This window comes from Chenopodium quinoa, unplaced genomic scaffold (assembly GCF_001683475.1).
Source record: "Chenopodium quinoa cultivar QQ74 unplaced genomic scaffold, ASM168347v1, whole genome shotgun sequence".
Taxonomy (NCBI): domain Eukaryota; kingdom Viridiplantae; phylum Streptophyta; class Magnoliopsida; order Caryophyllales; family Amaranthaceae; genus Chenopodium; species Chenopodium quinoa.
Window position 1 is genome coordinate 2,454,821 of NW_018744616.1, and position 144,179 is coordinate 2,598,999.

Sequence of the window (144,179 nt, forward strand, 5' to 3'; positions counted from 1 at the left end):
TTTAGGGTAATTCTATTGATTGTATGTTAGTCAGAAAGCGCACATGAATACGAGTAGAATAAACTAGAGGCCTATTATTAGGGCAGGTTCAATCTCTTTTAGGTTGGATTTGTACCTTCATCCCCGAACTACCAGTCTTGGTTCCAGACCTATTGGAGTTAACGATCTCCTGGATTGTTAAGGGGTGTAACCTTCACCTCGTGAACGGTTTACAAGTTCCTAAAACTTGTTGGCGACTCTTTTGCTCTATCTTCTTTCCCTTTGGACACCACCGTACTTTAGTGTATGATCACAGTGGGGTTCAAGTTTGGGATAATGCTTGAAATATTCCCTACAGTTTTTGGCAACACCACTGGGGAGGATTTCTATTTTAATTCCTGAAATTTATTTTGGTAATGGTTTAGAATGAGTGGATGAGACTCGAAAAGTTCTAAGTATTTCATGTGCGTAGTTTTGATTAACATTATTGTCATATGCATAAAAAAGATCTCATTGGAAAGACCATACGTAATGAGTTAAAACATAGGATTTTTACATGTAGGAAATTTAAGGAATATCTTTCACACCTAGGATCGAAATAATGCTGCATGAAACTGGTAAATTTTATCGAGCATAGAAAGCTGCTGAAGCATGTAGGAACTAGCGTCAGCAAACAAAGACTAGCGCCAACCTTTTGACGTTAGCGTCAGGCGACAGCTTCTGTCGCTAGGCGCTAAAGCCAAAAGCTGGCGCCAAGTTCTTCCAATACCGAGCCAGAAATATGCGTTCTAATTTTGACCAGTTTTTAGCACTGTTTGCTCGATCCTACTTCCTGATTGAGTTTTTCTCACTTTTCTAAAACCCATATGTGTTCTACATATTGACATAACCCTCTGGGAATTCATGCTCCATCTACCTGATTGAATGCTCTGAGTAACAAAGGGTACATCCGAGAATGTTGAATTCACCAAACCATGGAAGCGAGTTTTTCTAAATTCGCGGTGTCCCATCCACTCGCGCCAACCCTTCACATATAGGCTTCCGCGTGGTGCATTCGGACAATTAATCATGGACCCTCTATTGACTAACCCATATCCCGAACTTTAGAGAACTAGAGCCATGGTTAGGTTGCAAACTCATTGCATCATGTTGTGCCTACTTGACTAATTGTGCATTATTTCTTGTGCATACTCTATGTGTTTTTTCTAACTGTTTGTTTGACTTGTTCTAAGATTAAATAAATTGATTTATGACTAAAAGAACTTTGCCTAATTAATTAATTAATTAATTTGAGTAAATAAAGTCTAATAATTTAATCAGAGTTTACTTAGTACGACTTTAGGCATACCCTGTAGGGTAATAATACCGAAAGAAGTTCCATATCGACGTTCCAGCAATGGCGCCAATATTTAAACTGCATCGCCACTCTGTGGAGTGTAGCGCCTGGCAACAATCCTGTCGTCTGGCGCTACACTGCAAAGAGAGGCGCCAGTCTTGTCGTTTTGACGACAGTTCAGTTTATTGCTCTAGTCATCACCTTATGTCTAATTGAGCAGTTTTCAAGTCGATTCAGTTAATTTTTATTTGTTAAGTCATTAGTTGAGTCTAAGCACTAAGTCCCATGGTCTTACACAAGAGTCAAAGCATGTCACTTACACTCACTAGTCTTATCACACACTTTGAGTGTACATCACTGCAACCATGTCTTAGGTTCATGCATAAGTCAGTTTTTTCCGCCATTTGAGTTGGGGGTACATTCTACTCCTAATTCTTCATAGCCCTCCATCTACATGTCTTCTCCACATCACAACCTTCATTCTTCCTACCTTCTTCTATTCATTGCATGTTGAATAGAGTTTGAGTCAAATAATTGACAATGAATATCCCCAAATTCCTTTTCCAACGTACTTGGTCAAGGAGAGAAGGGCGATTAATCAAGGACAACCTCTTTTTTTAAGTCTTACTTTTTGATAAACCGATTCGTCAAAAGAGTGATGCGTCTATTTTATATAGTATTTTACCCCCGTCCCTTGGTCGTAATTAGTAGTGTTTTTGGATTTTTAGAGCCACTTTTATTACTAATTGGTGTTTTCTAGTGTTTTTGTAGATTTGGTTGACTTTTGCAGGGATTTATGCTTTTGGAGTATTCTCCCCAGATATTCTGGAGCAATCACGAACATTGGAGAAGGACGACCAGATTTTATTGCCCAGGGTCGGTTAGAGCCATCGAACCGGTGATTAAGAGCTCGGTATAGGTGATACCGGGGCATTTAGACCGAGTATTCAAGACCGGAAGAGGAAACCCAGATTGGCTCAAAGAATTGGAGCCCAATCGTAGTCCAAATAGTGGCCCAAGAGAGCCGCCCGGCCTAAGAGGCTGGCGCTCGAAGGCGCGCCCGGCCGGGCGGGAGAAGCTAAGGCTGGCGCCCGGTGACGCGCCCGGCCGGGCGCGAGATTAGTACATCGATCAAAAAGGCGCGCCCGATCGGGCGCGTGTATTTATAAGGAGACGATTAGCGTTGTTTTAGTTTGTTTTAATTTAGGATTTGTACGGAGTATAAATACTCCTCGGTAATACGATTTCTCTCTCTCTCTCTCTTTCCTTTTACTATTTGTTTACTCTTTTAATTGTTTTCTTAGATTCTCTCCCTCTAAAACTTTTGTTCTTAATCCATTCTTAATTCCAGATTTGTTTGGTAACTATTTCTCTTCTCTTCATCTTAGTTGTTTATTCTATTCCTTTAATTATGTCTTACTTTATTGCTTTGATTAGTTTAGTTTCTATTATGTGTGAGTAGTTTAATTCTAGGGTTTACGGGGATCCATAAATAATATGAAGGGGTAATTTATTGTTGTTGATTATCAATGCTAGATTAATTTCCTATTGATTGATTTAATTCTCTGTGACTAGATTTGCGTAGATCTTTTATGCATGAGTTTGACAATATTGATTCGAGATTCGTCAGATGAGAATTAATGGTTAGGTCTAGTTTCAATAGGCAGGTTAATTTATAAATGGTTAGGTCGAGATTCGAAAGATGAGATTTAATACCGGTAAATTAATTGTGTGATTATAATACGTAGCGAAAGCCCTTTATAATCTGATTAATTATGCATTGATGAATGATTATTATATTCAACCCTGGAATATTATTTATTGGTGAACCTATGCCCTAGATCCTTTTATATATTATTTTCTCCTTATTCTTGATCTCCGTAGTTTAGTTTATTATTCAAATATAAATATTGGTTACTTCATAATCTAAATTATATTAATTAATTAGGAATAGAAAGACTCGTTTCTCTGTGGATTCAACCCTACTTCCCTATCTACATTAGTTAGAGGATTTAGGAATTACTTTTGATTAGGGGATACGACTTTACCCTGTCAAAGAGGAAAGCTAAAAAGATAATGGCAACTCAAGAAGAAGTCAACGAACTTAGGAATCAATTGACTGACGTGACTGAGGCGTTGAAGGCTTTAGCCCTCAAAATTGATGACCCTGTGAAGCAACAACAAATGAACCTTATGCAAGAAAGCTTGAGCAAGCTATCTAGTGATTATAAATTTCAGGGCATTAGTTCACAAGGGGTCTCACTGGACAAGGAACTTCTTCCGCATAAGTTCAATGCCAACGACATCCCAAAATTCAAGGCAATAGATAACCCTTACTTTCATCTAAGAGCTTTTGAAACTATAATGAACATTAAGGGGATTGATAAGAAAGTATTTCATTCCTTGTTTTCTTTATCTCTTGAGACCGTTTGTCAACAATGGTTCTTTTCCCTTGACAAAGAGAAAACCTCTTCTTGAGAGTCGATAGCAAACGCTTTCATAGATATATATATAAGTGCAACATTCAAGACAAAACAGACCACAGACAACTTGAGATGTTTAAACAAAAAGAAAACGTAGGGTTCACATCTTTCTTCAACAAATGGAGGAAAACTTCTGCTAATATGGTCAAGGTTCCTACCAAAAAAGAATTTGTGAGGATGTTTATCAAGAATCTCCAAGAGAAGTATTCAAAGCACTTAAAATACCAACACAACTTGAATACTTTCAAGGCTATGTATAATATAGACATTTACATTAAAGATGACCTTCTGAAAGATAATAGTGCGAGATGAAAGAAGAACGACCATCCTTCTTCTTCCTCTCCCATTAATGAAGTACATGCTACGAACGCCTCTAAATCACAAATCCAAAGGTCAAAAAGAGTGTTCACTCCACTTGGTATGAGTTATGAAACAGCTTTCGAGAAGCTACGTCACAAAGGACTAGTCATTCCCTTAGGGCCCATCAACGATCCAGTTCCAGAAGCCAGGCCACCCAAGTGGGACCCTAATAAGCACTGCAAATATCACCAAGGAAGGGGTCACAACACTGAGGAGTTTTGGAAACTCAAAGAAGCTATTCAATATCTAATTGATGACAATAAAACTTCCAAAATTCTAGCCATCGCAGAAGATCAAACATCCTTCGATCCTTCACTCCTTATCACACCTGTAGGTGAGCCCATGATCGAGACAGCTTATATAACCTCTCTTGATGAAGTGGCCATGATCGAGGAGGATGAAAATATTTTCTTAGATAATACCAGGGAAGACTCGTTAAGTCTAAAAGAGGACGTTCGAAAACTGCAAGATGTCATTGCCATGCTCTTAAATATGGTAGAAGGATTAGCAAATCGGGTGATGGTTATCGAACAAAATTCTCACCAAGGATTTAATGAAGAACTCAATGCTCCTAATCCACGGGAAAAATGGACCATTGAAGAATAAACACCAATAGGAATGACATACAATAAAGCTTTTTACTGTCTTCACAATCAAGGTCTCATACACCCCATTGGTCCCATTCAAGACCCTCCGCCTGAAAACGGTATCCTAATTCGGATCCAAATTCTTATTGCCAATACCATAGAGGTCGTGTTCACACCACCGAAGCATGTCTCGCCCTCAAAGATCGTGTTAAAGACCTCATTGATTCAAATCTCCTTCATGTTCCCCCGCGCGACAAGAAGGCCAAGATCAGTAACAATAACAACAGTGGCTGTAAAGAAAAGAAGAACGACTATCCTTCTTCTTCTGAAAACACCTACTCTAGTAACAATATTGGTACTTTCGACCTTAATGAAATCTTAGCCATGGATAATCGAGGATTTAGAAAGCAACTAAGAAAGGATTTCACCCTTATTAGAATTAGCTATGATGATGCTTTCGATCGACTCCATGCAAAGGGACTCATTACTCCTATTGGATCCATTCAAGATCCCCCACTTAAGAAGAGATTGCCTAGTTGGAACCCAAATGTATGCTGCAAGTACCATCAAGGTAGGGGTCATACTACTGAGAGATGTTGGAAGCTAAAGGAAGCAATGCAATATTTGATCGACAATAATTGGCTTCCAATACCTCTAGTCGGCAAGAACACCAAGTGATGATAAGCCAAGGGACAAGAGGCAAGCTTCAACGACAAGATTTCATGATCTTTTTTCGATTTTTTTTATTTATTTTTTCCTTTCCCCAATAAGTCTATCATAGGCACCTTTCTTCCCTTAGATTAATTTTGTAGATTCTTTCTTTTCCCCTTTTAATAAAATCAGCATTAGTTTTCTTGCATATGATCATTTCATTACATTGCATTAAAAATAAAAAAAATAAAAAAAAAATCCATGTCAAACTACGCACAAGGTATATAAATGATTTTAGGACCTCTTGTAGCCATAACACCTTTCACCCTTCAAATATGCAATCCTTTTTTGATAAACCACTTTGAGCCTCGTCTAACGATAGACCTTTCATTTTTCAACCCATGTCTACCTAATCTTGGGATGGGATAGTGTGCAACTTATGCAGTTTTCAATATCATAAAAAGCTTGAGTGATTTCAAAAGATCAAAATAAATAAAAAAAGAAATAAAAAATAATAAAAGTGTACAAAAGGGCAAGTGTTCCAATGTCTTTGACATGAACATGTCTTTGATATGAACACGTCTCAGATTGCGTCTCTTATCGAGTGATCGGTACCGTGGCTGAGAAACATGAATGCCAAGTGAGTGATAGACCACATGATCGGGATTGCCCACACTTATAAAAATAAAATAAATGCTAAAGCAAAAATAAAAAAGAAAAGGGCTCAAAAGTAAGAAGCCTCAAGCATAAAAATACAAAGATTCAAAAGCAAGGTTGCACACCTTAGAGGCTTATCGAGGGTCTTGAGCCTTTATCCCCTTCTTCTTCAAGCCTTTAGCCTAACCACGTTACAACCCTTAAAAAGACCTTTTTGAGGTATACACACACTTGTGCAAGGTCAGGCTAGAGCTACGTTCGGCCTGATTCCTAACGGATATGTAGGAAACCTCACATTGAGGTGCGGCCGTAATAAACATGCATTCATATTTACATTCACATTCACACACCATGATCATATCAAGGGATTTCCTATGCTCATCCCTATTTACTTAGAGCTAGACTTGGGGGCTTGATCCTTACATCATTAGCTTACCCAGCCTAAGAGTCACCATTATTTGACTCTTCTAAAAATAATATCTTTCCACACAGTTAACCCTTGCGGCCTAACTTTAGTGTCATTATCACACGTATCACATATACATGACCAAATATACTTCCCTTAGGAACCCTTTGTCATGGAATCTTAACACAACGTTGAAGCATGCCTTGTCATGTCAAAATCGCTCATCAATCATAATTGTCATTGCATCACGAAGTATGAAGTGCTTAGCCTCCGTGCCTAAGTTACCCAAATACTTTCATCATTGAGTCAACCATTGAGATAGCCTAGGATGGATTAATCCTTGCACCTTGAGAGATAGTATCAAACAACATTTGATTAAGCTCATTCAGCATGCACTTTCAAAAACTTCGATTCTTTTTTGCGTCTTTCTTTTTCGGGAGAAAGTCGGTACCCTCCACAAAAATGACGGAAAATTTTTGCTTTTTTGCATTTTCGAGTCGCACGATCACATGACAATGCACACACGAGTCATGTACACATTGAGTCATGTTGTGTTATCACATTGAGTCAACACCATGCACACACGGGTCATGAGTCACACGTGTCATTTCACTTCGAGTCGAGTCAGCCTCGAGTCAATCACAGCGAGTCAAGTTTATACCTTGAGTCGTGTCAAGTCAATGAGTCAAGCAACATTAAACCTTAGGTCAACCCTAAAATAATTAAAGAAATTGGCAAAGTCCTATAGACAGAGATAAATACAAGTGCATCCCAGCGGCAGCAAGAGCAGAATAGGGAAGACCCTACTCCAGCGCCAGACGACAACATCTAGCGTCTGGCAACAGATTTCAGCGCCTGGCGCTAGAATCCAGCGTCTGGCGACAGAGCCAAATCGTGGCGCAAGCAACTTTTCAGCAGCGACAGAGCTTGAAGCCTCTTAGAACAGCAATTTTGGGTTCCTTGGTACGCCAGTTAGCCCCTATAAGCAATTTGACATAATTAAGTAGTCGGCTTGATTACAATCGCAATAAGTGATCGACCTAACGAAAGATCGTCTCACTTAGCTTAAAGCGCCTAAACATTGGCTCACCGCAAGACACCGACATATTGGTTCATAAACAGTAGAGACACCGACATACTGGTTCATAAACAGCAGAGGCACCGACATAATGGTTCAAAAGCAGCAAAAGCGCCGACGTGCTGGCATAGCGGAAGCAAAGTTCAAGCGAGCTTTAGAGATCGACAAGCTTTGGTCTTCGGAATATTATCGCAATAAATATTCAAGCTCTTTGTTCTGAGACGCGTGGACATTTCTTTCAAGCTCTTTTGTTCAGAGACGCGTGGACATTTCTTTCAAGCTCTTTTTCTCAGAGACGCGTGGGCATCCTATTATCAAGCTCTTTTGTTCAGAGACGCGCGGACATATCATCAAAGCTCTTTTGTTCAGAGACGCGTGGGCATATTATTCAAAAGTTCTATTGTTCAGAGACGCATGGACATATCATCAAAGCTCTTTGATCAGAGACGCGTGGGCATCCTATTCAAAAGCACTATTTTTCAGAGACGCCTGGACATATCATTCAAAAGCTCTTTTGTTCAATGACGCGTGGACACATCATTCAAAAGCTCTTTGTTCAGAGACGCGTGAACCTATCCAAAAAAGCTCTATTTTTCAGAGACGAGTGAACAATAAAATAGCAAGATGGCATTCCCTAGATTGTGGAAGGTTTTCAACAATAGCAAACAGCAACAAATCAGTTACTTCAGAAACTTGTGCTCGACGGTGCAAGATACGCGTTTCTTAACTCTCTTTTCTGTTTTAACTAACGCTAGTTTGCAGGTATCAGCGTTACAAGAATGATTTAGGATAGAAGAACGTTCTGAATCATTCTCCGTCCCTATCGATACTTTGACTTTCGTTTTCGAAACTTCCGTTTCTCCAAACTTAGTCAAAGTGGGGGCTTCTGTAGACACCCAAATGTGTCACCCCAAAACCAAACCCAGTGATGAATACCTTTTACGCCGAATCATAATCGAATGAAGTGAAAGTGTGGAAAGTCTAGTGTTGCGGATAGTTTTAATTTCTTTTCTTTTCTCTGTGTGTTTGAAAATCTATTATAAGAAAACAGCCAATCGAGTTTGTTTGGTCCATGATATGGGTCCAATACTAGTGTAGTTGGATAGGGCTTGAAAAGTGCTTTCCAACGATATATTATAAGCCCAATTCAGATGAATATTTAGGAAGTTATGGCCAAATTACTAAGTTGGGCCCGGTTTGAACCTTATATGCGGCCCAATGATCTAGAGGAGGGCCTAATATGAATTTATCATTCCTAATGCAATTAGAAATGGTTTTAGTCTTCTAGATTCTTCTAGAAGGTTCTTTATTCCTAATTCAATTAGCATTGATAAATTTACTGTTTTTTTTTTTACTTTTTAGAGTTTTAATCAGAATAAAAGAATGTTTTTGAGGAAAATACGATTTTATCCTCCCGTACGGTTAATTTATATCTGATTTTAGCGCCTAACGCCAGCATTAGCGCCTGGCGCTAAGCTTGGCATCTGGCGCTAGCATTAGCGTCTGGCGCTAACTCTGTTTTTCACGACAGAACTCTTGTTCGATTTTCTATCTTTTTGGCTGATTTTCTCTATAAATAGCCTCCTGAAAATTCCGTTTTGAATCATCTACAAGACCCAATTATCATCTACAATCATCTAGAATCATCAACTCTCTAATTCTTTCTCTCTCTAAGATGAAGCTTTTCTCTCTCTCTTTTCTAAACCTACCCCTCTTTTATAAACAAAATTCCGCACTCACAAGACCTAAATACACCTAGCCGAGTTCGAAGTTTCCTTTGCCCTAGACGTGAAAGGTTTTAATTTCTGAGGGTTTGGTCCCAAATCTTTATTATTTAATTTAATTGTTTGTTTATTATTTTTCCTTTAAGTTACTAAAGTGTGTATTTTGTTATTAGAAAGAGGTACGAGGCATCCAAGTAAGTGTTTTAATTTGTTCGATTTATTATGATGTAGAAATAATGCTTAGGTTGCTATTATGATTACTAGCGTCATGTTAAGGTGTTTTGATCTTCCTAGTATCATGTTTAGGACAACTCTAAAATCAAGTATGATTAAAAGTATGATGCCTTTTGTATTCTTTCCTATTATATTCATTAGTATCATGTTAGGGTTAAAGCTTTGAGTTTTATTGTTTAGTGACATGCTAGGGTTTGTTATTAATCTTGTTAGTATCATGCCTAGGATTTTGCTATTATTATTATGCTTTAACATGATTATGAATATTATTATTATTATGATTATTATTATTATGTTGCTTGATTATATTCATTTTTTATTGCTTGATCACACCTTTTATGCATGTTTAGAGGGAATTTGTACTTGTAATCACTCTTAATAAGATAATTAATAATCTTGTTTAGAGTTAATATGATTATAATTCAAGTGATCACCAATAATAGATTCATATGTGCATTAAAATTCAACCAACATAGACTAAACAGGTATAGGGTAATCCTATTGATTGTATGTTAGTCAGATTGCGCACATGAATACGAGTAGAATAAAGTAGAGGCCTATTTTTAGGGCAGGTTCAATCTCTATTAGGTTGGATTTGTACCTTCAATCCCCAACTACCAGTCTTGGTTCCAGACCTATTGGAGTTAACGATCTCCTGGATCGTTAAGGGGTGTAACCTTCACCTCGTGAACGGTTTATAAGTTCCTAAAACTTGTTGGCGACTCTTTTACTCTATCTTCTTTCCCTTTGGACGCCACCGTACTTTAGTGTATGATCACAGTGGGGTTCAAGTTTGGGATAATGCTTGAAATATTCCCTACAGAAATATTTATGTATATACATGTATTATCCAAACGGTTATTGAGAATCTAAAAATTTATTTATTTGAGAAAACAAAGTTTCAGAAAGAAAATTTTGAATACTATTTTTATTAGAAACATGTACTATTTTTATTAGAAACATGTTGTTTCCAACTAGAATTCAGAATTTGAAAAGGGTCCAATGAATGTTTGTTTTGAAAATCAACTTTTTCTAGTACTTTTTCTAGTAGCCAAAATACATAATCATATTATTTTCAAAACCGGACCCAAAATGGAAAGAAAAGTCTAGCTCGTAATTGAGTGTGACTTTTTTGTCCAAGGTTGATGAAGGTAAGTTGTAATTTGCAACTTATTTCAACAAAGATATGAAAATGTGAGCAAAATTGTGTATATCCAATTTTGTCATCTCTCCCTTTTTAGTGTTTGTCATCATTGTCATACTTTGATGATTGAAAGTGAAGTTCTTCCAATTAAAAAGTGTCGTAGTTTGAAAATGAACATTTACCAAACTTAGGTTTGATGGTGTGTTTTATAAACTCATTCGAATCACTTTCCAGAATATGGTCTCATTTCAAAATGAAAGTTGAGGTGATACCTATATTTTTGTAGCCCCCAAATGTAACCTTGGGTGGCTTTTGCAATTCATATATACACATGCTAGGGGATATTTCTCATGTTTATTTGAAGCCCCAAGGTTTATATTTTAAATTTTTGGAATATTGCCTATTTTTATCGTGAATTGTTTGATCAAGTAACATAATAAATTATCTTGGTTAAATAATAGGATGTGGTATTCTTCCCTTCATCATTTAAAGTTATTAAGATGGTTCGTAATAAGCTTTGCATGACATTAATTTCGTAGCATGAATAGCGTGTTCAAATCTTAAATAGAGAGAAGTGGGGATGTCCTGGCTTTTTAGCCCCCAGTTTGATGCAAAGAACGAAAAATTATACTATTATTTTTTTAGTATTTTAGTTGCCAAATGGGAGGGATCATCCCGACTTACCCCCTAAAAAAGAAATGAACAAAAAAGACGGAGTTGTATAAAAAGGAAGGGGAATCCAACTTTCCCATAGAAGCATAAAGAAAGAAAATAAGACATATTTTCGGAAAGCAAGGATTATTGACTTAATATTTGAATCATCGTGATGACTTGGTAGTGAGGTATACGTTTGATAGCAATAACGATCATTTTTTTCATGTAGCGACCATGTTCAATCAATATTCCTCGCTTAGAGAAGATGGAGATATCCTCACGTAGGCGGACATTTTAGTTTCTCATGACAAGTGAAAAGATCAATTCTCAAGAGTTGTAAAAGACATCTAAAGTTGACGTCGAGGCTATCGATATATCAAATCAATTTATTATACTAACTCTTTTTCTTTTAGGCAATGTATATAGAACCTGAATTACCTTGGTAATAAATAGCCCTATTATGAAAAGAAAATAAGATGATTGTGTTTTTTAAAAAAAAAAATTGATAGTCGTCTCATTTTTCTTTAGCAAAGGATATGGAAAACATCGAATTTAGTTTGATTCGATTGCTTTACTAACATGATGTAATCAAGCCAATGGATATCAAATCATCCAAATCATTTAAATTTTTTTTTTTATATGATCTTGTAATCATAACTCAACACTTCAAGCATTTATATATGGGCATGACTACTTAATAGTAGGTCCATATGTGCAAAGGCCTAAGATTGGCCATATTTTCATGGAATGATGATTTTTGGTATATGGTTATGGTCTACCTCAAGGAGGGCCTTTCCAAGGTCTTAACGTGGCTAGGCTTAGGGTTATGAACAATGGACAGGCTCAAGTATACTCCCAAAATCCTTTACTTTTGGTGCTTATCAAATTAGAACCTTTCTGCTTTGTGTGATAACTCCTACATTAGGTGCCTTTTCCTTGTCACCTCTCCGTTCTTTCTTTTTTTTTGACAAGTTTTGTTTTGGGTTTAGAACGACTTTGTGACCCCCTCTTTTGTTTCGTTCCCCCAATTTCCTATTTGTATCTTTGCACCATTCCCATCCCAAGGCATGGAATAATGTAGGTTGAATAACTAAGGCTCAATTGACGAGGCTCAAAAGGGCTGCCAAAAAGATGGATTTTCTCTAAGGTTAAGAACATGGGATTATATTTATGGAGTTTCAGGTTGCCTCTTGTGTTGATGAAATCATCATATCCTTTCTTTGTGGGCCTAAGATGGGCCTCTTTTCATTCAATACATCTTGTAAGCCAAAGCTCATTAAGATTCTTAAAGTGTTGAGTAAGTATGCCTTTTGATATTGTCTGTTTATATTTATACGTTTTATTTAATTCTAGTCAATAACAATAAAGATATTGAAAAGAGAACAAGATAGACGTACTTGAAAATATATATTTTTTTATTCATTAATTAATGAGAGTAAAAAATAAGTAGATTCGACAACATGAATCTCTCAGTCTACCATAAAAACAAAGGAAAGAAACAAAACAAGACCTAGGGTGCTACATCTTGAATTGTTGACAACTTCTTGAGATTGCGTCTTTGAGCTTTGCCTGTTTCTGTCGTAGGTGAAATCCTCTCTAAAAATCAAGTCCATCTATATGATTCATGGTTTCATTTATCAAGTCCCTTTCAATTAATGTCCCCACAATATAGACTTTTTGAAATGTGTCTAAAACAAGGTATTGTAAATGGCACTTGTATGGTGGAGACATATTGTCTATGAACTTTAGGACAAGTTCATGATCTGGAGGTCTTTGTGGAATAATAGCAACCTTTGATCGCCACCTAGAAAAGAAGTCAATGAAGCCTTCTTCTTCCCCTTGCTTAAGCAATTCGAGATCGCGCAAGGTTGTCGTGAGCTCGATGTTATCTCCATATTGGGTTAAAAACGCTTTTACAACATCACTCCATGTGGAAGTTTGTTTTGCATCGAGGTTATAAAACCATGATCTTGCAGTTGGGTCCAATGAAAGAGGAAAAGTACATGCATATAGGCTTGGCTCAACCCCTTTCAATGCCATAATTCCAATAAAGCTCATTAAGTGAGTTCTAGGATTGTCTGTAACCTTAAAGGTTAGCAAATCCGTAGTTTTTAGGAGAGTCTTGCCGCTAGGTTGTGGTGCAAGATCATAATTGAAGTACTTATTCCCTGAGTTAGCTCGAAGGACAAGTTTCTCCAAGGTCTCTACTCTTTCGGCTCGTGCTTTTTCTTGTAGAATGTCTTTTTTTTTCTTTTTCTGCTTTTATTTTAGCCTTTTCTGCTTTTTTATGAGCCTTCATTTGGGCTTTCTTTTCTCGTAGGGCCTTTAGGTTTTGGAGTTCCTCTTTAAGTTTCTTCAATGCTACTTTGTCACCCATGGTTGGACTAGTATGCGAATGTGGAAGATGATCTAGTAATGTGTATCACAAGAAATTGAGCGCATTCACTTAAACCTTTTCTACCAAGCATTTAAACAATGAACCAAAGTGAAAATGATTGTTTTACTTTTTTTTATCCTTGTAATACGAATTCACTTTAAGCAAGTTTGTTGATGAAGAATGTCAAAAAAATCACGAACAATCATTAATGGAATGTCATGATTTGTGTTGACTTCAACAAGGTAATCATCTAAGGAATTTACTTTAAATGAATTGTTTTTGAAAAAAGCAGAAGAGAAAGTCAAGAAAGTTTGATTGAAAATGCTCATCAAATATTAAGAATATTAATCAACCCGAACATTCTCCTTAAAATGATCAAATATACTATGGTATTTGTTGATCACTTAGATTGTAATAGAGATCTATATCTTATTTTTTAATTATAATTCTCATATTGCTTATCTTTAAAGGATAATAAATTACTATTTGTTTAAGAAGAATGATGGCCTCCGAATGTAAAATCCAAGAAATAATTAAATCATTTTCTTGGTTTTATCATTCATTATCTTCTCTTTTTTTTTTTGAGAATAATATTTTTTTTGTATCATACTCTTTTTTTTTATTATTTTTTTTAAGAACGACATTTATTTTTTTCGTTCTATTTCTCTCTTTTTTATGTGAGGAAATCACCCCAAGTAAAGTTCTCTGGATTTTCTTTTTAAACCATAGAAGAGGTAAATAAACTATACTCTTAAATCAAGGTTGACCAATTACAACTAAAAAAATGATGAATACGAAAATAGGCACGTTTAAGAATAAACATATTGATGACGTCCTATTAAGGGATGCAAACTTCTAATGACGAATCTCATAAGAAGTAATGCCATTAGTTCGATCATAAAGTACGTAAACGAATCATTATAATCAAAAATAGTATCGCGCGCAATTTTCTGTCTTGGGCTAAAGTGAAAAGTGCATCTTCAAGAGTAGCATCTACCACTTGCATTTTTTTTTTCGAAAACGCAAAAAGAACAATAAAAAAAAACCTTTTTTTTGTGAAAACCCAAAAAGGACGATAAAAAAAACATGTTTTTCGAAAAAAGATGATCATAGTAAAAGTTAGACAACGTTGTTAGCCAAAGTGATATTTTTAGCACCTACTTAACGATTAACCTTGAAGCGGTAGTATCGTTTTCTCCATATGAAATTGCTCGTAACGAGTCAAAGTCAACGTTGAACAGTGGGCGCGCGCAAGACACAGTGGACGCGCGCAAGACACAGTGTTGCACGGAAGTGCCACGCGCAACTTCTTAACTTGCGCTGGGAGGGCACGCACAACTTTGACAGTTGCGCGTGACACCTGGTAGGTTCGACAATTTTTTTTTTTATTTTTTGCGAAAACGCAAAAAGAACGATAACATTTTATTTTTTTTGTCAAACCATATTTTTTGCGAATTTTTTTTTTTAATTATATCCCTAGGTAACAAGTTGGAATTGGTTAGATTAGACACGAAGCACATATTCATGTAGTCACATAAGCACATAAAAGGAACCGTCAAAGCATACAATGTTATTCTAAGGTCAAGGCTTGGGTGTCCAAAGGTACCATATCTTAAGAAACGATGCACAAATCATTCACTCAACGTGTTGACTCATGACATCGCCCTCTCAACATTTTGTTGACGATATGGGTGGGATGATTGTTATTGATTTTGGGATAGAAGCCTAGTGTTGGAAGCCCCTAATCAATGAGCCAATCCCCCATGGTTAAAGTGTGCTATGCTTATGCATGATGCAATGTTGCTTGTTTGATTTTACTTTTGTGAAAAAGGAAGATATTATGCGTTCGAGTCTCGCTCTATAACTAGAGATTATCCAAGTTAGCTCTCGTTACAATCCATAGGCAACCTAGTGTTGGAAACCTTGAACCATAACTACGAACTAATCTTGTAACCTCTAAGTCCCCAGCAGAGTCGCCACTGTAAGGAGGGGGTTCCCATCGTAAGGGGTCCTCTCCTTAAATACCCATGGCCCTTTAAAAGCCTAGGACTTTACACTTGTTAGGGTGTATTAGGATTTGAATTCCTGACTGTTTGGGATACCTTGAATTAGAAATGATACTCTCATCACGCTTTTTTATAAGAAACAAGTAGGAGTCGCCATTGAGTTTTAGGAAAATTCATAAACCTCGTTCATGCCTTTCTTCCATGTGGAGTTCATGGAATAATTAGCACAAATCATAAATTTACCCATGCCCAAATTGGTCTACATAAACCAAAAATGAATTCGAGAGCGAGGGTACTAAGATAACGTTCCCTTTAGAGGGGAATCGCTATCTTAGCCCTAGTACGGCCTCTACTAGCTCTTCCTTTTTCACAATTTCATTACCAAACAATATATGTAACGTGATACCTAAACACTAAGTTAGTTGATTTTATTTACAAGCATTAATCACGTAGGAATTACATTGAAAAAGTTGTTATTCTTTGTTTAATCAATATTCGTGAAAAGAACAAAATAAACAATATTCTCCTTGTCTTAAGTGATAAAACAATAATTAATTATCAAATTCTATTCTTGATTAACAAAAGAATACTATGTGAATTAATTAATTAAATTTTTTTTAAAGTGATCAAACAACACTATTTAATCAATTAAAGTTATTTAAACAATAAAAGAAAAGTGATTTATTTAAGTGCTCAGGAAACTAACCGTTCTTCTTTTATGTTAAATCTCCGTTTAATGTGTTTATGGACTTTCTTTCTTCTTTGTACCTCCAAGGACTTCAATGGATTCAATTAGGGTTTGAAAGTATTTGGGTAGAGAGAAGAAAAAGTAGTATGATAGTAAGAGAAGTTGAGAGATTAGGGTTTTGAGAATAATTGGGTTTTCGATCCTTGTAATGTTGAAAGAAGACCCCTATTTATAGGCGTAGGGATCTGGGTTTAGGGTTTTAGAGCCGCGTCGTCAGGTGGCGCGCGCAACTCTCTGAGTCGCGTTGGGTGCCGCGCGCATCTCAATTAGTTGCGCGCGCCTGACCCGCGCAACTGATTGAGTTGCGCTGGTTTGCGGTTTGCCTTATACGAAAACACATTTTTAAAACTTCTATAACTTTTGATTACAAAGTATGATTAAGAAGTGTGAGATATCAATGGAAATCTCTTAATGTCTACTTTCCAATGCCGTTACAATTAGGTTAAAATATGTTATGGATCAAAAGTTATGGCTGTTGGAGTGCAAGGGTGTCGGTTTTAGGGCCCGGTTTAGTGTTTTGATCATACTTCTTCGTTTTGGCTCGGAATTGGGCTTATATATGCCGTAGGAAAGCTCTTTGAAAGTGATATCCATCTGTATAAGACTTTCATGGTAATTTGATAGTTGGTTCATCTGTTTGGCTCGGTTTTTCAACAATGTAGGTTCCATTGGATCCAATCATTGCATTTGACGCATTTGGGTCCGTTATTAATCAAGTTTAAACATGTATGAAAACGTTTTAGGCCTAATTAGAAATTGGACAAGTCTCTAAGATAACTTGGTCTCAAATATGGGTTTTAACTTACTTCATAATTATTTTCATAGTCCATAAACATTTCAACTTTGATCTAACATGAAGAACGGATTTTTGTAACATCATCGCACTTCCTTTCGGGACAAGAGGCCAAAAGTAGGTGCCTACAATGTGGACCAATGAGAGAGGCCCATGTGTCAAGTTCTAGCAGGCCATCATAGGCCACTCACTAGCTGACATGTGGAAACCTCAGAGAATAATCAGAATTGCAGCCTTCAAGGGCCCAATTCCCGAGGAATCTGCAGTTTGCGGAATAAAATCTAGGTCAGGGAGGGGCACTTTTCCAACGACCCTATAAATAGGGAGAAATTCCCCAAAATCAGGGACACATTCAATCATTTATTACACTTACTTTCTGTAGGGAATATTTCAAGTGTTATCCCAAACTTGAACCCCACTGTGATCAAACACTAAAGTATGGTGGCATCCAAAGGGAAAGAAGATAGAGTAAAAGAGTCGCCAACAAGTTTTAGGAACTTGTAAACCGTTCACGAGGTGAAGGTTACACCCCTTAACGATTTAGGAGATCGTCAACTCGAATAGGTCTGGAACCATGACTGGTGTTCGGGGATAAAGGTACAAATCCAACCTAAAAGAGATTGAACCTGCCCTAATAATAGGCCTCTACTTTATTATGATCATATTCATGTGCGCTTTCTAACTAACATGCAATCAATAGGATTACCCTAAACATGTTTATCTATGTTGGTTGAATATTAATGCACAAATAAACTATTATTGGCGATCACTTGAATTATAATCATATTAACCCTAACAAGATTATTAATTATCTTATTAAGCGTGATTACAAGTACCAATTCCCTTTAAACATGCATAAAAGGTGTGATCAAGCAATAACAATAAAATATAATCAAGCAACATAATAACAATAACAATAACAATTATTATAACAATTATAAAAATAATCATGATAAAGCATAATAATAGCAAGATCCTAGGCATGATACTAACAAGATTAATAACAAACCCTAGCATGTTACTAAGCAATAAAGATCAAAGCTTTAACCCTAACATGATACTAACATGAATATTAGGAAGGGAAGTAGGAAGCATCATAACAATCATAATTGTCATATTTGATATTAGAAATTATAGTTATTACCCTAAACATGATACTAGGAAGATCAAAGCGCCCTAACATGACACTAGGAATCATAATAACAATCTAGGCATGATTTCTAAACCATAATATCAATAAAAACAATTAAAGCACTTACTTGGATGCCTCGTACCTCTTTCTAATAACAAAATACACGCGTTAGTTACTTCAAGGAAAATAATAAATCAAATAATTGAAATTGAGATTTGGGACCAAACCCTCATAAATTAAAACCTTTCACGTCTAGGGCGAAGGCAACTTCGAATTTGGCTAGGTGTGTCTAGATCTTGTGAATGCATAATTTTTTTTGTAAAAGGGCTTAGCTAGAAAGAGAGAGAGAATCAAGAAATTCTTGATGAGAGTTGATTAGAGTTGATGAGAATTAGAGAGAATCGATGATTGAAAACAGAATTTAAGAGGCTATTTATAGAGAAAATCAGTCGGATGGATAAAAAAATGAATCAAAGTTTCAACGAGAATAAAACACGATTAGCGCCAGACGCTGGTAATTAGCGCCAGGCTCTGAAGGTTAGCGCCAGGCGCCAAGCCTTAGCGCCAAGCGCTAATGCTTGTCGTTAGGCGCTAATAATCAGTTTCACGCGTATTCGTTTTTATCATATCTTTTGATCCAAAAGTTGAAATAAGGTATATAATATGTCTTTGAAAAGCTATTGAAGTCTAATTTCCAATCCAATTGAAATCAGATTAAAATCTTTTGTAGATAAAAAGATATGACCGAAATAGTGGAAGGGTGTCAGTTTTGGATAGAGTTTCATATCTCATTCATAACTTTTTCGTTATAGCTCGGATTTAATATTATAATATATCATTGGAAAGATAATTTCAAGATCTATCCAACCATATAAAATTTGGATAAAGATTATGAGGAAAAAAAATAAAATCTGAATATATTCTACTTCGTAAAAAACAAGGATTCTCAAAAGGAGTAGTTTTATTCAATTTCAAACTCTTTGAAATATAATTATAAATCCTAACTCCATTAGGATTTAAGAGAACCTTCTAGAATATTCTAGAAGACTATAATCCATCCTAATAGATTTAGGAATGATAATTAATAATAGGCCCTCCTCTAGATCATTGGGCCGCTTATAAAAACCAAATCGGGCCCAGTTTAGTATTTTGGCCATAACTTCCTCATTATTAATTAAAATTGGGCTTATAATATATCGTTGGAAAGGTCTTTTCAAGCCCTATCCAACTACATCATTATTGGACTCTTATCATATACCAAAATAAACTGGAATGCACGTTTTTCATAAATAAGGTAAGAAAAGAAATATTTTCAAAAACAGAAAGAAGAGATATTTTAATAAAAACATCCTCATCACTAGATTTTTCACACTTTCGCTTTGTTCGATAATCAAATGACATGAAAGGTATTCATCACTTGGTTTGGTTTTGGGGAGACACATTTGGGTGTCTACACTTTCTCTCTCATTAGAGAAAAACCTGATCTCGGAATCCGAGAAGATCCCATTTAATTTTCCGCCCTTCTATCTCTTTTCAAGTTACTAACTTGTTCTTCGGAGGCGGAGCTCCAAGCAGCTGGAGTCTCCGTTGCTTTTGCAGGTACAACTCAGCCGGACCAATCTTTGTGACGTAACTCTGTCGAGGGACAAAAATACCCAAAAAAGAAACCGTCATATCTGGCACAAGCGCCGCCTCAACAGCCACTGGCGTGGGTGGATCTGCAACAATCTCTGGCTCCTCTTCGTCGCTGGACGAAAAATACAACTTCGCCCCTATTTTCCCACCGGAGTACCTCGAAAAGGAAGCAGAACACCTCTGAACAGGTTTCATCACTCCTGATCCACGCCTAGCAATGTATGGTGGATTGATCGTCCTTCTCAAATGGTTTTACACATTGTTTTTTGTTTTTTTAGGGACTCATTTTTCCAGATTTAGCAAGGATGTGAATTTAGGGTTTTAGAGAGAAAATGGAGGAGAGAGAATAGAGAACGAAGAGGAGAGAGAAAGAAGATTGGAGGAGGATATCTAGGGTTTATGAAGAGCAACTGGAGAATTCTCCAGAAAATAAGAAATCTGGGCAGCATGTTCGAGGTGAATTGAATGAAGAACATTCAATTGGGTAGTTGAGAAGATGAGAGAAATCTGTTGAATTTAGATGGAATGGGGTAAGTTTTTGGTGGAAATGGTTAAATTAGGTTAATGTTATGTTCATTTGATTAGAAGTTAAGTATAGTATTTTGTTAATAATTAAACTGATTTTAAAATATAAGTAAGGGTAAATTTGTCAGTTTACCCTTAAAATTACTAAAAATGGAAAAAAATTGTTGCAAGTAATGTGTAACGGCTAAAAATGGAAATTGTTGTGGGTGATCCGTAACGGAGGGAGTATAATCTAAACACTGAACAATATCCTACAACGACTGGTTGATATCCTCTGAAGAATAAATACTAGCTGATATCCTCCTAATGAAAGATCATTTCCTTAAATAGCTAGATTTTATCAACCAATTTGTTAGAAATACAATACAAAAATAGGATTATATCCTCCAACGACTAGATGATATCCTATGAAGTTAAAATATTAGCTGATATCCTACAACAACTAAATAATATCCTACAAAGAATAAAATGTATCCTATGAACACAAAATACTAGTTGATATCCTCCTAAATAAATATGATATCGTCTAATGTTTAAATATAACCTGATATCCTTCTAATTGAAAGTCATTTTATAAATGACTTGACTTAAACTACAAATATAATAGAAAGACAAAAAGATATCCTGCAAAGACTAGAGTTAAACTCTTATGACTGCATGATATAAACAAATATAACATTTTTCAAATACTAAATGAGTAATAAGTCAAATAAAATATACCTTAAAACACTAGTAAATATCATAAAAATAATTTAAATTAAATTTCATTTTAATCCTCATCTTCTTAAACAAATTTTTGATTTTTTTGCCTTGATTGTACAATAACATAGTATTAAGAATTTTCAAGTCAAAACATTTATGTAAAAGGCTTTAAGAATATTAAATGTATCTTTGACTTAGGTTTTATGACTATTGTATATATAATCAACAATGTTGTGAATGTTCTACTCGCTTGTTAAAAGTAAAAAAAAATAAAAATTAAATTAAAAAAAGAATAATGTGAGTGACTTTGTAAAGAGATATGTCATAAAAATGGCGAATAACAGTAGCAATACCAATAAAAAAACGTGGAAGAAAGACTTTAATACAAGGTTCTTCATCCAATATGAAAGAGGCAAAAGCTTGGGCGGATAATATATCAGCTAGCTATGAAGGGGATTGTTTTAAATTCATTTTTTCTGACTCTTATTATTCAGAAGGAATTATAGTAAGGGTTGTTTGTATGTTGAATTATAATTTATTTATTTTTCTAGTGAATTATATTGTAAAATTTTGTTTTATTGATGTAGAATGTTGATAGAGGAATAAACGAGTCGTTAATTGTCTATCCCAAAATCAAACACAATTTATAAAATCCTAAACCAACCTAATACAAGTATAAGGTAAGTATAGGGTCGAACCCAAAGGAGTTAGTTGGTGTCAACTTTTAGCCTAAATCAAGCTATTTTGGAAATTGTAATGAGAGAATGGTTGGTATTATGGTAGCAAAATTAGACTAATCAAGTAATTCAATAAGCTAAATACTAGGGATATAGGTTTCACATCCTAGTTCTATAATCGTGCTAATCGATGATTTCTTCGTTTGATTCAAGCGTTGCAAAGGACAAACAATAGTAGCAATCAAGAGAGTTCAAGAGCTATCTCCTAGAGGCCAAACTAGGGGTCACTATGAATGGCTAATCAAGGAAATTCACAATCAAACTCAATCAATTAAAGCAATTCTCAAATTGATGGATCATGTCATTAAGAATTACAATGCAATCTAGATTAATCTTATAGGTTGATCATTCCTAATCTAATTAATCATAGCAAAACTATGTCAATCAATTTAATTGCAACAATTCAATCAATCAAAGATCATCAACTAGCACAAATTATCAGTCAACCATGCTTCCCCTTCTCCCTAGCAACTAATCTACTCACTAATCATGGTGTAGCTCAAGAACAAATCACTAGAATTAGCATTGATCATCATTCTAAATCAAAATCAAGAGAGAACAATATCAACTACAATATCCAATTCAAATCCAAGCAATTCAAACAATCAAAGATGAAACTAAATCAATCAAGTAAAAAGATGAACTAGAAGAAGAAATTCTTACTAACATTAATGATTGAAAATGAAGAAATCCAAGCACAATTGATCCAATGTTGAAATACAAATCCAATACCAAGAACTTCTCTCTAACTTCTCTCTAACTTCTCTCTCTAAAACTAAGTTAATGAAAATTATCTAAAAGTTATCTTCAAAAAGGAATTACAAGTGTATTTATAGGCAAAGAAGAAAAACGGGATCCCCGCGCCCTCTCTAATAAAACCCGCGCCCGCGGAAAAATGGGTACGGAACCCATAACAAACTCTGCAGGCTTTCTCGGCAACACCCGCGCCCGTGGGTCTTCTATCCCGCGCCCGCGGCAAAACCGCGGCGAATCCCCTGCTCCCAAAGGGTGATTAGAGGGTCGCGGTCTCTCTGGTATGGAGCAGACTCTCCAGAATACCCGCGGCCAGACCGCAGAGAGTTCCTGGTCGAAATCTGCCAATTTGGTGCATACAAAGCCGCGCCCGTGGCCTTCAGTACCCGTGCCCGCGACAAACTGGCAGGGCTTGATGCCCTCTCCAAGGCCTCTCCAAGCGCTCTCTGAGCCCTCTCTGAGCCCTTTCCAAGCCGATTACTTCCTCTTTCCTTAGTCAATATAGCCCGTCTTGATCCCCTTGCAAAGACAAATCCTAGGTACCTACAAGAACAAACAACGGAAAGGAATAAAAGGGAAAAAGAACCAAATAAAAGGAAAACACGAAGAAAACACGAAAAACACAAGGAAAGAAAGAAAGAAAGGAATTAAAGGAAAAAGGACCAAAAATAAGATAAGAAAGCATAAAAAGGAGATGAAATCATCCTAAAAGACTACCCTATGAGTGCCATAAATGACACTCATTAAATGTTCCCTTAAATTTCGCTAAAAAAACATTTTTAGCTGGCTTGGGAAATCAACTGATGTCAAATTGCAACTTTATGATACAAAATTCAAAGCGGAAATGAAGATAAAATCTTTTGAGAATAAGATCATTCAATGTTTTATTAAGAATGGTTTGATACATTGATTGATGATTATCAAGTTGAACTTGATAAAGCTGTTGTACTTGAGCTTCTGGACGAAAATTCTGGCAAAACCAATCAATAATGCTGGCAAACACCCACCAATCTTCTTCAAATGCTTACTGCTAGTTGTGGGTTGTTTTTTCTTTTCAACCAAAAACTTTTGAAAATCCTCTATAGAACTACACATTTCCCTTATAATATTACCACACCAGTCAAAATATTTGATTTTATTAACATCTCTTAAAGATTTAACACAGCTAATGTTAAGAGACTTGTCACCATATAAGGTGCTAGAAAATTAGTCAATGCATAAACCACAAAGTCTCTCTTAAACTCATCTTCATTATCCTTTAAAGCCTCAAATTTTGCCTTAAAAACATCCAAAGGAACATATCTCTTTGCACTAGCCTCCTCTTCAGATATATCTTCAGAAGACTTCTTCTCTGTCACAGAAGATATAGGAGCTAGAGATACAAAAAATAATTACATTAGTATACATAAAAAAGATATCATTAAAACAATAAACAATATGAATAACACAATAAAGGATATCAATAAAGCAATAAAAGATATAATATCACACAACAAAGGAAATAAATACCTTTGTCACCAACTTTTTCACCTTTTAAAGGAGTTGTTTCAGAAACAAAATTAATGGGGCTTCACAACTTCAGCATCCTCCTCATTGTCTAAACCAAAATAGTCTCTCCATTCCTTGATTATATCCTTATTTGGATTTTCACCTACCTTCTTTTTTTTACAACTCAATAACTGCAGTAGCAGTGTGAGGAATGTCTAGAACGTTGTGTAAATCAGCACTGTTAAAATAAATCTTCTGATCACCAACCAACAAAATTTTTGCAGTAGGATTATAATGCAAAATAAGAGGCTGATACAAAGATCTATTTAGATCTCTAGAAAATTTCATATACAAAAGTCCACCAAACCCAATCTCTTCAACATCAGACTATTGTTCCTTGGATAAAAGACTTATAAATTATGTCATTGAATGTGCACTAGATTGACTGTAAATTGTAATATATCTCATATCATCTGCAGTTATATCACTAGAACAAAAAAAATATAAAAACAAGAAAATGATTAGACAAGGAAAAAAGATATATAAAAAATACACTTAACAATGTTTTAACAATCTAATACCTCAAATCAAAATCTTGTTTTTTTGGGGCTTTGGAACATCAAACTTAACTTTTTTCACAGAAGATTGTTTGACTTGTTTTCTGAAATATAAAATACAGTGTTAGAGATAATAATACAATACAATATATAAAATAAACTATAAGAAATAATTAATACAAACAAAGAAATCATATATAAAGTAGAGCACATAAATAGCAGAATATAGGACATCATCAATTAGATAAAGAAATACAAGACATTATCAAAATAATAGAAGACATCATCAATAGAATTCAAGAAATCATCAATAGAATAGAGGACATCATTTATGCGATAAAGGAAATCGTCAAGAGAATATCACTGAACAGTTAGAGGATATAGTTAAAAACGAAACATATATTACAAAAACGACAAAACAAACCTAGTTTCGGCAGTTAACTTTCTCTTCGATGATTTCTTCAGAGATTTTCGGCAAATCAATAATAAAATGTTAAACACAATATTGTATAAAAAGTTGTAATTGAACTAAAAACCTAAAAAAAATTAATATAAAACACAAAAAAGAAATTCAACAACAATAATAAACAATCGGAGAAGTAAATTCCAGTAAAACAAAAAATAATATCATCAAAATTAACATAATCATCAATGATAAGCAAATATAACAACATCAACAGTAAATATCATCAGAAGCAGAATTCGACTAGAAAACCTAAATCAAAACGAAAACAATCAACAAAAAAAAACGTTCAAATGTATACCTAGAAGTAGAATTCGACTTAGAATAACCAATATCATCGGAAGTTAACGGAAGTTTATTAGCATTCTTTGACCTCATCATTGATTTACGACGGTAATAAGTATGACTAAAGTCTTTCACACAACGAAGAAGATAAATACAGAAAAAAAAATCAATGACGATGAACAAATGAAGAACATTGAGAGAACAACAATGAAAAAGTGCAGAGAAAATAAATAAAAAATGACTGAAGAGGAAAAGAAGAAGAAGGAAAATAGAGAAACTTCAAATTAATGGTGGTTTATTTTTGGAAAAAGAGAAGAAAGAGGAAATATAAATGTTGAGAGATATCGGACTGGACAAATAAAACATTGAAAGAAATAGGGCTGAACATCATTAATAATGAAAATTTTTACCTACAACCCCCTTTAGCCAAGCCTACTCCCCCCAATTATACACTGTCATTTTACTCTATTTCTGATTTTCTGGGTTTTTTTTTTTGTTTCCTTTTTCTTATTACTTTATTTTTATCTCTCAAGTCATTTATATATATGATTCAAAACCTATTTTCTGTTTTTCGTTCGTTTTTTTTTCTCTCTCTTCTTCAACATTATTTCTCTTTCAATCACGTTTTTTTCCTCTTATTCATGGATAAATCATTGATTGGAGCTGTTGATTGTGATAATGAAGTGTTGCATTCTTTGATTGCCGAATTTGATCGCGATTGTGAAGTTATTTTGTCTCTGATTGGAGCTGTTCAATTTTGATCAATTTTGTCCCTAATTTCGATTAATGCTTGCTGGTCGATTGTTTGATTCAATTTTGTTAGCTATTTTGTTTTAAATTTTTTGCTGATTTTATTTGATTTTCAAGTTTCTTTTAATTAATTTAGCCTCTATTTTAGTTCAATTTGGTTTGCTGTTATAATTCAAGTGAATTGAAGTTTTATTTTAAATAATTTTGTCTCTTATTTCGATCAGTATGATTTATAATACAATTCAAGTTTGGTTGTTGTTTTTAGTTTAATGATTGCTGATTGTGATCAATTAGATTTTTTCAGTGATTGATTATATTTTTTATATACGTTTTTGTGTTTTTTTTAGTAGTTTTATAATTTTGATCAATTCCATAATTCTAAATGATCATTATGATTCAAACTACTGTTCTGTTATAGTTATTTAAATTATATTTTAAATATTTAGTACTTTATTTTATTTTATTATTTTGATCAAATTGATAATGCTAAATGATCATTTATATATGTATTGTTTTGTATTGTACATATCTGTTATCGATTATGTCCATTTTTAAAAACTTATGCAGTGGGTGCTAGTGATGAAATTCTGTATGAAGAAGCAACTAAATCAAAGTTACTTTTTAAAGATTTTAATTCTGAACAAGAAGCTTATGAAAGGTACAATGAATATGCTTTTAAGAAAGAATTTAGTATTGTCCAAGTACGTGCTCCAAAAAAAGGTTAAGTTCCTTCAAGTGCTCTAAGTAATGTCCAAGTTTCTTTAAGTGTGCCAAGAAAAAAGGTTCAATTTCGTCCAAGTGTTCCAAGAAATTTTCAAGTTCCTCCAAGTGTTCTAAAAGATGTTAAAAGTATTCAACGTGGTAGCTAGTCAATATATTTCTTCTAAGTATGATAGGTTGTTAGCTTATTTTGACACTAATGTAGCGAATAGGTTGACAAATAATAATAAGTAAGAATTTGGATTGAAACAATATATATTTGTTTGAGCTTAATTTTTTTTTTCTGATAAGTGATATGTAACTGAACATATTTTGTTTTAACACTGAACATTTGCCTTTTTGGTTATGAATATTTTATTGTATTTCGTTATAACTGTCACGTTAATTGAACGTATTTTATTCTGATAATGAACATATGACTTCTTGATAATGAACATTTTCAGCTTCTTGATTTGGTTTATCTGTAATTCAAGCAAATTACAATTTCAATGTGTGTATTCATTGTTATGAAAATCAACATTATGTTATATGTCAAATTAACTTACTTTTGGTAAAACATGTTTCTCACTACTACAAAAATAGGCTAGGAGACCGGGCAAAATTTGCCTAAGAAACCGAAAAAGTCACGGTGCCTAGGTAGTAGGTCTCTTAGCCTAAGAGACTGTAATATATTTCCGGTTTCTTAGATGAATTAAAGAAACCTGTTACTACATACAACCGGTTTCCTATGTTGATCCATAAACTGTTTCATATTAGTGATAAGGAACCGTATATTTTAGGTAACCGGTTTCTTAGTTATTATTATGGCACCGTATAAATGTGAAATACGGTTTCTTAGATAGCAATGTAGGGAACCGCAACTGTAAGAAATCCAGTTTCTTTGGTTAATTTTATTTAATATAAAAAATTTAAAATATATATATATAGGATTATACCTGCTATACAAATGCCCATAATAATTTACGTTACAATTGTTGCAACCTGCCAACCTGTTTATGTACTTGATACAGCATGAATTCAAATTTAATGTAAAATTATCCAAAATTTGGCTCAAAAATTTAATATTCCATCAAATATAATTAATAAACTTTATATACAAATTTGTTTTTACTAACTTACTATAAGCAAGTTCAAAAAAGAAAAATATCCACTAAACTTACTAGCTATCTGTTTTTTCAATGCAAAAAAAAAAAAAAAAAAAAAAAAAAAAAAATCACAATACTCCAAAGTTTGAGCTCTATCCCATTTTACCACCTCCATATATGAGATATAAGCATGATTCCCAAAATATATGATGGTCCAATATGTATTATAATTATAATCACTGACGATCAGCAGCCATACATCAATGTTGACTTGTTTATGCTTTAAAACGTAGGTAACCAACATATCGCGTCTCTCATCAATCACTTGATTGTATGTAGCGAGAACTTGGGGAAAGTACTGCAAAACATGAATTATTTTTAGATTAGTCATATAACTGAAATTAGAGACATGTCAAGAATATTTAAATATTTTTAGAGATTATGCTATGCAGTACATGTCATTAAAACATATACAAGTATAAAGTACATGCTTAGTTGGATGGTCATATTATCATTAATCTTGGTACAACTCCATGTGTGCATGATTAAAAGATAAGGCAATGTATTATATTCTTGCTATAAGCATTAGTCTTCTAAATAATTAAATAAAGCTGCACCTACATTCACAACAACATACAACTAGGATAAAACATGCAAAACTGAAACCCACAACTTCATAAGGGCATGAAAAGAAGCTCAAGTTGTGTGTTCTTGCTTTTACTTAAGCTGGATTTCATGCAACAAAAATAATTATTGAAATAAAAGCTTATATATATCTTTAATACAAAATTCAGCAGAAAGTCTTGTAAAGTGACTACTTAGAAGTTTTGCTTCTGATATTTAAGTGCTTGATATATGGTAATAAGAGAACATTAATTGAGGCATTGAACTTCTATTAGGTCAATCATTTTCCACTTGTAATTAGTGCTTTTACATTTTTTAATTGATATACTAATCAAAGATTGTGCAGAATAAAAGATATTCCATATTTTAGCCGTACTAAATTAGGCGTATACACAAATAAATGTGAATAATAAAATATACCTTTTCTGGAACCACTTGTTGTCTCCTTGATATTATCTCTTGCATATAGCGGCATACATAATATCCACAATCTTTAGTGTCTTGATATCATTGTGGACACTATATCACAGTTAAACATAAAAAAAATATTGAGTTATAAAATCTGATTGTTCAGAGCATATAGATCATAGTGTGCTTAAAAAATTAAGTGTAGATCACATACTTTTGGTTGAAGCCACAAAGTTGCCGGTTTTTTTTTTCATTTTCTTAATATCCTTTCGATGAGTAATGTTAAATTTCACAAGTCCGCTACATAATTTTCACAAAAATATTAGATGACAGATGATACTATACATAAGATATATTTGTAAACGAAATATACATACTCGTTAATGGTTTGACGAGCGAATTCGGGAATGTCATTTTCAGCTCCGGCTGGATCAAGCCAGAATATAGTTCCACGCCATGGACTTATGACAGCTAACCTCCAATGTTGACTATATATAGCTCATTAGTTTATCCAAAGATCGATATACAAAAAAGTATAAGACAAAAGGGGTTAAACATCACTCACTGATCATGGTACGGAGCAAAAAAAAAGTTGGTTAATATTCTTGCCACCATTGCACCCAAAAATATTACATAGATATTCAGATCGAGCTCCTTCTTCTGTCGGGGTTAGCGGAGAAATAAAATTAACGTCGCGAAAACCATACACCCCTGATATACTCTCTTTTTTACGCCCTTCGCTCAAGTACCTTGCATATAAAATGTATAGATTTCAATTATACAGGCATATACCTCATAAAAAAATATGAAAGAAAAACTAATGTTAATTATCTAGGCACATACCTCATGAAAATCGACATATGAGATGCTCCAACCTCTCTTTGGAAGCACCAATCAAACATCTCTTTGTAATCAAGACGAACAACAATCTCGTTGTGAAACACACTAAATGGGATTGTTAAAAATATGGTCTCATTTCTATGTCTCATTCCCATAGCTTCCTTCTTAAAAACTTCTGATAAACCAGAGGTCACCATGGCACAATCTTCATTAGTGATGTTATACTGTTTTTTGGATGATACTTGTGTGGATGGAAATCTTGAGATAGGGTTTTTTCCATATCTTTAACCTGACTATCAACCTTAAGTGTTTTGTGCAACAAAGTAAACAAATAAATTAGATGAGATGATATAAATTATATTTTTACAATCATATGCAAACACACTTGTTGTGTTTATTGTAAGTAAAAAAAATGACTTCACTGGCAAAAACTAAATAAGAATACCTTTTTCTTTGGGAAAATTAATCGAGTTGTCCATGGAACAAATGATTCCTTTGCTTGACATACATACATGAAATCTTGAGTAGGACAAGGAAGTAATGCAGTTGGCACAAGATCTTCTAGTATAGAGACTCGATGATTACCAGTGGTCAAATCAAAAAAATGATTTTCAACCACTAATGTTGCAACAATCTGAATTCCTTTGTTTTCTTCAATCGCCAAGCAGCAATCATGCATACCCTTGTTATTTACATACATGTATATCATTTAGTATAGAGATATGTTAGCTATGTTAAAGGTGTCACCAAGAAAGAAAATAAATTTCATTTAATGTAAATACTGTCTATTACTTTGGGTGCAATTTAAAAAACCAATACAAACTTGTTTCTACTAATTTATTGCAGGATAATGCAAGTATGAAACACATCTCTGGTTAGTTTAATGCATCACCAATTTAGACAACTTTATAAAATGATGTAATTATGTAGTAGTAGTAGTAGTAAATGATAGTTATAATACCTCAGGAAGATTGCTAATAGGCAGTTTATCATATGTCTCGGGCCATGAAACACTAGTGTATACATGTTGGGAAGATTCAGCATTGGCATACTCGGGCCAAGAAACTTGATAGGGCTCTGGCTCATTTTCTTGCTCTTTACTATGAGGTTGAATGTCTGGGGTTTCAAGATATTCTTGCGATGGAGGGTGTTGTATACCATGAGAACTTATGACACCTTCACCACCTTGACTAACATCCCTGTCTAGGAATTTAGTAAGAAAATCTCTTTCCAGTCCAAATTCAGATGAATTAGTAATTTGGGCAGCATTTGACAATTGAGCAAAAGCACTGCTAGGTTGGCACTGACCATTGCCTTGACCTATTGAAACACCTGCTTGGCTACCAATACCACTAGCCACCAATTGCTTAACCCCCTCTATGTTTTGGCCCGATAACAAAAAAGACATTATGGCATTATTTTGGTTTTTCAGCATTGCCATCTCTGACGTAACATAATTAAGTTGTCTAAGCAATTTGCTAGGTGGTGTTGGTTTTGCAAACCCAAAGTACTGCTTAATTGTTATACCAGATCCAACGCCTCTGACACGACCACCATGCTCCTTCTTTTTGAGTGCTCGAGCCAAAATATCATCACGCTGATTCTGGAAAACAATTTCACCTCTCTGCACTTGACCTTTTAATGCATTCTAATATCAACAATAAGAAACCATATAAATTTAGGAGCATAATAGCAGCAAATGCATGTTGGTATGGTCATAAATTCATACTACATGTACAAATACATACAATTGCATTGGTTGTCTCTAGATCAGTTGGATTCTTAAAAGTATATTTTTCGTCTTTGAAATGCGAATGGGCTCGCAACCAAGCCTCATGTCGAGGCACCTGCTCAATATGGATCCCTTTTTCCAAACATTCCTTTGCCTGAAAATACATATAGAGGATATTAAATGATCCCTTTATACAACAAAGAGGATAAATGTTAACTCATGAGAAAAACAAGACTCTTATGCTTGATTATTGATTTGAGCGATTAATTATTTTTATTTTTTTATCTTTGTGAAATTACAGTTTTTTAATCCATTCTAATTGGTGCAAGCTCCCATGAAAATGCATCATATTTAAAATATTAAGCATTAACATAAACATGGAACTTGATAACAAAACTTACTATCTCATCTCGGTAGTATTGATAACCTAGTGGGCCTCCACAATAGCTTGAAGTTTTGAGCTTTGACCGATCTCGACTATCTTCACTCACCGCCTTTATATAACATTAGTCCATCAATAGTAAAAGTATAAAAAAATATTAGACACTAAGCTGAACCTAGTATAATTCCTACTTTATGTTAATGCAATTAATATATTAATTATTAACTTAGTGCAAAGAAATTCATACCTTAAACGTATCAGTAGTGCTTAATTCAACAAACTTTTTCCAAACGTCCAGAGTTATCCAAGGATATTTCCAATTTGGTGGATTTTCTCTTAGCCGTCCACTATTTTTATGGTACACCCAATCTCTTCTCAATCTAGTTTTAAAAGCCCTCCATCTGTCATCAGCTTGCTGCAAGATATATGGTTTACGCTCTTCTAACACTACAAAACCCTTCTGCATCATCATTCATTATTCTTAATATTAATAAACATTATTTTAAAACCAACTAAAAAAACAACTGAATTTTATAAGTTGTTAATTGATTATAATTGGATCATACCTTAATTCTGTCATACAAATCATTTAAGAGTTGATCTGGAACTTCTTTCCATGTTTTATAAGTGATGCAAACCCGTTCCCGAACTATTACACCAATGTAGGTGGAAAAAGTAAGTTTGTGTTCTCTACATGGCATCTTGGTAATAGGTTCCCACTCTAAAGGGATCTTATGCCCATTTTGAATTGCCTTTCCAACCGCAGCCAATACAGTACGACCCCTTTCATCTTCACGACTAAGTCGTTCAGCATCTGAATCATCTTCATTCCCATTGGTTGTATCACCTTCAGGTGGACATACTTGCTTTCTTTTTCTCGCCATTAGCCTACAAGATGCAGTAAGTTAAATAATAAAGCAAACTATCAAACAGGCACAAACTTTATTAATGCAATATAAGAGAGTATATTAATTTATATTATGTAATCAAGTGAAACAAATACTTAATTTAAATAATTTAACGTAGAGACAACAATATAAATTTCCTATTTACACAAACCTTGTCACTTTTTACGACGACGCTTTCGAGATACATTGTCATCATCACTATTAACCCAAATGCCTTCATTATGGTCATCACGCACATGTCAATAAATTATTATCCCCGTGATCATTAATGACATCTTCAAGTTGAACCACCTGAGTGGAAGAACTTTCCTCTAACTCAATATCATCATCATATTCATTAATGATATGCCGAGATCTTGGTTTTATAACAGCCGACCTTTTTTTATTAGCAGGATCAGTCATATAAAACACTTGTTTTGCTTGGCTAACTAAGATATATGGATCTTCCTCGTGACCAAGCTTATCAAAATTAACCAAAGTAAACCCTATATCTTCATATTCAACTACAGTGTTGTTGTTAACCCATTTGCATCCAAAAATTGGTATTATTAAATCATTGTACTGCATCTCAATAATTTGTTCAATGATCCCATAATACAACATTTTACCATAGGCAGGGCGATTGTCTTTAGCACTAGCAAAGTGCATAGCTTCGGCTTCAACTACTACACCACTGTTCTGCATAGTACTGATTTTATCTTGTTCCTTAGTGTAGAATTTGCAACCATTATAGACATACCCAGAGTAAAAGGATGCTCTAAAATTGGGCCCTCCAGCTAAACTCTTTAGCCGTTTAGAAATGGAGTGTGATGGATCCTGAAGCTCTCTCATTACTTGATCCTTTAGCCAAGTGCTAAATGATCTAGTATGTTCACTAAGTAATGATTTGTTACTCATCGTACGATTGCACTGTTTCAAGAAGGTAATATGTTTTTTAACATATGGTGCAACTTCATCTTCGTTGAAAAGAATATATGTGTGAGCTCGATGCCATTGCTCATAAGTCAAGTCACGATGTTTATGACCAATGATCTATTTTCCTTCCATTCTTCCACTATGTCGAGATATTGGATTCCCAATAACCTTTGCATTTTCTACATATTCACTACATAATCCAGTAGCATCTTCATAAAAGAGTCGTTCAGCAATACAACCTTCAGGATGAAATGCATTCTTAACATATCCCTTGTAAGTTTTCATTTTCCTTTCAAAAGGCCATTGATTCCTTGAATGAACCGGCCCACAATATCTTATCTCTCTCACCAAGTGAATGGGCAAATGAATCATAATATCAAAAAAAGATGGAGGGAAGAACATCTCTAATTGACATATAATGAGAGCAATTTCAGTTTCCCAATGATCTAAGTCTTTCGGGTTTATAACTTTGTCATACATTGCATTAAAGAAAGAACACAACCGAATAATAGCATATCTAACATTTTTAGGTAATATTGATCGAATAGCCACCGGTAACAAATGCTGCATCAAAATATGAAAATCATGAGACTTAAGTCCCACAAGTTTTAAATTTTCCATTGAAACAAGATTGCGAATATTTGAAGAAAATCCCTCCGGAACTTTCACTCCAGCCAAACTTTCACAAAACACTTTTTTCTCTTTCCGTGACAATGAAAAAGCTGCAGGAGGCAAATATCTTTTAATGCCATCAACAGCGTGGAGTTCACTTCTAATTCCCATTTCCTTTAAATCATCACGAGCATTCACACCATCTTTTGTCTTCCCTTTAATATTCAACAATGTGCCAATTAAGCTATCACATACATTCTTTTCAATATGCATCACATCTAAACAATGTCGAACAAAAAGGAATTTCCAATAAGGTAAGGGCCAAAAATCAGAACATTGTATCCATTTGTAGGAAGAGTTGATTTATGTTTCTTCCCAAAGGTTACCTTAATGTCTTTAACCTTTTCAAACACTTCCTCACCACTCAAGACTTTTGGACGTCTTCTAAATTCTTGTTCCCCATTGAATGCTTTTTTCCGCTTTCGATACTCTTGATTAATAGGCAAAAAGGGGCGATGATCAAAGTAAACAGTCTTATGAGAAGCTGATAACCACTTTCCCTTAAAACCATCATCACATACTGGACAAGGCGATTCTCCTTTGTTGAGTAATTAGGTTTTGATGATTGTAAGCTAATGATGATTATCTATCTAATGTGTTTGTTAAGTTGTGTATAGAAAGAACAAGTTATACTTGGAACAGGATACAAGGAACCTGAGCAGTCACATATATATATATATAAGGAACCTGAGCAATATATGATAAGCAATAGAGAAACATGAACAATGATAAGTGTTATGGTTGATAAACATGATGATGGTTAAAGAACCATGAAGGTAACTATGTAAATAGGTGTTTGCATATGTTAGCTTCATAAGGTAAGTACACTATGAATACATGAGTTGTATATGTGTAGGAGTATTCACATAAGCTTTAAGTTTAATTAGTTCTCTCACTTGAAGTTTGTTTATGACAAACAAACTTCAATCTAATGTTTCTCTTAAGTGTTTATGTGAAGACAGGAACTGACTTAGGTGAAGTCAATGGGTTGGAACATAGAAGACTTCAAGAGGAACAAGAGAGAATGAATGAACCTAAAGCAGGTTCTCCCATGAGAACCAAACCACGAAGGAACCTGAAGGTATTCTCTAACAAGATCCAGAAGGAACTTTCGGCAGGCTTTCCCACGAAAGCCGGAGCATGTTCCCTAACAGGTACATGAAGATTCCATGTTCCCTAACAGGTACATGAAGAGTTCCCTAACAGGAACTTAGTTCTCTAACAAGAACTATCTAAGTTCCCTAACAGGAACTTGCCCCGAGAACTAGAATACATCAATACTACAAGATTCCAGAACAAGAGTTTCAAAGAAACAACATGAAGACGAAGAAATCGAAGTATATCGCTCTAGGATTCATGTAAGTATGTTCGACATAAAAGTCAGTCTGGAACAAGTCTAAAGAACCAGGTGAACTCATGATAGTCAATGAAATTAGAGTTACTGACTTGTCAGGAACTCAGAGACTGTCAGAGTTCCGAAACCTAATTGGAACTTACGTCTGCACGTCGTTAAAGGTCACAAGTCGAATTTAATAATATATATTTATCTACCACGTGAATATCTTTTAAGGACTTGGTTTTACAGAATAAAGATATTTATTTTCTAATAAATCCTTGTGGAAAAAGATAAGTTATTTTTGGAAAATATTTTCAGCAAAATAAGTTTTAAATAAAATCTAATTTTATAGTAATTATATCTTTTGTGAAAAGATATGGTAAGATATATTAGTATATTTGGAAAATATAAGATTTAGATAAAATCTGATTTTATGGTAAATATATCTTATTATTATTGATTGAATATATTCTTAACAAAAGATATATTTATGGAAAACTTATTTTTGGAAAATATCTTTTATTTTTATCTTTTAATAAAACTTATCTTTTACGAAAAGAATAATTTGGGTGTACTATAAATATGCTCATATGTATTCATTCAAAGTCGAGGCTGGTAAAGCTTAGTGGTCGTGCTTAATGGTTTCATCCTTCACCACGAAACTAAGTCAAACCTCCAGGTCGAAGTTCAGTCAGGTTCCAGTTACAGTTCGTCCAGTAAGTTCCAGACAGATCTTGAAGTGTCCAGCATATTAGTTTTATCTCTTTATTCATTGGTATGTATTTAGAGTTATTCTTTGAGATCTTGTAATTAGGAAAAAGGGTTTTGAGTGTTTTATGTATTGGGGTGTGAGAGTTCGTGAGGATTCTCGTTTTTATAATATTGTATTAGAAGAGTGCAATGTGTAAGCTTCTAGGGTGAAGCCGAATGAGCTTCTAGTGAGAGGCCAAGTGTAGGCACTTTGGGAGTGCTGAGTGAATCTAAGTTTGGGACTTAGATTGGGTAAGATAGGGTCTTATCGTGTAGCAAGTTTAGTCAGGAACTTGTGAGTAAAGGTCTGTCACTTAATAGGTTTGTAACTTGGTGTTTGCCCTATTATAGTGAATTGGTTTGGCTTGAAATCCCTAAGGTAGGGTCGAGGTTTTACTTCCAGTTGGGCCCTGGATGGTTTCCTCGTAAAATCCGCTTTGCATTGTCTAAGTTCCTAACAGCAATCAGTTTTATATTCCGTGAAAAGTAGGCACTAGGAACATACTACAATTCACCCCCCCCCCCCCCCTCTTGTAGTATTTCATCCGAATTAACATCCTTTCACTGTATACCCTGAAAGATTACCATAAGCTGGATAATCTTGAATGGTGCAAAATAACATAGCTCTCAAATTAAACATTTCATTTCGATGTGCATCAAACGCTTCTACACCTTTCTCCCACAACGTCATTAAATCATCAATAAGGGGCGCCAAGTATACATCAATGTCATTTCCAGGTTGTTTTGGCCCAGAAATTAATAAGGATAGCATCATGTACTTTCTTTTCATGCATAAAGAAGGAGGTAGGTTATATGTAACCAAAACTACCGGCCAGGTACTATAACTACTACTTAGATTACCAAATGGATTCATACCATCGGTGGACAATGCAAGGCGTAAATTTCTCTTTTCTTTGGCAAACTCATGAAATTTTGCATCAATAAACCTCCATTGAGGGGAGTCGGCTGAGTGTCTAAGTTTCCCATCTTTTTTTCGCCCCTCAGAATGCCAAGTCAACTTTTCTGCATTACTCGCATGTGAAAACAAGTGTTTAAATTTTGGAATTATTGGGAAATACCACAACACCTTAGCTGGCACCCCTTCTTTCTTCTTGTAACGCGAAACATTGCACACTGGACATTCATTAAATGATTCAAGATCATTTTGATAAAGTACTCAATCATTAGGGCAAGCATGGATTTTCTCATAGGGTAACCCCATTGTGGACAATATTTTTTTTGCCTCATATGTACGTCTTGGAAGGACATTTTCATCTGGTAGCATGTCTTTTATTAACTCAAGAATGTCGGTAAAACTGCTATCAGTCAAACCATGACCTGCCTTCAGATTATATAATCTCAATACAACTGATAATCTTGTATACTTCTTACAGCCTTGGTACAAGGGTTTTTCATAATCACTTAACATCCTCTCAAATGTGGTCGGGTTTTCATTGAACTGATCTTGGGCTACTCGCATCATGTCCTCTAACCTATTGCCCCCATTATGATTAAGACCTTCATCATCATGTGTTCCTTTAGCAGTTGTAGAAGTTCCTTCATTAGTTTCCCCATGCCATTTCCAAATGGTATATGTTCTATCAAAAGCCGTTTTGCTTAAGTGACTAAGAATTTCATCGGGCAGTCTATACAAAAAATTATGACACTTGAAACAAGGACATGGTAACTTAGATCGATCACCAGCATTTTTCATTGCAAAATTAATAAATTCACGTATTCCAACTTCATATTGTGGGTCACCCGGCTTGGACGTTGATATCCAACTACGATCCATTTCTACAAACACATAATTAATGATAAAGAACATAGCATGCACAAATTTACAGAACATTATTAAGGGATTTGCCTAGCAAAAAATAAAGAATGAATACTAAGCCAACACAAATTTGAATTATTATGATGTATCTACAAACAACTAATAAGCAACAATCTAAGATAAGTATACCATATTTATCATGACATGTGACGAGTTACACCAAAAAATTATGAAAAACAATAATAAAATACAAGATAAAATATAGAGATGTAGCTCACCTAATCGAAGCGCGCACACCCAAACACCAAATAAGTTATATACTCGATTCGAATGAGTTACCCAGCAATAATGGGATCCTGAATATAAGAAACATAAAAAAAATAAGGTCTATACTCTATATGCATAACAAAATTATAGAATATACATAAAAAATTAATAAGTACTTAAAAAGTTGTTTCATAGTAAATTTGAAAGTTAATACAATAATATATTTATATAGGCCACTTTGGATTTCATTAGAGCTTATGATGCAAACACCCCACTAAAGGTCCTTGATTTAATTGTAGATAGATAGGTTGCAGCCATAAGCCATAATATACATAAAGAGCAAATTATAAAAATATATTTTAAAAAATACAACACTTGCTACATTGTGATTATAAACATATAAAGTTATGTATATATACTCCTCTGGTTGTGTAAGCAGCTCGTGAAAAGATTCCTAACACAATTTTGATCAAAATAAAACATCTCACTCTACTAGCTTGTATTGTCAATATTCCTTAGAATATAGTAGTGGGATTAATTATTGTTTGGTATAATGTTACAAAGAACACTTACTTCCATCATATATGATGGAACAATTATACATAGACACATAGCCCTCGTGGGAGGAGGCAGTCATATAAACAAATATCTAATAGACATAGATCCACTAAGTTAGCCAATATAAATAACATATTTTGTGATATAATCATTAAAAACACTATTAGATTTTATAAACTAACAAGCCATATGAGAGTCATTACAACATTATGTGAAAAAAATATTTAAAGTTCAAGATGACAATAATAGTCTTTGAATCAAGAACGCCATTAAGTTCTGTTTTAAAGTAAATTATTTAGCATGTATAGATGATTCTTTTTGTCGCACGAGAAAGAACTTGTTGTCTATCCAATCAATATAGAAGAAATCAAAGGATTTTACAAGAAAATGTTAGAAAATAATAAGATCTTATTATATTATAAATGCCGAACCAAAAACATAATTTCTTGGAAACAAAATCAATTATGGTCAAGGAGATAGTTATTATTGACTCTAATCTACAAATAGAAAACAGAGCAAAGACCTAATAAAGCACCTTCATCTTTATTGAATAAGCAAACAACTAGAGAAATATGGAAATGGTCCCATCATTAAGCCTCTTACATCTTAATCCTCATTTAATCAAAAATTTTCTAAATCTCTCACCTATAGCTAAAACACCAATGTTTGGCTTTGATTTTGTTTATCAAGAAGGGCAATTAAACACCAACCGTAAGAAGGTCTGCACTGCAAATTTGTATAATTATTTTGATCACCAAAAGTTCAATTTTGTCAAAAATTCGAGACCATTAAACACAAAGCCCAGACAGTATATCATAGTAACAATCAAACCAAATTAACTAGTAATCAATTTATATAATATTCAATCACACAAGTCACAACATGCGTTACATATATCAAATTAAGATTTTATTAACAATATTCACAACATGCAAATTCATACCAAATTTAATTAACAATATAATAAACTTCAAGGAAGAAGGTTGAACCTATCGCGACGGTGGTGTAGGTGGGATCGGTGGACGCAGTGACGCTACTAACAATAGTATAGTTATGAAATTTCAATAAACCCTAACTTCAGACCAATTATCGAATTGAATCTTGAATGGAAGAAGATGAAAGGATTGGGTTAATGAGATATATACTAGGATCGCCGCCGGACCAATGAACAATAATGGGTAAATGTGGAGAAAGGAGTGCTGGGTGATCTTTGCGGTTATGGCGGAGTAGTGCTACGGACTACAGTCGTCAATTAGAAGAGAAGTTTTTTTTTGAAAGAAGAAGAATTTTTTATTATTATTTGTTTTATTTAAAAATTATGATTTATGTACGACCTTCTAGATTTTTTAATTAGGAGGGAATTTTTAGTGAGAGTTCCCGCGTGCTATATTTTTTTTTCATAGAGATAAGAAACCGGTGTTCTTACATTACGGTTTTTTTTATTTTCGCCCACTATTAAAACATCAAACTAAAGAAATCGGGCGTCTATAAAATACTGTTTCTTTATCTAAGAAACCGGTGTTCTAACTTCACCGGTGCTAAAAAAGTGGTACCTTAGACCATTTTTGTAGTAGTGTCTATCAATATATGATTCCCACCAATTACTATGTTGTTCATTTTTATCTTTCAATATAATTGATGACATTATCTCCTGTATAAATATAGGCTTAGAGTTTTCATCTCTAAATTATTGCAACGTGTGTTTCACTCTATATAGAACATCACTACAATATATATTGTGTTTGTATATCAATATATATGCATAAACATTATATTGATATTACAAATTTAATTAATGTTCAATTGGAAAAACAAAAATGCACATTCTGTTTTATATAAATGAACAAATTATCACAAATAACATGAACATATATATATCACAAATAATGTAAGTGACAAACTGACAAAATGTGATTTATTTTTGAACATTTTTTAAAATAGAATCATATTTTAAAATAGAATCATCAAAGGTTTATGATGAATGAACAATGTGTAATTTATTTTTGAACATTTTTTGACATGTGAATGAACATACATTAATATATGTGTGATTAATATACACATATACAAATGAACATCTGTGTATCAAATTCGAATAAGCATCTATCAATATTAGAGCGAAAATGTATGTAGTATATTATTCAAATGACGCTCATGAGCATATAATTTAATATGAAGTTAAACATGTATAATTATAGTCTATGTGGATATTTTCAATATGAGAATGAACATGTACGTATTTATATTCAAATAAACATATGTTTAAATATCAGTAAACATTCATTAATGTGTAAATATCATAGACAAAATTAGGGTAATCTTCTCTCAATAATGAACCCTAGCTAGTAGATGTAAGGTAAGAATGTAAATGATCATATACTAATGTCATAATGAACATCTATTAAATTGAAAATGAATATTTTTCGAAAATGAACATTTGTTCAGCAACCGTCTTCTCCGACGGAACATTCGCAGTGTTCTCCTCTATTTCATTTCTACAATTTAAAAATACCACCAAATATAGTAGATTTTTAGTCTATTTTGCACAAAAATAAGTGTAATTATAGTAGATTTTGTTTTAGAATATCAAAACCCAAAAAAAAATAAAAAATCAAGGGTTTACATTCAAAATTCTACTTAAATGGACAAATTCTTACTCTTCTTTTTCAGAATTTAGTTGTGATTGACGAACTTCATCTCGAACGTTAGATATTTTTAGATGTTTTGATGCAATTTGCACTAATTTTGAAGATTTTTTTTCCTGATTGTAGCAATTTTCACTATTTGAAAGAGAGAATATGGTGTTGAAGAGAATTGGGGAGTTAACTGCAGGTTCTAACTAGTGCGTTTAGTGGGATGCGGTTAGTGGGGTGAGTAAGGGCTATTTTGGTAATTGTGGGAGGGGGGTAGGCATCATTTCCTAGAGAGGGTTGTAGGCATTAGAAATTATATAAGGCTGAACAAAAGAAAGTTGGGCCAACAAACCCGTGCGATTGACACAACTATTGGTCAGGCAGGAATGACCCAATAGTTTGTGTTTTATTTAAATCTATTAACAGGGTTGCCTAACCATTTTAGGGGCCCTGTTATAAACTTAGAAGTTAGGCCCTGATTTTATTAGGTATTATTTCAATAAAGTTGTATTACAACATTTTAAACAACCAAGCACAAAGAAATTCAAAAAAAAAATCCCTTCACTTATAGCAATTTCTGAAGCAAATTCGTTTACCAAATCATCATATTGCACCATCTCCAAAAGATAATTTGGGAGACATAATTAAAAAAACATCAATTTTTTTTTTAATAATTGAACAAACAATGCACCAAAAAAAAACACAAATTCTACATTTAGTCTAATAATTGAGAGGAGGATTATTGAAACAAATTGATAATCATTTTTCGCAACTCCAATTGCCGCAACTCAAAGACTCGCCGACAGGGAAGTACCCATTACAACTACTTTCTTATTTTCCATCTTAAAAATCACAAATTGGCAAGATGAACTAAATAATAACTCATAGAATATTTGAAATTTGTATATAAAAAAATAAAAACAACTTAGCCTTTGATATAAGAAATCTATGATTTAAATTGTGGAAAGCACACTATTAGTTCCTCCCATGGTAGGAATTTAGGAATTGAAAAAATCCTTCTCATAAGTCATAACCATTGTAATTGATAGAGGAAGGAAAAACATTTATTTGGAAAATTGAAGATTTGGGGTAAAACAATAAATTTTATGACTGAAGAAGGAAGATTTTGGAATATTTAAGCAAATTGAGAGCAATTTACGAGGTAGTCTAGGTGCTTGATTTGTGGAAGTAATTAAAACGGGAAGAAGAATAGAAGATGGAAATTAAAGTTACTGACTTTCTGATTTACACTAGAGCAAAAAAAGTGGCACTTTATTTTTTTCTTAGGTTTTGGGCTTCATGTTTAAATGGGCCCTCAAAAATTCGGGGCCCTGTGCTAAGGGTCTGTTTGCACAGGCCCTTAGCCGTCCCTAGAAATTAAATTGCCTAAAACTATATGCTGGTCATATTATAACACTTTAAAAAAACACGCATGGAGTACGTACTATATACAGTAAATGAATCATTCAATTCCCTCAAAAAAAAGGGGGGGATTTTATCACTGGTACCCTCAAAGATTCGACTTTTATCAATGGTGCACCTCATTAAGTTTTCATTATCAGCGGTGCCCCTAATATTTTCACCTAATTGCTACAGTGATCATAATGTGCTTAAACGTTTACTAAACGATAACTTGGGGTATTTTGTAAGGGATAGGTCAGCAATTGAGTTGACAAAAATGCCCCCCCCCCAATCATTAAGTCTCCCTCCAAGCCTAACTAACTTCATTTATAACAAAAAAAGCCAAAAAAATTTTATCGTTCAACTTTTTTGCTCACTCCTCTATTCCGAAGCTTTAAACAAACCCTAATTGAAGCAGAAAATTTGGAAAGAATTGCTTTTACAAATTGTGGATTAAGGTTATTACTCAACTTTGATTTTTATTTTGTGAATTATTTGGTATAAATTCTTATGTTTTAGGGTATTTGTAGACACCTAAAAATGTCTCCCCAAAACCAAACCCGATGATGAACAACCTTTCACCGCCATTATTGGTCGGTTTGAGTATTTAATCTTTGGAGTGCTTAAATCCATGTTTCCATTCAATACATTTCATAAACCAAACCATTTCCTAGCTCATTTCCCTAAACCATAACTTGTTTTCCACTTTTGGTGTTAACATTGCAAAACTGAGAGAAACTGATTTTGTTGCCTACTAATTTTGATCCAATTATTATTTGGTTAGATAGGCCTTTAAATAATATTTCCAACCATATATAATAAGCCCAATTCCGATTTAAAACGAAGAAGATATGAGCAAAACACTAAACTCGACCCAAAACCAACACCCTTGTACTAAAACGGCCATATCTTAAAACCTACAAATTATTTTAACCTGATTCTAATTGGATTAGAAATTAGACTTGATAATATTTCTAATGATATATTGTATGCCTTATTCCGAGTTATGGATCAAAAGTTATGATAATTTTAAAAACGCGCAAAAAACTGGAATTACCGCGCAGCAACTAAAATGTCGCGACGCGACAAATGCTGATGTGTCACGGGGCATATTGCCGTGACACGGTGCCTAATTCTGCTTTTCTTCACACGTTTAATCCACCGTGTCACAGGAATATTTCCGCGCCACGGGATTTTGTACCGTGTCACGGCACAATTTTCCGTGTCACAGTGCCCATTCCATGACACGGGGCTGTTCCGTGTAATTTCCGTGCAATTTTTTTTACCGTGACACGGTGTACTGTACCGTTCCACGGTGGACACTGACGTGTCATGGTACATGTGCCGTGTCACGGTACATGTGTCGTGTCACGGTATCTTCTCGTGTCTTTTCCGCGTAAACCCTTCACGCGTTTTTACTCCCGTAGGTCAAATATTTCCCTCGTCACTCCAGTTTTTCCCGCGCAGTCCAGTTTCCCCCGTTTCACGATATTCTTTGTCGTGTCGCAGTGTTCTTTGCCGTGTCGCGACAACCTTTTTTAGGGTTTTTATCTTTTTAGGGTTTCGTGTGTTCCCTCTACTCATTTTCCCTATAAATACCCCCCTCCTTTCTACAGTTCGGGGCATCAAATCATTCTCTCTTCCTCTCTTTTACACCAAAAATCATTCTTCTCTCTTTCTCCCATATTCTAAGCCTTAAACCTATATTCCTAATTACACCATTCTTCCCTTAAGCACTCCAAGAACTTCATACTTAACCCAAGGTTCCGTCCTTAAACCAAGGCGTGAAAGGTATAAATAACAGAGGGTTTGGACCAAATCAAATCTACATTTTAATTTTCATTTGATTTATATTTTTTTATTGAAGTTACTAACAATTTATTCATGATGTACCAATTTAAAGGAACGCTCGGAATGTGAATAATTAATTAATTTAATTACTCTTATTTTATTTTTAATATTGCTAGTATCATGATTTTGTTTATTTATGTTTGGTTTGACTCACGATATTATTGTTAAATTGCTTCCAACATTAATGTTTATACTATTATTATTTATTGATCACCATATTGCATGTTTAAAGGGAATATGTAATTGAAAATCACGACTAATAAGATAATTTGGACGACCGATTTAGGTTCCTTTTTAATCTTGTTATTCATTCAAGTGATCACAATATTTTAGAATTATATGTTGCATTAATATTCAACCAATTTAGCTTAATAATAGTTTGGAGAAAATTGAATCTTTGTTTGCATGCCTTTGAGATCGCAGGAATCACTTTTCACTATAATAATCGAGTAGAGGCCAATACGGGCGAATGTGATTCCATGACTCACTTCGTACCATCATCCCCGATCTTCCTTTCGTGGTTCCGAACCATATGGAGTAAGTAATCTCATGGATTATGAATGGGGTGTAACCTTCACGGGTCAATCGTTGTTGCCTTTCGTTGTCCTTTCATTCGTGGTTGCCTTTTATGATCCGTGAACGGTTTACAAGTTCCTTAAAAACTTTTTGGTGGCTCCCTACTTTCCTTGTCCCTAATCGTAATATGTCAATTCCCACTTCCTACGAGTGTCAAGCATATTCACAACATGCTTTTACACAGGCGCACTTCAAACGACGCCTACAGTATTAAATGGGTTTTTTTGGGGTGTTTAATTATGAGTTCGAATAGGGAATAATGATGTAATGTTGTTTGATTTTGGTAGAATTCATGCTAGAATTGCAAATTATGTATTGTGGATGCTTAAAGTTGGTTTTTTTGTCAAATAAAATTCGATTATATGGTGATTGTGTGATGCATGTTGTAGCACTGTGAAGTTGTTAACCTGGGTTTAATGTAGTAATGTTCTTGAGTTTATGATGTTGTGTTGTGTTGTGTTGTGTTGTGTTTAAATGGAAGTGTACTTCAATTTTGCAGAATGGATGACACGGTTTTATTCAAATTTAAGTATAAGGTGCATAAAGTTGATATTGAAGTGGATGTTGATCGTTGTAATCTCATGGACTTAATCATAGAATTTGAGGATGGGGGGGGGTAGTAATAGTGAATCATATCTTTGCTTATGCATATAGAGGGAAACATTGGACTATTGATGATGATGGTGGTGTACAAAGGATGTTTAGGACATTTTCTAGGGCTAAAATGTATGAGATTTTAGTTGGAACTAACCCTTTAAAATCTAGCTACATGAATGATTTGGTGTCTGAGTTTAGAAGAAACAAAATAGTTGCTGAACTAGGGGACTTGCCACCATCTCCTACATATGAACCAGACTCACCACCCCCTATAATTGACCCAAACTATGTACCTAAAGCTGCAGTGTATGAGATTAATGGTAAGACCACCACATTACTTGCTGAACTAGGTGATGTACCACCCCCTCTTACAAATGAACCCCAATCACCCCCTCTTACAAATGAAACCCAATCACAACCTGCTACAACTCAACCCCCCCTCACCCAATTATAAAGTTCAGTATCAGGTTCATAGTGAGAGAGCCAAGCTGAAGCCTAGGAGGAAACTAAGGTTGAAATACACAGATCAGGCTAGTAATGCTATGCATACTGAAGCTGAGCCTCATAGTACTGTGCAAGATGGTCTTCCTGCTCCCAGTAGTGTGCATACTAAAGCTGAGCCTCATAGTTCTATGCATGATGATTATAGACCTAGTGATGTTCCCAGCCCCACATTAGTTGATATGTTTGGTAATGAGTTCAACTATGATCCAAATATGCTTGGGGTGATATTTTGCAAGACAATGAGGAGGGCAATGGGAAGAAATCTAAGCAGTCTTAGAGGGAATACACTAAGGGTAGGAAAGAGTTTGAGAAGTCTTGTGAAAAGGCTAAGGGGAAAGGGAAAGGGAGCTCTTCTGGGACTGATGCACAGGGGAAAGGGAAAGAGGGTTCTTCTGGGAATGATGCATAGGGGAAAGGGAAAGAGGGTTCTACTGGGGCAGATGCAAAGGGGAAAGGGAAAGAGGGCTCTGCAAAGGCAAAGAGGAAAGGGAAAGATGTAGACATTGACATGGGGAGGGTTATATGCTCTGGTGGTGAGAAGTATCCCCCATCTCCCATATCCCCACACACTATGTTTACAACTTTGCCTGTTAGAAAAAGCCCTAGGTTTTCACCACTCCCAAACACAATTCAACCCAATGTGCTTCTGTCAACTAGTCTATCCTAACCCTAGAGAGTCTGCACCAGTCACTAATCCTAGTCTATTTGGTAGGAAAATACCAAAGAGTACTCAAGTGAGGAAAGGGATTTGGACTAGTTCTAAGGGTAAGGGGATAGTTGATCCAAAAATGCTTGCTCCTACTACTGAAGCTAAGGCCAGAAGGAAGGTTACCTATGCTACTACTGAGGTAGGGGGGATTGAGCCTAGTGATTCTAGTAGTTCTTCTGGGGATGACAGTGAGGATGATGATTTTGTTGACCATGGCTTTGAGGATGAAGATGATTCTGATTTTGATGTGACACCAGAGGGAGAAGTACCAGAAGATGAAAGGGGGGAAATAAGGAATGTACCCCACATAGAAGATAACTGGGAGGCTGGGTTTTGGGCAGCTTTTGTGGATTCAGATGATGATGATGACTATTTCAACAAGTTGTATGGGCAGGGTGAAATGTATGAAGAGGTGAAGTTTGGAAAGACTGTGCTTAGGCCATGGATGACTTTCATAGATAAGACCCATTTGAGAGAGACTTTGAAAAATTATGCAGTGCAAGAAGGGTTTGCATTGAATATAATTGTTGCAGACAACAAAAGGTACACTTTGACATGTTATGCAGAGTGTTGTGAATGGAGACTTCATGCTAGTAGGTTGTTTGATGGAAAAACATGGGCAATAAAGAAGATATGGCCATATGTTCACAACTGTAGGGGTTTGGAGACCTATAATCCAATTTGCACTGTCAAGTGGGCTGCTCCAAAGGTGATGGAAGACATTAGGGCAACTCCAGATATTCCAGGCAAGACTTTAAATGAGCTTCTGTTCCAGAATTTTGGTATCTATATGAAATAAGCATCACTCAATAGGCTCAAGAAGTATGTGATTGAAGATCTATTTGGTGGCCATGATAAGTCTTACTCTCAGTTGCCTATGTATACTGATATGATATGTGGCACTAATCCTAATTCAAAGGCATATGTTGATTGGACATTAAGTGAGAGCATACCTAGGGTGAACTTGTTCACTAGCATTTTCATCAGCTTTGCTGGACAGTGGAAGGGATTCCTTGCAGGGTGTAGACCTTTGATTGGGGTTGATGGTGCCTATTTGAAAGGGAATTATGGGGGTATCTTATTGTCTGCAGTTACAGTAGATGGCAACAATGAAATCTTCCCATTAGCTTATGCAATAGTCAGTAGAGAAGACAAAGAAACCTGGTCATACTTTCTTTGGAATTTGCACAACATTGTAAAGGAATCAAATAGGAAAGACTGGACCATAATTTCTGACAAACAGAAGGTAACCCTTTAATCTATGTCCATGTTATTGCTTTACCATAATTTTGTAAGATTTTAATAAGTTTTTTTTATTGCTGATATAGGGGGTAGATGTTGCTCGGTCTCAAGTGTGGCCTGAAGCAAACAAAAGGTATTGCTGCATGCACTTGAGTAGGAATTACAAAAATCATTCCCAGGTCCTTTGATGTACATTATATTCTGGAGGGCTTGCAATGCCACTAATGTATACACCTTTAGAAAGGCAATGGAAAGTCTACAAAAGGAAGGGGGGAGCTGATGTTATGAAGTGGTTTGCTGATTTAGGGGATCAGTCTAAATGGAGCAAACATAAGTTTGATCCAAATGTGTGCAATGACTCAAACACCTCAAATTTTGTTAAGAGTTTCAACTCGACCCTAGGTGTTGACAGATGCAGGCAGTCTTAACATTGCTTGAAGGTATATGAGTTTAAGTATTTTTATAATTGAACTTACATTGTGGAATAGAAAGCTAACTGTTTGTTCTAATAATTGCAATTGGTCACATGTATTAGAAGAGTATGCATGGTCAGAATTGCATCAAGGCATCAAAGAGCACAAGACTAGAATGATGATGAGTTGTGCCCTAAAATTGCTAAGCTTGTCAGAGATATTAGCAAATCAACAAGCACATGTAAGGCTTATCAATCAAGCCCAGGAGAGTATGAGATACATGAGGGGAAGTCCCAGTTTCCTCTGAGTCTCAACAACAAATTATGCTCATGTAAAGCTTGGTAACTATCTAGTATCCCCTGCAGACATGCAGTTAGAGCTATGCTTCATGCTAAGGTTTATCCTCATAACTATGTTAGCTCATGGTATTCTTGCCATGTTATACACCCCATACCTGATGTCTCTCAATGGCCACCTGCTAATCCTAACCACCCAAGTAACATTGCCCCACCAAATATGAAGAGAGGTGTTGGAAGGCCAAGCAGAAACAGAACAAGGGAAGAGGGTGAAGAACAACCAGAGAAAAGGGCAAGAATTGTGAGATGCAGCAGTTGTGGAAATTTTGGCCACAACAAATTGACTTGCAAAGGGGGTTTAACTGGGAGGGAATTGAAAGCAAGTGAGGCATTGGTTGTGAAAAATCAAGGGTGAGGGATTAATCCAAGGATGCCAAGGAAGCTGCATCTAAGCAGTCTAGAGCTGCTGGAGCTGCAACAGAGATTTCATCATCTCAAATGTCCAGCCAACCTCAAGACTTGTCTCAGTCACAGCCTTGAAGCATGCTACACTAAGCTGTCCTGTTCTGCTACTTTTAGTCATAGTGACAATCTTATTGAAATAATTACTTTTTGGATGGGAATGTTATTGTTTGTATCATTTTGGAACAAGTGTTATTGCACTGTTGTTGCATCTTAGGGCCTGTTCTCATTGACTGAACTCAACTGAACTGAACTGAACTGAACTGAACTGAACTAAGTTGAGCTGAACTAAACTGAACTAAACTGAACTGAACTGAGTTGAACTGAACTGAAATAAATATTTTATAAGAGAAGGAAATTAGGAGCGGAGCTGAACTGAATTGAATTTCAACATAAGAGAACAGACCCTTACTTATTAGCCATCAACTTAAAACTATGATTAAGTTGTTTTTTGGAACAAGTTTTATTCAATTACTTATGATTAAGTTAATTGGCATCAATTACTTATGATTAAGTCTTTTTTTTTTTTTTTTTTTTTTTTTTTTTTTTGCAAAGTAAGCATTTTGTCATGTAATTGTTTCATTCTTGCAATTTGCTGCTATTAACTATGCAAATAATTTGATATAATAATCAAAAATAAAGAAACAACCCCATGTCTTTATTCCAAAATAAGACACCAAGTACATCAGAGTTTAACTATTCCTTTGGTCACAATAACTAAGTTCATCTATTCCAAAGTAACTACAAGCAACACCAAATACAAAACCACATCTAATTTCACCACCATGTACATAAAATCAGCAAAATCGTCAGTCTTGTGCATAAACTCTGCAAATTCAGCCCTTAATGCATGTAAAGAAATTGCATCTTATTGCCTCCCTCCAATGTCCCTTAAAATTTGGTCTTCCCTTACCCACATAAAGAACTTATAATAGGGCCTTCTAGGATTCGATATTGAATTGGAAAACCTAATGTCTGCATATCTTGGTGGCTGACAATTGCAGTTCATGCCTCTGAACCAAGCACCTTCACAACTAATGCTCCTAGAAGATGCATCCCTGCCAGAAGAAGACATTGAAATGTATGAGATTATAAGAGGAATGAAGAGAAGAGAAGAGGGGAATTCTAAAGCATCAGAGAGATTAAATAGGGGAGAGAAGAAAGAGGGAAAAATCGAAAAAAAAGGAGGGAAAATGAGAACTGATTTTTGGAGGGAGTTTTAAGGGTAGGGACATTTGAGTATTTACACTTCCCTAACCCATTAAACCAGCCAAAAACCCCAAGTTAACGTTTATAGTATTTTTATTACTGCTCTATAGTATTTTTTTTTACTTTTCCAAGATTACCAAAAATTCGGACATCCTATTTTAATAAACCATCCTCACATCTCTTCCCCTCCGACGTTTCCGTCCACCATTTTCCAGTTTCTGAACATCTTTGGAGAAAAACAAAGAACCCACTTCCCTTAAAAAAAAAAAAAATTCCATATAAATTTCTCAAGAAATTCTGGGTAATGGCGATTCATCTGCGTCTGAAGGGGACGTTGCTCCTCTTTGTTGTTGGTTTAGCCATCGCTTTTGCGGCCGATGATGCCGTTTCTTCCAAATGCAGCAACAAACCTAGGAAGGTCAGCTCAATTTTTTGTCAATGTATCTCAATTGTGTGTTTTGGATCTCAATTTTGGTTTAAAATTTCAATTTGATCAATTTATTGTTCAATTGGGGTATGGAAATTTCTGATTTCAGTTTGTTTTTTCTTGAAATGGAAATGAAATTATTATTTGTTTGCCTTGAATTTGTGTTTAATCTAGTATGTTTGTAATTGGTTATATTGTTGAGAATTATTAATTATTAGATTCTAAATTGATATTCCAAAGGTGAAGAGGGTTATTTTTAAGCAGATTTGTCTGTATTTTCGTGGCTTAAATAAATTTTCAATGCCGGGTTATCATTGTGGAGGTGTGCTCAGCTCAGTGGTTGAAATTCAGTTTTACGGCGGTCTTTGTCGTTGTAGATATTAGCATACAGTATCCAGGCAGTATTATTTACTCCATAATTCGTTAGTTTAAGATTCGGTTTCACAGTTGGCTACCTAATTTGTTAAATTGGACCAATAATTTCCATGTCACTAGTATGAATTGTATGATTAGCTTTGATTTTCTGATTCCTGGTTCGTTTGAGGTTGGGGCGAATCAGGTAACACTCATCCAGAGTCTTCAAAATTTCTACATAGTTCTGTTTTTTTGGTTCAATTTTGATTGATCTAGTGAATGTGCTTTAATGTTTATGCAATGAGGAGCTACACTTTTCACTTTTCAGCGAATTGAAGTCAATTTAATCAAGATCATATCCTCTTTCATAGCTTAAAATTTAGCTTAACAAAATAGATTTGATTCCTTGTAACTTGTAAAATCTAGCTCGTGAGTACTTAAAAGTTCATCTTGACACAAAATTTTTTGTCAACTTAGCTCAGTTTGGCTCATGCTCCACCTTGAAAAGCTATGACACTATAGTAGACATAGTAGTATATGCTTTTAGTTTTTGTTTAGTACAAGTTTAGGTATTAAGGGGGCGTTAGGTATGGGCAATCAAATCAGGGAAAGAGATGAAAAAATAACGAAAGACAAAAAAAGAAAAAAAAAGAAAAACTATTTTTTTTCCCATAGTTTTAAATTTATCTAAATTTAAAGGAGACATGAGGAAGACTTTTAGGATAGTCTAATTATTATATTTTGCAATAATTCATTAGTTGTTGAAATTTGTTAGAAAATATGTCAAGTAGTTTTCTTGCTATGTTATCAATCAATGTCAAAATTCTAGTGGAAGAAATATTTACAAGAAAGATTTCGTTTATCTTTTAGTTCCAAATTTAATAAAATTTTAGTATTTTTTTAACTTTCCTATTCTATTACTTGATAAATAGCCATGGATTAAATTATTTTCATTATGGCTAAAATTATGGTAAATAAAAGAAATCTAATTAACAATGTAAAAAAAAAATAAATAAAAAAAAAAACAAAAAATACATACATTTAAGTGGATTTTTTTTTTACTCATTAAAACTTTCTTTAACCGCAATTGCATCCCTCCCTTTTTTTTTAAAGTGTTACACACTTACAGTTACCAAATGTCTGTTTTCTTTTTATTTTTTATTTTTTTATTTTTGTCTTTTTATTTATAAATGTTACACTTCCATTTTTGGCAAACTATTCCATAGTATCTCTTTTTTTCTCCCATGGTCCCCACTAAAACCCACTACTATATTTATATAATTTTTTTCCCTCTCACATCTCTTAATTTTCAATTAAATATAAACCCCAATATCTTTTCTTATAATTTTTTAATACCTCAACTACCCTCACTTACATCTTTTATATTAAATCAATTAATTTATCTAAAACTATGTGCCGATCAAAGTGTAACACTTGAAGAAAACGAAGGGAGTATGCTTTAAGATACTTTTACTAGTAGGCTGTTTGCTAGAATTGTACTTTCTCCATCCTTGAACAGTCATGACTCTTATCATGACTCTTAGGAGATAAATTGTTGTTTCATTATCTATTTTTATTTTATTAAAAGTAGTTGTGGTTTGAGATCATGAGTTAGTGGGGTGCTTTTTTAATTGAAGGAACGAGCATATGTGTGCGAGTGTTTGACCCTAAATTGTTAGTAGTGGGATGAGATAGGGATTCAAATGTTGGTGGGGTTGGTACCAAAGTAGATATGAGGAGTTGGGATGAATTGAAAAGGAAAGGGTAAAGGTATATGAGGGAGTCCATAACATGTAATGTTATTGAATCCAGTATGGATTATGTTTGGTCTAATTTTACGTATCTTCTATTGTAGTTTAACATCTCCTTGTCTGAATCATATGCATTGCTCCAATATATATAAGCCTCTAAACTTTTACCAGTGCTTATACAATTTCTGTGCTGCTACCCTTTTTTTATTTTTTTTTATTTTTATTTTAATGTGAGTCTTTATTAATGTATGTGTTTGGTGCATTTATCTCTCCAGGTTAAGGTGAAATACTGGATCAATGGTGTTGAAAAAGGTCTTTTGAAGGCATTAACTGCAGATTTTGGCCCTTACCCTCCTCGTGAGGAAAAAAGTCCTAGGTTACCAGCTGTATTAACAAATCCCGTGAATGGTTGCTCTAATTTAACATCGAAGGTCAGTGCTGCATTAAGTTTAACATAACCTAAGCATATCTTCTTCTGAATATCCTTTTTTTTTTTTTTCTGCATGAGGGGGATGGGTAGAAATGAAGACAAGATTGGTTTTTGTAGAGCTTTCTTCTTTTTTTTTTTTTTATTTTTTTTTTTTTTTATTTTTTTTATTTATTTTTTATTTTTTTATTTTTTTTTTGTATTTTAGCAATGAAGTTCTTTGTACCATCAAATTTGATTGTATGATCCTGCGGGGGGTTTTTTTTTTTCTGTTTCCTTTTTTCTTTTTTTCCTGTTTATCATTTCCCTTTTACAAGTCTACTATCAAGTTCTCTAGACTCATCAATGTTTCTGTGATGTATCCTATACTCAATTGCAAATTTGCAAGTAGTCACATCAGTACATTAATTGATTAAAGATAATTGATGTAATTGTTTTTGATTGGTTCTCTGAATATGACTATACTGGTGGTTGTGTCAGCCCAATTATTAATGGGACTGTGATTTGGTCTAGAAGAAAACCGAAAGATCAGATTGATGAGAAGTCAGAATCTAGGGTAAAAGTAGCTGGAGTTACACTTTGGCTTGTGCAACCAGGAACTGACTGGCTGGTTGAAGTGTTTAGGTGCTTGAATGAATTGCAAAAATGCTCAAAGCTGAAAATGAATGCTGAAACTTATAAGGAGAGTTCGAATCCTTTGTCCCATTCTTATGTCTCATAACTCTCATTTATGTACCACTTGATGTTATTGACCTTTGGTCCACATCATCATATTTATCCCTTTTTATATCAATATGTATACAACTAACAATCTAAATATAGTTTTTATTTTTTATTTTTTTTATTTTTTATCTCTCTTTCTTGTAAACCTACACCGATGACCACCATGAAACCCCTTCATACCCTTCATATTCACATCCTTAAATTCATAATGGAGCACAAAATTAATGTATTCATCAAATTCTCTCTCTTGCAACTGGAGTAATTTCCTTCACATTCAAACTGTCAAACAATATTCCTCTCCATAAATTTCAATTATAGTCAACCATGGTGATGGCTTTGGTTCATGGCCAGCTGTGATTGGTGACCCGAGATGATAGGGGGAGTCTTTGGGTTATTATATTTTTTTTTAAATTTTATGTTATTTTATTTTTTGTATAAGGGTTTATAAGTTGGGTAGCTTTAGCTGTTTAAAGATTTTCCCAGTCGAGATGAATAGAAATTTGATTGGTAGGGGAAGGAAGGAGGAGGTGGGGGTGGGGGGGGGAGGATAGGTCTGAAGTTTTTTTTTTTTTTTTTTTTTTTTTTTTTTTTTTTTTTTTTCCAATTTGAACACAACAATGAAAAGAAATAATAGAATTAACGGTTTTTTCACCAAATGCCCTTTACCTTCCAAAAAATTCACCAAATACCCTCAAGTTTTTCAAAATTCACCGAATACCATTGACGTTTGTTATTATTCACACCGTGACCTCACAATACGGGGAGGATAGGTCTGAAGTTTTTTTTTTTTTTTTTTTTTTTTTTTTTTTTTTTTTTTTTTCCAATTTGAACACAACAATGAAAAGAAATAATAGAATTAACGGTTTTTTCACCAAATGCCCTTTACCTTCCAAAAAATTCACCAAATACCCTCAAGTTTTTCAAAATTCACCGAATACCATTGACGTTTGTTATTATTCACACCGTGACCTCACAATACCCTGATATGTTAGCAATAAAATTTAATTCACCAAACGCCCTAACTTTGTTAAATAATTCGCCAAATGCCCTAACTTTGTTAAATAAAATTTAATTCACCAAATAATGAATGACTAGTTTGAAATTTAGAAAACTAATCGTTAGTTTTGGTTTTCAATTTTTTTTTTTTTTTCACATAAATACTAACCACATAGCAACCCTCTTATTTGCTTAACCACAAATTTTAACACCATGAGTTATATGTCTAAATCCTCTTCCTCAATGAATTAGTGCGTCAGAGTTGCAAACAACCTCTTTTCATAAAAAGAAGTGTTGGAGACTAGGCAAGAAGAGAAAAAAAAAGTGGTCAAATGAAGTAGAGATGATAATTTTGCAGGCTTGGGCGGCGATTCGGGCTTATAGTTCATATATTTTCCAACGGGCTTAATATAGCGAACTCAAGCCCCTTTTATGCGGGTTTGACAATTTGTTCATACTCGCTCTAGTAAACGGTCTAGGCTTGTTCGCGAGCTAACGGACTTAGAGCTTCTAAAAGTACTCATACATTGAGGAAGATGATTTGGACATATAACTCATGATGTTAAAATTCTGGTTAAGCAAATAAGAGGACTGCTATATGTTGAATATTTATGCAAAAAAGGGTTAGAATCAAAATTAATAGCTAGTTTTCTAAATTTCAAACTAGTCGTTGTAACTAGGGGTGAGCAAAAATTCCGGTTACCCGGAATTGGAACCGGAACCGGAACCGGAACCGGAACCGGCGGGTCCGGAAACGGAATTGGACCCGGGTAATAAATTAAGAAGCCGGTGGTTCCAATTCGGGTAATAAATTAAGGACCCGGTTATAACCAATTCCAATTCCAATTCTAAACTTATTGGAACCGAAACCGATTGGGTACCCGGTTACCTAATATATGCTAAAATAAATAAATTTTAAATAATAAAAATATGTTGAATGTATCTAATTTGTAAATTAAAAAAAATATTATTAATACCTAACATAAATACAATAGCTTAATGCATATATATCCTTAAAAAAAAAAAGCTTAATGCATATATAAATATAAGTATTAAACGCTATAAATGAACCTAACTAAAATAAGAATTATAATTTGTATTATATTTTAACAATTACATACATAAGTGGGTACCCGGAACCGGTACCCGGCGGTTCTAATACCAATTCCTAGATTTTAGGACCCGGATGAACCAATTCCAATTTCGGATCCAAATTTTAGGACTCGGTTCCAACCAATTCCAAGTCCGGGTCCTAAAATTATGACCGGGTACCCGGTTTGCTCACCCCTAGTTGTAACAAATTTAGGGCATATGGTGAATTAACGTCAGGGGTATTTTGAGATCATGGTGTGAATAATAACAAATGTCAGTGGTATTTGGTAAAATTTGAAAAACTTGAGGGTATTTGGTGAATTTTGCAAAAGGTCAAGGAAATGGCGCCGAGGATTTCAATCCCTTACAAGAAATGTTCACTCTTAGTGCATGTTAGTGTCTTTTACGCTATGTTTTGATTGAAAAAAATGGAGGGAAAGGAAGAGGAGAGAAATTGAGGGATGCATCCTCCTTTGTTTGGATTTCTAATGTAAGGAGGGAAGGGGAGGGAATTGGAGGGATCCATTTTCCTTCCACTTTTAATAAATTAAATCCGTCCAATAAATCAAATACCTCCATTATTGGAGATATTTGGAAGGAAAATGGAAGGTCTCCTTCTCCCTCCCCCCCTCCCTTTCCCTTCCCTTTTTTTCCTTCCCCTCCCCTTCCCTTCACTATTGTTATAAAAACATAGTGTTAGAGTGTGATAATAATAGAAAGTATATTTTCTTTTCTAGAATTTGTAATTATTAAGAAGAAGATAAACTGTTGATGTTATTTTAGTCACTTTTGTACATGAAGGCTCATCCAATAAAACTATAATCTGGTTGCATGATGGAATTTTTTTTTTTTTTTTTCTGTTAAAAATTTATTGAAGTTTGTGATATCGACAACATTTTTCGACATGATTAGAAAAATAATATGAAGCCATTGAAGAGGAGGAAAAATGCTCTAATCCCTTTGTATAAGAAATTAAGAACAAAGGCAATGTCAAATGCCAACTATCTTAGGATCAAATTGATGAGTTATGTAGTGAAAATTTGGGATTTAATGATTAAACAAAGGTTAAGGAGAAGTGTGAAGATTTTGAAGAACCAATTTGGCTTTATGCGTGCAATGATAGCTATGGAGGCATTGCATCTTATGAGATAACTAATGGAGGACTATTGGGATAAGAAGAAGAATTTACTTATAGTTTTCCATTGATTTGGAAAAGACTGATGATAAGGTTCCGAGGAAGATATTTTGGTTGACTAAAAGGAAAAACTTTTCGCCAAAATATATATTGACATCATTTCGGACAATTAACTTGCGAACCAATCTTGGGAAGATAGAAGACTTCCTTGTTAAAATTGGATTACAAGTCTCAACACTTGGCCCTTTTTTTTTTGGTGTAGTCATGGATGAATTAACGAGTTCAATTCAAGATGATGTGCATGATGTATGTTGACGATATTGTGTGACGAGGAAAAAGAAGATGTGGAAAGTAAGTTGGAGTTGTGAAGACAAAAATTTGGAATTTCTAGGTTTTTTATGCTCATAATTATGATGAGATATGTAGAATTTAAGTTTAGTAGAGTTAGAAAAAAGGAGGCAGGGATGGGAGAATTGTCTAAGGTTCATTTTTTCCAAATATCTGGGATCTATTTAAACACATGTTTATATAAGTGGAAGAGTGCTATGGGGTTTTAATGTGCTATGAGTTAAAGGGAAAAATCTACCACACGACAATTAAGCTTGTATTATTATATGGTACAAAACGTCAATCGTGAATAATTGTCACTTTTATACAATGATTGTGGCGGGTGTTGGATGTCTAACTGTACAAGAAAAGATCGATAGGAATTAAGCCACTTTAGAAGTAGGGGTTAAATCTATTGAGAACAAGATGGGAAGGATCTCCTAAGGTGATTTTGCCATGTAAGACAAAAATCGAGTGAGGCTCCAGAAAGGCAGATTTTAAAGTAATAAAATGCTAATATTGTGAGGGGTGGCGGAAGACCTAAGAGAACTTTGAGGAGGGTGATTTAGAGTGATATGGGGCTATTGGGGATCGAGAAAATTTACCAATAGGTAGACTCACCTTTTGTAAATTACATTGAGGTGACGTTATTATACAACCTTTGTTGAAATTGTTCTATCTTGCCATCAAAAATTAAATCACTAAATGCCTCTATTGTTTGAAAAAAAAACCCGAATTAAGAATTCCTTCACTTTTTAATCATGATAAATCACATTAACCTAATACTACATCCATGTTTTTTGTAACTCCCTTTCTACAAAGTCCTTATACATTATTTCAGTTTTGGCAAGTCCCCTTTACTTATGGCTCTACTACTAGCATTATGCACATTTGTGTAGTTTAAAAGTTAATTTTTTGCTTAAGTAATATAGTAAATATATATTAATCAATAATGCAAATATGAAAAATAGGTCTAATGTTTAGAGTAAATGCATTAAATAAAGCCATTTAAGCTGTATATGCTCACGATATATTATCAAAGTATGGACAATATGTGAACATGGTTAGTGAATGTGAATAAGTTATACTCTCTCCGTTCTTAAAAGCTCGACTCACAAACGGAACTCTTGTTTCTAGAATTGCTTAGAAAAAGTGAGTGTTTAAAAAACAAGTGAATAAAGTGAACAAGATCCCATATATGATCATGTTTTGAGGTATAGAAAAATTGTTAAATGATTCGATTCCATTTGCATCTAAATTTCTCAACATCCCAAATGAGACTCATTAAATTAAAAGAGGAGTAAATAATGACACTCTCTACGACTCTACCCTACCCCTATATACTTACCTAATTGCCATTTGCACATACTTATGTACAAGTGAAAAAGTAAAGGGAAAAAAAAATAGCTAGGTGAGTATGGATTCAACTTAAGAGAAAATAATAGTGAGAGAAAGGGAACTTGTTAGGAAGAAAAAATTGGGATATATGATCCCAATCAACCGATATTTTATCATTGTAAAACCCTCTAACTTTATACCCAAAATAAGGGAAGCAAATATATGGTATATTCAATTAAAACATATTAGTACTTTACTTTTTCAATTGCCAAAAAAAGTGATTATGAATAAGGTTGTACAGTAGGACAACTGTATGTAAGTATCAAAAGGTGAGCTACCTCATTGTAATTTTTTTTTTTTTTGTAAAACCTCATGCCATTAAAGGCCACAAATCACTGAAATGTGTTTTCCATTATGGGATTGGAGAGATTGGGGAACAATTGTTTTTGAATTGCATATGGTGTTTACTTTGGTAGGCATGAGAGTGGTGGACTGTTTGGTGGTTGGTTTGTGCAATAATTATGATGGTTTAATGTTATGACGACTCTTCATTTCGCTTCCTGTACTCTTGTTGGAATTCGGGCATTGATATAGCTATTAATTAGACACTTCATTTTTGACCAAAATCAGACAAAAATTTCAATAAATGGCTATGTCCACAGCCAGACATGTACCTATGTTTGACACTATTAGCCGAGTCTGAGTTACATGAGGATCTAATCTGAAAGACATCAAGAACATATATTGATGAATAAATACGAAGAATTGAACTTGATGGGAATATGTGAAGCAGTTTCCCGTGCTTTATTGTTTGTTCCCTCTTGTGTGTCTTTCTTAAAAATATTATTGTAACTGTATAGTTTATTTGACTGAGACAAAATTTTATCTTCCAGGTGAGTCAATCAGTTGCACTCTCTAATCGGGGGGAATGTGAATACACAATCAAGGCAAAAGTTGCTCAATCTGGTGGTGCTGCAGCTTTGGTGCTAATAAATAACCAAGATGGTTGGATTTCCTTTTCACTTTCTTTCTTTTTTTATTAGCTTGCAGGGTGTCAATCAGTTATTGTCTGTACATTTTAAATCTTTTGTTTTCATACTCTTTCTAGTCAGTGTTTGTCCTAGTTGATTTTTTGCAAATCAAAAGTATCTGTTGCTTGAAATTGAGCTATGCATAGACAGGAAAAAAAAATACAATCATTATGAAGATGAGCAAGTAAAATACACAATGAACGCAAAACAATGTCTTTTTTGTTTGCAATAGTGACTGGAAGAAATCTATCTATGCTACATGTTTCCTTCTTTTTCTACGGCTTATTTTTTCCTAGTTACTGGCTAAACTGTTTCTTCCAAAAGGGTAACAGCATAAGATGTACTTGTAGTGATGTTTGTGAGGACAATTAATATTTTGTTGATTTTTCCTTCAGTCCAATATGTTCAAGGTCATGTTGTTTTATAATTGCTGATGGGTATGGATTGTATTGGGAAGAGGAAGAAAGAGAAGATGAGTTGTCAGGCTTCCTTTATTGAAACAAAGGAGGAAACTCTGGTGTAAAAAAATGTCACGTTAATTAATAAGAAACCCATTACTATGGTTTACACTATGCAAAAAATTTAATTTAACCTAAGGTCTAAAAGCAGAGAAATCTATAATTAAGGAATTGCCATGTATATTGGTACGATTGTTGCGTGTCTGCTAAAATTAACTATCTTCAACATCCTAATCATGTATAGGGAAATCTAAGGTCGATTGCTTAGAGAATTGGATTGGATTCATCTGAACCCTATGATTTAAAAACATGAAGGACTAACAATCAGAATCAATAAGAAGGAAATAATTTAGTAAATTAAGATTCTAAGTAACGAATGGTCGATAATAATATCTGTTGCCGAAACTTAAACTTATTCACTCACTACAGACTGGCCAGACTCTTTTTTCTAGAAAAGTTTAAAAGTGGATGAAGTAAAAAAGAGTGAGTGGGAGGTAGTAAAAGATATTTGCGAAAATGGAATAATGTAATAGTGAATCAAACTTCTGAAACACTGAAAATAAAGAAAGTGAGTTGAGCTTTGGGAACAGAGGGAGTAACTATAGTTACACCTTTCATTCTCACAATTCAATAATTTTTTTCTTTATATATCTACATACCTTACAAAGAGTTAGCCAAGCATACTAAGAATCAAGAATTGAAAAAACAAAATTCTAATTCAAAGAATTATCTAATTTAATAACATGTGAATATCAATGTAATAAAAACAAGCAATCTGTAAATATTATTCAATAACCAATTGGAATATCAATTACATGTGTAGGAATTTTGAGTGTTGTGCTTCTTTCATATCCTTGTTGGATTGGCCGGGGTGTTTAAAAACCTAGTCCGCACTTGACAAATAGAATGGGCTAGAACGAAGAAAACCGATCCGGTCTATTTGCAAAGTCAAAAATTTTTGGTTTCTAGTCTTGTTTTTTTCCAAAATCCTTAAAAGCCGATCTTGGACTGGACACGTACGTTGTTTAAAATTATACATAAAAAATTTATAATGATTAATTTTCTTCTTTAATACCCTCCTCCGCAACACTTCCCGAAAACGGATTTTTTTTTTTCTAATGTAATATTTCCCTAAATGGAAATATACTACACTACTCCCTCCGCCCCATAATTACAGACAAATATACTATTTTGGGTGTCTCAAAATGTTCCTCTTATTACTAAAAATAACACCCAATCATTACTTACTTTTTATCTTTTCCATACAAATTACACAGATATAAAAAAAATCATTACTTACTTTTTCATACAAAATACACACATACCTAAAAAATCATTACCTACTTTTTAACTTTTCCATACAATATTCTCTACTTTTTATCAACATTCTTCACTTTTTAGCTTTTTCATACAATATTCCTCTACTTTTTCCATCCTCCTTAAAAACCGTACTTTTTAGAGTTATTTGCCTGTAATTATGGGACAGAGGGAGTATTTTATTATTTCTCTCATCACATGGTCCCAATTCATACTTTTTTAGGGAATGTTTGGTTCATTGAGCTGTGATGGATTGGTATGGATATCCATACCAGAGTGCTATGGAATCAAAAACCCCATACCAACCTAAAGTTGTTGGAAACTTGGGAATTATGTTGGAATGGTTTCTGTATCCAATATTAATGCTTGTTTAACTTTTAGAATGGATTCTTAGTCTATAATCACTTTGACCTTTTATTTATTTAATAAGTCACATTAAGTTTTATGTAGTTACTTACAAAAAACGTTTATATTTTGTAAAGGAAGCACAAGCAATTAAATTCTGTAACATTACATCTGATCAGTGTTTAGGATTAAATAAGCATGGCATCTTCCACTATGAGAGAACACTCTTTTTCATATGATGAAAAAAATAGGATAAATAGTACTTGGACAGTCAAAAGCCCTTAAAGGAACAAACCCCTTTTACTGTGAAAAAAAGAAACAGGAGTTAGAGGAGAAGAAGATCATGTCCGGCGTGATTTCACATCGAACTCAATTGATGACGACAATTGCATTCTTTATTTAAACTCTATTATGATCAGCCAACAAGAAAATTATTGAAAGTTCATCAAAGACAATTACAAGTTTAAAATAAAATTATCTTGTCAACTAGAATCTAACCATGCCACAGAAGATTGAAGGAAGGAACAACCAGTGACAGATCTCCAGCTTCCGAGACATTCATTTCTTGGGTATGGGTGTCAGGGTGTATACTTGCTGCTTAAGTTTTTCTCTCTCCTCATCTCAAGCTTGAGTTTTATAACTTTTAACCCCCACAAGCCCCCACATACATAAAATTTTAGCAAATTCAACTCGTACCTAAAACTCCACCCGGGTCAACGTGCAATTCAGAAAAACGGAGGCAGTGTGTTGGAAGGTTTATACATTATGAGTCTGAGAAAAGCTGTTAGACTTCTTGATCGCGCTATTTCATATTAGGCTTTCATAAGCGACATCCAATTAGTTTTCTTTTATTTATATCTCCTTGATTCCATGCTATTATAAAAATCTGTACAAAAATATTGCAAACTGGTCTTTGGGTCTCTTTTTAGGTCTTCCAGTGAAAAACTCTTTGACGTAGTATTTCAGATTGCTCCCATTTTATTTCATTTGGAGCATGGCTCAAAAATAGTGCATAGTTCATATTTTTTGTAGATTAATAATTAAAAATATAGCAACTCGTATTTTGGGATGGAAAATGTACTTATTAATGTCATTATACCCATATTTTTCAATATAAATTTTTTATTTTAAAAAAAAATTGTACTATAAATAATATTCCCTCCATCACATTATACCTTGTTCATTCATTTGTTTTATTTTGTCCCAAATACTATTATTATTTCCCTACACTTTCTCAGCAGTCAATTAATCGTATTTCTTTCTCCTTGTTGGGTTAAATTACCCCAATATCCTTATTACTTTCTCTTTTTTCTAAATCCCAAGTGAGTTTCCCACCATCAATGATAATTTCGTAAATTATGGTATTATTGCACTTACCCTCCATCTTTTTCCTTAAGTTTTAGTACTCACTACTTTTATTAAAGTTTCATATTTTACAAATACACTATATTTTTTCTCCAATAAATGTGTGCTGAAGAGAACCGAGTAACCTATTTTGGGATGGAGGGAGTAAGTCTGTGACCTTATCATTTATGCATTGAACAATTTGGTAAAACTCCATGGTAAGAAGATAGTGCTTTGGATATAGACTAATGGGAAAAGGAATTCTAGAAATAAATAAGTGCAACAATTTGAAGTTTACACTATTTAGATACTAACTTCGACGTTGGGGGGGAAAGAAGACATACATGTATAATTTGTATCAGAGCAGTTTAACGATAATACTTATCATCAACTTTAACTCCCCCCCCCCTCTTTCCCGGCCGGAAATTAAAAGAGTAAAAGAATAGTATACTTACAAGTCTGCTCCTTTCTCTCATTATTTCTCCCCTTCCAAGTCTTACTGCCCCAAAATAGAAACAATTAAAAAATAATGATAAAATAAATTTGGGTGGATTATACACGAGAAGAACCTATATTGAAGCCTTTCTATCAATTTCCCTTTTCTAGTTTCCTCTCCCATGCATATACAAGGTTTGAAATTTGCAGATTATTTGTCATCGCCATTTTTTTCCTCCATTTCATATTTAAGTGAATCTAAATGAGCAGTCAGTGAAACCATATACACTTATATTCAATATTGCAAAATAGAATAAATTTGAAGGGTAAAATAACTAACACCTTAAATTTGTATAGTGAAATTATGAAACAAAATATAAAGCTGTATGTCTTTTATATGTTAATATGGAGTATTTTTCTTGCCTTGCAGAACTAGATGAAATGGCTTGTTCCAAGAATGTAACTGATTTGAACATTACTATTCCTGTCGTCATGATTTTAAAATCCAGAGGAGAAATTCTTAGCAAAACTATTGAAGCAAGGAATCAAGGTACTTGTAACCTTTTCATAAATGAATTTTTGGAAGTTTAATAGCAAAATAAGGGTAAATAGTAAAATAGGTGTTAGGGGGGACAAAGAGTTAGCCTTTGCCAAATTCCAGTCGCAGTAAGAATAACTATGGTTAAAGTTGGGTGATAGTCTTCTGCTGCTTAACCTCTTTAACCTGTACTAATGTCCTTTTCCCTTATTTCTTTTTGGGGATTTATTTCCAGTGGAGCTGCAAATAGACTTGCTAAAACGTCCAGTTATTGATCTCCCTAGGACCTTATTATGGGTTATAGCTGTTGCAACACTTACAATTGCTTGCATCTGGCCGGATCTATGTGTACAGGAAGAGACTGATGAAAGCTATGATGAACTGTCACGAAAGGTTTACTACTTAAATCTCATTTAAATTTGAACTACTGTGCTTGTCCTGTCTGGAAGTATATTTTTTCGTGTGTAGATTTACCTACTTCTCAAATTATATGTTCTATGATGACAAAGTAGTCTATATAATGTTTGGGTATAAGCTCTTTTTTGTTCTTGGAATTTTATGAAAGGCAGGAAAAAAAAAAAAAAAATTTTGATTTTAAATTATCTTTTCCCTCTATTACAATACAAACGTAATTCTTACTTCAGTCTAGTAGGGTTATCCTCTGTTCATTTCTTCTATGTTGCTTCTTTTTCTTTTGTTTGTCAATTTCAATAAGCCTATGGTGTAAATTTGGTATATACTTATAGAAAATAAACAAAATCTAAAGTTAAGGTTCTCTGTTATATGTTGATGATAACAGATGGTTGATTTCAAAATGCTTTTCATGGGTTTTAATACAAATAACTACTCCCTCTGTCATTTTTTGTTCTGCTCACTTTCCAATTTAAGCCGTCTTACCCATTCAGCCTTCGGTATTTACACAATTCATACTCTCTCACTTTATTCACCTTACCCCTTTTTACTATTTTACCCCTTCAGCCTTCGCTATTTACACAATTCATACTCTCTCACTTTATTCACCTTTTTTCTTACACAAACCCACCTTTTTACATTCTCTCTCTTATTTTATCTTACACCTACTCACTTTCTTCAACAATTTTTTGAATTGCACATCTATAGTAAGTGAGTAGAACATAAAAGAACGGGTATTATTTACCCCATAACAAATGTTAAATATCATTGAAAATCTCGTATTATTTGTTTGAATGATAAATCTCTTGTTTTACAAATGTTAACTTTTTTGTTGGGAAAACAATTCATATTTTTGTACAACTTGGTTAGTTATACTAGTGTTTTAGGGTTAAACTTTTTCATAATTTTATTTCATTCTTAAATTTATATTATATATGTTTGTGTGGTTTGTTGTAATGTACTATGGCCAATGTGTTGGTTGATGACATGTAGCAAAATGATTGCGACATTGTGTTTTAGCCTTTTGAAGGCTTTTGCCTTAAGATAAGTTAGAGTCTCTAAAATAAGTTGTTACACTGTAAAGGAATTTAGGATTAGATAGAAAATTGCTTCTGGGGTGGGCTTTCTTTTTTAATAGTTAATGAGCAGCCCAGAGGAGCTGGGTTGGATATGTGAGGTATGCTTGGGTGCTAGGGTGTCTTCTTGTTGTGGATAAGATTGCTAGTAGCCTAGTAGCATACACTCCGTACAGGGCCTTAAAGTAGGAAGGGATTTCATTTGTGTTACTAATATGTCGTTTACACAAGCAACATTATCGGTTTCCTAACTTTTAGAGTTCGATCATGTCCTCACTTCTTCAGGCATTTTGCTTGGTTTCAGTCTTTAAACTTGGGAAAGTATTCCACACCTTTTTTATCTTGCTTCATTTTAATATCAACCACTTGGATGTCTACAGTTAACTTACCTTGGTGTCTCATATAGTCATAAGGTGGGAACCTTACGATAATTTCATACAGATGGAAGATAGCACATTTTTCTTTGAGTTGAAGAATTATTCTTATGATGCTAGTAGTTTACAATTTGGAAATACAAGGGAACTAAGCTGTTATGGTAGGTGTTTTGCTGCTGTCTCTTGGGTATTGTGATCTATAAGAAATAATTGAAATTTTCAAGAGCTGAACATCTAGTTAGGTAGCTTCAGGATAGAGAGGAGTATCAATTAGCTACCTTGCCCTTTCTTCTAACTAACGTATTTCTTTATTTCTTCCCCTCCCCCCTTTTGTCATTACTAAGAAATAAGGTTTGGGCTGAATGGGGAGTTCCTGTAGTTGAAGGGCTTCACTCATTGTCATGCTTTATTTTAAGTCAGTGATCTTAGGATGACCAGCTATAAGCAAGATAAGTAAAACCTTGTAGTGCTCCAAGAGTTTAAATCTTGGTCGCTTTCGGATTTGAAGTTTTACCTATGACTTTGTGTTCCAGTGTAAATTATGCTCTAAAGTTGGTTTTGTATCTTTAAGGTATATAAATATTACATATTTAAAAATACTTGGAGTCCAAATTTTAAAAGATTTAAAGAAGATTGGGAGGGCAAAATTCTAGACCTTTATCTAAGGTGACATATAATTTAGAAAATTAACTTGGAGTCTTCTAACTGTTAATCCTCTTATAAATTGATATCTTGGAATGAATAGTCTATATTCATCAATTAAATTCCTTTATAATCTTACAGGAATCTTCTGCAGCCAAGGATGATTCTGAGCTGGATACACTTGACATAAATGTGATGGGTGCTGTGGTTTTTCTCATCGTGGCTTCAGCGTTCCTGCTGCTATTATATTTTTTTATGTCATCATGGTTTGTCATTGTGCTGATTATTATGTTCCTCATCGGAGGTTCTGAGGTAATATCTGGTTTCTGACAATTCTTATCTGCTATTGGCTGCTAGAATTTTTCTTTGGCTAGTGTTGGAATCTAGAATACTACTTGAGTTGAGAATTTCTTCCCTCCAACCTCAGGTCAATACATGATGAATATATTGTTTAACTCTAAAGATATATGTAATATGTAAATAGCAGAACTTGTGTGCACATGTATCTGCACTTGGCTTTCCTCTTGCATGCCAAATGTCTTGTTCTTAGCAAACTATGAACAAAGTTATCACAAAGTATAAATTACAGAGATCAAAATTAATACTTACGCATAAATTACATGTATAATTTAAAATTATAAATTATGGAAATGGAAATTTTTTGGATGCTATAATTTTAAATGCTTCTGCTGTTCATAAATTGTCTTATGGTTAGGGTCAGGTGCACGTATGAACAGTTTTAATAAGGGAGTGTAAGCTTTCATCTGGATTATTAAAGCTAATTTTATGAAATTATGTGTTAAATTTATGAAAGTTAAATAACTCAACTTTCTCCCATGAACGATTTGCGTCAAGGGATTAGTTCAATCCAAAACTTGAGATAATGATATTCTTGTTAATCATTGCAAACTTACTTGTATTGAGGGTGATTTTTCCAATAAATGTCAAATATACTTCCTTTGTTTTTTAAAGCTCTTTTTATGCCACATTATGGATTCTCTCACCTAATTTTTTTTACCAAACTTCAACTATTTTTTTTTTTTTTCACGTAAATTATTTTTATTGTTTTTTTTGCTGGACTTAAATTTACTAAATTTAAGTAATTTTATTATTTAAAACGTGTTTTTATTGATTTGCTATTATATTGTTCTTTGAAGTTATTGCATTTTACCGATTTACATTTATTTTTACTTCACTTAAATTATTTTCATTGAAAATTACTTTTAAAGGTGAAAAAAATGAACCGAATAGGGGCTTACTTTCCTTAAAATTATTTTAATATAATTTAGTTTTTTTCTCCTCGCTTTCTTCCTTACCCTACCAGTTGGAGCCTATGTGATCCAACAACAATGCCCATGTTTCTTGTTGATGGAGTACAAGTTCTACAATACATGTATATAGTAAAATTTTATAAGGATATAACTTTTTGAAGTTTAGTTCACTTGTTTTGGACTTTGCATCAAAGTTGTTTTTTAATCTTTATTTTTAATTCACAAATTTGTCAAAGGTTATTCGCAATTTGTATAGAAGAGCCCGTTGTACCTTGCTAGACCCATTTACCATCTAAAGATCCGGCCTTTTTACCACTATCTCTTGTTCCCTTTCATTTTGTTACCACTGAAAAATACAAATGTTTTAAATTTATTACTTCCTCCTTATTTTTTTTTTGGAAAAATTGACAGGATTATTATGGCATTTGAGACCTTTGATAGTCCCCCAATAAAGCGACCTTTGTACATGATCTTACATAAATGGGGCAAAATTGATTGGTAACCTGTTTAATGAGTTAGTATTAGGGGTGAGAAAGACTGGGTACCTGGTCAAAAACAATGGAACTGGTTAGAACTGGGTCCGAGATTTTGGAACTGGTCTTAACTTGGTCTGATAATTATGGAATTGGTCCAGTTCCAAAACCGGGTACCTGGTTTCTCAACAACTTTGCAATATTCAACAACTAAATTGGCTAAAATTCCTTGTAAGATTTCACTGTCATATAAAAAATTAGCAAGCAATTACAAGTTAAATAAGTAATCAAGAATCCACAAAGTGTATACTTTCCCCTCCATATCTAATTGTGCTCGGGAAAAAAAAAAATCACTAGTCACAATTTCATATTATCAAAATTGAAATATAAAGAAAAAGATACAATGATGAAAATTGAAAAAGTAATAAGATTAAGAGGGAGAAAGTATAGTTTTAGAGTAGTGGAGTATTGAAGAAAGAGGAAGGAAGGAAGAGGACTAGAGGATGGCGTGAGAATTGAAAATGAGGGAAACCAAGAGGTTGAGTGTGTGAGAATGGAACATCTGATAGAGATTGAGAGTTTTTTAGGGTAGTTTATGGGATAGGGCCTTATATTACACGGGCTATATATATATATATATATATATAACCCAATCCTAATACATGCACCTGATTTAATCGTGTAACGGGTCCAAAAATGCAGGACTTGGAACTGGAACTAGTTCTAACCGGGTCCATATTTTTTGAATTGGATTTGGATCTAGTTGAACTAGTTTCTGGTCCAGACCCATCGGGTCCAAACCAGTTCCAGTTTTGGAATCAGGTATCCGGAATTTTTGCTCACCTAGTATGACACGTGTCACTTTGTAATTGGTTAATTTTTTTTTTTACAATTTTCTTATTTTAAAAATTGATTTTAATTTAAAAAAAAAAAAAACCCCAGCCCCCCACCTATCCCCACACTGTCACGACCTCGCCCAACTAGTAGAGAAAGGGTGTGGCCTGGTGGTCGGGTTTAGGCCGAGAAGAAGAGAGAAATGTGGGCAAGTCTAGCTGTGAAGGAGAGAGAGATGGGTGGATTTTGGGCTGAAAAGGAGAGAGAGGTCGCGGGTTTGGGTTGAGATGGTCGTGGCAGCCAGAGTTGGAAGGGGAAGGAGGTGGGGCTGCTGGATTTGGGAGAGTAAGGAGGTGGGGTGGTCGAATTTGGGAAAGGAAGGAGGTGGGGTGGTCGAATTTGGGAAAGGAAGGTGGTGGGGCTGTCAAATTTTGGAGGGGAAGGTGGTGGCCCTGTCGAATTTAGGAGGGGAAGGGGGTGCGGTGGTCGGATTTTGGAGGGGAAAAGGATGCGGCGGTTGAAGTTTGGAGGGGAAGCTAAGGGGGTGCGGTGGTCGGATTTGGGAGGGGAACGTGGTGGGGCTGCCGGATTTTGGAGGGGAAGGGGCACCGATGGTCGGATTTTGGAGGGGAAGGGGATGCGGCGGTCGAAGTTTGGAGGGGAAGCTAAGGGGATGCGGCGGTCGAAGTTTGGAGGGGAAGCTAAGGGGGTGCGGTGGTCGGATTTGGGAGGGGAACGTGGTGGGGCTATTGAATTTGAGAGGGGAAGAGGGTGCAGTGGTCAGAATTTGGAGGGGAAGGGGGTGAGCTGCCGAAATTAGGGGGTGGGAGGGTGGTGGTAGGTTGTGCAAAAGGGAGGAGGGAAGGTGGTTGGAGGGGAAGAAGTTTTTTTTTAATTAATTTTTTTTATAAAAAAAAGAAATATGTTAAAATTGAAATAAATAATCTAACCAATCATAATGTGACACATGCCCTTTAACCTATTAAATAGGTTACAAGCTTTTTATCCTATTTTTGGAAGATTATGTGAAAAGGTCATTTTATTAAGGTGTTATCCAAAGGTGGTTTTATTTATGGCACATGGGGTAAAGGTCATAATATTCCTGTCAATTTTTCCTTTATTTTTTTTTAATTTTTTTAAATTTTTTTGTAAGTGAGACGTTTTGTCCTTTTGCATTATTCACCTAATCCGCTTTGACTAATATGATTTATACATATGAAAATAAATAGTCTTGTGAGTACTTGTTCAAATCGTCTCAATGAATAGATAATCAATATTTAATTATTATAATTTTTACTTATTTATAATTAAAGGCATTATTAATCAAAGTTTGACATAAGCATACGTGAACAAAAGAAACTTTTCACCTATTACATAGGGAGTGTAGCGTTAGATTTTTCTCTTGTTCTTCATTATAGCGCGCATTTTTCTGTCATTCGAGTAGGATTCTAGGAAACAGTGTGTTTGGGACTGTTTACAAAACTTATATCTTGCCTTCAGAAATTATTGCAGAAGTAAAGAGATCAAAGCATACCCATGATTATTGCTCGTTTAATAAAAATAAGCAAATTATAAACTATATGAAAGTTGACTTTCATGTAGTTTGCTCATTCTAATGAAATGGGCAATTTGACTTACCTAAATTTTGCTCATTTTGATAAAATGAGGAATTTTTTTTTTATAGTGAGTTTCTTTCATATATTTTGCTCGTATAAATGAGCAAATTTTAAAAAATGTCAGCTTATACTGACTTCCATTAATCATGCTCATTTCCTTAAGTGAGCAATTTTTTGAAAATCAGTGTAAACTCACATCCATAAAATTTGCTCATTTTATAGGAATGAGCAAATTTTTATAAAGTCGGTTTATATTGACATCCATAAAATTTGCTCATTTCATTAAAATGAGCGAATTTTTGAAAGTCGGTTTATTCTGACTTCCACAAATTTTGCTCATTACTTCAAATGAGCAAATTTAGTTAAACAGTTCATTGTAAGTTGTAAAACAATTACAATGTCAAGAGCAACATACATCAAAATTGATGAATCAACCGGATTGCTTCCTTCATTATTCATTGAAGATGATGACAAATTTGATTATGCAAATAATTGTGATGCTTTGAGGTTTTTAGGATGGATTCTCTACATTTTCGCATTTGTTAGATGTTTAAGGATTTTAGGAACAATTCCGGGGAATGATTTGCAGGAGGAATGAGTAGTTGGGTTTTGTGATGTTAGATTATTAATTGAGGTTGGTGCTAATTGAGGTGTTTTTACTGATTTAAGTCCATTTAACCCTATTTTCCACTAATATTATTAATTGAGGTTGGTGCTAATTGAGGTGTGTTACTGATTTAAGTCCATTTAGCCCTATTTTCCACTAATTTATGAAAATGCCACTGGGTGCTATGGTTCATGCTTTGGAGGTTATTATAGTTTGGGAACTATGCAATATATGGATATATACTCACTCTCTCTCTCTCTCTCTCTCTCTCTCTCTCTCTCTCTCTCTCTCTCTCTCTCTCTCTCTCTCTCTCTCTTTCTCTCTCTCTCTCTCCATTTTACACAGACTCACCTTCTTCTATATTTTCTTAAATTACGTATCTACAAAGTAGAACATAATTCTGCCAAAAAAAGTAGAACATAAAAGAACATATAGTGACAAATTTACAATTACTCACTTTATTAATGAGTAATTAGTATTCAGTTTATGCTTTAGCATAAGGGCATAGTGTGTTTAAAGCCCATGTTACTGTATAATCATTTGTATGACAAGTTTCAAAGCATTTCTCTATTTCTATAGGTGCGTCTATGCTCTGTATGCATAACATTGTCTTGTCAGCTTTGTACTCTGTGAATTTTACCATTAGAAAGAGAAAACTAGCTAGGTTACCTTCATAGGATTGCATTTTCTTACATTTTTTATGTTGAAGCTTACAAGAGTTAGGATGGTTATTAGTGTTGACTGTGGAGATTGAAATTCACATTTACATTCTGTATGTTGAAGCTTACATGAGTTAGGATACTTATTAGTTTGGAGATTGAAAATCACAATTCAAAATGGAGGCTAAATTTGATTAATATAATTTGTCTTCTGTGCCCAGAAAAGCTTTTTTTTTAATGAGTTAAAATCCGGGATTTCTAGTTTGTACCTTCCATATTTATTTATGTTTGCTTTGGTTTGTGGCTTCTCTTATAGGGTTAATTGCTTAAATTTCACTATCACAATTCTGTATTCTGTCTACAGGGAATGTATTATTGCTTCACAAGTCTTTTGCTAAGGTAGGTCTTACATATCCTTTTCTTTGTGGACATTACACAAACTTCATGTACAAGTTCTGTAAATTTTTTAAAAATAACATATTGATTTATTCTGAATGCTTGTTTCTGTTTGATGTTGCTAAGCAGACGATGTGGAAATGCTAGACAAATACATATTAAATTACCTCTGGTTGGGGAATTTTATATTATTCGTTGTTTGTTCTGGTTGGCTTGTTTTGGCTTTGGAATTTTTTGGGTGGTGACTCGACACAGATCATACTCGTGGATTGGTCAAGATATTCTTGTAAGCCCATAACTGTTTTTGTATCAATTTCATATTGATAGTCTTGTGTATGTGACTTCAATGCTTTGTGAGTTCTGGAAGTCCAATTTTACAGAATTTAATGCATGCATAAATTGTGAATTGTGAATAACCTTCATTTAATAATATGCCTGTAATGTATATGTTTAATTACAATTTGTCATTTAGTATGTAGAGCATATCTTTGGAAACATGGCTACATGTCAGATAAATGCTAGGTATTGGGTTTAATTTGACTTATGTTTTTCATCCACATTTGAGGAGAAGTGTTCTTGGCTTATCAAAAACCAAAGTCCAGCTTTTCTGCCCACATCAAAACTAATCTAACCCATTTACAATTATGTTTGCTGTGCACTAAACAAAGGAACCAGAAGCTCTTTTTCTCCTATTTGATGTATAAGCTCTTTTTTCTAATTATTTAAATTTTGTCGGAAGAGAGCATAGCTTTCCATTTATGCTATTTGCACGATGTACACACTTATTGATGGTGCTAGGTGCTAAAATAATTACGGAGTAGATTTTATTTTATTTTTATGAAATCATATCTACTTTTCATGCATAATCTATAGGATTGAGGTAAAGTATATTAAATCCTGATCCATTTCTGATTTGATTTGTTGGATACCCAATCTGATTTCATATAATTCAATTATGATTCGTAATGGTTATAAAAAAAATCAAGTTATTGTGGAAACTTTCAAACTTGTTAAAATTCCCCCACTTACCTTCTAAATGAAATCCAACATTAATTCCACATTTCCTAGCCTCTTCCTCATTTTAGTCTATGATCTTCCTCTCCTCATCCACCTATAACTGTCACCCATTTTTCTCCCTTTTTTATTTATTTTTAGTTGAGCTTTCTTATTTTTCCAAGACTCCCTAGCCAATTGGAGCCTCATCTTGGACATGAAGTAAATATTTTACTAATTTATACGAGGGATATAATAGTTAACTTTTATTTTATATTAGTTAGGAATTATGTGTTTTGGTAATGATTTAAATTATATTGTAGACATGGAATGGCTAAAAATAATGTTGGTGAGAATGTTCGATTAAAAAATTGAAAAATAAATAGCAAAGAAAGCTTGAAAAATCATACATTTCTAAAAATTAACCAAAAGTAAATCAAATAAAAAAACAGTTCTTAACCCGTTGGGTTGACCTGAACTTTGGGTTAGGGTTTAGCATTTCTTGACCCATGACCCATGACCCATGACCCTAGACTTGACCGAACCGACTGACAGGTTTAACTGTATATATTACACGCACACTCTCACTCTGTGAGAATCCAATCGTTTGTTTGACTGACGAACTACGTGGGAAAGTCTCTCTCTCTCTCTCTCTCTCTCTTCTTAGCATATGTTCAACTATCACCCTTATGTATCTTTGGATCCATTCAATTAAGTGTAGTAATAGATTATTTAGATTAGTTGCATTTCTTTTGGCCTGAAATTAGATTTTTGTATTGAGATTTACTACTTAATCATTGATTAATCAACATGGTAGTTATTGCAACTTCTGGATCACAATACTAGATTACTAGTTCTTTATTCATTAGTTGCATTGGATATTGAATATGTGGTGATTTTCAATCTGAATTTTTTTGGATATTTGATATCTTAAGTTTTAGGATTGGATTCAGGTATCAATGAATATAATTATTGGATATCCGAATTATGTTATGCCTAAAGTGGCCTTCTTCACTTTGACCGTGTGATCTGTTTAATTCCTTATGGAGGATTATAGTTGCCCACAAAATGCTGAGATATCACTGTAGCCTGGGAAATCTCTGTTTGCTTTGTTTTGCTGCTTTCTTTTTTGACAAAATTAAATTATCTTAAGGAATCAATATTGGAAATTTTTCACCTAGTTGATACTTTTTGAACTGTTCGGATCGTTCTTAAAAATTATATGTTGAAATAAATTGTAGCGATTTTATCAATTTAACTTACATCAATGTAATTTATTTTGTCAGGGAGTTTGTTTTATGATCAGAGTTCTGCAGATGATTCGGTTGCCCAATATAAAGGTGGTGCAAATAATTCTCTCTATTACATTTTATCTACGTATGGAAGCATACTAGCCTGACCAAATTTCTATCCACAGGTTGCAACAGCGCTATTGTGTTGTGCTTTCTTATATGATATCTTTTGGGTCTTCATTTCAAAAAGTATATTCCAGCAAAGCGTCATGGTTGTGGTGAGATTTTTTGTTACTTGCTTAGGGCTTCTGGGCTATATTTTTTTTTTGCTTGATCATGCGTCTGACTTCTCTTGATCAATGGTATCTTGTACTGCCTATCATACTTGGTTTGTTTCTAGTGTCCAAAACTAATCTTTGATAGTTTCATCCTATATATATAGAAAAGAGAAATATAGAATCCTGTCATGATAATCATCTCAATTTGTTTGACTCGTAAATTAGTCTCTTGATTGTTGTAGATTGGAGTAACCCCTAATATATAAGTCTCTCTTCTAACATCGTTGCATCTTGCATGGTATTTAGTTATATTCAATACATGGTATGGGAAGGGAATCATGAGACATTTTACACTTTGAATTTGGTACTCTTGGTTAGTATTTGTATGTAAGCTCTCTATTGAGCAGAAAAAAAAATAGTTAGAGATAGGCGCCTAACACCTAGCCCACAAAATAACAATGACTATTGAAGATGATGAGGTTTCCAGAAGGGAGAAAAAAATTCACTGGTTTCTAGGTTCCATTGGAGGAAAGAGCTAAGCCTCATTTGGCCTGAAAGATAATTGTTGAAGAGCAATATTATTGTCTTATGGTTGCTGGCAAGGCCAATGGAAGTTGTATCTACTTTGGACAGCTTAATGGATTATGACCTTATGATTAGGAGTCTTGATATGTGTAACTTAAGTTTGGTAATTTTAGATTCATGAAAAGAATTTAATTTTTGTTAGTTACTTTTAGAGGGTATTTAGCCTTGATTATTACAATTACAAATAGGAATGCAGTGTTTTGGTATCAAGACATTAGATTGTTATATCATATGTTTTGCTTATCAGTAAATAAAGAATGACGCAGTTATATCATGTCATTCTGGAAGGCTTTTCTTCAGTTTTAATTTTAATTTCATCATATATAACAGTCTTAAGTATTATCTGGGATTGATCATGATACACTGATGTTTTAGTCATTTTTCCGGGCTATTACAGATCTTTTTTCCACAATACATGCACTGACCTCAAACAGAAAATTCAAGCCTTCATTACCCATGTGAAGAAGGCTTTATTATTTCTTACTATCTAAAGTGCCCTAATAGCCTCCCCTCCTCTCTCTCACACACAGAAAATGGAACCAAAAAGTATTGGCTTGTACAAACTGTTTTCTTTTTATGAGTAACGGAAACAAATGTCTCTATTCATCTTCCACTAGTTAGAGGTAAGCTAGTAAGGTCATGTTCATGTTAATCAAGGCTTATATTTACAATTTCAACCCCCAAATCGTACCTTATTTCACTTCTAAAAGGAAGTTCTAGCTTGCAAGTTTGTGGTAGCTCACCTTCTCGGACTTGTTTTCTTGTTTAGGTCTGGAAATATGTAAACTCTTAATTGCTGGTTAATATTATACATTGCTCATAACCTCATTTAGCTATCACGGTATCACCCCTGGCCTATTACATAATCTTCAAAAGAGTTACAATGGTAGATACACCTACGAATTAAAATAATAAGAAGAGAGTGTTTTTGACTTCATTTCATACCTCAATCCTTCTAATAGTTATATGTATTTTAAATATATTTATTATTGTTGATTCAAATTTTAAGATTTTGTTATATTACTAATTTCATGCAATCACTCATTTACATCAACTTTTTTCTACTATAAATTATGAAATATAATAACCTGTGCAATTGCTGGCTCTTACTGATTAAAACTAAATAACACTTCAAACGATTGATTTTCCTGAAAAAAACTTTTGTATGTTGATTTGTTGAATCTTATTTTTTTTCAAGGTGAATTGAACGAGTGCATTGGTTGACATCCCTTCTCTTGTACTTTAAATATCAACATGCCGGAATTTAAGACACCTTTAATAATATTAGCTCCTTAAATAATATATAGCTCCTTATAAAATTCAAGCTACTGAACAACTTGTTAATTATGCACCTTATAAATTTCAACTGTTACCTTTTCAATAAACTTTGTCTTTGTTCTACTTCAGTTAGTGTTGTCAAACATAGTCTTAGTGTATATGCCATCAGCTACGGTCCACACCATTTGATCACTGCCACCGCATAGCATTTCTATCCTTATATGACCACTTCCCTTTGCCTTTTAAACTTACCACATTTTGTTTACTCTACACTAATTTGTACTCTGAACAATTCACTGGGAAGAGTAAAGATGATACAAGCCTCATTGGAGTTAGATGTGTACTTCGTATAATTTAATTGAAAAAAGTTGCACATCTATCCTTCTCAATTTCTCGTTATCAGAAATTTCTCATTGGATCTCTTTCTTATGTCAAGTAAGAGAATACCTCCCTTTGAGTAAAAATTACTTGTGTGTTCTGAACTCTTGATATTTAAGATCTGACAGTCCAATTTTTACAACTTGTGGTATAAATTGCTCACATGGTTTAACTCTATTTGTCCCTCCCATTCTCTCTTCAAATTAAGTATTCAAGATTTATGTGGCAGCCAAACTGCCAAAGGGATGTATGCTGAATTTAGAGGCTGGAGATCCCAACAGACAACCAACTTCTCTCTTTCTCTCTCTCAATTTTCTACTGCTGGAAATTATATTGGTGGATGGATTTATGTCATTATGTGTTACCATGTCTGCTTTTTCTTTTTGCACACACATTCAAAAAGAAATTAATGAGAAAATATAAGTTTATCTCCTTGATAAACAAAATATGTTGATTAAATGGCAAAAGTGTAAATAAATCAACAATTTTTGGTCATATATGGGTCCCACTGTTTTTTATTTATTTACCAAAATGTCATGACAACTTTTTGGTCATATATGGGTCGTACCGTTTTTGATTTATTTACCAAAATGCGATGATTACTAGACAAACTTGTTGATTTATTACAAATTTGCTATTTGATAAACAAATTAGGTGATAAACTGGGGCTTTCTCGAAATTAATGTCCGTAATTTTGCTACTGAATATGAAAGATGTTTTGTACTGAACGTGTGCATGTATCTCAAATTACTATCATGCACTTCCATTCTCATATACGGTGGTACTCTCACAGCAACCCAACCATGACGGCTCCCTTGTGTGCATTTTCAATTTGTCTCCAGGTTGCCAGTGGTCAAAATAGCGGTGGAGAAAATCTACCTATGCTTTTGAGAATCCCTCGCTTTGATGATCCATTTAGTGGGTATAATTTGCTTGGCTTTGGGGACATTCTTGTTCCTGGTTTACTTGTCTCATTTTGCTACAGGTATTATTAATTACATTATTTTATCAGGTTGACTAACTTTCATGTACTCTTTCGCTCATCTCTCAGTGTTTTATACTCAATATCGTTCTGTAGTTTAGGTGTCGTATATTTTACATCTGAAAATAGAAATATTTCAAAACTTAAAAGGGTAAAGGTTTTTTCTGCATAAAGTTAAACGTACCAATGTACCATAGCTGTACAAGTTTTTGAATCCTGTGGGATTATTGAAATATTATTCTTTATGTTCAAAAATTGCTATTGATAGAAGGGATTGCATTAGGATGAGCAATTTCTACTATTGGTTTGGCCTACCTGCTAAAACCTATATCCTATAAATTTCAAAATTTTAAGTGATGCCCCTAGGGTTAAGGACTTAGGAGTGTATGGTCTGCCCTTCAACCGAGATGTTTAGGTTTCAATTCTTATAACCTTGTTCACCCCTTCATACCAAGGAAATTTACAAATCCTATCAACAAAACCAGAATCTTCTAGCAATACTAGAATTGACATAGCTTTAATAAATAAAATATTCTGAAGATCAGAACATGCTACTTGATATGAGGAATGAGGATAATATCTAACTTGTTCAAAATAAGTTGAATTGGTTGGTTTAGTTCTTCTTAAACTTGATTGAATGCTAGAGATAGAGAGACAATTGCTTTAGTGAAGTTGTGAAGATTAACTGTTTACATTTTTTTGTCTCAAGTGTAGTAATTAATTTAAAATACATATGTTTCTTCCTTCTAGATTAATTCAGCGATTTTTCTTTGCTGAAAACAGATACGACAAGGCACATAAGAAGGGCTTAATCAATGGATATTTTTTCTGGTTGGTGATTGGTTATGGTGTTGGTAAGTAGCTATTAAATGCTCTTATTTAGGCTTCTGTTGAACTTAACTCTTAATTGGTTTTGCTTCAAACTACTTTTATTAATACGCCTGTAACTATGCTTATAAATACAATTAGCGCATTGAAACCTGAATATTCTTGTTGCCCAGCCTTCTAAAAAAATTCTAACATGCCTGTACGGCTGTTATGCTTATAAATTAACGCATTGAAACCTGAACGTTCTTGTTGCCCACCCCCCTGAAAAAGAAGGAAAAATTCTAACAGAAATGAAAATAGAAGCAACAAGAAACAAATTACGAGCTCGAAAGTGCAGCCTCTTGGGTGGCCTGTCTTACCATTGGGGTTTATGGCCTTAAGGCCCCTTCCCCCACCCCTGAAGAAAGAATGCATGGAGACTACGATTGTGGGGCCACTGTATCTTGTCAAATGGATTGTTATGCCATGAATTTCATGATTCTTGCAGTTTTTATATATTTATTTTTTGTTAAATCCTTTGCAGGGCTCATATTCACATACATAGCTTTGTCCCTGATGGAACAGGGTCAACCTGCGCTGTTGTATCTCGTACCTTGTACATTAGGTAAAAATATGTCAATAATAGTAAACTGCCTACCCTTTTATGCCTCTTGTTAAGCATATCATCCTAATGTCCATGAGTAATCTGTTGTACAGGTCCGGCAGTTATATTGGGTTTCTTCAGAGGTGAGCTGAAAGATCTTTGGAATCGTGAATCTGATTCAGAATCAGATGGACAACAATCTGCTGAAGCATGAAAGGCCAGTACTTAGCCAAAATTGTATTTCAACACTGGTCGATATATGTAAGCTACTCATGATCGATTATTGTGCATAATCTTTTTTGCTTTATTATGTTTAATTTTGGAAGGGCTACCATACAGTTGGTGTATTAATATGTTGTACAAAATGTATACTTTGCAGTATAGGACTAGAAAAAAAAAAGTACAGGGAAAAAAAACAAAACTGTTAGGCAGCGATTCAGATAGCGCAAAATTACTTCATTCTATATTTGTTCGCTCTGTTGTTCTAGGATTATGATTCAATACTGCAGCACTAGTATTGTACATTTCTGTTCCTATTACATGACTCCTTCCCCACCCCACAACCCTTCCCCCCCAAACCCCCCAACAATCATGCCAGCCATACTTGGGTCAGTTACTATACTGCACCTGAGACTAGCTAGCTGTTTATCCACCTTTGCAAAAAGAAGCACATCACTAAAATTAAACAAAACCGTTGCCACACTGCACCTGAGACTAGCTAGCAATTTACCTACCTTTGCAAAAACGACGCTCATCCTAAAATTGAATATAACAGTTACTACATGCCGCACCAGATACTAGCTAGCAATTTATCTACCTTTGCAAAATGAAATGACAAATTGACAATATTATTTACTAATATCTGGCCATCAATTGCCTTTTTCCTTTGTATGTAAAGCTTCTTGTTAGATCTACTAACGGTTTGGCATGAACATTGAAAATGTAATGGAAGCGAAACAAATAAAAGGAAGGAAAGGAATTATTTTTGTTTGGATTAACCATGGACAGGAATAGCAAATGGTGTCCAAGTTTTTGCACAATATTGTGTTTGGGGTCTAAGTTTTTTTTACGGAAATTTTCACATTTGCTACCAGCAAAAGGACCTTGCTTCACATTTACTACCGCTTTAATTTTAATATTTTAAACTGTTACCACCTAAATCAGAGTATTTTAAAAACAAAATAAAAAATAAAAAAAATAAATTAAAAAATAAAAAATAAATTAAAAATAAAAAAAAAAAAAAAACCAACCACCCAAAAAACCCTAGCCCTCCCTGTCAGCCACCTTACCCCCCCCCCCCCTCCCCCTGCCGGTGGCCAGCGCCCAAAGCTGCGGCCGGTGCCGGCAATTTGGGTCGGAATCGAACCCCTTGTAACACCCTAGAAATTCTTTTCTTTTAGAATACCTATTTTGCCCTGTTTAAAACTTTAAATAGGAACACCTAAAATATTACCGTCACCGTGAAAACGGCGAAGACAACTATCAAAGACACACAGCGGAAGATTCTCTTTTAAAATAATTTAAAACGACTCAACTTTAAAAGTCAACTCACGAAAGTAAAGTCAAACCAAAGTAAAACAAAGTCAAACCTACAACTTAGAACCATTGTAGGCCCTTAACCAAATCAATTCAACTTAAAACGTTTACGTTAGTCTCGCAATAGAAATATCATGATATAAATAAAGCAATAACATATCAGATACTCATGGAAACTAGTGTAAGAACCCGTCTAAAATAGAAGGCGAGACGTTAGCGGAAATAACGTCGAGACGGAATGTCACTCCAAGGGTTACTAAAAAACTAAACAAAATAAATAAATTACTGAAATAAAAATAATAAAGAGAAAGAAATCCCAAATGATCAAAGAAAACTTTCAATGAGGCAGAACAACCTCAAATTCGACTATCTCATAAAGAGAGGTAAAGACATCAAAAGATAGTCGATAAAACTACTAGGGGACAAACTAAACAAACTAAACACTCTGCTCTCAGCCCAGACTCAACATACGCTATTCTTCACCTGCAAATAACATTTAGGTTCCACAATCACTGGGGAGTAACTAGCAGTTCTCCCAAAACTTGTAGAAACACAAAGCTAAGCATAGTGTAAAGCATAGAGGCATACATATAAATAATACAACATATATACATTTCAAACAACCACTTCATAATATATAGACAAGATAAACATGATAAGATACATAGATAGGATTACTAGTCAAAACATGATTACAATACAAAACACAACGAACATGTATATTGAACAAAGTAAAATATATTACCACATGATTATAGAGTAAGAATAAATATCACCCAAAACATAGCAATAAACTCATAAAAACAATAATTAACACTTTTTAAAGATTCTTTAAAAATATTAAGAAAAATTCATGACTTGACTTAAGAGGAATTTCTCAAAAGTGTAATAATATTAAAATAGAGAATTTTAACTTTTCGAAAACTGATCCATAGTGAGGCATGCATATAAAATGGGATTTGTTAAACATCGCCCACAAATTACTACATAAAGCCCACAAAATTCACTTGGTTTGCCAAAATTGCCCTTGACCTAAAAAAAAAACACTCACACTCTTATCACTCACACTCTCATCACTCACACTCTCATTGCTCATCTTCTTTCAACCTCTCTAAAAAAAAAAAAAATTCAAATAACGGCAATGTCGAGGCGGCAAGGCAAGGAATTGGCGGCGGCGGCGGAGGGAAGGGTGTCCCAAGGAGGAAAGGTACATTTTGTTGAAAAAAAAAAAGAGAAAAACCGCCGTGACGGCGGTGGGGCGCCCTGGCTGGACGCCGCCACCAGTTGGCTGGCGCCTGGGCTGGACGCCACAGCCACGGTTGTGGCGTTTATTCAAGGCGCCGCAGCCGTGGTGTGGCGTCCAGCCCAGGCGCCAGCCAACTGGTGGCGGCGTCTGCAGCTGGCGCCACCACCGCTGGCTGGGCGTCCAGCCAGGGCGCCCCACCCCCCCTTTTTTTTTTTTTTTTTTAAAAAATTGTTTTTAATTTTTTTTTTTTTTGTGTAATATATTTTTGAATTGTTTTTATATTTTGTTGTTTATTTTTATTAATTTTTTCAATTTCGTTGTATTTTTTCTACGTTTATATTTTGTTTACAATTATTTGTATGTTTTTAGTTTATTTGATTTGCGATGATGATTATTTATCGTATAAATTTTTGTATGTTTATATATTTTAAAATTTTGTGTAGAATTCACTGGGTCGTCATGGTGCGGGGAAGAATATAGAGCTTCTTAGTAGAAGTTATTCAGTGGAGAGGTCGGGGCATAGACATGTCAGATCTCGTGGTATTTTGGCCTCAGCTCGTAGAGAACGGATCCACCGTCAGGATGAGGATGACGATGACGATGATGATGCTGAGGAGGGTGACCAGGAGGAGGGCGTAGATGAGGATGAGGATGTGGACGATGGCAGTGGACCGTATGATGATTACGGTCCATTCAGTCAGAGGGTTGATGACATGTACGAGACGCATATGGTGGAGGTGCGTAAGGGTAGGGGTGGTAGGTTTGTTAGTAGATCTGGCACATCATCTGCGTCCACTGTATCTGGGGCAAGCAGGAAACGGTCGAGGGCCGGTAATGATTCTTGGGTTGTTAGGAGTGAGGTGCCCGGTGGGCCTGTTGACGGGAGTGTGATTCCTAGCTTTCTAGGACACATAGCTGCCCGTATTTGGGAGGACCAGGAGAGGCCTTCAGTTACGGGGTTGTTGAAATGTCATACCCGGGAAAAGACTTGTAGCTTTTTGCGTACATGGGCTGAGGCCTGGCCGGCGGAGAGCGAGATGTTCGAGCGACTGGAGGGCACTGGGGTGAATCACGTTCCTGCCACCATGCACGATAAGATTGACAGTACGCTGATCACGGCTTTCATTGAGCGATGGCAGCCGGATACAAACTCTTTCCACCTTCCGTTCGGTGAGATGACGATCATGTTACATGACGTCGAGACCATTCTGGGGATTCGTGTTGAGGGTAAACGACTTTGTGCTGTGGCTGATGCGGATCAGGCTGATTCGCTGGCGGAGTTGTTGGCGGTGGACAGGGCTGCACTGTACACCGAGGCGCTAGGTGTTTGGGAACACGGAGGTGTGAAGATCGCATCCGTGTTGCAGCGGTGTTTGTACCCCAGTGCACGTAGGACGCCCGACGCACAGCTGAGTGCTTATGTTTTTCTACTCCTCTGATGTACCTTGTTTCCGGATAAGAGCGGCGAAAACAAGCTCAGGCCACGCGACATAGTAGTGGCGTGTGACCCCGACAGTGTAGGCCAGTTTTCCTGGGGATCGGCTACGTTGGCGTATTTGTATCGCCAACTAGGATTTGCGAGTCGGGCTGACGCGGCAGGTATCACTGGGTGTCTGACTCTATTGCAGACCTGGATATACGAGTACTTTCCTGCATTGCGACCACATCGTGACCCAGTTCCTATTGATGAGGGGATGCCGCGTGCTTGTGCGTGGAGTCCGCGCTCGGAGAAGAAGTCCGTTGACCGCCTCCGATCGATACGGTTATTGCTGGACAGGCTGTCCCCCTTAGAGGTAACGTTTATTTATAGAGTTTACATTTTATTATTTGCACATATTATATTCATGTTATTAAATTTTATATGTTGTTATTGTACAGGTGAACTGGATGCCTTTCGGCCCGAACCCTAGTGTTAGGGTACCCAGGACCATGTACACGGGACTCATTCAGTATCGTGAGATCGTCGAGGCGTACATGCCCCAGCGTTGTCTTCGCCAGCTTGGATTTGTCCAAGTTGTCCCTCCTCCCCCGGCATGCCCGATGAAGGCGGTCCGACCTGCATCGTCGAGGGACTACGTCGTGCAATGGCCGGATATCATGACCGGGACGTGGGACCAGTTTCCGATGGTGGCCCGCTTATGGACTGCGGAGTTGCAGCGGCCGCCCTCTGGGGTTACTGCCTGCCCTCCGGTCTCCCCCGGCGAGCCAGTACGGCTCCACATTTTTTACACCGAGATTATTTCAATTTTAGAAAAAGGGCATAATGGTCAAACCATATCATATTTGTGGGCTTTATATGGTAAATTGCGGGCGATGTTTAGCGTTTCACTATAAAATATGAACGCCGGTGAATCCCGTAGTCCACCACCAAAGGTTTGTCAGGGCGAACCTACAGACGATTCCGCAGCCGTCTGCGTCTGAGAATGGCCAAACTCCCAGTTTTCCTACTCGAATTCCGCAGCCTGAGTAGTTCCGGACGACAACAATTAACCTAGGAAATTACATCTTGAATTACGCAGCCCAAGATGTTGGCATGTTCCAACCATTGAATTCCGCAACCCAATGGTTGTCTTACACTCACGAATCAAATAAAACAGTAAAAAATAATTCTTCAAAATTATCCAAACACATTTAGGGATCATTAACCCTAATTTAAAATACTGCGGGTCTTTACTTCTAAGACCAAATTTCAACAAAAAATCCTTCAAAAGAGTTTAACTTCAAAATCCTACAAAGTATACAAAATCTTTTATAAATCATAACAAGGTGTCACTCTTATTGTCTGGATTTGGGTACGAAGCTAATTGTGGTAAAATTTCACAAAACACTCCGTACACAACCTTTGGCGAAGCGGTGCTAAAAACAGTGTTATTCTACTTTAAAGCACAACGACGTCGACAACTTATTAATTACATAAAATGGCGGCAACTGTAGTACTTCGTTAACCCTTCATAAACACACCCAAATCATGTCAAAAAGATGAAGTAAGACTATGACATATTAAGCAATATATTCATACAAGATAAGCCTAAATTCATGACTTTAACATGGTAAAAACAACATGAAAATGCAGCAGCCCCTAACAAGAATTTCAGCAGCATATTGCACAACAAATTCACACAAAACCAACCTTAAACTCACAATTAACCTTAGCCCATTAACATACACACTCTAAATACATAGTAGGTCAGGTTAGGCACAAGATTAGGCACAAAAATTAAGCATTTCATCACTTAAAAACTACTCGATTCACACAGTTCACAAACTGATCTGCAGCAGCACCTTTGCTTAGTTTTAGGCATATAATCACAACAAAACTTACCCAAAAACATGATGATTTAATTTGGGGATATACCTAACATGATTATATACCATATTAGGAACAAAAACAAACTAAATCAAAGGGAAATAAGGCTGAAAACATACTGCACAAGGTCAGCAATTACAACAGCAATATTGTGAGCCATAGTGTACATATCATGTTTAAAAACCACCAAAACATAACAACAATTTATGGAACCAAACCTTAATATATATACTAATTCTAGGGATGATTATCTAGCATAAAAACCAGCAATAAAACATGAATAAGATACCCTCATTTCTCATGCACAAAACAGCAAACAAACATGAAACTCTAGCACCTTGAATTACAACGAATTTCTAATCTAACCAACTCTAATTTGCACCTAGCCTTAACCTATCCAAGCCATGATTTTTCTAAAGCTTGGAATAGTGCTAGTTACCTCTTGAAGCGTGAACAAATTATAGACTAGAAAGAGGAGAGGAAAGCCACAAATTCAATCGCTAGACCCTCACACAAGGCACATTCAAGCAGCCCTCTTGGAAACCCCCGTTTATTATGATGATGGAGTGAGATTGGTGCACGAAATAGATGAAGCAAATAGCATCAAGAAACCCTCGAAAACCCCTTGCTTTGAGCCTTGAAATTACACAAAAATTTTGAGGGAAAGAAGGAGAGAAACTGAAGAGATATGAGCAGCAAAAAGGATCCTCAAACTATTCAGTTTTGCACGGAAAAGGGGGGAGGAGAAGAATTCTTGGACAGATACTTAAAGAGGAGTAAAGGGGGGGGGGGGGGGGTGTTATTACATAATTAATTAGGGAGTTTTAGATTTAACAAACTGATCAGTAATCAGCCTTAAGGCAGCCGTGAGAGGGGAGAGAAAATGGGCTTCAAATGAGCTTCATATAAACCCTAACTTAAGCTACACTTTATGAGTTTGATTGAATGATTAATTTAGGCTTAAAAACGGGATTAGGAAAGCTAATAAACAAGTCTATCTTAATCTATTTAGTCATGAAAGCTTTGAGGAAAAACCTGACCCATAGATTAATACTAGTTGACCCAAAACTAGACTAGGAAAGGAATATAACGGGAGGCAATTTAAAACGCGTTCAAAAATGATAATATAGATTGTATTATTGATATATCAAAAATAATATCAATAATAATAATGAAAATAATAATTTAAATTACAATACAGAATTATATATAAAGTTCATATGTACCGAAAAGCGATATAAAAGACGAAAAGTAAAACTAGTAATATTATTTATTTATAATGACCTAATTAATAAAAGGACATTATAATGAGTTTTATAAATAAAAGAATTAAAAAACACAATATAAACAATACCAATTTGATAAACGAGTTGACGGAATCACCCAATACAACTTTATTTATCGATATTGATACGTTAGCACGTAAAACGTTTTTAAAACTCCAAAAATCATTTTATACCTATTAGATTGATACTTTAGTCAAGGAATCACCCATGATGACCCGTATCAATCGCAATAGGTTAAATATCAAAATTATATATATAATTTAGTGACACTTACTGAATTAATGCTTAAGCTTAAGAAATCACCCTTTAAGGCTAATATCAATTCAGTCAAGTCAAATACAGTTGAAATGGTTAAAACTTAAACATAAAACCTTTTAAATAACTTTCAATCGTTTCGTTAAAACATTTTAATAAGGATTTCAAAAGCTTAGGATGACCCTTAAACCAAATAACGATTTTAATAATTAAATTAACATTTTAATTTAGAAATTGATTTTTAAATTAGAAATTAGGCTTTATAGGTTGAAACACACATAAAATAATGGTTTGAAAATACGGGGTGTTACAACTAGCATGATTCGCTCTTCACTCATGCCCATCATGAATATGTTTCATCACCTGAAAAACTTCTCTCTACTTGTTTCCACTACTCTCCATTAAAAATGGGTCATCATAGGGCCAAGGTAAAGACGAGGCCAACAAACACACAATTAGCAAAGCTAAGTACATAAGCGTATTTAACACACTAACGTGCATTTACCTATTAACACACAACTTATCTTGTTGCACCTGTTTTTCAAGCACATGACATTTAACAAAACTTCTCAACTAGACAACTACATAATTTGTTTAGCGTTGATTACGCATCGAACAGGTTTCCCAACTAACCTCCCTCAATAAATGAGGTTACTGACACGGGAGTTAACCGCGCCAGCATCAAATAACCACTCGTAAGTGGCGGAATTCCTGCGCATAATAATAATAAAAGGAATGTACAACGTCTTGTAATCCAGTAGAAGTTATGCTTAGATATAAAACCCCATAACCCCCCCCCCCATATGTTCATATCAAGGTATATACGTTCTAAGAGTTTTGGTGCGTAATATATTTCATTTTACTTTCTTTACAATTTATCAACTTGGTGATGACTCTCAAAACATAACAACATCAAACATCATGATTATTCAAACAATTAAACACTTTAATTTAATTCTTGAATAATTAGTGATCACATAATATTTAATGTTGAACCCTTTTTAAATCTACCTCGGTGTCAATGACACCTTAAACGCTTAATGCGTCAAAAATCCTATCCCTCGGTGTTAAACACACTTAAGTGCATTAAGGTATCAAAATACAATTTATTCCTCGTGTACATATACACTTACATAGCTCCTTCCTCATGCTTAAAGCATCAATAAAAATTATATGAACCATAATAAAATTCTCTTTTAATATTTCAAGCCAAATTAAACATTTAGTTTAATTAAACATGCTTTCTATCATGCCATAAATAAAAGTGTGGTTCATATACTATATTCCAAACTATAATTTTCCAACCATTAATCCATCACAAATAAATCATGCCTCATAATTCAATCACCAATAACAACCGAATCATAATCTTCATTCCAAATCTAGCATGATACTACCTGTAATCAATTAAAAACATTTAGCATGCTACTACATCAATAAAATTATGCTAAGTACGCGAACGTTCCTTGTATACGATCTTAAAATCGCCACGACTAATAGGAATCACTCACTTCAAAGTCTCCTACGATTTAAAATCATAGAAGAGTATTAAAATCCTCTCTACACAAATTTCCAGCAATATATACTATTATTAAACCCCTCATAATTTAATTAAAATAAGCTTAAATTATATTTATATCCTCATATACTTTAATCCCAATTAATGGGTATTCAAAATTACTTAAAGAAACTTGATTTTTAATGTACTACCAAAAATTCCAGCATTATATTTCTATGAAAACTTGTTATAATTAGGCCTTAAAACACTTAAATAAAAGGTTTAAACCATCCTATATCATAATCCTTCAATAATTAATAATTTATGAATATAGGGTTTTAACATTGGGGCTTTTTTTAATTAAGATTAAAATCTGAAAATTAAATTACTTGCTACTTATCATCAAACATCATAATCTAATCACAAAACTCATAATTAATAATTAGATCTAGGATTAAATTGATTTTTAAAACAAAAGAATAATTTTTTTTTCCGAAGAAGGGCCGCAAGCAGTAGCCACCACGTCACAGCTGGGCTGCTATTGCTCCCCGCCGGTGCCGCTGCGGCTGCTAGCACTTGTGCCGGTGGTTGTGGTGGAGGCCGGTGGTGCCGGCCGACCATGGTGAAAAGGGAAGGGGAAAGGAAAAAGAAAGAAAAGAAAAGAAAAATAAAGGAGAACGGAGAAAAAGTTTACCTTGGGTTTTCTCCACTCTCGGCAAAGTTTGTTTTGCCTCAAGTGTTGAATATTTATACCCCTTTTGTAGAAACCCTTCTTTCTAAACTTTCCCTTTTTAATCTTTCCTAATCCCTTTCTTAATAAAACTTTACTAAAATAAAACTTTCTTAAATTAATTCCCAACTTAATAAAATAATTAATTAAATAAACTTTCCTTTTATAAAATATTTCTTAACTTATTAAAATGAATAACTAAAATACTATAAATAAAACATTTCAATTTATTTAAATACTTCTCAAAATACTTATTTTAAATAGAATACATATAAAAATACGGAGTATTACACCCCTCCCCTTCCCCACTCAAAATCGACAACACTAACCCTAAATCCCCTGCCCGACACCACCCTAAACGCGTTTAAGGGTTTCTCTTAGGGTGGTTTTGGGTGGCAGGGAATTCCTTTATCACGGCCGAAAAAAGGAACGGGGGACGAGGAGGGGCTGGGATCGGGTTTTCGAGGGGAGAGGGGCTGGGATCGAGGGGGGTTTTTGAGGGGAGAAGGGCTGGGATTGAGGGGGTTTTTCGAGGGGAGGGGGCTGGGATCGAGGGGTTTTTTGAGGGGAGAGAGGGGGCTGAGATCGAGGCTGGGAACGCAACACCGGCGCCGATAGGGTGGGTGGTTAGATTCGCGGGCAGGGATTGGGATCAGGCGACGGTTGGCTGGACGATGAGTGGTGGTTGCGATGGTGTAGACACCTAAAAAGTCTCCCCAAAACCAAACCCGATGATGAACAACCTTTCACCGCCATTATTGGTCGGGTTGAGTATTTAATCTTGGAGTGCTTATATCCATATTTCCATTTCATAAACCAACCCCACTCCTAGCCCATTTCCCCAAACCATAACTTATTTTCCTCTTTTCGTGCCTTTAAACCCAAAATAATTCATTTTGTGTCTTTTAAAATCATTCATTTGGTGTTCTTTTTATAAAAACGTTTAGTCCAGTTTATTTTGGTCCATTATCTGGGTCCAATGATTGAATATTTGTATGGGGCTTTAAAATATCTTTCCAACGGTATATTATAAGCCCAAATCCGAGTTATAACGAATAAGTTATGGCCAAAATATTAAATTGAGCCCAAAACCGAACCTAAGCCCGCCTTACCTACGACCCAATGATCATGTGGAGGGTCCAAATTATTAAATCCCATTCCTAAACCAATTAGTAGTAATTAGAAACTTCTATAAGTTTCTAAAAGATCTTAATTATCCTTTTTGAAAAGATAAGATTAAAGAGTTTGAAATTGAATAAAACTTTTCTTTTTGAAAGTCCTAATTCTATCCGAATGGAAAGACGTTCAAAGATAGACAGATAATATTTAATTTCCTCATACTTTTTATTCAAATTTTATATGGTTAGATAGCCCTTGAAATTATCTTTCCAATGATATATTATAATAACAATTCTAGTTATCAGCTCCAGCTCCGTATCAAGGTCACGATCGATATCGTCACTAGCGTCAATATCGTCACTAGCATCAATATCGTCACTAGCATCAATATAGTCACTAGCATCAATAAGAGAACCTTTAGGCTTGTTATCCAGGAACTTATTCAGAAATACCGTAATAAAAGGAACATAGGAGTTTGTCGCTAGGTATTTGACCAAATAGGATCGTCCAGTTCCTATAGAACCTATCACTAAAATACCTCGATATGAATAAAATATCAAACTCTATCCAAAACTGACACCGTCTCACTATTTCGGACATATCTTTTATTTTAAAAAATATTTTAATATGATTCTAATTGGGTTATAAATTAGACTTCAAGAGCTTTCCAACGATATCTTATTTATCTTATTCCAATTTCTGGATCAAAAGATATGATAAAAAAAACCCGCAAAAACTGCTGCCTATCGCAAGAGTTTTATCCGATTCGAATTCTTATCTTTTTTTAATTCTTCGACCCTTCTTTTTGCTTATAAATAGAGGTAATTTCTCCCATTTTTCAATCATCAATAAGCTTGATCACAAAATAATTCTCTTCTCCCTCTTTAGTTAAATATTAGCCACCTTATTCTTCCATAATACTTCCCCTAAGCACTCCAAGGAGTTCATACAATACCCAAAGCTCTATACTTAAACCAAGGCGTGAAAAGTATAATTGACTGAGGGTTTGGACCAAATCAAATATACCTTTATTTAATTTAATTTTCAATTTGATTTATATTTTTTATTGAAGTTACTAACCATTTATTAATGATGTAGCAATTCAAGGAAACGTGGAAAGTGAGTAATTAATTCTCTTATTATTTTTATTGCTAGCATCATGATAGGATTATTATATTTGATTTGACTAACAATTTATTGTTGAATTGCTTCCAATATTAATGTTTGTTCTATTATTTTTTATTGATCACCATATTGCATGTTAAAGGGAATATGTAATTGAAAATCACGCCTAATAAGATAATTTGTACAATCGGTTTAGGATCCCTTTTAATCTTATTATTTAACAAAGTGATCACGATATTTTAGATTATATGTTGTATTAATATTCAAAATTATATGTTGCATTAATATTCAACCAATTTAGCCTAATAATAATTTGGTGCAAATTGAATCTTTGTTTGTATGCCTTTGAGATCGCAGGAATTCTTTTCGCAATAAGAATCGAGTAGAGGCCAATACGGGCGAATGTGACTCCATGACTCATTTCGTACCATCATCCCTAATCCTCCTTTCGTGGTTCCGAACCATATGGAGTTAGTAATCTCATGGATTATGAATGGGGTGTAACCTTCACGGGTCAATCGTTGTTGCCTATCGTTGTCCCTTAATCGTGGTTGCCTTAAATGATCCGTGAACGGTTTACAAGTTCCTTAAAAACTTGTTGGCGGCTCCCTACTTTGCTTTGTCCCTAATCGTAATGTCAATTCCCACTTCCTATGAGTGCCAAGCATATTCACAACATGCTTTAATGTAGACGCACTTCGAACGATGCCTATAATTTGGCGACTCCACTAGGGAAGATTCTTGGTTATTTATCGATTTGAGTGATCGGTATTTAATTGAGATGAGTGGATGAGACTTGAAAGATTCTTGAATTGTATTCCTGCGATTTAATTGGCATTGTCACATATACGTATGCATTTTAGCTTACCTATTTTTCCACAATAGTACGTGTTCTACGTATGTGGCTAGCCCGGGGGATTTATGCTCTATCAACCCGAAAACGCTCATGGAAATAAGGGTTCATCCGAGTTTTTAAATCCCACCCAAACCATAGAGTCGAGTTCGATTTCATCACGAACTCGCGGAGCCGCCCGTTGGCATACACCCTCAAGGGAGGATGCCTTGCTTACGCGTCCAAACTCTTAACCATGGTACCCTTTGACACCCAAAAGCTTGACCATAGTCGAACATAGAACTTGACTTTAGGTTGCGAACTTCATTGCATCATGCGTGACGATTTGCTTATGTGTGCATTTTTTTATTGAATTTTTTTATTTTTTTTTCTCTTATCAAACCCTTTTTTTTATTATTAGAGTCGAGCCATAGATTATTTTTTTTTTAATTTTTGAGTCACCCGGATTTTTATTTCCATATACTGCACAAGAGTCAACTTGTTTTGGTCATATCCAGAGTTCTAGAAAGAGTTACGTGACGTACCACCTATGGATCTGTAGCCCCGAGTTTTATCTTAGGTTTAGAGTTGGTTTCGTCCCAATCAAAAGTTATAACGTATATACTACAGCCCGTCCAGTTTAGTTGTCTTTTTAGCTTCAACTTTCTTTCTTTTAAACTTTTTTATTTTTTATTTTTTTTAGTGTCAAGCTAGGATTAACCAATTCCTTTAACCCTTGTCAACTCGTACAACATAGGATTATAGATTTTTATTTTTATTTATTATCTTATATCCATGAGTGATAACTCTTCTAGAATTCTAATCCTCTTCCTAGTTTCTTGTGATCAATTTTTGTGCTAACTTTAACATGTGTTCTTTGCCTTTGATTGTGGTTGATCTTATTTATGACTAACGATTGTCAATGGATCGTTTTGACCTAGTAAATTGGACAAAATTAATCAAGTTAGTTTGTCTTTTAGTCTTCTGTGCTATTTGGTCATTGTGTACTTTGTTTTTCACAACGTCCTCATGTCTAGCCATGTGATCATACAACGAGTCTTAATAAACTCACCTAATCACAGATGTTGAGTCATTGCACACACTTTGTCTCCGAGTCATGCACTATATTGTTTATGATCGTATACTAGGACCATGCATGCATCGTTTTCTATCGTAGTAAAAATGAGTGAAGTTTGTTCTCACCTGTTTTCAAATGTCTATTTTTTCCCTTCCTTTCCTAACTTGAGCAATGAGTCAAACAATTAAGTGAATTATTTTATTTCACAGTACTTGGTCAAGGTTCAGGGATAGATTAATCAATTCGAGTCATTACTGCAACAATCTCTTAAATCCAAGAGGCGTTCAAAGAAAACTTCGCCATCTCCACATTAATTATCACCTTTCAATGTCCACTAAGGAAGATATTGAGAACATCAACAAATCCATCGAGACACTGTCTGCCATGATGGAAACCCTTACCACTAAAGTCACTACCATGGAACAAAACAAGGTCATTGTTTCCACCCTTGACAAATTGAAGGAACAAATGAGTAAGATTTATGAGGATTTCACTTATGTGGAACAACCTCCCACTCCTTCAGATGTGAAAGACAGATTGAGAATTTCTCCACTGCTGATATCCCCAAGTTCAAGCCGACTGACAATCCAATATTCCATTTGAAGGCGTTCTCATCAACCATGGCTCTTAAGGGATTGGACGTAACACTCTTTCCTACGGTGTTCCCTCTCTCCTTAGAACATGCTTGCCAACAATGGTTTTATTCACTAGATGTCAAGCGTACCGCGACTTGGCAAGATGTCACTGACAGTTTCATTGTAATCCCCCATATTTTTTAAATATTTTATAAATAAATTTTATTTTTTTTATTTTTTATTTTTCGGAATTTAATTTCAAAAGTTTCAAATTATTAATCTGGGTCGAAAATTATTTGAACAAATTATTTTATGCACCTTTATTCTACAATTTATGTCCAATCAAACAAGTCTAACCCATTTGTTTACTTAATTGACCCATTAATTTTATGAGGCCCAATCTTCTTATTTACCCTACAATTCTCTCCTATAAATACCCCATGAATCCCCAAAAATTTCCTACACAAAAAGGTTAGTCTTATTTTATTTCTCCTTTATTTTATTAATTTTTAATTATTGATTTATGGGTTTTGATTTTATTATTTGAAATTAATTTAATTAGTATCAAACTGTATTTTGATGATTAAATTTGATAATTTCAGATTTTAAAAATGTCATACTTTTTAGATTTTGTAAATTTTATGACCTAGGGTTTTTAATTATTGAAAATCATGATTTTAGGGTTTTTATGAACAATTGATTTAGGGCTTTTATAGTAATGATGTTTTGAAATTTTGGTGATTATAACTATTGATTAGTTTAACTTAATTCCAGATTATTTTGAACACGTAAATTCATGTTTTAATTTTTAGATTTCCGTTCATTAATATTAATCACGTTTTAATCCCGATCAGATTTTGAACTCATCCGATTTTGATTAAAAAGTAGTGTTTTCCATATGGCCAAATTCAGCCTCTAAATATGATTTTCGGGCAGTTTTTTTTATTTTAACGAAGTTTTTTTATACTTAAAATATTATCCTTGAGTTTGATTAATAAAATTAATTATGTTTAAAGTTAATTAAGCATAAATATATGTTTTATTGAAGTTTTAAGTGCTGGAAATAGTTTCTAAGTATTACTTTTGATATTTTATAAAGAGGGTTTAATCACCCATTAAAAAGGGAGATTATTAGGGGTTTTTAGATAATTTTAAGATTTTTATTAAACTTTAAACTTGCTGTAATTTCACGTATATGAGTTTATTATAAGGTTTTTATGATGAAAATTTAAAAAAGTCGGCAAATAAAAATATAACAGTCATCATTAAGAAAATGGCTGAAAATTATAAAGATTGGCCGAATAAACTACAGTTCGCATTATGGGGTTATAGAACGTCTATACGAACATTGTAGACATCTACTTTTGGCCTCATGTCCCGACAGGAAGTGCAATGACGATAAATAAAGCCATATTCATGTTGGGATCAAAGTGAAGAATACTTATGGATAAGTAGTTAAGCCACAAAACAAAAAGGACTAGCCCAAATGAAAGAAAAGCCAAAACAAAGGTCCAATTAACTAAACCCGATCATAATTAGGCTTAAGCCTGTGCTTAAACCCTAACAATGACGGATTTAGGAGCGCCTAGGTTAAAACTTAGTGCTGTCGCAGAAAAAGTCGCGCGCATCTCAACAAAGTCGAGCTGGCTGCCGCGCGCAACTAATTCAGTTGCGCGCGACACCCAGCGGGATTTGTAATTATTCGGAAATTACACGGAAAATATAAAATCGAATCTTACCATAACGCCGCTCGCAAGACAAAAAGTCGCGCTGCACATAGCAGCGCATCTATAACTTGCGCTGGGATGCCGCGCACAACTTCATCTGTTGCGCGCGACACCTGTTGCGGCAGAAAACTCGAAACCCTAAACCTAATCCTTCTCTATAAATACGAGCTTAAACCGAGGCTTCAACAAACAGAAATTAACCTAGAAACTTTGGCGAAAAAACTTGTGAACTTATGCAACCTAGCCCTCTTGTCCTAAACACTCACCCTTTCGATACTTTGTTACCACGGTGGAGGTTCTCCAACGAGAAGGTGTCAATAAGTGTTCTAAACGGAGATCTAGCAAAGAGAAGTGGTAAATTCCTGAGCACTTAGTTAAATCACCTTTATTTTCTTGTTTAAAAGGACTTTAATTAATTAATTAGTGTTGTTTGATCACTTTTAAAATAATTAATTAATCAATTCAACATAGTATCTTGTGTTAAATAAAGACTAGAATTGAATTAAATAATTGTTGGTTGATCACCTAAGCCAAGGCGAATCTTGTTTATTTCTGGTTTATAGACCAATTTAGGCATGGGTAAACTTATGATTTGTGCTAATTATTCCATTAACTCCATATGGAAGAAAGGCATGAACGAGGTTTATGAGTTTTTCCTAAAACTCATTGGCGACTCCTACTTGTTTCTTATTAAAAAGCGTGATGATAGAATCAATTCTAATTCAAGGTCCCCCAAACAGTCCGGGTTTTCTTCTTTTTTTACGTCCGAAGTAAAAAGGAAGGCGTTTTCATGCAGCGTAAAAATGCAAATTGCGTATCGTACGGCGTAGGTGTTGCGTAAAATTTCACTCAACCCAAGCTTTGCAAGATCTACCTCTCGGATTAATAAGTAGAGAATTATTGTAGGCGTTAGCTCAACAAGTTGATAGGTGCGCCGAACCTTCAGGAACAAGCACTTCTTGAATGGGAGCAAATACGGTAGTTAGTGCGCTTACTAACTTACTGGACAGTTAGGGTGTCGAATCCACCCCTTGTATCAAGAGGCGACGAGACGATGTCGCGCGTATGTAGTCACGTGCCCCCAGTCATGAGGCACGTGTACTCATCTTGTGGACATAACTGATAAGAGAGTTGCTGACTTTCTTCCCTCTCACTGAATTTGGATATATGCCTCCAGTCTTGAGACATGTATTTCTATCTTGTGGACTTCCGGCTCGAATACTGGACCATTTCGGCTCGAATACCGAAAATCCTTTTTCATCTTTTACTTTGTTAAAGTCAGGCTAAAGTTTCAATGACATATCGAGGGACTTTAGACCAACGATGACACGATTGAGAGGAAATCCTCCCCTTTTATTCTTTTAAAACCGATCTCTTCTCATGACCTGACATCACCAAGAATACTATTATTTGTAAGAGTGTTCTACAATTGCAAAGGATCAATCTAAATCCTTTAGCGCGTTAAGACTAGGAAGGACTTTTTGTAGCCTTAATAGCTACTTGTTTTAAACACTTAGCGAACCAAGGATTGTTTCGACATCCTAAAACATTACTGAAAGATTCTCTATCCTTAGAGAACTTCGCAAAATGAGTCTCGGATTTATTTCTTTGACTACTTTGATCATCGTCTATTCTAGACTCAATCAAAGTGGGGGCTAACTATAGACATCTACTTTTGGCCTCCTGTCCGGACAGGAAGTGTAATGACGATAAACAAAGCCATCTTCGTGTTAGATCAAAGTGAAGAATACTTATAGATAACTGGTTAAGCCACAAAACACAAAAGACCAGCCCAAATTAAAGAAAAGCCAAAACAAAGGTCCAATTAACTAAACCTGATCATATTTGGTTTAAGCCCGTGCTTAAACCCTAACAATGACGGATTTAGGAGCGCATAGGTTAAAACTTAGTGCTGCCGTAGAAAAAGTCGCGCGCATCTCACAAAGTCGAGCTGGGCTGACGCGCGCAACTAATTCAGTTGTGCGCGACACCTAGCGCAACTTTCAGAGTTGCGCCGTAGAAGAGTTATAATTATTCGGAAATTATACGGAAAATATAAAATCGAATCTTACCATAACGCCGCGCGCAAGACAAAAAGTCGCGCTGCACATAGCAGCGCAACTCCATAACTTGCGCTGGGATGCCGGGCGCAACTTCATATGTTGCGCGCGACACCTGCTGCGGCAGAAATCTTGAAACCCTAAACCTAATCCTTATCTATAAATACGAGCTTAAACTGAGGCTTCAACATACAGAAATTAACCTAAAAACTCTGGCGAAATAACTTGTGAACTTGTGAAACCTAGCCCTCTTGTCCTAAACACTCACCCTTTCGATACTTTGTTACTATGGTGGAGGTTCCCCAACAAGAAGGTGTCCATAAGTGTTCTAAACAGAGATCTAGCAAAGAGAAGTGGTAAATTCCCGAGCACTTAGTTAAATCACCTTTATTTTCTTGTTTAAAAGGACTTTAATTAATTAATTAGTATTGTTTAATCACATTTAAAATAATTAATTAATCAATTCCACATAGTATCTTGCGTTAAATAAAGTTTAGAATTGAATTAAATAATTGTTGGTTGATCACCTAAGCCAAGGCGAATCTTGTTTATTTATTGTTCTTCCACGAATTTAATTAAATAAGAATAACGACTTTGCAATGTAATTCCTACGTGAATTAATGTTTGTAAATAAAATCAACTAACATAGTTTTAGGTATCGCGTTGCATATATTGTTTGGTGATGAAATTGTGAAAAAGGAAGAGCTAGTAGAGGTCGTACTAGGGCTAGGATGACGATTCCCCTCTAAAAGGAACGTTATCTTAGTACCCTCTCTCCCGAACTCATTTTTGGTTTATAGACCAATTTGGGCATGGGTAAACTTATGATTTGTGCTAATTAGTCCATGAACTCCACATGGAAGAAAGGCATGAACGAGGTTTATGAGTTTTTCCTAAAGCTCATTGGCGACTCCTAGTTGTTTCTTATAAAAAAGTGTGATGATAGAATCAATTCTAATTCAAGGTCCCCCAAAACGTCAGGAATTCAAATCCTACTACACCTTAAAAAGTGTAAAGTCCTAGGCTTTTAAGTGGTCAAGGGAATTTAAGGAGAGTAATCCTTACGATGGGATCACCCTCCTTACAAACATCAGTAGGAGTAACTCCATACTCCTTAGTTTTCGGAATGGACGCAGTTCAGCCAGTCAAACTGGAAATACCATCTATACGCATCGTACTTGAAAGTAAGCTACCGGAAGCTGAATAGGTAAGAGCGAGGTATGAAGAGCTTTTATTCCTCGATGAACGACGATTAAGAGCTTTGCATCATGTACAAGTCTACCAAAGGCGCATTGCGCACCATTTCAATAAAAGAGTCAAACTTAGAAATATAAAAGAAGGTGACTTTGTACTAAAAGAGGTTAGGGGTCCACTAACCGATCCAAGAGGGAAATTTAAACCTAATTAGATAGGTCCCTACTGCGTAATTGAAATCCTATCAGGAGGAGCCGTTAGATTAATGGATATTGGAGGAGATGAAATTCTCTAATTAATAAACGTTGATCGCCTTAAGAAATATTACATATGAAATCCGGATAAACCTCGTTCACTCATACAACCATTTTTAATTAGCATTCAATTGAAAGATTCTAAGTGTTATACATTTTACCGAATAACACAGTAAAATACATAACACTTGGGGGGGTAATTTAGAAATAATAAACCGTTCTAAGTGTTCAAATTTTTTCGAACATCACGAAAAAATCTTCACACTTGGGGGGCGGGGGGTAACAATACGAATTTTTACTAAAAAAAAATTTCGAGAGATTCGTAGCACAGGTGTCGAGCGCAGCAGGAATAGTTGCGCGCGGATGTCACGCCCAACTTATTTTATTGCGTGCGACAGGCTCGCGCAACTACAAACGTTGCGCGCGCCACTTGATGACGAACTGCGAACCCGAATTTTTGCGTTTGAATTAAGTTGCGATTTCTACTTACGGTAAAAAGAGAGTGTTTCTTAAATATAACATATATTCGAAAAATAAAATTAAACTTTGTTTTAATTCTTTTAAACAAGGTTTGATTAATTTTTTCATTTAATTTCTATCTAAGAGATTAAAGAAAAAAAATATTAAAACTACAGAAAGACCTGATTTCGTAATGCGAATACGTATGCAATCTCTATGATTCAGTCATATCAAAATATAAAGCTCATTTTATTTCATTCAAAATTCAAAAGAGAGATATTATTGAACTAGATAGTAAACGAAAAAAAAAACAACATAGTAGTGATTACACTTTATTCGAAAAAAAGAAACTAATGATAAAATTGTGTAACACCCTAAGATTTTACTATGTCCTCGATTGTCACAGATGATGGAGGAGTAGTTTCCATAGCAGCATTTTCAGAAATCTTGGAGCTTTCCCCTACACTCTTCTTCTTCAACCAAACATTGTTTTTCAATGTAAGGATTGGAGCCTTTGCAACCCGTTTTCCTTTCCCTTTAACTATTGGAGCTTTCTTGCGAGTATTTGGTGAAGGTTCTTTGATCTTCACACCTTGTTGCGCGGGTTTGGAGGGAGATTTCCTTTTGTTTTCCTTCGAACGAGCCTTAGGGGATGAGAAGCCTAATTTTCTTCTCACTTCTTTGTTTTGGCCACTAGGAGGAGTAGTAGTGGTTGAATGCATCAAAGGCTTAGGTGGATTGCGAGCGGTGGCGGCTTGAAGTTGAGATCGAGCCTTGTTTAACTCACCCTTATCCACCGCATTCATCCAAGCCTTGTAAAAGGAAGATAATGTAATACTCGCGGGAGGATTTTGTTTTACCCACCTAGAAAGACTTGACCAATATTCCATCCTACGAGCAATCCTTTCGGGTTTAAAGGTCACATCTTTAGGGGCATCACAATCTTGCGGAGGAATAAATTGCCTCATCCCGTATTGTCTCATCACCCTACAAGGAAAAATGTAAGTAGTTCTAGATAGGCCTAAAAGCCTAATGTAAGGGAAATTGAGACTATTCCCAATCATACTATTTATGTTCCACCAAGGAATCACAAATCGTATGTTAGGAACCCCATGACAGAAAAACTACGTCCATTCCTCTTTGTTCTTATGCTTATAAAGGATTCAGACGTCCAAGGAATGTCTTTACTCCATTAGCCTCAAGGTTTTGAGGCTGATCAACAATTTGCAAACGCTTCATGAGCCAAATCTAAAAAAAAAAGAAAAAAAGATAGTTTGCAATTTTTTACACAAGAAGGTGGCGCTCGCAACTAAACCAAAGGAGAAGATTGCGCTGGTCATGCCAGCGCAACTTCTTGACTTGTATTGATAAACGCCGAAAAAAAACATACGTGTAATAGGAGTGGACTTCCTGTGAAACCATTTTCGTTAGGATCTCCTCTAAGGCGATTCAAGCACATAACAGTTTCTGCCAAAACCAAAGGAGCGGGTGAATGACATCCCTCTATTTGCTCTACTATGGACACCATTGAATAATCTCTGTATTCTTTGCCTGTCCTAAGTAAACAATTAACAGAAAGACAATAACATAAAGCACGAATTTTAAAGCGTTGTTTAGTCATGTTGTCACGAGGGGCGACAAAGTGTTCAATAAATAAGTTCACGCGTTCTTCAGTTCCTAGGTTGGTCATATCATTGTCGGACAAACCAAAAAATCTTTGGAATATAGGTTTGGGATCCAACAAGGTAGGCGAATAAGTCACAGGGAGAGTGTTTGTAGGGAAACCTAGCAAGGCCTCGAACTCACGGAAGGGAGATAATTTCGTCCCCTCTAAACAAGAAAAGATGGTGGTTAGAGTCCCAATGGTTGACTGCGGCATGAAGAAAATCAAAGTTAACCACTAATTGCATATAATTCAATAGAGGGTCCAAGTGGTAAATTTTGAAAGCTAGTTTGTCCTCGGTTGAAAGGGAAGTGACCCATTGCTTCAAACGTTGTTCAAAGGTCTTCACCATTGTTAAAAAAAAGAGAGAGAATAAGAGTTTAGAGAGATTAATTCTTTTTAATTTCTTATGTTACTAAGCGAATGAATGCGAGATGATCAAAAGCCTACACGAGACCACGTTTAAATAGACCCAAGAGGGGCAATTTTCGGCAAATTTAGCTTAAAGGAAAGTCCACTAACAGGTGGCACGCGCAACTCCTGAGTTGCGCGCGACACCTGCGCGCAACTCACGCAGTTGCACGCGTCTCCCCTGACGCGGCATATAAGTTAGGTTAATTTCCGTATTTTGGCTCAGATAATGACAGAATCTTTACGAGATCTCAAGACGAATCATACGCTTGCCTTCTAACACTTTGTGTCCCTTTTCTTGCCTACTTTCTTATTTTATTTTATTATTTTCTTATTTTTTTATTTTCTTTTTGTTTTCTTTTCCTATTTCTTTTTCTTTTTAGTTTCTTTATTATTATTTTCCTACTTCTTTATTTTCTTATTTTCTTTTTCCTTCTTTTTGCTATTTTTTTTAGTTTGTTTATTTTTTTGAGTCGGGAACCCTTTCCCTCCCTCGAAGATTTTTCGCATTAATGTACACATGGAAACAAAAAAAAGTAATAATATAATAATGATATATATATACAAATGTGTCATATATACAAAAAAAATATACATCGGTTTCCTAAAAAAAATATAGTAAAATGTGTACAAGAGGAATCAGGGTGCTCGGCGACTACTAGACGGTTGCTGCACATCATGCAAAATCCAAAACGAAGATTAATACATGAAATGTAATAACTTCGTTGCAAAGAAAAAAGAAAAAACTTACCGCGATAATCCGATGATCACGGCATGAAAAAGTCACGAGGGCTCTCCAATAAGAAGCTCGGAAAGCACGTAAAGTCCTCACCATGCCGTTCACGGTCTTCCGCTGAACCTGTTCCAAGAATACAAGGACAGTTAGTAAACAAATGTATATGAAACAAAAAAATAAATAGAAATATTTAAGTACATATATATAAAAGACATACCGACTCAACCGTCTCAGGAACGAAAGGTATCCCCTCGTCATCCTCGGCCGCTGGAAGGGTTATCACGAATTACCGATCCGACAACATTGGTATACGTGATCTTCGTTGTAGGAGGCACCCAACCACCTAGCTCGACCCGCTAAAAATACATGTGACAAAAACAATAAAAGGGTCAAAATTCCGAAAAATAAATAGAAACACGAAAAAAAGAGTTAGAGTACTAACCGGAACAAAGGCCTGAAAAGGAGTCAGCCTGGATGCTATAAAAGCCGGATAAGAAGCATCCGACAGCACCAGCTGCTCCGTTGGATAACCAAGGATCGCCTGAGCTCGATCCTCGGTAGACAGCAGGTCCGGACGCAGCATCTGGATCGGGGGATCCGCAGGAACCAAAGGCTCCTCGGTCGAAAGCTACCAGAGAACACACTCGCCTAAAAACCAAGCGTCGGTCCTCTGTAACACCGAGAGTCCCGTATAGAGGGCTCGGAAACGGCAAAGAACCATGCCAGACCGGATAGCCTCAAGGACTCCGACGATCAAACTCCAAGGACGGAGATCGATCTATAAAACACAACCACATGAAAAATCGTTAGAAAATGAATAAATTCAAAAAACAAAAAGAGAACATGTAGTTAGAATACTCACTGACGCACGAGTCGCCGAAAGAATCCTCTGACGAAAGTCGCCGGCAGAAGTAGCTCGTCTCCTCTTAATCGCGACCAATCGATGGCCGATAGGAAAACGAGTAGCCCCAAGCACCCTGGGGGCTAAGAAAGGCAGGTACGAGTATCCCCAAACCTGAAATCAAGAAAAGATAAGCCTAAAGGAGAAAACGAAAGTAATAACTGAAAAAAGCTTAAAACACGTACCTCAAGGAAACGACCATGCCATGTAAGCTAGATCCGAGGCACCTCAGTAGCTCCCGCGAAATCCATGACCCGGGTCGCCTTGCCCATAGCCGTAAGCATACGGGCATACGACACCTCCGCCAAACTCAGGTCACCTACTTGCCCCAAATCGTTGAGGCAAATAAGTAACCCAATGGCAAAACGCTCTCTTCGATCACTCAAGACGGTGACGAAAAGAACGTGGGCAATGTATATCCGAGCCAACTGCTCAGGTATACACTGCCGGTCAAGCTCGTCAGCCGACAACTCGTCGGCAAGAACCGAGTACGGACAGGATTGCGCGTACACGTGAAGGGCCGACGCAAGACGGTCCCCCACAAGGTCGCGCAATCTCTCGTCTGACCCCTTTACGAGCTCTATAACTATAGGCTCGTCTCCGAAAGGAAAACTTGTAATCATAGAGAAATCGAAAGGGGTAACCGTCATCTCTCCCCATGGAAAGGGGAAAGTGTTGTTGGAATCCCACCAAAACTCCAGCAATCCACGGAGGAAAGTTGACAATGCAGACTGGCTCGATAAATCCCGAAGAGTCGCCAGTTGGGAGTCAATCCCAGAAAGTGCTACAATCTCCTTTGGCACCTCGAGAAAACTCTCAAAACGGGCTCGCAGGCCACCAGAGTTGTACAAACACATGCTAGGCTCACTCTAAATAAAAGAATAAAAATAAAAAACAAAACGATTATGGTTTAAAAAGGAGAAGAAAAAAAGGAAAAGAGAAAAGAAACGAAAGCGCATAAGACTTACAATTTCGCACCACCCTCTGATCGAAACATGGTGGTCTGGGTCCCACTTAAGGACCTTAAGGTCCAAGTTGGGAGGAGCCTCCCAAACCACCTCTTCCTGGCGACGTCGATCGGCCGCGACGCGTCGCTCTCAAACCTCCTCTCGAGGAAGGGTCGCCCTCTTCCGAGGGTGAATTGCCTCGTCCGGACCAACAAGAACCTCCTTAGCATCGGCAAACAGAGGCGAGTCCATGCTATAACGGATAAAACTTCTTTAATTAATTTATTTTATTTCTTAAACTAAACTAATATACGTATTCTAGACCCATTTTCGGCAGCATAACGGCTACCGGTAGGGCAAAACACGAAAATCGAATACCACACATACTTGGGGGCTACGATACCTGCAGTTTAACTCAGTAAATGTGGGCTTTTAACACCCACAAAAGTCATCCTATACCAGTTTCAACTAAGCATTCAAGGGATTATATTCCAAAATCTCAAAGAATCAACTAAATTCTAGACGAATAGCAGTAATATAAACATAATTATCGTCTACCAAACAATTTTGAAGTTCGAATATGGCGAAATGAGCTAAGAGTATGTTTCGCGCCATTTTTCAACAATTCAAAATTCACAAAAAATGAATTATGAAAGTTATTTTAATTCTATCACTATAATATACTTAATAATCAGCAATTATAACCGAAATGAGCAAGAAAAGCAACAAAATCAAGCAAAAATTTGAAATAAAAAAAGAAGCAAGAACGAACTTGAACAAAGAAATGCTCGTACAAGGTTCAATACTTAACAATTTTTCATGAAATTTGTTGCAAAACACTCCTTAAACATAGGATAACAACACGGAGAAAACAATTTCAAGAAAAATAAACCAAATCAAAACCCCCAAATTTCAAATTTGGGGTTTAACGATTCAAAAATCGTTCCAATTCAGCCGAAAAAGAGCAAATTTTAGCAAAAAACTTACATTGGATTACGGAAAATATAATTTGAGGACAAAAATTTCTTCCTTTAGCTTCGAAAATCACAAAAACTAAGCTTCCTGAGAGAGAAAGAGTCGAAAATGGCGAAGGAAAGAGAAATGGTGAAGTGAAAAATCGCGTATGCGATTTTCACTTTACTAACATAAATGTCGCGCGCAACTTAAGATGTTGCGCGTAGCATACCAGTGCAAATCAGAAAGATGCGTGCGCCTGGCCAGCGCGACCTTGGAGTTGCGCACGGATACTGGTCACTAAAAGACCGGGATTTTGATTTTGATCCGTTTGATCAATTTTTAAACCGTTTTCGCTCGTTATTAGCTGTAATGGCGCGCAAATTATCAAAATCTTTTTAATTGCTTTGCATATTGTAGTTTATTTTCTTTTTTGTTAGTTTTTTGCATCATATTGCATGCACACCGTGCTTTGTGCCTTCCCCAAGCATACATTTTGAACGTTTATCGTAAGAGTGCCTTAAGACGTTCCGTGGTGGTGCTTTACGTAAAAGCACCCATAGACAGGTTTGTCATTTTACTGTATAGACGTTACAAATGTCCGGGTTTTCATCTTTTTTCACGTCTTAAGCAAAAAGGAAGATGTTTTCATGCATCGTAAAAATGCAAATCGTGTATCGTACGGCGTAGGTGTTGCGTAAAATTTCACTCAGCCCAAGCTTTGCAAGATCTTCCTCTCGAGACTAAAAGGTAGAGAATTACTGTAGGTAGAGAATTAACGAGTCGACAGGCGCGCCGAACCTTCATGAACAGTCACTTCTTGAATGGATACGGTAATTAGTGCGCTTACTAACTTACCGGACAGTTAGGGTGTCGAATCCAACCCCTATATAAAGAAACGACAAGACGATGTCACGCCCATGTAGTCACGTGCCCCCAGTCCTGAGACACGTGTACTCATCTTGTGCACAAAACTGATGAGAGAATTGCTGACTTTCTTCCCTCTCACTGAATTTGGATATATGCCTCTAATCCTGAGACATGTATTTATATCTTGTGGACTTCCGGCTCAAATACCTGACCCGGCTCGAATACCGGACCATTTCAGCTCTAATACCAAAAACCCTTTTTTCATCTTTTACTTTGTTAAAGTCAGGCTAAAGTTTCAATGACATATCGAGGGACTTTAGTCCAATGATGACACGATTGAGAGGAAATCTTCCCCTTTTTATCCTTTTAAACCGATCTCTTCTCATGACCTGACATCACCCAGAACACTTTTACTTGTAAAAGCGTTCTACAGTTGCAAAGGATCAATCAGATTCTTTAGTGCGTTAAGACTAGGATGGACTTTTTCTAGCCTTAATAGCTACTTGTTCCAAAAACTTAGCGAACCAAGGATTGTTTCGACATCCATAAACATTATTGAAAGATTCTCTATCCTTAGAGAACTTCGCAGAATGAGTCTCGGATTTATTTCCTTGACTACTTTGATCATCGTCTATTCTAGACTCGATGAAAGTGGGAGCTACCTGTAGGAATCCACTTTTGGCCTTCTGTCCCGACAGGAAGTGCAATGACGATAAATAAAACCATCTTCGTGTTGGATCAAAGTGAAGAATACTTATGGATAACTGGTCAAGCCACAAAATACAAACGACTAGCTCAGATTAAAGAAAAAGCCAAAACAAAGGTCTAATTAACTAAACCCGATCATAACTAGGCTAAAGCCCGTGCTTAAACCCTAATAATGACGGATTTAGGAGCATCTAGGTTAAAACTTAGTGTTGCGGCAGAAAAAGACGCGTGCATCTCACATAGTTGAGCAGGGCTTCCGCGCGCAACTAATTCGGTTGCACGCAACATCCAGTGCAACTTTCAGAGTTGGGCTGCGGAAGATTTAGAATTATTCGGAATTATACGGAAAATATAAAATCGAATCTTACCATAAAACCACGCGCAAGACAATTAGTTGCGCTGCACATATCAGCGCAACTCTATAACTTGCGATGGGATGCCGCGCGCAACTCAATCTATTGCACGCGACACCTGCTGCGGCAGAATGCTCGAAACCCTAAACCTAATCATTCCCTATAAATACGAGCTTAAAGCGAGGCTTAAATAGACACTCACCCTAAACACTCACCCTTTCGATATCTTGTTACTACGGTGGAGGTTCCCCAATAAGAAGGAGTCCATAAGTGTTCTAAACGGAGATCTAGAAAAGAGAAGTGGTAAATTCCCGAGCACTTAGTTAAATCACCTTTATTTTCTTGTTTAAAAGGACTTGAATTAATTAATTAGTGTTTTTTTATCACCTTTAAAATAATTAATTAATCAATTCCACATAGTATCTTGCGTTAAATAAAGATTATAATTGAATTAAATAATTGTTGGTTGATCACTTAAGCCAAGGTGAATCTTGTTTATTTTATTGTCCTCTTCACGAATTTAATTAATTAAGAATAACAACATTACGATGTAATTCCTACGTGAATTAATGTTAGTAAATAAAATCAACTAACATAGTTTTAGGTATCGCGTTGCATATATTGTTTGGTGATGAAATTGTGAAAAAGGAAGGGCTAGTAGAGGCCGTACTAGGGCTAGGATGATCATTCCCCTCTAAAAGTAACGTTATCTTAGTACCCTCGCTCCCGAACTCATTTTTGGTTTATAGACCAATTTGGGCATGGGTAAACTTATGATTCGTGCTAATTATTCCATGAATTACACATGGAAGAAAGGCATGAACGAGGTTTATGAGTTTTTCCTAAAACTCATTGGCGACTCCTACTTGTTTCTTACAAAAAAGCGTGAAGATAGAATCAATTCTAATTCAAGGTCTCTCAAACAGTCAGGAATTCAAATCCTACTACACCCTAACAAGTGTAAAGTCCTAGGCTTTTAAGTGGCTAAGGGCATTTGAGGAGAGTACCCCTTACGATGGGATCACCCTCCTTACACATACACTCTTCCTTTCTAATCTAAGTATTGAGTGAATGCATTAATATCACAGGCAATAGTTGGAAGAATAAGGGGAACGTCACTCCTTCCTTCTTTCCTTTCAATCAAATCATCAATAACAACAAACTTTTTTCCTCACCAGGCGGCAAGAAGTAACTCATAAACAGCCATGAAGACAAAGCACGATTCAAGCTTCTCACCAAGATTTTGTGTTTTTTTTCTTCTTTTGTTTCAACCCCTTCCCGCTAAAAAGTCTAGCATAGGTTCTCCTTATCCGTGTGTCTATGTGTCACATTTCTTACCTTCTTCATAAATGAGCATCTATTTCTTACATTCGATCATGTAATTAGCAAAAAAAAAAAGAAAAAAAAAACTAATTTTCGAATAGAACACAAGGTATCCCAATGATTTGAGGATCTTTGCAACTCATTCATTCCCCATTAACCTGTCATTCACATTCCATTTCTTCATCAACCACTTTGAGCCTCGTCTAACGATTAACCTTATTTATTCAACCTACATTCACTTAAACCTGGGATGGGAAAGTGTACAATTTGTATAACAGTCAGAAAGCAAGTTCAAATAATAAAAAAAAAAAGAATAAGTAAATAAAAAAACAATGTCTAAGGGCAAGTGTTCAATGTATTTGATATGAACGCGTCTCAAATTGCGTCTCTCATCGAGTGCTTGGTACCGTGCCTAAGAAACATGAATGCTAAGTGAGTGATGGACCACATGATCTGAGATTGCCCATATTGATTCAAAAGAATGAAAAAAAATCAAGGCAAAAAAATGAAAATAAAACTTGCAAAGTCCAATTCACAATTACACATCTTGGGGGCTTCTCTCGGTTCTTGAGCCTTTTACCCCTTTCTTCCTTAACCCATCAGCTTAACCATTACAACCCTTGAAATACCTCTTTGAGGTGTACACACACTTGTGCAAAGTTCGGGTAGAGCTACGTTGGCCTGATACCTAATGGATACGTAGGCAACCTCACATCGAGGTGCGGCCATATTCATATTCACATTTATATTCATATGCATACTTGATCGAGTTAAAGAATATCCCATGCTTACCCTTATCCATCTAGAGCTAGACTTGAGGACTTGAACCCACATCATTTAGCCTACCAAGCCTAAAGAGTCATCATCTTTGACTCTTCTCACATATATTTCCATCACCATAACCTTTGCATCCAGCCTTAGTATCACATTCACACATGCTTTAACGTAGGCGCACTTTGAATGACGCCTACAGTGTTATGAGAACTCAACTCCTCATGTTAACTCCCTTGCCAACTGTTGAATCTGCATGTTCAATGCTTCAACAAGAAGAGAGTCAAAGAGAATTTTTTAATCTGAATGGGCTGAACATGGTATTTTAGCTATGTACAGTCGTGGTGGTGCAGTAACATATACAAATGCTGTAGAAAATCGAGCAGCTCACTCAAGTAACTATGATAGAGTTACTGAGTATAGTGCTTGTGGAGGAAAAGGTCATACTCAGAACAAATGTTGGACTGTTGTAGGCTATCCAAAATGGCATCATAAACACAAATATGGAATTGTGAAACTAATTTCAAATCTCAGGATCAAAAGTGGAATACCAGACGTGCACCCAAAGTGGCAGTTGCTGCTCAGGCTAACAACAACACTTTAGGTAATGTCACCCTCACACAGCAGCAGTTTGAACAACTGCTCATGTCTTTTCCTGGAACTGCTGGTAATAAAGAAAGTGAGATAGAGGAAGAATTGGAAAATAGCTTCTTTGGGATGGTCTCATGTCATGATGCAGTGTCCACTACTAGTGAGTGGATAATAGACTCAGAGCATCTGATCACATGACATCAAGCCTGAATTTTGTCACTGAACCTAGAGAATGAAAAGAGTGTCTCAAGATCAACTTGCCTACAAGAGCTACTGCAAGAGTTTCTCATATGGGAACTATTGAGCTTCCCAACTCTTTGTTCTTGAAGAATGTCTTAATAGTACCAAATTTCAAGCATAATCTTCTATCAGTTCAGAAATTGTTGCAAGACTCTTAGCGTGAAGTGATTTTTCAAAAATCACAATGTGTGATTAAGGATGTGGTGACAAAAAAAATAAAAATAAAAGGGGTTGGTAAGTCTAGAAATGGGCTCTACTACCTTGTTGATGGTGGTCAGGATATTCTGATTAATGAATAAAAAACTAAAACCATCACTTATCCCACCTGTCTCTCTGCAAACTCCAAAGCAAAATCAGTGCCATTTGTTGTTTGGCATCATAGACTGGGGCATGCTTCTCTGGAAAAACTCGGACACATTGAGTGTGTAAAAGACACAATCAAGGAAAATAATCAAATTTGTGTAACTTGTCCTATGGCAAAATTCACTAAATTTCCATATGAACTGAGCAAATCCCATGCCTCTACTCCCTTTGAGCTAATCCACATGGTTATTTGGGGACCTTACATAGTCAATACTAGAGGGAAATAAAGGTATTTTCTTACAATTGTGGATGACTATTCAAGAACCACATGGGTTTACTTGCTGCAGAAGACGTCTAAGTCTTTGTCTAAGCTTGAATTTTTCCAGGAATATGCTCAAAATCATTTTGATTGTAAAATCAAATATTTGAGATCTGATAATGCCCTTGAGTTTCATTGCTAAGCTGGGAATCATTCACCAAACTTCATGTGTTGACAGACCTCAACAAAATGCTAAAGTTTAGAGAAAACACAGGCATATTCTTGAAATTGCAAGAGCTATGAGATTCCAAGCTGGTCTTTCATTGGATTACTAAGGTGATTGTGTCATGACAGCTGTACATCTCATTAATAAACTTCCAACTTTAGTCTTGAACAACAAATCTCCTTATGAAGTCCTGTTCAAAAAATGTCCTAATTACTCCTATCTTAGAGTGTTTGGATGCCTTGCATTTGCAGCAAGTCCAAATGTCACGGCAGACAAATTCAAGCCTAGAGGAATGGCATGTATTTTCTTGTGTTACCCCGGCATAAAAAAGGATACAGAGTGGCGGACTTAGAAACAAAGAGAGTGTTTGTCTCTAGAGATGTGACATTTCAAGAGGAAATATTTCCTTTCCACAAAAATTCTCTTGACACATACATGAAGCTTGTTCCTGGTATTCTAAGTGAGAAAGAAAAATTCAAGAATCTCTTCTTTGATGAAGAAACTAAACTGGAAGAAGACAATGATACAGGTTTGATATCTAATCAAGAACAGATGACATATCGACAGTCGACAATTGAAGCTGAAGCACCTAATCTTTGCTCTCAAGAAGCTCCACCTGAAAGAAAAGTGAGACAAAGCACAAGGCCATCTACACAACCCATCTAGATGAATGATTACATTCAACCAAAGAAAAGAACAACTCGGCAAATCTCAAACCTAGCTGTAACAGATGTGAAGCCTGAATTTCATTGCTTCATGAAAGCCCTTGAAAGTAATCCAGATCCAATTTTGTACAAAGATGTTGTCACTTAACAACATTAGGTAGATGCTATGAATCAAGAAATTGATCAGTGTGAAAGAAATGGGACATGGATAGTGACACCGCTCCCTCAAGGAAAGAGAGTAATTGGTTGTAAGTGGATCTACAAAACCAAGTACAAATCAAATGGTGAAATTGAAAGATATAAGGCAAGATTGGTTGTTCTTTAGTGTTAACAACAATATAGGCTAGATTATGGAGAAACTTTTGCTCCAATAGCAAAAATGACTACTATAAGAGCATTACTTGTTGTTGCTGTAATGAATGAGTGGATGACAACTCAAATGGATGTGACCAATGCATTTCTGCATGGTGATCTTGAAGAAGATGTTTACATGTCCTTTCCTGCTGGATATTCTGGCATTGGGAGCGAAATTCATGTTGATCCTCTTGGAAACAATCCAATAAGTCAACCGAGTAATTAATATTTAGACGTCGGGAATTCGAGCTTAGAGCATCGAAACCGAACGTCGGAAGTCGAGTCGAAAAATAGTAAAAGACGAGACATGAAAATAATAATAAATCAACAAAGACCAAAATACCCCTAGCATCGGAATGCCCCGAGAAAACCGAGTGCTAGGGGCATGGTGGCTAGCATCGCAATACTAGGCATAGCCTAGTGCGTGCTAGCGCTGCTATGTGGCTGCCTTGTGCGCGCATTGGCTAGCAGTCATGCCGCAACAAGCCGCAGCAGCTAGCACGCAATGCGCGCCAGCCACAACAGCTAGCAGCAGCATGGCTACGCCATTGCGCGCATGCTAGCGCTGCTGGGCAGCCGCACCTACGCAGCCCACCTTTGGTGCCTTGGTGCCCAAGTGTGGGTGCCATGTGGCGCGATTTTAGAGGAGGTTGAAAGGGTGTGTTGGCCGGTTTTTGGAGAGGGAGTGGGGAGCAAGTTTGGTCCCCCCCCCTCCAAATGGTCCTCACCTAACCTCTCACATGAGCTTGCCAGTTGTTGATTTATTACTAGTTTGATTATTAATTTTATTTTAGCTTTAAAATAAAATGGAAAAATCAAATTCTCCCACATTGATGGGGGTGCTTTTCACTCTCTTATTTTCCCTATAAATACCCAAGTTGGGGTATTGGGAAAATCACTTGAGTGAGAGTTGAAAAAGGCATCACCATTGTGAAAACCTTTGAACTCGTTAATCACTTGGGTTTTTGGTCGGGCCTTGCTAACTCCAAGGCATTGGACCATTTTCGGTGGTCGAGTTGCGGGTGGACTTTCGTTAGAGGCTCTCGCGTCAGCGGGGCTAAGCTTTCAAGTAAGAGCTCGTTCCGTTTGGGCGAAGCACGCTCCAAAGGTAATTATCTTATCTTAATCTTGTGATTAATTTATTTATGCTTTATGGTTTTATTAATTGCGAGTGGTTCTTTGGGTCGGGGTTGTTTCCGCGGTAAGTTGGACTTACCAAACCCCAACAAATTATGCATTCTATGATCAAGCATTTGAATTTCAAAATTTTAACTAGTATATACAAGTATACAACTAATAATTCCTTGTATAAATCCCATTTGAGGCGGACTTTATAGACGTTCAGATGTACTCGGCTAGAGGCATGAGCAGCTTTTTCTTTCAGGCCGCGTTTGATTTGATGTTAAATGTTTTCATGGAAAATGATACATAGTTCTCCCTAGTCTTTAAATATAGAAAGTCCAGTACGTAATCTAATTAGTATGCAAATTAATAGGATGATATTTTGCTTAAAGTATTCACACTAAACATCATTACACTATTACTTATCTAGTTTGATAAACCTAAAATAATGAGATGACCCAGTAGTATTCGAAGTGCAGTAACTATGTATTTTGGTTTTTGTATATAACAGGGTGGCCTACGCGCGCGAAGGCCAGTTCTTGCAAAGAAGTTGTATTGACGTGTATTTACACCTTTGGTTTCAGTGATAACCCTGGTAGTTTTAATACTTATTATTTGGTTTATATGCCTATGTGGTGGCTTAGAATTATAAGAAAGCCAATAAAATCTTTTATGAAAATTATTTGTTAAAACCAGCCGGGAGTGTTATTTCAAAATTATTATTAAGTAATATTTAATGATTTGCATCCCTTCATATCTTAAGCTATTGTTAGTTTAGAACTCTTAATTGATTAGCATAATTCAATAATACCTAGCGTATTTTTCTTAAAATAATTTTTTTGTGAGCTTTGGTCATACAGAGTAATAATGTGAAATGTTTGTTGTAGCTAAAAACTTAATAATGTAAGTTCTTTAATGTTCTACGACCATCTAATATCTATATCTATATCTAATACTAAAGCAATAATCACTTAGTTATATATTTCCACTAAATTCTCTCCATAGTACTAATTAATACCATTTTTTCTATCATTGATTATCCTTGATTTTAGGATTTTAAAGTTCTTTATACCTCTTGATAATAATATCTGCTCAAATATCACTATTTCATATAAATCTCATTCAAATTCCATGCATAACGTTGTTTATGTGCCATCAAACAATGTACACATTTTTTTTTACAAGAACAATGTACAATTCAAAAGCTAATAAACCTTAACAATATATAGTTGCAATTAAAGGACAATAAAATTGTAAATAAGAAGAGCAACTACGATGGAGTAAAAATAAACATTCTCCTCAAACATACATTTTTTTTCTTTTTAAATAATAATAATAACATATGAAGTATATTTTAAGGAAAAAAAAAAAAGGCTTACAAGTTTTTTGTTAAAAAAAAATTGAATTAATTGATGATAAGTTTAATGAATAAAATAAATTAATGAGAGTAAACATATTAATGAGGGTAAAAAAGTAAATTTACATTTTTGTACATATTTTTGAAGGTATAGTTGGTAGCAAAGTATTCCCAAGAGTTATCTTCTATAATTTATAAGGTAGTGATTAACAATCTCTTCGGACAAACAAATTTTTTTTATTATTATTTTTTAAACAATAGTAATAATAATATATAGAGTATAATTTATTTATTTTTTTATTATTAAAAGGGTTTTTTTAGAAGAAAAAAAAAAGTTTGAATTAATTGATGAAATGTTTAATGAAAAAATAAATAAAAACATTAAATATATTAATGATATTAAACATTATTAATGATGGTAAAAAAAAATACACATTTTTGTACATATTTTTTAGGGTATAGTTGATAGCACATTATTCCTAAGAGTTATCTTTAATTTTTATAAGGTAGGGATTTATTAGAATTTGAGGTCAAAATTTTAAAGTCTCACCATGAAAATAGAAACAAAAACTTTGGGTCAATTGACCATATTGGTAAATAAAAAAGACCCCTAACGATAATTTGGTAAAAACAAACAATTTGGTAAAAAAAAACTAACTATATGCGACAATTTGGTAAAAATAATACATTTCGGCGACATTTTGTCCAAAAAAATATTATTTTCTTTTCCGAACAAAAACTTCAAAAATCCTAATTTAATTTGTTTTTGTGTTTTTAAATTTGTTTGTCCCATTTAAAATTTTTAATTAATATGTCACCCCTTTATATTTAGTTGAATCCCAATACCAAATTTATTTCTAACCTCTTTTTTTAAAAAAATCGTTAACAAGGGGTATCAAACTTAAATGAAAACTGATACTCAACATTTTTTTTTTCTTGAAATTGTTATTTTCATAAAAAGGGTTGGTAGGGTATGAAACTTAAATGAAAATTGATACTTAACATTTTTTTATATTGAAATTGTTATTTCCATAAAAAAAACCACAAAGAACAAACTAACTTAAACATTCGCAAATAATTTTTTGAAAATTTTGTATTTTTTGGGTTAATTGTGGCCTGCAATTATTTTATTTACCAAATTATTTCTTAAGATTAGCCTTTAATTTATTTACCAATTTATTGCTAAGAGTTTTTTATTTACCAATTTGGTCAATTGACCAAACACTTTGCTATAAAATTAAAAAATAGAATTTCATATTTGAAAAGCATAAATTAAAATTTGATATTTGGAAAACACAAGTTTAAATATGGTTAACAAGGAATGTGTGAATGGTTGTTACCAAAAAAAAAAAAAAAAAATTGTGAACAGTGAAAAGTTCAAAATAGTGCAATTCAAAAAACGAAGCCAATATTTTTGGAAACATATGGTCAAGGATCAAAATTGAAAAGCAAAAACTAAACGCCTAGCCAAACACTGCCGAAAGATATGTGAAGAAAACAGGTTCAACTAATCACAGGGTACATAGATGTTTACATGCTTATGTTCCTAAACTACAAGATTATCATGATCAACTATCTTCTGTCACTCCACATTGCCCGTAATAAAAGCTTAAGGTAATTTGAAAACTACCACAGGGATAAAAGGCACCTCAACTTGAATTTCGAAAAAGATGATACATGGATTGAAATAACCAACAGCCCATCAGCCATCATCAACTGATTCATTTCTTTTCAGCAACATTACTCTCAAGCTCCCTCCTAAGTTGCAGAGAGAAGTCATCGTTGACATCATCATCATCCCAATCGTCTTCCCACTGCTGTGTCACCTCCTTGCCTTCTTCCTTGCTGTCCCACTCTGCAGTAATACATAAGAACATAAGGTAATAATTATGAAAGAAAAGTGAGTATAAAATCCAAAGGTCAGATGCAAAGCTCACTCTTCTACTTGCTATAATGTCTAACTCAGCTGCAGCAGTACTAATTATCTCTAAATAACACCAATAACAAATTACCAATTCAGTGTGGCCTCAGCATCAGCATATAAACATGTACTCTAAAGATAACGGTAAAAATAATGCATGTATTACATATAAATGACGAATATTAGTGAATCCATCATTGCATTGCAAAATCAAGTTCTATCAGGTCCTAAAAGCTAAAAACCATGTAAATTAGACTCGGGCGTTTTGGTGATGGATGCACACCTAGCTTCCTGGTTTTACCTTAACTTTATAATTATCCTACATACTTATTCCCACTCACCCAATTATCGAACCATTTTGGTAATATGTATACTTTCTTAAATTTCTATACAAGGTCCATAAACTACAATGAAATTCTCGAGTGCATGATAAAATTTTGATTGGAGATTCTTAAAATCCAAAGCCATGATAAAACTTCTTCAGGATATGAGTCTGAAACAGGTCCAGTTGTGACTATTGGATCATAATCTTGGAGAACATTAACTATATACTACTCAGAAGATATGCTATGCTCTATGCTGTGATAAATAAAAGCTACTAATAATTATTTAGTGACATATTTGTTATGAAAAGTTACTTTATGAAAGACACTACCTCACATATGTTTACTGCATCCGTAAAAAAACATAGAAAGAGCTTAAGTTTTGAAGATATGAGTTGCACCATAAAGCCAATGGTATCAAGAGCTCAGTTAATGAAGCAAGGAGGAGAGATGTGCATCAACAGATGCAAGACACCACAAATTAAGTTTTAAATAAGGAAAATTTGCAAATTGCAGCCATTTAAAGTTCTTATTTTGCAAATTGCAGCCATTTAAAAAAAATTTTGCAAATTGCAGCCCAAAAGTTCGTATAAATTGTAAATTGCAGCCCGATTCAATTTTTTCATCGGTTTACATGTTGAAAAATCTTCGGTTAAGGTTTTAGGGGTCATTTTAGCCCTTAAGGGCCCGAATTGAGCTCGGAATTAGCAAAAAAAATTACGTAAGTGTCTCATATTTACAATTTCTCACAAATCGATACATTTTTGTTATGCAAAACGAAATACTTACGTTATTTTTTTTGCTAATTCTGAGCTCAATTCGGGCCCCTAAGGCCTAAAATGACCCCTAAAACCTTAATAGAAGATTTTTCAACTTGTAAACCGATGAAAAAATTGAATCGGGATGCAATTTACAATTTATACGAACTTTTGGGCTGCAATTTGCAAAGTACGAACTTTAAATGACTGCAATTTGCAAATTTTCCTTTAAATAAACAAAAAAAATAAAGGAATTGAGAAAAGAGAAAACAGAACAGTCTTATAAAAATGATGCAAAACATAAGGATGGGGGAATATTGACTCATCCAAACAGCAAAGCAAGAAAGTAAGAAAGACGAACTGAAGGGTGCGAGAAGACACACAGAATCCAAGGCCAGAGGAGGTAATTCTCTGAATCACAAGGCCAACAAATCCCGGTCTCAAGTCAAATTTGGTAATGCACCTTTAATTATAACACTTTTCTTATATTTCTTTCTCTCTTTAGGTTGACAGAAGACTACAACATAACAACCTATCCTAATGGGCTCCTTAAAAAAGGTTTTAAAAAATTTTAAAAAGATAATCTTTTTCAATGGAAGGCTGCTCAAAAAGAATTTTCTATGGCAAGGTCAGCAGGGACACATTTCTCAATTCCCAGTAGCCACAAGGTGTAAACAGCATCATCATTAATTATTGTAGAGAAAGCTCATTAATTTAACAATTAATCACTGCAACTGTCCACAGAAAATTAGGATATTATGGTAAAGAGAGAGAGAGAGAGAAAGGGCAAATGGGGCTACTATTACTTACTGTATTTTCACCCTGCAGAACTTCTAGCTACATCTTTAGATGTAAAGAGAGGTCCCCAGACGATTATATCGTAAAACTACCAGTGGTAGAAAGTCGAAACTAGCTGGAATACTAATACACTCTATAGACAACCAACACAAAACCCTTATATTCCAAATCCTTCCCAACTTAGCCCGCGATTGACAAGCACTTCTCATAGATAATGGTTTGTCGGATAGGTCTACAAGTGATCATACAATGGCTAGAGACCTAGAGTAGTGTGTCTTAGTTTCAAAACCCTCAAGTACGCTTTTAGGTTTGCATCCTATTTAAGGGATCAACATATAACCTCTCCCAAAGAAAAGAGCATGAGAGGGGATCGCCACCAACCTACCACAACATATCCAAGGCCGTTTGGTGTGGAAATAGCTAATATACTATGTGGTATACTCTCCTTATACAAGCTGGAGAAATCCCAACTCTTAATTTTGCCAATTTGAACCTGCAATTGTCAAGTCTAATGCTTCCCCATTTGATCTGAAATATTCAATTAACTTGCACTCTATGTTACATTGACACGGGTACGGGTACCCTATATTGGTACAGATCCAAGTGTCCGATTCGTCATTCTCAAAAATTTAGGACACGGAGACTCCGTCTTAACTTTGGACTCGGGTACGGATACGACAATAAAAGAAAAAAAATAGGATAATTGTAGCAAGTCCCCATAAAAAAAATTAGCAAATTTTTTTAAAATTAGACTTTATAATGTACTCTGTACAGTACTACTACTTTTTTTTTAACGAAAAGTAGTAATACTACTTGTCAACTACCTATGTACCTTATATAATAGTCTAATACTGCCAAAACTCTTATTGATACTTCCAAGTTTTAAAAGCATATGTTGAAATTTCTCTAAAAAAAGAAAGTGGAATGTGGGTCCAATAAAAGACTTCACCATTCATTTTTTATTTCTCTCTCCTCTCTCCTATGTTGAGTGTTACTATTCACCATTTTGGACGCTCCAAGCTCCACCTTCAACCTCTTCCCTGCTATTTTTGAAGCTCCATGACAACTATGCCATACCCGAGAGCCAAACGGAGTGTTCATAACGGATTTCATACCCGCGTCCGTGTCGTACGACCCGGGTATGAGGCCAAAAATGGCGTGTCCCAGTAACATAGCTTGCAGTACTCTAGAAAATTGGTCAATCAAACATGTCTAGAATAGAGTTTCTAAACTCTTATTCCTCGATGCTTCTTCGAAGTTGCACCTAGTTTGGACTGGATCAGGCAAAATGATCGTCTATTTGGATAACTTAGAAGAATCGAATCCTAGATAACTCACTATTACTAACTAATACGACAAGCCATAATCCACAAATTAAGGCCATTAGTTTCTCAATCAGATCATTACACAAACTATGTCTGTATAAGTACATGTCACATGTGTATAAGGTATTAAGTTCTACAAATTACGCTTTCATTTTCCTACTCAGCGCAACCATCTTCTTCCAAACTAGAAGGAAATCCTCATATCTTTTGGACAACTTCTCTCCTTTCAATCAACTATCAGCCAAATCATCTTTATAACTTCTTTTTAAACAATAAAGCAGCTTAAGATTCTAGATGCATAGGCCAAATAATCAATAGAAAAAACGATGCATCCGTCCTCCAATAACAACGGGAATGGAGTTTGTGATCAATCTAAACAAGGTGATCACCACTCTTTAAATTTCCAAGGTATCAAACTAGTTGAATCATACATAATAAAGGGTGTTACACAATTCAAACTCAATGCAATGTTTTAAAAATTACAATAATTAGCGAAATAGAGGGTATTAACAATATTGTACTTGGAACAAATTGAGCATCTGGAATCGAGTAATTTTAAGTTAAAATTTGAACATTTCAATTATGAATGGGCAGAGTCAACAGAGATTTCCCATCTAATTGAAATTAAGAAACATGCATATACTGAGTCAGGATCAAAGAAACAGCCATAAACCCTAAAATCCAACAACTTAGAAAAATCAACATAAATCAAAACCTAGTAAATTAATAATTGGCTAAATTGTATCAAAAAAATCCACAATCCAATAGCATCAAAAAATAGCAAAAATGTAATTTTAAAATTTAAAAATAAAAAATTAAAGAAGACAATTGTTTCGAAATTATTACCGAGATCGATTTCGAACTCCTCGAATTCATCATCATCTTCAAACAGATCCATCTTAGCTTCTTCAGTAGCTGGTTTAGCCTCGTTAGTCGCCATTACCTAAAATATTCAATTACAATTACACTGTATGAAACCCTAATTTTACGAAAACTGGGATCAATATTCAATCAATAAGAGAAATTGAGGATGAAAAAGAAATTAAGCGGCTAAATTACTTACCAGAAACAAATTAGGGATGAGGTGAAGATTTGGGGACAGTAGAGAGAAAATATTAGTAGAGTATGAAGTAGAGACGCAAAATGTTGTTTAATTTCCACAGGGAACTAGAAACAAGTGCTTGACGATAGACCGAGAGGGGAATAATAGGAACTTGGAAAACAAGAAACTCCTAGTCTTTTGTACTCCCTCCGTTTTTAAATAGTTGCTCCGTTTCTCCATGCACCGAGTTTTAGAAGAAACTAGCATAGCGCCCGTGTGATGCACGGTTTATAAATCAAATTATTAAACCCGTAGGAAAAATAAAATAAAAACAAAGGTAATTCATTTGGTTACTAATGGTCAATAAAAAAAATATTAAAGGAACGTTATTTGAATAGTATTTTATGTTATTTGAATTTCTTTTAATTTTTTATAATGTTATTTTATTAATTGAAAAATAATTGAATAATACTCCACATAGCTATATAAGAAGTTGACTAATTTATTTATATCTCCTGTTGAGAAAAAAACTAAAATTTTCTTATCATACCATCCGCATCAGTAGCTACAATCAATCTAATATATACATGTTTTATTTATCCGTCGCACTCATTGAATCTATAGACACAATAATAACCTTATATTTGACCTACCAGAACATATATTTTCCTAAGTTAACCATTGTGCCAAAAACTATATATTATATAATAGTCACATATATAATCAACAGCTGATTAAATATAGTATACAACACAAATACTTCGTATATAGGTTGGATACTGATAATTTATATAAATAAAATATACGGAGCATATATTACTAAGATTTATCCCTACCTTAATTATAAAAAGGTTAACCAAACTCTTATAATAGTGCATGGACATTTATATATCTAAAAATGTTCTTTTTACATATATTTTCCCCCATTTAATTTTAAAAGCCTTAAAATTGTCTCTTGAATATAATTCGCTAAATTGATTTAAAAGGTTATGTTTATTTCAATATTTAAAGCCATTTACTATTTTCATTTCCTTTTGTTTTAATTTTTCTATTTAGAATTTATTAGACTATTAGGTTTCAAGATCACCTTAATTATAAAAAGGTTAACAAAACTCTTATAATAGTGCATGGACATTTATATATCTAAAAATGTTCTTTTTACATATATTTTCCCCCATTTAATTTTAAAAGCCTTAAAATTGTCTCTTGAATATAATTCGCTAAATTGATTTAAAAGGTTATGTTTATTTCAATATTTAAAGACATTTACTATTTTCATTTCCTTTTGTTTTAATTTTTCTATTTAGAATTTATTAGACTATTAGGTTTCAAGATCGAAGTCAATATCTTTTTACCGTACAATCACTAAATCAAAGTCGCTCAACTAAAGTTTTGGACATTGCACAGCTACACAACATCCAACATATTTAATGATTACATGCAAATAATTTTAATAACACTACGCATTCGATATAAGTTATTAAAAAATTTAACTATATATACATTTTGATAGGTTTATATCTTTCATATTAACAAAAATTTACAAATGTTATTAATATATTTTGAAAAAAAAATAGACTTTGGAGTTTTGTATAAGATAGATAAAGGATAAGTTAATTCCCGTCATATAAGCATTGAGTTTTGGGTATTCTATCCGGTTCACCCTTTGGGCTAATCCAGATTTGAGGATCAATTCTAGGTTATTAGGTTCCATTCCCCTTCCGATTGTTGTTGCAGGGGAGCGAACACAGGTCCTCCCTACCCAGTGTAGTCTCAGTCACCACTACACCAACAACCAATTGGTGTAGTGGTGATTGAGACTACACTTGTTATGGAGGACACGTGTTATAAAATATTATATTATATACATATACTTTTTTATATTATAAAAATATTATATTATATTATATACGCATACTATTATAGTTAAAAGTATTATTATGTATAAAACAACATGAATTATTGCACATGATTGTAGTATCTAGTATAGTACATGAGCAATGCACGATTTTTAAATTAAAATGTTAGTTTTTTAAAAAAAAAAAAATCATAAGTAATAGCATTGTTATTACGAATATTACAATTTAAAACACGAGTAATAGTTACAATACATTTTATATCTATCCCTTTTCCGTCAAATGTATAATTCAATTTAACTTTTATTCTTCTTGTTTAGATTGGTTAATGGTTCAGTTTTTTTTTTCTTTTTTTTTTATGTAAGAAAAACAAAAGGTCATTGTAGTAGACATTATATAGAAAATGAAAGGCGGATTAAAATTAAATTTATGTTCAAGATTATGTATTTTTTTTCTAAGACAATATTTCGGCTAAGCATTCAGTATTTGTCAAGGAGTACAACAAACGATAAAAGTAATTTTTACACTATTTTGTATCTTTATCAAAAACTTTTGTATTCATCCGATTACTTGAATTGAATTTAGGATAACTTCTAGACTATTTTAGGTAACTTTTATCAATAAAGCATAAATAACTTTCATTCATTATAGGGTAGCTTTTATAATAGGTGCACAATATTTATTGTACATCTGATTTTTTTTAAATGTTTGATTGATTTCATAATTGACATCAAACTAAATTCTATCGATTTTATTTAATTTTCATAAAAAAAATATTAGCCTTTCAAAATACGAAATAGTTGTTTCCTTAATTATGCCACTTTAATCATATTGCTTCAAATTAGTTATTATTCTTTAACTTGACTATAAATAAAGATTGGAAAGACTTTATGGATTATTTGTAGTATTGGAAAGTATATATTTATTATAAAAAAAAATTAAATCAATATTTACGTTAGGAAATCATGAAAATCTTATGCATGTATAGAAACTTGCTTTTATTGTTTGAAGTTTAACAAAAATAACTATGCTTGAATATGTAAACAGTAATTATATAGATATATTTTATACATAAGATAAGCCAATGAGAGAGTGACATTTGTCATCCTCACATTGAGGCGCTTGTCTTTTAGTATAGTATATAGATAGATTGGAGAAAATAATAAAATATGGAGGTAGTGGGGTTGGTGGAAGAATAAAAAATTATAAAATAAATCAAAAGTAGTGGAGAGAATTGAAGGAGAGAGAATATGGAATTAATATTGTTTGGTCCATTTGGTGAGAGAAATTAATTAAATATTGTAAAAACTTTCCAAATAAGGAAATGGAGCAAGTATTTAAAAACGGCTGGAAAAGAAAAGTGTAGCAAGTATTTAAAAACGGAGGGAGTAATCGCTATACTTTCCTTTTACCTTCTCGTTATGTATTGTATACTTCCTCTGTTTGGCATTAGTTGTAACAGTAAATTCATAGTTAAGAGATATAATAATAATAATAATAATAATAATAATAATAATAATAATAATAATAATAATAATAATAATAATAATAATAATAATAATAATATTAAAAAAAACAACAGTGTCGTGGGATTGATAGGAAAAAGAAATCTAATATCAAATCACATCAAGTCATGTCGCATCATATCACTAATATATAAAGCGGGTCTCGCAGCCATATTACGAGATAGTGTCACTTGACATTCCAGTATTTCGCCAAGTGTCGTGTCACGCAGGCGAAAATGGGTATTATTGTGACACATATGATGTTAAGTAAGCGAATTTTGGATAATTTTTTTAAGATAAATTGTTGTACAGTGTTTTATTATCGATAGAATTCTAATAATTCATACAAAATTAATTATAACTTTTAATAAATATCTTATAACTTAGTATGTACTATTTCCAACATCAAATTCGTTTCAAAGATCCATTTAAAGTATACTAGATGAAGCCCGTGCGATGCACAGTTTGTTAGTAATTTTTTTAAAAAATATTTTTGATATGTCCATTTTATATAGTAATTTACCCCCGTCCCTTGGTCATAATTAGTAGTGTTTTTGGCTCTTTCGAGCCACTTTTATTACTAATTTGTGTTTTCTAGTGTTTTCGTAATTTTAGTTGTATTTTACAGGAAATTGCACTTTTGGAGCATTTTCCTGGGTTTTATGGATCAACTACGGAAGCTAGAAGGACACGGACACTTTTGAAGCCCAGGATCGGTGAGAGCCGATGATTAAGGGCTCGGTATGAGATACCGAGGCTATTGGACCGTTTAATCAAGACCCGATGAGGAAACTTAGATTGGGCCGAGGAATTGAGCCCAATCGAAATCCGAGCCTTGAAGAAGAAGATCGGGCCCGATCGGGCAGGCATACGCCCGATCGGGCGGCTGCGCGCATAAGGATCCTCAAGGAAGAGGCGCGCCCGATCGGGTGAGCATAAGCTCCATCGGGCGCGACACACCAGCAGCGGGCAAAGCAAAAAAGGCGCGCCCGATCAGGCGCGTGTTTTTCTCAGAGCTGATTAGATTAGTTTTAATTTTTGTTTGATGAATGTTTAAGAACAAATTATGTACGTAATTTTGGGTTTACCTTCTTTTTTAGACTTTCTCTCTCTACTTAGGATATTTTCTCTCTCCTAAATTTTCTCTCAACTTTTGTTCTTAATTACTTCCATTAATCCAGATTTCTTTTGGTAACAATTTCTTCTCTTTTAATTTCAGCTATTTTACTTACTTCTTTGATTATGCTTTGCTTTGCTTTATTTGATTAGTTTAGTTATGATGATGCTTGAGTAGTTTTATTTCTAGGGTTTATGGGGATCTAATAAATGATATGAAGGGGTAATTTTGTGATTGTTAATTATCAATGCTTGGTTAATTTCCTATTGATTGATTTAATGCTATGCAATTAGGTTTGGCCAGATTTAATTGTATGAGTTTAGCAATATTAATTCGAGATTCGACAGATGAGAATTGATGTTTAGGCTTAGTTTCAATAGGCAGACTAATTTATAAATGGTTAAGTCGAGATTCGACAGATGAGATTTAATATCGGTAAATTAACTCTGTGATTATAATACGTAGCGAAAGCCCTTTATAATCTGATTAACCAATGCTTGATAATTGCTTATTATGATTTGCCCTGAAATATTGTTTATTAGTGAACCTATACCCTAAGTCTTTTAATATTTGATTTTCCCCTACTTTAATTCTTTCGACCTTATTCTCCGTAGTGTAGAATTTATTCACAATAATATTGGTTACTTAGATGATTTAGATTATAATAATTAATTAGGAATAGAAAGACTTGTTTCCCTGTGGAGTTCGACACTACTTCCCTATCTACTTTATTTAGGGGACCTAGGTAATTATTTTTGATTAGGGGATACGACTTAACCCTGTCAAAATTTGGCGTCGTTGCCGGGGAAACGGTTTTATTTTTGTTTTCTGATTATTTTTTTGTAGTCTAGATTATCCCCTTTTGTCTCAGAGAACGTTAGTTCTTTGAGGCAATTCTCATATTTGTCTTTTAGTTCTTTGTTTATGCCCAGGTGTTCCAGATCAGGTTACATTCCATTCGATCCTGAGATCGAGCGCTCTTTTTATAGGCAAAGGAAAATCTATAGACAAATTCTGGCGGGTTCTGAGGAGGACAACAGTCGAAGAGATCCTCCCTCTGATTCTAGTGACACAGATATTCCCTCAGATTCATAATTAGAGATGACGGCCCAGAAGAAACTCAGTGACTACTCGCAGCCAAAGCTCACAGACTTCCCGCACCTTACTCCCACTCCGGCACTAGATGGATTTCAATTCGAAACCAAGCCCCAATTTATCACTATGATAGAGAGGAAGCAATTCAGTGGAGCTAAGGGTGAAGATCCTAATCTTCACATCGCAGATTTATGCCAATATTGTAACACCATTAGACAATCCGAGATCAGCAAGACCAAATCAGGGAGATTCTTTTTCCTTTTTCATATGTGGCAAAGCTAAATTATGGTTTAATGGTTTGAATAGAACTGCACTTGGTATTACTGACTGGGAAACTCTTGCTTTGAATTTCTATAATAAATACTATCCCGCAGAGAGAACAGCGGTGCTAAGGAGTGATATTCAGAACTTCGCTCAAGAGGCCGACGAAACGCTATATGAGGCTTGGGAGAGGTTCAAGGATCTACAGAGAGAGTGCCCCCACCACAATCTAGCACAATGGCAATTGATCCAAGCATTCTATGATGGACTTGGAAATTCTTCTAGATCAGTGCTAGATTCTGCAGCTAGTGGGAGGTTCATGAATTTAAATGTGGACGATGCAGGACAGGTTATCGAAGACATGGCAATACACAATTCCCAATATGCCGAGATGGTTTCAAATAAAGGAAAACATAATGTCGATTCCGTATCCTTTTTGCAAGCTCAATTAACTTCTATTTGTCAAAAATTAGATAATCTTACTGTTGCTCCTAACTCTGTAGCTAATGTTTCGGCTGTTGCTAATAACAAAGCTTTTTGTGAAAATTGTGGAATTGTAGGTCATTGGGAGCAAGATTGTAGGAGCTCTATGGAACAAGTTAATGCCTTTCAAACCTATAGGCAGAATAACCCATATTCTAATTCCTACAATGCCGGTTATAAGAACCATCCATATCTTTCATACCGGAGCACCAATGTACAAAACCCTCCACCTCCACAACAACCACAACAGCAACCCCCACCACAGCAAAAATATTATCATCCTAATTCTGGCCAGAAAAGCCAAGCACCACCCTCATCATCTTCCGACCCTGCCATGACAGAAATTAGAGCAATACTTGCCAATATGCAAAAGCATATGGAGAGTAGGGATGCGCAAATTGATTCTATCCTAGCCTATAATAAAATCATGGACAATCAAATTGCACAACTTTCATCTACCCTACAATCCCGTCAGAAGGGAGCTCTACCATCACAACCTATCCATCCTACAGATCATGCCAATGCAATCACTCTAAGGAGTTGTTCACATTATGATGGACCTCCGATGCCAAAGGAAGATAGACCAGTTCCTGATCTAGATTCCTTTATACCAAACGCTAATCCTGCTAGCCCTGCAGGGTTACAAATATATACTAACTCTACTAATGTTTCTGTGCAGGGTAAACCGCAGGATAAGGGAGGAGATGTGCAGAGCCCGATTATCAAACTTCCATCCCCTAATATACAACTGAAGAGTAAGTTTGATAAACAATTCGGTAAGTTTTTAGAGGTTGTGAAAAACCTGCAGGTAACAATTCCCTTTACTGACTTAATCACTCAAGTTCCTTCTTATGTTAAATTTCTGAAAGACATTATGACTAGGAAAAGGGCCTTTAATGAAGTAGAAACTGTAGCTTGCACAGAGGAGTGTAGCGCTTTATTGCAAAATAAATTCCCTCCTAAATTAAAGGATCCCAATAGTTTTTCTATCCCTTGTCATATAGGGAATGTTTTTATTGATAAAGCTTTGTGTGATTTGGGTGCTAGTGTCAGCGTCATGCCATCGTCTGTCTGTGCTAAACTTAATATGGGAGAATTAAAAGTTACTAATATAACTTTGCAAATGGCAGATCGTTCGGTAAAATACCCTTAAGGTATTTTAGAGGACGTTCCTGTCAGAGTTGGTAAATTTTTTATTCCTGTTGATTTTGTTGTGTTAGACATGGCAGAGGATACACAAATACCCATTATATTTGGTAGGCCTTTTCTCCTTACTGCAGGAGCAATTATTGATGTTAAAAATGGTAAACTAACCCTTTCTGTAGGTGACGACAATGTTACTTTTAATTTAGGGAAGGTTTTGAAGGGGCCTATGCTAGAGGAAAATTGTTTCTATATTGATGTAATTGATATAATGGATGGTATTTGTGATGATAGCTTGCCACAGGTTCTTGCGAAGGATCCCCTAGAGGAAGTTCTCTGCGGGAATTTATCTAGAGACAATGCAAGCGTTTGGGGTAATGAGGTACAAGATATTGAAAAGGCTCTTTCCTTAAAAGAGTTAAGCCCCAAGGAAACAATGAAGGTAGTAAATTTAGTTCAGGAATCAAAACCTGCAGAGGTCAAGAAACCTGAGCTAAAACCTCTCCCTTCTCATTTAAAAAATATTTTTCTGGATGAACAGGAACTACACCCCGTGATCATCAGTACTGCACTTACTAACCTACAAACTTCTCAACTTCTAGGGGTTCTCAAAACCCATAAGAAAGCCATTAGGTACAGTATTGATGATCTCAAGGGTATTAGCCCTGATTTTTGTATGCACAGGATACATCTAGAGGACAACTATAAGCCCTGCATTCAACCCCAACGAAGATTAAATCCCAACATGCAGGAAGTAGTCAAGAAGGAGGTTATGAAATTACTTGATGCAGGTATTATCTATCGTATTTCCGACTCCAAATGGGTAAGTCCTGTGCAGGTAGTGCCGAAAAAAGGTGGGATGACTGTGATAACAAATGAAAAAAATGAATTAATTCCCACTAGAACTGTAACAGGGTGGCGTATGTGCATTGATTATCGTAGATTAAATATCGCCACTAAAAAGTACCACTTCCCTCTTCCCTTTATAGATCAAATGCTTGAGAGGTTAGCCAATCATAAATTCTTTTGCTATTTGGATGGGTATTCGGGATTTTTCCAAATTCTGATTCACCCTGAAGATCAGGAAAAGACTACTTTTACATGCCCTTATGACACTTTTGCATATCGTAGAATGCCTTTTGGTTTATGTAATGCACCCACTACCTTTCAACGTTGTATGATGAGCATTTTTTCTGATTTCATAGAGTCTATTATGGAGGTGTTTATGGATGATTTTAGCGTATATGGTTCTTCATTTGATTCATGCTTAATTAATCTCGCTAAAATCTTGAAAAGATGTGAAGAGTGCAATTTAGTTCTTAATTGGGAAAAATGTCACTTCATGGTGACAGAGGGAGTAGTCCTAGGTCACATTGTATCTCATAAGGGCATACAAGTAGACAAAACTAAGATATCAGTGATTGAGAAATTACCTCCCCCAGTTAATGTTAAGGGAGTTAGAAGTTTCTTGGGTCATGCGGGGTTTTATCGCCGCTTCATCAAAGATTTTTCTAAAATTGCTAAACCATTGACGCAGCTTTTGCTCAAGGATGCTCCCTTTATTTTTACTGACGAGTGTCTTGAGGCTTTCAACAGGATTAAGCAGGCTTTGATATCGGCACCCATCATATGTGCTCCCGATTGGAACCTTCCTTTCGAGATCATGTGCGATGCAAGTGACTTTGCGCTAGGAGCCGTGCTTGGACAGAGAAAGAACAAGGTTTTTCATGATATTTATTATGCTAGAAAAACTTTGGATGAAGCCCAAGTCAACTATGCCACTACGGAAAAGGAGTTTCTTGCTGTTATTTATGCTTCAGAAAAATTTAGATCATATCTTGTTGGTTCTAAAGTCATTGTTTTTACTGACCATGCAGCATTGAAGTACTTGATAGCCAAGGCGGAATCAAAGCCAAGGCTACTCCAATGGGTTCTTTTGCTCCAAGATTTCAACATAGAAATAAAAGATAAAAAGGGAGCAGAGAACGTAGTGGCAGACCACTTGTCACGTATCAGGTATGATGAGGGTAAGGATTCTCTACCTATAGATGATTCTTTTCCTAATAACAACCTTTATGCAGTTGTAGAGCAACACCCATGGTATGCGGACTTTGCTAATTATTTATTGGGTGGTACTCTACCTCTTAACTTGTCCTACCAATAAAAAAAGAAATTCCTTTCTGATGTTAAACATTATTTTTGGGATGATCCTTTTTTGTTTCGTGAGTGTGCAGATGGATTATTTCGCAGGTGTGTTCCTAAATGGGAAGTCCACGGTGTGCTTACTAGTTGCCAAAACTCACCATATGGAGGACATCATGGCCCCACTAAAACGGTGGCCAAGATTAATGAGTCAGGTTTTTATTGGCCTACGATGTTTAAGGATGCTAACATTTTTTTGCAGGCTTGTGACTCTTGCCAAAGGACTGGCAACATCTCGCGGAGGCATGAGATGCCCCAAACAGGAATTTTAGAAGTTGAAATTTTTGTCGTTTGGGGGTGTTGATTACATGGGACCATTCCCCTCTTCAAAAGGGAACCGTTATATTCTTGTCGCCGTCGACTATGTATCCAAGTGGGTTGAGGCCATCGCCACTCCTACCAATGACGCCAAGGTCGTCCACAAACTTTTCAAGAAAACCATCTTTCCAAGATTTGGTGTACCCAGAGCTATTATAAGTGACGGGGGATCTCACTTTCATGAACGGAAGTTAGACACCCTCCTCAAAAAGTATGGTGTCTACCATAGGACAGGTTTAGCCTACCACCCCCAAACTAGTGGCCAAGTTGAGGTTTCTAACCGTGAGATCAAGGCCATTCTAGAGAAGGTGGTGGCAAAGTCAAGGAAAGATTGGAGCGACAAGTTGGATGACACCCTTTGGGCGTACATAACTGCATTCAAGACCCCTATAGGTACTACTCCGTATAGACTCGTGTACGGAAAAGCATGTCATCTCCCGGTCGAATTGGAATATAAGGCATATTGGGCTATTAAGGAGCTCAATCTAGATGCCAAACTAGCGGGAGAAAAGAGGTTACTTTAACTTAATCAACTCGATGAGTTTAGGTTGACGGCCTATGATAGTGCTCGAGTCTACAAAGAGAAGACGAAGAAGTGGCACGACAAGATGATCCTTCCGAGAGAATTCAAGGAGGGTGATAAAGTGTTACTATTCAACTCACGACTTAAACTTTTCCCAGGAAAGTTAAGGTCAAGGTGGTCGGGTCCTTTTATCGTAAAAAAGGCCAATAAATTTGGTTTTGTGAAGGTTTTCGACGAACATGGTAACGAGTTTAAGGTTAATGGCCAAAGACTCAAGCTATATCATGAGGGGGCTACAATCGGTGTAGTTGAATTACTTCACCTAAGCGGTTCCGATTCCCTATGAGTTTCACTGTGGTAAGGGGGTCGTGCGGGACCTAGATAAACCAGCGCTTTGCGGGAGGCAACCCGTATTTCTTGCTTTCTAGACTAGTTTTCCTTTTTCTTTATTTTTATTTTTATTTTAGAGTGGCGAGGTGAGTGAAATTTTAACTTTTATAAGTGTTTTTGTACAGGTATAGGTTTGAGAGGTAAAGAGACTCAGAAAAATTTGAAGACGTAAAAAAATCGAAGAAGAAGCTAAGGAAATCCGACTGGGCACGGGCCCGATCGGGCGGAGCTCGCCCGATCGGGCGCGAAAGCGAGGACAATTTTCAGCTTTTAATTTTCCCGATCGGGCGCGAAAATGGAGTTGGAAGTTGGAGCTTAATTCGCCCGATCGGGCGAGGTTGCTCGATCGGGCGCGCAACTGAAGTTAGAAATTCGAGCTTAATTCGCCCGATTAGGCGAGGCTGCCCGATCGGGCGCACTTTTGTGAAAAATCGATTGAAGGAAAAGAAATGTCAGGTGAAGCTCGCCCGACCGGGCGAGTGAAAGGGCAAAATTTTACTTCGTATTCGCACCCGATCGGGCGCGCAACCAGGCATCTGGATTTCAGCTTAATTCGCCCGATCGGGCGCGCCTATTTTTTGTCGTCCCTTTTAATTCTTTCCCTTCTTTCTTTCCTCACTTTCTTCTTCTTTCATCTTCTTCCTTACTACTTTCTCTCTCTAAAACCTCCATTTTTACACCTTCAAACTCCCTTATTTTCAAGATCTCCTCCAATTCTTCCATCAAAACTCAATTATTTTCGCATATTCTTAATCCTTTCATCTTTCTCCACAATCTACAACCAATTTCTACAACTTTCTCTCAATTTTTATCAAACCCTAAGAGAGAGAAAGCTTCAATTCCTACATTTTTTCATCAAAAATGGCTCTCAAAAGATCTAGGACCGTAAGGGGGGAAAGCTCAAGGCAACAAGAGCCTAGGATTGACCCGGAATTGCAAGTTCCGGGATGGGAGAGGGTGGTTATCACCACCCAAGAGAAAAAGCAAAGGATGATCAATCTCACGCCAAGGCAGGTAATTCCTACACGTTTTGTTCATCATCCCACCCTTGCTAAATTAGGAATTGATAAACCCGTAGAAAAGTTGTTTAAAGGAATTGGCATGAGTGGTTTGTTTAACATGCATTATGATACTTATGATTACTTGACTTTGGAATTTATTTCTAGTTTTAATGTCATAAAATCTAATGCTTTGATTTCTCATGTTCAATTTAGATTACTTAATAATGATGTTAGATTGTCTTTGAAAGAATTTGGCAAATTATTTGAGTTAAAATCGGATAGGCTAATTGAACCTCCCCAAGACAACATTGTCGTTGTCTGTCAATCCCTTACGGGGGATGCTAACTTGAACCTCCAACATGCCAAGGGCACTTGGATACAACATCCCGTGCCAAAGTTTTGGCAACGATTTGTTGGCCTTACCATCTTTGGGAGGCATGAACCCGCCAATGGTAGGCGGGATGAGCTAGAATTGTTAGCGTCATACATGATACCTAGGAGTGATAAGCTCAACATTGTCAACAAGATGGCTAACCACTTCCAAAGGGTGGCCAATGCGGCCGAGGCGGGTAGGTCTAGGGTACCCATTTATTTTGGTGGTCTAGTAACTCACATAGCGTCAAACACCTTAACTTTGTCCCTAACAACGACGGGAAGATAGCCGGCCCAACTATTATGGACCTACCCTATTTAGGTGGCCTAAATTGGATAAATGTCATGGGAGGTGATACTTGGTGGGTGAGTCAAAGGGAATCGGGTAGAAGGGACAATGCTTTTACTTTCCCCAACCCCACCTTGACCAAATTTGAGAAGGGGAAGCCTTCTTATACTTTCGAGATTAACGGTCAAGGTGAGGTTCAACCACCTCACCCTTCACCACAACCCCATCAATCTCCCCTAGACCACTCCCCTCATCACCATTCACCACACTACCCACCACCTCCACCCTTCACATATGACATTCCCACTTCCTCAACCAACTACAACATTGACCCCAACGTCCCTTATGACTTTTCGGCTTTTAGGAGCCAATTGGATAGGATTGAGATGGGGCAAGGGAGAGTCGAGAGTATGGTTAGGGATTTGGACACTAGAGTTGGGTCTCTAGATAGACGGGTGGGGTATGTGGAGAGGAACTTCGGGAGGGGTTTGTACCCCATGTATGATGATTATGCCCGTCAGGGGGCTCACAAGGTGGATACACGGACCCAAGTGCCTACGGTACCTTTGTGGACTACTCATCGGTCCATGGTTATGGGACCGATGTTCCTTTTGGTGGGCTTGGGGGAATGTGGACCCTAACTACTTTGCAGGTGGTTCAGGTTATGGAGGTGGTGGTGCGAGCCATGGAGGAGCCGATTCTAGCCATGGAGGGGGCTATTCGAGGATGGACGAGGATGAGGAGTAGGCTACACTCCCAAACCAATGAGGGCATTGCTTGATTTGGCTTGGGGGGGTGATCTTTTGCTTGGTAATTCTCTTCCTTTTCTCTTTTTATTTGCTTTCTAGTATAGTTTTATTTGCTTTCTAGTGTAGATTTTATTGCTTTCCTTTATGAGAAAAATACAAAAAAATTGAAAAATAAAAAATATCCAAAAATACGTTCCAATTAATTGTAAATCATGCTTCCCTGTGCCCCTTACTTTAGAAAATTTGTTTTGATTCTTAGTTATTGATAATGAGCATTGTGGATTTGTTGGTCATGATTTGAAGTTTAATTGTTTGGATTCTAAACATGCGTTAATTTTGCCAACCACTTGTGAATATAGTGCTTGACTAGTTGATTTGGTTAGGAAATGTGTGATAGTTCCATAGTTCCTGGTATGTCAATGAATTTGAGTATTGGTTTGCAACTATGAGTAGTGTTCCATGACTTATTATTATGCACATGAGGAGGGAGAAGGCGTTCATTTTTTTAGATAGCCTTCAGAGTATTTAGATACATTTGTTCCCTTCTTGCTACCCATGTTGTTGCTTGTGCCCTTTTATTGTTTATTTAGCCACATTACAAGCCTTTATGATCCCCATTGGTTACTAGTCCCAAGCTTAGCTTGGGGGAGCTGTTAGTTGGTGAGGTGAGGGAGTTGTGGTGTGCACATCCACTCTCTTTATAGGACCTCCATCCATCTCCCTCCACCTTTTTTTGACCGCACTCCTCCAAGTCCAAGGGTCTTAACTCGGGTTGTAATGTCATGGCTAGGGGTTAAGGTTGGGGATCAAATTGAAAATTTTGGTGGAAAATCCTAAGTGAAGCAAAAGAGTGGCCATCTCTCAAGAACAACCTAAGAATTGAACCTAAATTAAAATTACAACCTTCAACACAAATTTCGCAACATTACTTCATTTCTCTCATCATTTTTTCTCATTTCTTTCACCCTTTTTTTTCTTCTTTTTTTTCTCTTTTTTTTTAGCTTGGTTTTCATACGTTGCATCCTTCTTCACAAAATTTTTGCATATATTTTCTTTCATGAACAACTTTCAAAATCTCACTTGAACCAATATTCACAACTTTCTTGCCCCAAAACCAACACTCTCAAACTCGAACCTCACAAGCCAATACTTCACTAACTACAAGGGTTCGTAGAACATAGGCCGATAGGTTTGTAATATGGCTAGATCAAGAAAGGGGAATAAGGCCCAAATTGGTTAGCAAGTGGGTGGATGTAAAAATGAAAACCAAATTTGTAACAAAATATAAAGAAAAATAAAGAAAAATGAGAAGAAATGCCCTCTTCCTCCTTTAAAGTTGTTTGGTCACAATCTCGGGAGCTAGATACCAACACAAAGATTAAGACATGCATAGCTAAGGATCCAAATTGCCGCTCACAAGAATGATGAAGGCTAGAACAAGTGACGCTCACTCGGGATAAGAAACAAACAAATACCAACCAGGGGAATCCTATTTACTATAGAGAGCAACACCATCTTACCACTTTCCCGTGAGCTAGGGATTCAAACGTCCTCAATAGTTCTAAACCGGGCTACCTTAGCTTATAATGTGTCTAATTCAACCTTAATCACTCTCAAACCGTGTAAACCCTCATCAACTAGGAAGGTAAGCATTCGAAGACATGTCATAAAAAAGGCACACAAATCCTCAAATCCAAATGAATGAGCAAATCCACATCAAAAATATTTCAACTTGTCATAGTCATGTTTGTTACACAAAAGGAAACAAGAAAAACACACAAGAAAGAGGAAGAAATTAAAAAGGTTCATAATCGAGGCATGTAAATCAAATAAGTCCCAATCTTCATACAAGTGATCGTTGATAACAACATCAACAATCCCAGGTTCCTTAGAACCAAAATCAATCAACCTCGAACCATTCAACTCTTCCTAAACCAAACCTAAACTAAGCACTCAAAGAAAAAGGAAAGAGGGGAAAGGAAAGATCTCACCCAAATGTCTCTTAAAGAAAGATAGAGCAACCAACCCATTTACCAAGGCTCCAAAGCTTCAAAAGTTGCTTCCATCGGTCTTCAAAGCTACAAAAGAGAGAGAAAAGAAAACAAAAGCAAACACTAGACAAAGAAAAAGAGTTCGTAGAATGGGGAAGAAAAACAAAAAACTACAAACTTGGCCCATGGACAAAACTAACTACCAAAACCATCAATAAGAACATCATCATCATCATCTCATCATCATCATAATCAAAAGCAATACCACACAACAACAAACTAGACCCATAAAGAAGCTAGACAACCCGACGCTAAACAACAAAATTACCCAACAAAAGCTTTTCAAACCTTCCCACGAGTCCTTGATGCCTTCCCCCACACTGACTCAAAACTACTCCCTCTTGATTCAAATACCCCCCCCCCCACACTAAATAAGAGCATTGTCCTCGATGCTTCACATGCAATTAAAAAGACAAGGGAGGGACCAAAAGGGGGGGAAACATGCATACCAAGGGGGAACTAGTGGCCACTAGGGCCGGCACCATCATCCCTAGGGGGGTTGGTGGTGGCCCATAAGGGTCCCATCCTCCGGTATAACCGGGGGGAAACCCGTAGTGACCTCTGAAAAGGTCAAGCTGGGATGGGGTCAACTGGTCAAAGGGCTCGGGTTGCACACAAGGTGCGGGGTGATCGGGGTGAACATAGTGGTAGCCAGGGTCACCTCTATATTCACTCCCACCCGAGACTCGGTAATCATAGTGACCGAACTCGTCGGGGAAGTTACGGCTAGGCACTTCAGGGTTCTCAACACCCTGCCAGTAGGGGTACGTAGGGAGGTTGTCACCATTCCATGAAGCCACGGGCCCTTGTTGGGCCGGTGTGTATGGATAGTTGACCGTAGGGGTGACCTCCCCCCTACGCACACTCAAGTCATATAAGGCGTTTGTTTGAAAAGAATTGTTTTGGTAAGAAACTTACATACCTTGCATGCAAAGTTGCATGCTCTCCATTTGAGCTCTCATGCTCGCCATGTCTTGTTGGAAGTTGGGTTGTTGTTTCTGTTGTGGCCTTCTTCTTCTCCCTTGTTGTTATTGTTGTTGAAGTTGTTGTTGTTGTTGTTGTTGCTCCGCTACCTCATCCTCCTCTTCTCCTTCCATTCTTATCACATCATCCTCCTCGAACACCTCCTCCAAATCCACTTACACAATGTTGGGGAGGGAACCCGAGTCCTTCCTCACCCACCAAGGGTGTTGAGCTCCTTTTCTAGTATGGGAGGTGTACTCCGGCCTCGGGAGTAAGCAATGGTGTTGGCGAGATACAAGGAGACTCCAAACTCCCTCAACCCCTTTGATACCCCGGATGAACTGCATTATCTTGAGTTGTTTCTCATCAAGCGAAATATCACTACCATCCCCTTTCCCTACTATGGTGCATGACCTCAACTTCTCCTCATGGCCACACTTTATGGCCGACCTAGTCACCATAGCTCCACAATGGATCTTCTCACTCTTGTTACCCGAGACAATGGCTTCAATACATTGAGTGAAGATGAACCCCAAGTTAACTCTATGCCCCAAATCTGGCCTTGATGCAAGCCAAAGGATCCTAATTTCTTCCAAAGTTATCTTCCCCAAGTCTTTCTTGTTGAAGACCATGTACCCAAGTATACGGTGTAGCAATCTCAAGGCGGGGTGCATGATTTAACTAGCCAAAGAATACTTTGCATCAAAGTTGTTGTTTCGGGAGATATGCTTCCACCATCGGCGGGGGTTGTAGTCCGGGAGTTAGGGATATTCGGGTAAGAGGATGTCGGCATTAGGGTTGAGGTCAAGGTATTCATTGAATTTGTGAAGGGACATTGTTTCCTTCTTGTTAAATAGTTGGAAGGAAACGGAGATGTTGTTGTTCCCCGAGGTATGTTTCTCAAAAGAGGCGAGAAACTCTAGGGTGGGTTCACGGTAAGTGTTGTATGGCTTTGAGACAAAATCGGTTAACCCAAGATTGTTGAAAAAGAACCAACATTGTTCGTCAATGCCAAGCTTGGTGGTTATGGTTTGATTGTAGTGTTTGGTGGGGAGGAGTTTTCGTGGTTGGAGGATATCGAAGTTGGCTTTGTGGTCTTTGTGGTTTCGATTAGAGAATTTTGTTGGAGGCAAAGGTGGTGGGGGTTCCACATTTTGAGGTGTTTGTGAAGATGAACCTCGTGGCTCCTTTCCACTCTTCCTCTTCTTTGAGCTAGTTCCAACCTCCATTTTTTTCCTTTTTTTTTCTTTTTTTTTTCAAGAAAACAACACCAACACCTTGCTCCAAATCAATTAGTAGCTTCAAGTAGAACCAAGCTACCACCACAAGAATAACCAAGCAACCACCATAAGCAAGTATACTTCACAAGGCAACACCAATTAACCAAGAACACAACAATAATTCCAACAAACAACTCACAAAACAACTCAACCAAAAATTAGAACAAAAGTAACAACAAAATTCACCAAATCACACATGAACAATTTTCCAACAAAAATTACAAAAGAAAAAAATTGTCATGAAATTCATTCAAATTTGCAAAATAGTTCAATAAAAACTAGAAAGGAAGGGATTATACCAACAATGAAGCAAGGAATCACCTCCAACTAGCCCCCAAGAACTTTGAACTCCAAGATGCTTGAAGGAGCAACAATGGTGGAAAATCAATTTTTTTTGGATTTTTGATGGTGGAAAATGAAAATTGTTGATGAATTTGATGTTTTGAGAAGGAAATTTTGTGAGATTTGGGATGCATTTGATGGATTTTGTAGTATTTAGGGTTAGGGTTTTGGGGTTTTTATAGAGAGAGTGAGAAATGGAATTTGATGAATTTGGTGCACAGTTGCTGCTGCTTTTCGAAGAAAAAGGGGGTTGAAAACCCAGTGGGCCGCGCCCGCGGGTCTTAAAGGGGCCGCGCCCGCGGGGTCCTGAGCTGCGCCTTCTGCAGGGGCGCGGCCAGGCATCTACCAAAAGTTGGAGTTCCACTTCTCTCCTCCCTTAGCCGCGCCCTCTCCTCCTTTAGCCATGCCCGCGGGTTCCTGGAGAGGCTCTCCTTGGGCGTGGCTTCACACCTTCTTATGCACATTGAATTGCTTTTCTCCTTTCTCTCTTAACCCAAACTTAGCTCAATAAACATCATGATATGACCTCCAAAACCCAACCATACATGCTCCATTGAGCAAGTACCTACAAATAGCAAACAAAATCCATAAGACAAAAGGCTAAACAACCAAAACTACCAAAAATAAGAAAAATAGAGAAGAAAGGAGTGTAGAATCCGGGTTGCCTCCCGGAAGCGCTTTTGGTTAACGTTGTTAGCTCGACATTCCTTGAGTTGATCAAGGAGGGTCAAATTGACGATGCACATCAAGTAGAGTCACAGAAATTGGTTCATCACTTGGGAATCCTTCGTAGTAGGGCTTGAGCCTGTGACCGTTCACTTTGAATGGAGTATGCCCGCCTTGGGAAATCTAATAAGCGTCATATGGAAACACCTCCGTAATAATGTACGGCCCACTCCACCTTGACCTAAGCTTGCCCGGGAAAAGCTTCAAGCGGGAGTTGAATAGGAGGACTTTTTGGCCTTTGACAAATTCCTTCTTGACAATTTGAGCATCATGTCAAGCCTTAGTCCGCGCTTTATACATGCTTGCGCTATCGTAGGCATTCATCCTCAACTCCTCTAACTCATGTAGCTCTAGAAGCCTTTGCTCACCCGCACTATGGAGATCAAAGTTGATTTGCTTGATTGCCCAATGCGTTCGATGCTCCATCTCTACGGGCAAGTGACAATTTTTCCCATAGACAAGCTTATAGGGAGTGGTCCCTATTGGAGTTTTGAAGGCAGTCCTATACGCCCATAGAGAGTCGATGAGTTTAGAAGACCAATCCTTTCTTGTTCTAGCAACCGTCTTCTCCAAAATCACCTTGAGCTCTCTATTGGTGATCTCCGCTTGACCACTCGTTTGAGGGTGGTAAGCAAGCCCCCGCTTATGAGACACTCCATATTTATCAAGAAGTCGAACGAAGGTGTGGTGCTTGAAATGTGACCCCCCATCACTGATTATGGCTCTTGGAACGCCAAATCTCGGGAAAATCACTTTCTTGAAAAGATTAACCACTACCTTAGAATCATTCGTAGGGGAATCCATGGCCTCCGCCCACTTTGAGACATAGTCAACGACAACCAAAATATATTTGTTCCCATGAGAAGAAATAACAGGGCCCATGAAATCTATAGCCCACACATCAAAAACTTCAAGCTCAAGGATGGGGTTTTGCGACATTTCATCCCTCCTAGAAATATTCCCCATCCTTTGACATCTATCACAAGTCTTAACAAAAATCCAAGCATCCTTGAATAGAGAAGGCCAAAAGAGCATAGATTGTAGGACCTTTGAGGCAGTCTTTTGAGCACTCATATGCCCACCACAAGGAGAAGAGTGGCACATATGGAGAACACTTTGAACCTCATCGTTGGGGACGCATCTCCTCAACAAACCATCGACCCCTCTCTTCAATAAAATGGGATCATCCCAAATGTATCTTTTGGCCTCGTGCTTGAGTTTTCGACGTTGTTGTGAAGTGAAATCCAGTGGTACGGCACTACAAGCCTAGTAATTCACAATATCCGCATACCATGGCTCCGATTTCACTTCAAGGACATATAGCACATCATCCCTTAGAGCGTCCTCTATTGGCAAGCCATCATCTTCAAACCTTGCACCGCCCAACCTTGAAAGGTGATCCGCCACCACATTATCGGCTCCCTTCTTGTCACTCATCTCATAATCGAAGTCTTGGAGGACTAAAACCCATCTCAACAACCTCGGTTTAGCTTCCTTTTTCCCTATCAAATATTTGAGAGCTGAGTGGTTGGTATACACAATTGTCCTAGAACCAATGAGGTAGGTTCTAAACTTCTCAAATGAATGGATAACCGCTAGGAACTCCTTCTCGGTAGTTGTGTAGTTTCGTTGGGCATCATTGAGAGTTTTAGACAAATAATGTATGACATGAAGTTTCCCATCCTTTTGTTGTCCAAGAACCGATCCAATGGCCTCGTCGCTTGCATCGCGCATGAGCTCAAATGGAAGAGACCAATCCGGACATTGGACAACAGGAGCGGTGCAAAGGGCTTCTTTCAACCTACAAAAAGACTTTTGACAAGCATCATCAAACATAAACTCCTTATCTTGTTGCAATAGGGATGTGAGAGGCTTAGCAATCATTGAAAAATCTTTTATAAAGCGCCGATAGAACCCGACATGGCCAAGAAAGGATCTCACTTTCCTCACGTTGGTGGGGGGAGGAAGTTTTTCAATGACCTCAACCTTGGCTCTATCAACCTCAATGCCGGCATGGGAAATTTTGTAACCAAGAACAATCCCACTTTCCACCATAAAGTGGCACTTTTCCCAATTCAACACGAGGTTAGCCCTCTCACACCATTCTAAGCAACGAGATAAATTAGATAGACAATCTTCATAGGTGGCTCCTCCAACGGAGAAGTCATCCATGAATACTTCTATTTCATCCTCAATCATATCACTAAAAATGGACATCATGCAACGTTGGAATGTTGCGGGGGCATTACAAAGCCCGAAAGGCATCCTACGATACGCATAAGTACCGTAGGGGCATGTGAAAGTCGTCTTCTCTTGATCCTTGGGGTCAATCGGGATTTGGAAAAATCCCGAGTAACCATCAAGGAAACAATAGAAGGAATGCTTTGTAAGTCTTTCCAACATTTGATCGATGAACGGTAGTGGAAAATGATCTTTGCATGTACTTGTGTTAAGTTGCGATAGTCAATACACATGCGCCGACCGGTAACAAGTCTAGTGGGCACTAGTTGATCATGATCATTTTTCACTACCGTCATGCCCCCTTTCTTAGGCACAACTTTCACGGGAGATACCCAATCACTATGAGCAATTGGGTAAATAATTCCCGTATTAAGAAGCTTAGCCACTTCCTTCCGCACAACCTCTTGCATGGAAGGGTTAAGCTTTATTTGCCTTTGTCTAACAGGTTTGGAATCTCCCTCTAGATCAATTTTGTACATACATAAAGATGGACTAATACCTTTGATATCATCAATGGTATAACCCAAAGCTTTCTTGTGTTTTCTCAAAACATTGATCAAGAGGGAGGTTTGCTCCTCCGTTAGGTTAGAATTTACAATCACGGGGAAAGATTCATCGGGACCAAGAAATGCATACCTCAAGCCCAAAGGTAGAGCTTTCAAGTCTACCTTTGGTTCTCCCTTACCATTGGGGCCCTCTTCTCTTTCTTCAACTTGAAAGAGGTCATGAATGTAAGGAGCCTCTTCTCCCATGATCGCACCCTTGCACTCCTTCTTGCTTTCCTCAAGCAAATCCTCATAGAATTGTATGTCTTCTTTGTGAGTACCTATCTTTGATTCATTCAACAACACACTTTTGAGAGGATCATTAGTAGCATGCAAGTGGGAGCGAGAAAATTCATTAATAACGGTATCAAGAACATCTACCCTAAAGCATTCACCACTGAGGAGGGTTGTTGCATGACATTATTCAAATCAAACTCAATGGAATCATTGTCAATTTTCAAGGATATCTTACCCTCCTTCACATAGATGATAGCTCTAAAAGTAGCTAGAAATGGTCTACCCAAAATTATAGGAATCCTCTCATCATCATCCATCTCTAGCACATAGAAATCCACGGGGAATGTGAACTTTCCTACCCTAAAGGGAATGTCCTCAACTTTTCCCATGGGGAACTTAACGGAACGGTCCGCTAGTTGGAGAGTAATGTTAGTGGGGGAGAGGGTTCCTACACTAAGTGTTTGGTAGACGGAATAGGGCATGAGACTCACACTTGCTCCTAAATCACACAAGGCTTTATCAAATTCAATGCCATTGATAGAACAAGGGATGGAAAAGTTACCCGGATCTTTCAATTAGGTAGGAAGTTTGTTGGAAAGAATTGCACTACAATTGGCGGTCAAACTCACCGTCTCACACTCCC

The 144,179-nt window shown here is 35.7% G+C and overlaps 3 protein-coding genes and 1 long non-coding RNA gene across 4 annotated transcripts; 1 reads left to right on the forward strand and 3 right to left on the reverse strand.

Moving 5' to 3' along the window:
* Nucleotides 1-37,166: 37,166 nt before the first annotated feature.
* LOC110700110 lies at nucleotides 37,167-38,411 on the reverse strand. The gene is made up of 2 exons (XM_021877598.1): nucleotides 37,871-38,411; nucleotides 37,167-37,750 (listed from the first exon to the last, which is right to left on the reverse strand). The coding sequence occupies exons 1-2, from the start codon at nucleotides 38,409-38,411 to the stop codon at nucleotides 37,167-37,169; spliced, it is 1,125 nt and encodes a 374-aa protein (XP_021733290.1).
* Nucleotides 38,412-51,219: 12,808 nt separating this feature from the next.
* LOC110700047 (signal peptide peptidase-like 5) lies at nucleotides 51,220-81,179 on the forward strand. The gene is made up of 14 exons (XM_021877541.1): nucleotides 51,220-51,529; nucleotides 53,919-54,074; nucleotides 60,575-60,686; nucleotides 65,042-65,161; nucleotides 65,385-65,542; nucleotides 67,794-67,964; nucleotides 73,477-73,511; nucleotides 73,638-73,794; nucleotides 75,788-75,841; nucleotides 75,919-76,011; nucleotides 79,095-79,237; nucleotides 80,018-80,088; nucleotides 80,586-80,666; nucleotides 80,759-81,179. Exons 1-14 carry the CDS (start codon nucleotides 51,416-51,418, stop codon nucleotides 80,857-80,859), a joined length of 1,566 nt encoding a protein of 521 aa, XP_021733233.1. The 5' UTR covers nucleotides 51,220-51,415; the 3' UTR covers nucleotides 80,860-81,179.
* Nucleotides 81,180-82,358: 1,179 nt separating this feature from the next.
* Nucleotides 82,359-87,505, reverse strand: LOC110700048. The gene is made up of 2 exons (XR_002507088.1): nucleotides 87,174-87,505; nucleotides 82,359-82,664 (listed from the first exon to the last, which is right to left on the reverse strand). It is a non-coding gene; the product is annotated as an uncharacterized LOC110700048 (long non-coding RNA).
* Nucleotides 87,506-117,049: 29,544 nt separating this feature from the next.
* On the reverse strand, nucleotides 117,050-122,023 carry LOC110700049 (protein DSS1 HOMOLOG ON CHROMOSOME V-like). Its single transcript, XM_021877542.1, has 3 exons — nucleotides 121,869-122,023; nucleotides 121,652-121,748; nucleotides 117,050-117,535 (listed from the first exon to the last, which is right to left on the reverse strand). Exons 2-3 carry the CDS (start codon nucleotides 121,743-121,745, stop codon nucleotides 117,402-117,404), a joined length of 228 nt encoding a protein of 75 aa, XP_021733234.1. The 5' UTR covers nucleotides 121,746-121,748; nucleotides 121,869-122,023; the 3' UTR covers nucleotides 117,050-117,401.
* Nucleotides 122,024-144,179: the final 22,156 nt, after the last annotated feature.

Coding starts and splice junctions, on each gene's coding strand:
- LOC110700047 (XM_021877541.1), top strand. CDS start 51,416: ATGGCGATTCATCTGCGTCTGAAGGGGACGTTGCTCCTCTTTGTTGTT. Junction 73,795..75,787: donor GGATTGGTCAAGATATTCTT/GTAAGCCCATAA, acceptor TTATTTTGTCAG/GGAGTTTGTTTTATGATCAG. Junction 80,089..80,585: donor GGTGATTGGTTATGGTGTTG/GTAAGTAGCTAT, acceptor AATCCTTTGCAG/GGCTCATATTCACATACATA.
- LOC110700110 (XM_021877598.1), bottom strand. CDS start 38,411: ATGGATCGTAGTTGGATATCAACGTCCAAGCCGGGTGACCCACAATAT. Junction 37,751..37,870: donor TGAAAATGTCCTTCCAAGAC/GTACATATGAGG, acceptor ATGAATGTCCAG/TGTGCAATGTTTCGCGTTAC.
- LOC110700049 (XM_021877542.1), bottom strand. CDS start 121,745: ATGGCGACTAACGAGGCTAAACCAGCTACTGAAGAAGCTAAGATGGAT. Junction 117,536..121,651: donor GGAGTTCGAAATCGATCTCG/GTAATAATTTCG, acceptor GTATTACTGCAG/AGTGGGACAGCAAGGAAGAA.